The sequence below is a fragment of the Watersipora subatra genome, chromosome 2, assembly GCF_963576615.1.
Source record: "Watersipora subatra chromosome 2, tzWatSuba1.1, whole genome shotgun sequence".
In the NCBI taxonomy this organism is placed as follows: domain Eukaryota; kingdom Metazoa; phylum Bryozoa; class Gymnolaemata; order Cheilostomatida; family Watersiporidae; genus Watersipora; species Watersipora subatra.
Genome location: NC_088709.1, coordinates 9446783 through 9590961, shown reverse-complemented (window position 1 = coordinate 9590961; position 144179 = coordinate 9446783). Strand labels below are relative to the sequence as shown.

General features: G+C 35.3%; 7 protein-coding genes across 15 annotated transcripts in view; 3 read left to right on the top strand and 4 right to left on the bottom strand.

Annotated features, from left to right (window-relative positions):
* The window catches only part of LOC137388897 (zinc finger CCCH domain-containing protein 13-like), a 34347-nt gene extending 11254 nt beyond the window's left edge, over nt 1–23093 (bottom strand). For 2 of the 4 annotated variants that reach the window (XM_068075380.1, XM_068075381.1), the window contains exons 1-16: nt 23082–23093; nt 20934–21067; nt 20493–20845; nt 19211–19332; nt 17297–17456; nt 15118–15217; nt 13801–13871; nt 13092–13129; nt 12045–12146; nt 10943–11077; nt 10670–10729; nt 9988–10062; nt 8531–8628; nt 6437–6538; nt 4471–4546; nt 1196–1972 (exon numbers count right to left, since the gene is read on the bottom strand). In XM_068075380.1, the coding sequence (XP_067931481.1) occupies nt 1196–1972; nt 4471–4546; nt 6437–6538; nt 8531–8628; nt 9988–10062; nt 10670–10729; nt 10943–11077; nt 12045–12146; nt 13092–13129; nt 13801–13871; nt 15118–15217; nt 17297–17456; nt 19211–19332; nt 20493–20845; nt 20934–21054 (2390 nt within the window). In that variant the 5' untranslated portion in view covers nt 21055–21067; nt 23082–23093. The remainder of the gene's footprint in view (nt 1–1195; nt 1973–4470; nt 4547–6436; nt 6539–8530; nt 8629–9987; nt 10063–10669; nt 10730–10942; nt 11078–12044; nt 12147–13091; nt 13130–13800; nt 13872–15117; nt 15218–17296; nt 17457–19210; nt 19333–20492; nt 20846–20933; nt 21068–23081) is intronic. The other 2 variants (XM_068075383.1, XM_068075382.1) reach the window with 2 other exon arrangements.
* Nucleotides 23094–25318: 2225 nt separating this feature from the next.
* LOC137387546 (MORN repeat-containing protein 5-like) lies at nt 25319–30263 on the bottom strand. The gene is made up of 5 exons (XM_068074000.1): nt 30209–30263; nt 27646–27793; nt 27112–27223; nt 26809–26940; nt 25319–25789 (listed from the first exon to the last, which is right to left on the bottom strand). Exons 1-5 carry the CDS (start codon nt 30256–30258, stop codon nt 25665–25667), a joined length of 567 nt encoding a protein of 188 aa, XP_067930101.1. The 5' UTR covers nt 30259–30263; the 3' UTR covers nt 25319–25664.
* An 896-nt stretch (nt 30264–31159) lies between these two features.
* On the bottom strand, nt 31160–49128 carry LOC137387573 (serum response factor-binding protein 1-like). Its single transcript, XM_068074036.1, has 15 exons — nt 49062–49128; nt 48618–48682; nt 47981–48069; nt 47650–47716; nt 47434–47505; nt 46963–47193; nt 44855–44963; nt 43301–43431; nt 41358–41472; nt 37122–37414; nt 36759–36872; nt 35273–35425; nt 34604–34713; nt 32694–32765; nt 31160–31797 (listed from the first exon to the last, which is right to left on the bottom strand). The coding sequence occupies exons 1-15, from the start codon at nt 49087–49089 to the stop codon at nt 31629–31631; spliced, it is 1818 nt and encodes a 605-aa protein (XP_067930137.1). The 5' UTR covers nt 49090–49128; the 3' UTR covers nt 31160–31628.
* Nucleotides 49129–57579: 8451 nt separating this feature from the next.
* Nucleotides 57580–82380, top strand: LOC137387772 (origin recognition complex subunit 6-like). Its single transcript, XM_068074284.1, has 8 exons — nt 57580–57619; nt 60172–60279; nt 65376–65511; nt 71547–71710; nt 74341–74421; nt 75241–75347; nt 77533–77622; nt 81538–82380. The coding sequence occupies exons 2-8, from the start codon at nt 60215–60217 to the stop codon at nt 81678–81680; spliced, it is 786 nt and encodes a 261-aa protein (XP_067930385.1). The 5' UTR covers nt 57580–57619; nt 60172–60214; the 3' UTR covers nt 81681–82380.
* Nucleotides 82381–83565: 1185 nt separating this feature from the next.
* LOC137388946 (sodium/calcium exchanger 3-like) lies at nt 83566–120973 on the top strand. 5 transcript variants are annotated; one of them, XM_068075452.1, is made up of 18 exons: nt 83566–84112; nt 84733–85521; nt 87071–87180; nt 88670–88708; nt 91452–91487; nt 92207–92313; nt 94526–94650; nt 95711–95878; nt 96250–96270; nt 96956–97118; nt 104506–104623; nt 107858–107984; nt 111113–111206; nt 113678–113756; nt 115979–116171; nt 117821–117974; nt 118740–118918; nt 119748–120973. In XM_068075452.1, exons 2-18 carry the CDS (start codon nt 84733–84735, stop codon nt 119880–119882), a joined length of 2637 nt encoding a protein of 878 aa, XP_067931553.1. In that variant the 5' UTR covers nt 83566–84112; the 3' UTR covers nt 119883–120973. The 5 variants fall into 5 exon arrangements, with proteins under 5 accessions (XP_067931553.1, XP_067931552.1, XP_067931550.1 ...); XM_068075451.1 differs by having other exon boundaries at nt 84710–85521; XM_068075449.1 differs by lacking the exon at nt 83566–84112 and adding an exon at nt 84555–84654.
* A 5373-nt stretch (nt 120974–126346) lies between these two features.
* LOC137387924 (ras-like protein family member 10B) lies at nt 126347–128883 on the top strand. Its single transcript, XM_068074440.1, has 2 exons — nt 126347–126784; nt 128539–128883. Exons 1-2 carry the CDS (start codon nt 126347–126349, stop codon nt 128881–128883), a joined length of 783 nt encoding a protein of 260 aa, XP_067930541.1.
* A 7130-nt stretch (nt 128884–136013) lies between these two features.
* Nucleotides 136014–144179, bottom strand: part of LOC137387437 (valacyclovir hydrolase-like) — a 9640-nt gene continuing 1474 nt past the window's right edge. Inside the window, exons 3-6 of one of the 2 annotated variants that reach the window (XR_010977908.1) lie at nt 144103–144179; nt 140079–140272; nt 137023–137451; nt 136014–136120 (exon numbers count right to left, since the gene is read on the bottom strand). The exon at nt 144103–144179 is cut by the window's right edge and continues 70 nt beyond it. Coding sequence is in view for 1 of the 2 variants with exons in the window: in XM_068073862.1 (XP_067929963.1) it covers nt 137293–137451; nt 140079–140272; nt 144103–144179 (430 nt within the window). In the remaining variant the exon portion in view is untranslated. Of the gene's footprint in view, nt 136121–136933; nt 137452–140078; nt 140273–144102 lie in introns of those variants that run through there. The other variant, XM_068073862.1, reaches the window with a different exon arrangement.

Genomic DNA, 144179 nt, shown 5'->3' with positions numbered 1-144179 from the left:
GCGGATAAAACGCAGCGGATAACACGCAGCGGATAATACGCAGCGGATAATACGCAGCGGATAATACGCAGCGGATAATACGCAGCGAATAATACGCAGCGGATAATACGCAGCGGATAATACGCAGCGGATAATACGCAGCGAATAATACGCAGCGGATAATACGCAGCGGATAATACGCAGCGGATAATACGCAACAAATAATACGCTGCTGTTCTCAGCGTCACTATGAAAAACTGCTGCTAACAAATATGAACATTCTATTAACAAGTTGAATGGTCGGAAGAAAAATCTGACACATATTTTGCTAGCTTTTGCCAATCTCAGCTTATGTAAAATAAAATGTGTGTAACAAATTACAGGTTATAACGAAGCTTACAGAGTGAACATAAAAAGACAAAAAGGTGCTCAAGGCAGGGCACGCGATTACACCATATTCACTTAATTACACATAAAATACCCTGAGTATCCTCATTTCATCACATACCATAAAGTGCGACAGGCTCGGTGAAATAGTCAAGATTTGAATCTAATGATCAGCAACCGAGTTCATGAAAATAATAATACCACAGCAAACAGCTACAAAAATGGTGAAACCTTTCTCTCATAAGCAAAATCTATCTTAGTTTTCCTCCAACGCTTACAGAATAAAATTAACATTAAACGTGTTTATGGTAGGCAATTGGGCAATACTATAAACCATTATTAACAATTATGTCAATACGGTTACGATCATACGTAGGCATGGCGTTTACATTGAAAAACTTGAAGATGTGATGCTTATAACAAAATCTACTGAAAAAACTGCAATAGAAGTCGACATGCAATTTATTTCAATGTGTTTTTTGAGCTGCTTTGCGAAACTCTCAAAAGAAACATATAATAAATTAATGACAAACATTTCTGTTTACATTTAAAATTTAATTATCAATAAACTAAGGAGTGGTAAAAAACTAAGAAGGAGTGGTAATTCAGGAAACTGATAAATAAGAATGATTAAACACCATTCACTTTAGTGATTAAATCAACCAATCATCGAATAAATATATATTTATCTTATTAGTGAGAACTGTAGACTGAAAAAGGTTGGCGTGGCTTCGGTAGTAGTTCAAATCACGCTGTTAAATGTTGTGTTATGGAGAGACTCTCCTGAACTATTATGCTTAGCCATTTAAAAAAAAAAACCTGTCCATACCTGGCATCTTTATACTCTTTTGTTCTATCATCTCTTCCATCATCCCGATACTTAACATCGTCTCGATATCTTGCTTCTTCTCGATATTTGGAATCATCTCGATATTTGGAGTCGTCTCGATATTTGGGATCGTCTCTGTACTTGGGATCGTCTCTGTACTTGAGATCGTCTCTGTACTTGGGATCGTCTCTGTACTTGGGATCGTCTCTGTATTTGGGATCGTCTCTGTATTTGGGATCGTCTCTGTATTTGGAATCGTCTCTGTACTTGGGATCGTCTCTGTATTTGGGATCGTCTCTGTATTTAGGATCGTCTCTGTACTTGGGATCGTCTTTGTATTTGGGATCATCTCTATATTTGGGATCGTTTCTGTACTTGGGATCGTCTCTGTATTTGGGATCGTCTCTGTATTTGGAATCGTCTCTGTATTTGGAATCATCTCTGTATTTGGGATCGTCCCTGTATCTTGATTCATCTCTATACTTGGTGTCTTCTCGGTATTTTGCATCATCTCTATATTTGTTGTCCTCTTTATACTTTTCATATTTCCCATCATCCCTGTGTTTCGAATCTTCCCGATACTTGGCATCATCAGCACCGTCAGACTTATATCTGTGTTCATCGCGTTTTTTTTCAGCGTATTTTGATTCTAACTTTTCATCGGACGCATACTTTGAGTCGTCATTGCTGCTATGCCGATACCTTGAGTCTCTTTTTGGAATATTGTCATCGCTCTCACTTCTGTACTTAGATGGCTCCGTATTTGGCTCCCTGTAGCTGTAAAATGACAATGAGTAAACACAGTGCAATACAAAGCATGAAAGGAATCGCTATTCATAGAATAAGCATAGTAAATAATAGCAGGAGTCGTTGAGATACACGACATGAGGAAACAGGTACCCCTGCAATGGGTTGCTGTTATTAGCCAGTGATTATTTCTGCAAAGGTTTTACCATGATTTAGATAACAATTATAATAATATGTGAGTACAGTCAAACCTCAAGTTATGATCACCTGAGCATACAGATTTTTACAAAATATGAAGTATAATTTTGGCAAATACTTCAGTTTGCGGCCATAGTAATTTCCATAGCGGTTTTGTGAATCATTTCATATGTAAGCAGTTTCCATCTTAATTTGGCGATACACTATTTGAAAAGTATGGAACAATATCTTCATACCTTCCATGTTTAGTTTGAAAAAGCATGAACACCCAGGCGACTAATGCAAGTAGGACTTGTGATTAAAAACAGAAGAAGGCGACTCTTCACTTAAAACGAGGGAAAAATAATAAAACTCAAGAGCAAACAGACTCTAGATAAATTATTTAAAGAATAATATACATACAAAGTCATCCAGTAGGTATGGTGAGAAGGAACACACAGAGGAGAGAGAGAGAGAGAGAGAGAGAGAGAGAGAGAGAAGAGAGAGAGAAGAGAGAGGAGAGAGAGGAGAGAGAGAGAGGAGAGAGAGGAGAGAGAGAGAGGCAGTTGCAAATAGAGAGCTTAGACATGATAAATGAAAATAAAATTTTGGAAACATCAGATAAAAAGTGTAAAATAAAAGTGTGTTAATATATTGTTACCGTAGTCTAATATAAACTAGTGCCACATCTTTAGCACCCTTCTACCTAGATACTCAACTGTCCATCTCCTGTATTATCAATATCTTTCGCACCCTTCTACTTACATACTCACTGTCCATCTCCTGTATTACCAAAACTACACTTTTATTTATCTATTTTTAACGTAAAAAGAAGTGGCAATAAATAACTTTTTTTATTGATCAATTTAATATATTCCATATAATTTAGTTTTTACATAGTTTCACATAATACATTTGATTTAATGTTATGCATAATTACCTGATGGTTTTCGAGCTGTAAAACAACTTAAATGAAATACAGTGGATTTAATGAGACTATATACTCCAACATAACAACAGATTTGATAAAGATTTTAAGATAGGTTTTTATAAAGAAGATCTCTGGATGAATTAATTCTGCATGCCTTATGCATTAACTTTGTAGCATTTTATTAATAGAAAACTAAATGTGAATTTAAATATTAAACAGTCCATGAATAAAAGTTATAAATTTTAAGAAATTAAAAATTGAACCTACACATTACAATTCACTTTAAACATCTATAACATATGACTAAACCTACACATTACAACTCACTTTAAACATCTATAACATATGACTAAACCTACACATTACAATTTACTTTAAACATCTATAACATATGACTAAACCTACACATTACAATTCACTTTAAACATCTATAACATATGACTAAACCTACACATTACAATTCACTTTAAACATCTATAACATACGACTAAACCTACACATTACAATTCACTTTAAACATCTATAACATATGACTAAACCTACACATTACAATTCACTTTAAACATCTATAACATATGACTAAACCTACACATTACAATTCACTTTAAACATCTATAACATATGACTAAACCTACACATTACAATACACTTTAAACATGTATAACATATGACTAAACCTACACATTACAATTCACTTTAAACATCTATAACATACGACTAAACCTACACATTACAATTCACTTTAAACATCTATAACATACGACTAAACCTACACATTACAATTCACTTTAAACATCTATAACATATGACTAACCCTACACATTACAATTCACTTTAAACATCTATAACATACGACTAAACCTACACATTACAATTTACTTTAAACATCTATAACATATGACTAAACCTACACATTACAATTCACTTTAAACATCTATAACATATGACTAAACCTACACATTACAATTCACTTTAAACATCTATAACATACGACTAAACCTACACATTACAATTCACTTTAAACATCTATAACATACGACTAAACCTACACATTACAATTCACTTTAAACATCTATAACATATGACTAAAACAACCTAAAAGAACATGTTAAAAAACTAAATTATTTAAAGATTGCACACAAAAATTACAGAATAAATACAATTCCACAAACTGGCATGAAATCGGTACAAATGTGTCACAAAAAGATTTAATAATCGTCCCACCAACAACGACTATTCACCACTCAGCTATAGACTAATTGAAGGTCAAGAACTCTAGCCTCATGACCCAGCTTGGTCGTATAAAATAAGTTTATATCACTAATGAAATAGATAATGCTAAGGAGTGATGCTGGTCACAACTCTACCCCTTACACCTACAACCATGTGCACCATTTACAACTTATCCTTATAGACTCACTTTTCATTTCGCTTGCTCGCTCGACTTCTGATCTCTTCTTCAGATTGCGACCTGCTTCTCGACTCTCGACGAGACTCTGTATCATAGAAGAATAGTTTAATAATACATTATTTATAATAATATTAATATTATAATAATAGTTTAACATTTCTTTAAATACATAAACCACACGATGCATAAATGTGGTTATACTGCAATTTCTGAAGATTGGACCAAAACAGCATACAGTGGAACCTCGGTTCTCGAAAGCTTCGGTTCTCGAACGCTTCGGTTCTCGAACGCTTCGGTTCTCGAACGCTTCGGTTCTCGAACGCTTCGATTCTCGAACGCTTCAGTTCTCGAACGCTTCGATTCTCGAACGCTTCGGTTCTCGAACGCTTAGGTTCTCGAACGCTTCGGTTCTCGAAAGCTTCGGTTCTCGAACGCTTCGAGTCTCGAACGCTTCGATTCTCGAACGCTTCGGTTCTCGAACGCTTCGGTTCTCGAACGCTTCGGTTCTCGAACGCTTCGGTTCTCGAACGCTTCGGTTCTCGAACGCTTCGGTTCTCGAACGCTTCGGTTCTCGAACGCTTCGGTTCTCGAACGCTTCGAGTCTCGAACGCTTCGATTCTCGAACGCTTCAGTTCTCGAACGCTTCAGTTCTCGAACGCTTCGGTTCTCGAACGCTTCGGTTCTCGAACGCTTAGGTTCTCGAACGCTTCGGTTTTCGAAAGCTTCGGTTCTCGAACGCTTCGAGTCTCGAACGCTTCGATTCTCGAACGCTTCGGTTCTCGAACGCTTCGGTTCTCGAACGCTTCGGTTCTCGAACGCTTCGGTTCTCAAACACTTCGGTTCTCGAACGCTTCGATTCTCGACCAACTAGTTTTTCGACAAAAGATTTGGAGATTTCTTCGTCTCGGATCTCGAACATAAATTCGGTTCTCGACGAAACCGGAGCATGCACATTGGAATTATAACAGCTCCAGAAACAGTATGGAAACGTTTGCTAACAAACGGAGAAGCAATTTACCTTCATAAATTCTTTACAAAAAGGGAGGAACCATCTGGGGCGACGTCTCCTCTACCGAAGAGATTTGCTACGGAGATAACCCCTTCAGTCGAGTTACCCTAAAGTGTTTTGGAGGAGGATTCTCCTTCAAACTTCACATGTTTGAAGGAGGAGGATTCTCCTTCAAACATGTGAAGTAAACGTACCTTAGCTGTTTATTTTTTCTTTTTCCTACAATTTTTGATGTAACTGATCTGTTGCATTTTTTGCTGTTTCATTATCAATTTCTGCACTTTTTGTTGTTGTATCTTAACCTTTTTTGTTTTTGATGTTTCAAGAGCAAAACATACGAAATGTTTACTTTTGTTTTCTTTTTCCATCAACATAAATAGAAAACCTTTTATTAAAATTAATCGCGATCTATATGTACCAGTTTTTATTTATAGTATGCAGTATACAGTACAGTTTATGATGTAAAATGTAAAATACTTCACCGAAGTTGTTTTCTCGCCTTAGAATGAATTAAAATTTACATACATTTATTCTAATGGAAAAAATTGTTTCGTATCTCGAACAACTCGGCTTTCGAACAATCGTTTGAAACAGATTATGTTCGAGAATCGAGGTTCCATTGTAATTAAATTTCCTATAACATTTGTGGAGTTTTCTAGCAAGACGCTTTTGCCATTTCTTTATTATTTTCTCTAAAAGCAAGACTATAAGATCGACATCAGTAACTAAATCAGCTTCGTTTTATTGTTTCAAATTAATCGAGACTAATTAGAGATTAATCTCGATTAATCGAAAGATCCAGTTTTTATGTCCAAGTACAGTTTTGATAAAGATTTTAAGATAAGTTTTTATAACGAATATTTCTGGATGAATTAACTCTGCATGCCTTATGCATTTATTTTATAGCAGCTTATGCGTAAATTAAAAGAAAATTAAAATATTAAACAGCATATGACTATAACTTACCACTTCGGCCTTTTGTTCTTGCTCTCTGTTCAGAAGTCCATTCCTGTTTGGATGATCTTGGCTGACTATATGACCTACTGCGGCTCCGGCTTCTGCTGGAATCTGTATTACACAAAAGAATTGGCATACTGAAAATTCTCTTAATATCAAAAGAAGATGCGCTCTTCAGCGTCTCAGTGGGCACCTCAACACGAGCCTATAAATAAAAAGTAATGGAATGAACAAGAAACATATAAACATAGATTTTAGAATGTGTGGCACAGAAAATCAATCACATTATGCGTTTACCGACTGCTAACTTCACGAACTGTCTTTGTAGAGTATAAGATGTCCATAAGTCAAAGACTGGAGTAAGTAACAAAGAGACCGTCACTATAAATATTTGAACACTCAACTACATCGTCATCATTTAATACAATAATAAAAATTTAGGTAGAACATAGGTAAAAGATCAAAATAATTAAAAAAAAATAAAATCATCCATAACATGTCCGCTCCAGCTTACTAAAGTGTTTTTGACTTTTGCAAACTTAGCTGAAAAGCGATTACATATGATTACCAAAATGAAAGTTCTTTGCGAGATAAAAATAAATTGTTTTTCTGTGTATTTATGTAACTTTTTAGAGACCCTAAAACACAAACTTTTCATAACCGCTCAAATTGTTAGAAATGTAAAGTTCTTTGTAAAAATTACTATGTAGCATTTAATTGCAAAACTCACAAAAGCAGAAATATTGCCTTTTTGGGTGTCTGACTCAGTGGTACACTTTCATTATGGTTTATGTCAAAATGCAAAGAATGCATTTTTGCACTCTTTGCATTTGAGGGCATTTGTACACAGGCCTGTATTCCCTGGTTTCCAGTTGGGGCAGCAAATGTTAGGCGACTAGTTATGAACACCTGGGGTTTGGAGGGGCGGTGTAAGCCCCTCAACAGGTTTCTCTCATGTAGGGCCTCAACCAGGCCTCTCATGTAAAGTTTTAAAAAATTGTATCGGAAAGTATAAATATTTTTCTATTATTTGAGAGATTTGTTTGTTTTAGGTGATGTGACTGCCAGGACATTTTCAGATTAAAATAGGCAAAACTTGGCCGCACTTGAAACGCTCAGAAAAAAGACATCTTTTTCTTTTGAGCATTTTAACAAAGATCAATTTTGCCGATTTTATTTCGAGTTCATCCGAAGGTTTCCACGCTTTCGATGAGTCATTGCCAAGCGGATGTTTGGTAGAACTTGACCTTCTGCAAACATTTATAAAAGTCATTAACAATAATATTTTGCCAATGATGATAATAGTGACGCCTAAGAACTACTAAAAGTTGATGTTTGTCTCTATGGCTTAGAATAAAGTGATCTTCTACAGTGATAAAAACCGTCTCCGTAGCCGTTGGGCAAATAACTGTTTGAGTAAATGATGTAGAGGTCGAGTTATCACAAGCAATTTATCATTGGGTGGGAATGGACCAAACAAATCCGTTCGAGTTAACCATGTGTTCAAGATAAAAATTTTACATTTCATCCGAGGGCGAGTTATCCGAGTTTGACTGTACTTAGCCGCTGAAAATTCCTGAAAAGTTGGGACGGTTCAGCCGGCCAGCCACCCCAGGGAATACGGGCCTGTTTGTGCACTTTGTGCGTAGACTTACTTTCTGCAGTGAGTTTATGTTCTCATATCAGCACCAATGAATAACATTGAGAAATACAACGTTCGAAAATTTGAAATGCTAGAAAATTTAACGCGGAGGGAAAACTCTAATGAACAATAATAAGGGGAGTGATCGTTTGCGCTTCAAGGAGGAAGGCCGGAATGTCTTTGTGATATGAGTCTATGCGTTGTAACCACGATCAAGTTTTGTCAATTTCAATTTTGAAAGATCCTGACTATTAGATCACTTCAAACATCAAAAACAATTGCCAATGATAGAAATATACCTTCTACTACGGATATGTGCAAGTTCATCTTTAAGGTTAACTGACAGTATTTTAAAATTATATCTATTTATAGTTCAGATTATACTTAGTCAAGGCTTTGCCTTGCCCCTTGCGTATGAACTACGAGACGGGACGGGGTGTTTAAAGTATGTATAAAGAAACCTGAAGAAGAAGAGCTGCTGCTGCTACTGCTTGATGACCTTGACCTTCGTGTAGACGAATTTCTTCCAATGCTCTGAGACTTTGCACTACGCACCTTCCTGCGATGGCAGGAGATAAAACAGAACACACTCATTAATATGAAGTAGTCTGATCTCAGATCTCATAAAAACGTATATTGGAATACCTAGGAATTATTTTATTGAGCGGAAATTGAAAAAGATTATATAATATTCTTATATTATAATACTTTTGCTGCCAAAAGATATTGGCTAGATTTTTAAATTGGTAAAATTGTATTACCAACTGATGCTATAAATTTAAAAGCAACAAGTTATTTAAATTGCATCAGCATACAACAAAATTGACTGAGAAACAATCCTAACCATTTATCAAAAAGCATAAAATATAATATGCCCATTATGTTGGTCCAAAGTCTAATGGAGTAATGTACACATGTATAATGTACATTTTGTACATATCAAAATGTTTTTCTACTGTACTCATTATAACTGTACTTTATAATGTACTAATTTCTTACTGTACTTAATAATTTTAGTAACATTTATTATATTAGGGTAACAGCTTTAAGAGTTGACCGCTCTTTAACCTTTATTCTGTGAGAGTCCCCGTGTCAAATGCTATAAAAGGTTCCGATAAACAATCATAAAAATTATTTGATTATAGGAATAGACTGAATAAAAAAGAATCTTTTGGAATGAAGTACTGCCCCCCAATCACCTCAAACACCCAGAGAAGTTGGGGAGAGAGTTGGGGAAGTTTGACCCAACGGAATGAACAATGAATGGCCACTAGACTCGCCACCAAAAGGCAACTGTTATCACTGCGTTTACAAACTTTAAGATATGCATACGGTGATCAACTCTTGTTAGTTGCTAGTCGCTGATGCAAATGCTGTCTAAAATTAGATCACCAGCTTGTTAGCTAAACAGTTAATATAATAGCAATCATATCTTCAAAACTTCATGATTAATAAAATAAACACAAATTCCAACTGGTATCTCAACAGAATAAACAATGAATTTCAACAATTGACATGGAGATATGTTTTGGAGTTGTCATAAATCATGTAACACAAGAGAAGATAACTCTTAAAAGCCTTTATAAGATGCTAAGGTAAAATTATTGCTAAAGAAAAACATTTTACACTAATCTAAGGATTATACCTTCTGTTCCAGAGGCCTCGCGCAGAATAAAAAACATCAATGTCTACCAACAGACCCGCAATTCATGATATGTATGTCTTCCGTAAAGTCAAGGAGCAAATGAAATTGCTATAAAAGTGTGATGACAAATGTTTTGAATGTATTATTCTAAAATAATATCTATCTAAATAATTAATCAAGCAGATCTACAAGCAGATACAAGATCTCCAAGCAGATTCCCCACAAAATACCACAAAAACATTGTACGGTTTGGAAAAGGCATTATCAGCTCACCTGTCCTTTTCATCATCTGTATCTGGCCTCTCCTCACGTTCCTTGATAACGGGGGCTGCCTCCACTTTAGGTTTGCTGTAAGTTTGTAAATACATAATCGTATAGAAATGGAGTGCATTTAAGACTATGTAGCTATTGCGCAATAGAGAATTTAGATAACTCTCAAGTGTTTCGGATGCAATGTACTTATAACCAGGTGTATATGCAGTTTGAGTCATTCCAAATAAACATGTGCAAGTGCAAAACGCAAAACCATTAAACTTTATAGCCAAAGCACTTTCGACTCCGTTGGACTGGAAAACCGCTAACAGACAGCATTTACATGTATACACACATTTGCAGAGTTAAATAGACTGTGTTCAAGACTTGAACAGTCTGGCAATAATAATGCAACTGAAGAGTTCGGTAACAGGGAAAGTGTAGACAATAAAATCAAAATAAGCTATAAACAGTTTTTAAAAATTTAGACGTAACTTGTAATAACTTTATTCTTTATATAAAAATGTACCTCAAGACTGTATTTCTTGAGATCACTATAATTATTTCAAAGAGATGTAAACAAAAGCAAGTTTGATGTTGTGAAATTTAGAACATAAGCTATGTTATAAATGGAAGTTAATTTAATTTATTTCAATAAGCATTTTAAGTTTTCGACATTCAGCACTTATCGAAAATAACTTACTCCACTTTGCTTTTTATTTTCTTCTTAAGCACCTTGCCACCGGACTTGGCGCTCTTCTCTCTGTATGAAAAGATTAAAACAGATTAGATCCATTTATCTAAATCAGCATTGAGTTAAAATTTATATTTCAAAACCTCATAAATACAGAATTAGCTTAGTTCAATTGGATGCCCTCATAATTGTGTCAACATGCTAGAGGTAATGGGCTCACGAGATGAATAATACTACCAGTAATAATAATAATAATAATAGTAACACTTGTTTAAATCATACCCTCCACTTTTAACTTTTTTTTTCTTTTTTTCGCCCTCTCCCGCAGTTTTATTATGCTGACTTCCCTCGGCATCAACATGAGAAGATGACTCAACAGATGAGGGTCGTTTCACTTTTTTCTTTGTACCATCAGCTCTATGAATAAAATTTAAGCATACAAGCGACGCGAGTACAAGGTACTAATTAGGACAGAATGTGATATTTATAGGATGAGCAGAAGAGAACCATAGAATCAACATGATACATGTGCAAGGAGCATTTAAACAACAATTACAATGTAAAGGTGATAAACATAAAAATAACCACAGAATAATTTGGACAATCATCTGAGACGGATAAGAGCATGAATTGCAATTAAAGACGTACACATAAGGGCACAGATACAAACAGTTTATAATTCAGATACGAGTATTTTGTGTACACATAGTGTAACCGCAGTGTCCCGGTCTAGCTCAAATGTACTTTACGGTAAACTAACAACACTATTTACATACTTTTCAAAACTAAATATACTTCTGTATACACGTCTATGTTATTACGCAATTTGTAAAAGAATTGTAATGCTATGCAGGAAGCTCACTCAACTTAGTATAGGATGATAGACAAGCAAAATTGCTGATAATGTATAAGAACTGACAAAATGCTAGTAGCCATGATGGTGACTAATAATAGAGGTCTGACTACTGCTGCATTCACTAACATGACACATGACTCTGATATGTATTACTAGGAGTCGCCAGTTCAACACAAGACTCAGATATGTATTACTAGGAGTCGTCAGTTCAACACAAGACTCAGATATGTATTACTAGGAGTCGTCAGCTCAACACATGACTCAGATATGTATTACTAGGAGTCGTCATTTCAACACATGACTCAGATATGTATTACTAGGAGTTGTCAGTTCAACACATGACTCAGATATGTATTACTATAAGTCGTCAGCACAACACATGACTCAGATATGTATTACCAGGAGTCATCAGGGCAACACAAGACTCAGATATGTATTACTAGGAGTTGTCAGCTCAACATTTGACTCAGACATCTATTACTAGGAGTCGTCAGCTCAACACATGACGGAACTAAAGTTATGCCTTACTTTTTCTTCTTCTTAGTTTCCTCCGTAATGTGTGAACCACTCTTCTTCTTCACCTTCTTCTTGGTTGGTTTTTCCTTGGGTTCTTGAGGTGGAGTCAAACTGCTATAACACCATTTGAACAAGTGCAAAATCACTTTTAAGCATATATTTTGCGAGCTTGAAATAAAGAAGGGCATAAAAAACAACTACATCTGTGTGTATACGGTTCAAGCTTTTTCCCTGGCCCTCAAGAAACAGTTTTGAACTTTGACATTGCTGCTACTACTTTCTCTGAATCAAGCATTATAGTCCTAAAGGAAGTGCAGCGCACACAAGTTTTAAATACCATAAGGAATGATAGGTTTGTTAGACAATTATTTACATTGAAAACTAAATTTAGAGTTGTGTTCTTTGGCATATTTTGTCAAATAATTGTTTAAATCTGGCCAACTATACATTTTATTAAAGCCTATTCCGGATATGAGCCTGTATTCTTGTTTCAAGCGCAGATAAAACTACAAAAATATGGTCTTTTGTTTTTATTGTATACGGTATTCGTATATCTGATATAAATAGATGAAAGGTTTGAGTAGTTCCACATTTTTCTTGCTTTCAAATTATTACAAAAGTGATGCAATGTCTGTCGTAAAGACAAATAGAAGTCCTTAGCGATGCACATCTAAAGAGCTTTCATCAAGGCAGCGACATATACATTAGTAATAGAAGTTATCCTCTCGACCACTATGCAGGTATCTTAAACAACAGTCCACAAACACCATAACATAAAAAGCAAAATAGTAATAATTGTTATATGCTTCTATTTGTGTAAACTTTATCAGCTATCAGATAATTCAAAATCATTTCATAAAAAATTATTTTGTATTAAATTAAATTAGTGGCCCACATAGTTGTTCCCTCAAAACACAGACTTTGTTTGTGTAACACCTCATTTAAGGTTCGGACTCAAATGTGCAAGTTTTATTGTAGAAATTATTATGATTGGATAGTGGAAGGGAACTACATGACTACACTAACAAGTACAGACGCTGAAGAACTCATTTAACTTACCCCTCTGGAGGGGGCGTCCTTGGTCCAGACTTCTTCACCTGAAATAGACAAAATGAAAGAAATAAAATAAACTCATACCATTATTACTTAAACCTTTAATAACAAAGAATTGGACTTAATGCGAAGCAAACATCTGTAAGCGACGGAGCACGCAAGCAAACCTACTTATAGCAGCGAGCCAGTAAGTAGCACCTTAGCCAGAATAGGAAAAAAGGCCTGATGTAAACCATCTCTCTGGCTTCACCAGCCTATGTAGCCTACCTAGACCCACCCTATAATTTTTACACATATTGGGGGCCATGCACACCCAACCTATACTAACTCCACACACCGAGACTCATTCGCACCCACCCTATACAGTCCAAGCATATTGAGGCCCTATAATATCCTATAGGGATATTATAGGGCCTCAATATGTAATATTATAGGGCCTAATAATACACAGTCGTCCTATAATATCAACATATAGTTGGGGCCCATACGCACCCACCCTTTAATATCCACACATACTAGGGGCCCTATATATATTGGAGCACTTACACACTCAGCCTACACTATTCATACATATAGGGACCTATACACACCCCCCTCCTACCATGTCTACATATATTGAGGCCCAATCAATCACCTTTGATTCATACTCACACATAGAAGCTCACCGACCAGCAAGATAAGAGAACAATAAACATATTCATCACATGAGACTCACAGTGTCCTTGCTCTGCATGCTCGCCAGCTCCTTATACTTCTGTAGCTTCTCTTCCAGAGTCTTAAGGTCCCCTGCAACAGCCTCGCCAGCTCAACACATGCAATATATATTATCGAGCAAATCATTGGGTAATCAAGAATCTATCCAGGGAATCATTGACTTATCGAGAGTCCAACTAGCGAATCAAAATTAATGAACAATCTTGTTGCCTAGTAATCTTTCTAGATCACAGGTCAAAAGTATTTATAGACAATGATGAACCTCCATGTCGAGGAATCAATGTGGAGTTGTTGTCTACTGTCAGCATATCCTATATAGAAATTCTAATGTGACAAGAGCTAACATACTTCGACACATCAACATTTTATAGCAAACCCTGCCTTGTCACTATGTGAAAAAGACTCAGTTAAGGTACAGCTATAGGTGCCGATTTTTTCGTTAGTTTCGACCAAAATCACGAAATGAACAAAAAACTGAATTATTCGGCCGAAATTCACAGAATTGTCCAGGCTGTGCATGCACACAGATATCGTTGACAAAACGCTTTTAATTGGCTAAACAAATTATTAGCAAGCACCATTCTAGCAGCTTTTGAAATTTATGTAATCCGAGGCACATAAAGAGACACACAAAAAAATACTAACGCAATTCAACATAGTACATACGATGCAACTGATTAGATTGTGCTATTTTTAGTTTTTTATCGTTCGGACACCATGGCGAAAAAAATTTTCTCTTTTAATAATAACGATTTTTATTTAGCAGCAAAAGTTCCGTCGTAGAAAGAGTTGCCATCTTTGGCACAACCAAGTCAGTTGCATCTTATTTACTATGGCAAATTGCGTTAGTATTTTTCTTGCGAGTCGATTTATGTGCCTCGGATTATATAAATTGTGAAAGCTGCTAGAATCGTGCTCGCTAATAATTTGTTTAGCCAATTAAAATCGTTTCATCGAGGATTTCGGTGGGCATGCACAGCTCTGACAACTCTGTGAATTTTGGCCGAATAACTCTGTTTTTTTTTGTCATTTCGTGATTTCGGTCAGAACCAACGAAAAAATCGGCACATGTGGCCGTACCTTTATATTGATAGTGCCAAGCACATGTATTATCTACTCCTAGTTCCAGATTAAATAGCTTATGAATGCAATAGATTAACAGCCTTAATGCACTTTCATATTGCGAAATATACAAGTCATTTCGTTTCTACATGTAAATGCAAATATACACTATGATCTGTATCACAAGTAGATAGTGTCATAACAGCTGCATGAAATATCAAGCCCATCGGAACATTATAATGATGAGAGCACATACCTGTGTCAAGGTCACTTGCAGACTCTTCACTGCTGTAGGTTTCAGGCCTAGGTGCTGACGAGATGGTAGACTTTACATGCCGATCATTGCTGACCTCTCTCTTCAATTATACAACAGATAAATATGTTCTCTTGATTATATTTCTGTAGTGAAAGCCTAGGAATACTGGCAAACTGATTGGTTTGAAAACTAACCAAAAATACAATTTATACCTGCGCAATTATAGCTTTTGTTTTGGCTAAAATGTGTTACTTTCTTATGTACTGGTACTGTTACATCTCACAATAAGAAGCAATAAGCAAATGTAACATTGCAATTATACAGTTTTATTAGCAACTGAACCAGAGTTGGTACTAGCCAACTCACACTGAACAAGGTCAGCTGACCACCTGGTAAGTAAAACAAAAGATAGGGGGATGTCTCGGGCTATCCTATTTATAGAGCAAATTAGAGCTCATCTAACCAAAAATACAATTTATACCTGCGCAATTATAGCTTTTGTTTTGGCTAAAATGTGTTACTTTCGCTTAGAGCTCATCTAGAAACTTTGATGATGTTGGTCATATGTCAGTGCTCATTTTTTTGTTTGAATCTGGCTGATTGATCTCAATTGCTCAATCAGAAAGGCTACAGGCTGATTGGTCTGATTGCTCTATGGGAAAAGCTACTGAATGATCTCGATTGCTCTATGGAAAAGGCTACTGGCTGACTGATCTCAATTACTCTATGGAAAAGGCCACTGATTGATCTCAATGGCTCCATGGAAAAACCTACTGGCTGATTGATCTCAATTGCTCTATGGAAAAGACTATTGGCTGATTGATCTCGATTGCTTAATGAAAAAGGCTGCTGGCTGATTGATCTCAATGGTTCTATGAAAAAGGCAACTGGCTGATTGATCTAAATTACTTTATGGAAAAGGGTACTGGCTGATTGATTTCAATGGCTCTATGGAAAAGGCTACTAGCTGATTGATCTTAATGACTCTATGGAAAAGGTTATTGGCTGATCGATCTCAATGGCTCTATGGAAAGGGTTACTGGCTGATTGATCTCAATGGCTCTATAAAAAGGCAACTGGCTGATTGATCTAAATTACTCTATGGAAAAGGCTACTGGCTGATTGATCTCAATGGCTCTATGGAAAAAGGCTACTGGCTGATTGATCGCAATGGTTCAATGAAAAAGGCAACTGGCTGATTGATCTAAATTACTCTATGGAAAAGGCTACTGGCTGATTGATCTCAATGGCTCTATGGAAAAAGCTACTAGTTGATTGATCTCAATGGCTCTATGAAAAAGGTTATTGGCTGATCGATCTCAATGGCTCTATGGAAAAGGTTACTGGCTGATTGATCTCAATGGCTCTATGGAAAAGGCTACTGGCTGATTGATATCAATTACTCTATGGAAAAGGCTACTGATTGATCTCAATGGCTCTATGGAAAAGGTTACTGGCTGATCGATCTCAATGGCTCTATGGAAAAGGTTACTGGCTGATTGATCTCAATGGCTCTATGGAAAGGGTTACTGGCTGATTGATCTCAATTACTCTATGGAAAAGGCCACTGATTGATCTCAATGGCTCTATGGAAAAAGCTACTAGCTGATTGATCTCAATGGCTCTATGGAAAAGGTTACTGGCTGATTGATCTCAATGGCTCTATGGAAAAGGCCACTGGCTGATTGATCTCAATTACTCTATGGAAAAGGGTACTGGCTGATTGATATCAATTACTCTATGGAAAGGCCACTGATTGATCTCGATGGTTCTATGGAAAAAGCTACTAGCTGATTGATCTCAATGGCTCTATGGAAAAGGTTACTGGCTGATTGATCTCGATGGCTCTACGGAAAGGGTTACTGGCTGATTGGATCTCAATTACTCTATGGAAGGGTTACTGCACTCACAGATGTGCTGATTGAAGACTAGCAATATTTTTCATATCATATTGTAAATTTAACTTATTGTTTGTCTTTGAAAAATTATACATTTGGTTATTTTCTACCCTATCAGTCGATACATCAACCCCTTTCAGTGTTGTATGACAAAAGTGAACAGACAATTACAACACTCCCTCAATATCACACGGCATACACAAATACCGAGTACTATAGACATACCGACAGCTGGGACAGCGTAATGACGATAAGCCGTCAATCGTAGTACAAGTATTTACCTCAGGAGAGGAAGAACAATCTCTCCGACCATCTGATCGACTGCCTTTATACCAGTCATCGTCGGGGTCTCGTTCCTTCTCTTTGTCGGCGTCTGTGTGATATTTTGTGTATCCACCCCTGCTTGCCTGCCTGCTTTCTCTATGTTTTTTGTCATCATGACTAGTAATATTAAAATTATACTCTCAGATCAACAAGCATTGTCAATTCATACTGTTCACTTATTGATATATGACAACATACAGCAAAAGTCTTATCCTGCCTCTGCACCTCTATTCTGCCTCTACACCTTTAACATGCCTAGTCTTTGTTCAGATGTATCAAGCGTCTTTGTTTAAACGAAGACACCTGATGAGTGACACCATGAAACAATCTTGTAGCAAAAGAAATTTAACTTTCCAGATAAGTTCTAGTCTAAGCAATTACTCCACTTATTACTATTAGTGTCGAGTTCTTTTGTAGCTGAGGATTTTACTCCATCTTATTTATGTTTAGTCATGGAGTTAGTTTTGAACATAAACATAGAATAACTGACTACTTACATAAAATCATATATATATATAAATTATAAAATTAAATAGTTCACTTATCCTTTTTTCAGCTACCTACAGTTTCTTGCTAGTGCAATCCTCAGGCTGTAGACGTCAGCAGTTGAAGTCTACAGCCTGAGGATTGCACTGGCAAGAAACTGTCAGTAGCTGAAAAAAAGATAAGTGAACTATTTCATTTTCTAATTTATACTGCTCCATCCTATGCTGGGCACTCTGATTTTAGTTCTAAGTATGATACATTTCAATATATATATATATATGCATATATATACATATATATACATATATATATATACATATATATACATATTCATATATATACATATATATACATATATGTATACGTATATGTATACATATACATATACGTATATATATACATATATATATATATATACGTATGTATGTACGTATATATATATACGTATGTATGTACGTATATATACGTATGTATGTACGTACGTATATATATACGTATGTACGTATGTATATATATACGTATGTACGTACGTATATATATATACGTATGTACATACGTATATATATGTATGTATGTACGTACGTGCGTACGTATGTATCTGTAAAGACATGTTATGTATTGAGTAAATAGAAGGTATGTATTTACGAAAGACATAGGGATGCTACTATAGCATGAGGTCTACTGCCATATGTGGCCTACCCGGGTGAAGGGCGAGGTCTACCGCATGACCAGCGTTCACTCATTACCATATTTATCTGGAAACAGATTTAGTGGGTTATAGTGGTCAAATGTATGAATGGACCAAAAGCATGGTGACAGCCAAGTCAACAAACGAGTTACCTAATTAAAAGAGGCTGAAAAATTTTATAGCTAATATAACTAATATTTATATGTATATATTTATACATATTTATGTATTATACATACATATTTATATAAAAATATATAAAGGAATACTATTTATATATATACAGTTTATAAATATATTTATAACAAATATATGATAACATGTTTAGTTCTACCTTTATTCTTTTTCAATGTAATTAGAAATCCAATTAGAAATCCAATGATTTTTACAAGTCATTTCTAAGATATGTACAAATTGAGCGTCTATTGCTTAAACAAATGTAGGGAATGTGTTTCATCTATGCGGGACGAATAATTCAGCAGTAGACCTTACGCTATAGTAGCACCAACATAGACCTGCTATATGGTAATCAGATGTGCTGCTTGTAGAATTATACAACAATATATATACCTAGTGTATACAGAGCAAAGATGCAGCATATAACAAACGAGGTCATGGTATTCAATAATTTGAGATATTGTAAATTGGAGTGAGCAAAGACAGTATACGTGAGAGTCGGATAGGTGATAAAACTGACCTTGCCTGGGGAAACTCTCTTTCATAGCGCTCTTGGTCATGGTAAAATATACAATTCTCCTTGTAATTGCAAAATCCATGTCGGAACAAAAACTTACAAGGCTCCCGTCTCTCCGGTTCTCGCTAAAGCATTGCACCAGACACATCAAGTTACAGAATATTATCAAAAATAAGTACTTTTGAACTAATATTACTAGATATACCACATTATCAAGAAAAATTCAGCACTTAGTGTATACCATCTTTACCCCATCCGCAATCAAACATCAAATTACAGAAAATTCTCTATATCACATCACCAAATTGCAGTGTATTCTCTACACCAAATCTCCAATCAGCACATCAGATCATAAAATTGCATCCATTCCCCATCCAAACCATAGCAGCAAGCAAACATCAGATCACTGAGCATCCTCTATACCATACAAACAATCAACATATCAGATCACAGAATATCATCTATATCTACCAACAATCAACACATCAGATTACAGAACAACCTCTATACTATACAAACAATCAACACATCAGGTCACAGAACATACTCTATACCATACCAACAATCAACATATCAGATCACAGAACATACATACTTTACATGTATACCATACAAACAATCAACACATTAAATTACAGAACAACCTCTATACCATACAATCAACACATCATATCAGAGAAGATCACCTATACTACATGAACAATTAAAATATCAGGTCATTGAATATCATCCATACCATACAAACAATCAACACAGTAAATCACAGAACAACCTATATACCATACAATCAATACATCATATCAGAGAAGATCACCTATACCTCATGAACAATTAACATATCAGGTCATTGAATATCATCCATACCATACAAACAGTCAACACATCAGATCACAGAACATACTCTATACCATACCAACAATCAACATATCAGATCACAGAACATACATACTCTACATGTATACCATACAAACAATCAACACAGTAAATCACAGAACAACCTATATACCATACAATCAACACATCATATCAGAGAAGATCACCTATACCTCATGAACAATTAACATATCAGGTCATTGAATATCATCCATACCATACAAACAATCAAAACATAGGATATCATCTATAACATATTACTAAAACTGCGTGTAGTTATTAGCAAACATCCTAGAAGTCAGTCAAGAACTAAATGTTTAAAAGAGCACATGTTCAGAACAGTGGCAAGATTGATGAGAATTACTAGAACTTTGTCACTCAGTAAACTAGCATAATAAAAACACTGAAGAACCTTTTGTGGATACTTTGGATATCTTCCATGCTGAGAGTTCCTATCATAATGTCGAGATCTGTCTCTATCATAGTACTTATCCTTGTCATAGTCCCTCTCCTTATAATAATATTTATCATCATAGCTCTTGTCATAGGTCTTATCATAGCCTTTGTCCCTTCTCTTTTCCCGTTCTATGGAGTCCTTTTCATAGCCCCTATCTCGGTCATACTCTCTACTTTTTTCATAGTCTCTGTCTTTTAGTTTAGTATCTCTAGAATCCTTTTCATAATCCCGACGATCATAGCTTTTCTTGTAGTCCCTGTCATCAGCTCGAGAACTTGATAATTCTGATCTGCTGCTAGACTTGTAATCTGCAATCGATTGATAAGTAGATTATATCAAAAAATTATTTACTCATAACTTGAAAAAGAAAAACAACATATATATGTAATTAATTACCTGATGAGCTCTTGCTGCTGCCTAACCTCTCAAATACAGATGACTTTGATGTTTTTCGCTCATCTGCATCTTCCTCGCTATCTGAATACAATGTCACTTTTTTACTCTTGTTCAATGACATTGTTTATGTTTATCTGTAAGAAGAAAACTGATAAAGAAGGCCGGAGACAAATTCTTTCTATATACTTCAATAAACCAAGTCTTATTGAACTTTACGTATGCATAAAAAATGAGTTTAAATTCAAGAATTAGCATGTTGAAGAAGTGTTTTCATTCAACCTAATGCGTCGTCTTGTTTTGATGAATTGTTTAAGCTTCCACCAAATTTAAATGAATGACTTTGGCCAGCATGCAGCAAAAAACCATAAAATATGAAAAACTACCTAAACCCAAATCATCGATTTGAAATACAAATTGGTTTTCTGAAGTGAAACCTTACGGGTGCAATGTATTAATCTATGCCTTCAAGATTTAGTGTAGTCTAGTAAGCATTTTAACAATTTACTTGTCGCTATCGATGGGCGCAAAAATAAATCAATCCCAAATTCTAACAAAAATGCTCTTGAGATACTAGAATAACTTGTCAAGCTTTACTGTTTCTTCAAATCTCTCCGCTCTTGACTATTCCTCAAATAACCAGCAATGTTGTATGCAGTCCATTGTATTTTTGAGCCAATATTTCAGTTTATGTAAACAGGCCACAACTAATGTTTAGTTGCATACTAAAAAGAGAACCTACTTTCATTTAATCATTAAGAGGAAAGGCTTTGTAGTGAAAAAGAAAACAAAGCAAGATTATAGCTTACATTAACTAGTTTTTATAAGAAATTGAGCAGGTTTTATATAGAAGGTTATTTTTTAAAACAAAAAAAGGTTTGTAATAAATTTGCTAAACTAGGCCCATAGTAAAACCATTGATAGACAGCGCATGCCATTCATTACATCTGGTTCCACAGACAATATCAGCCAACACCCCGTAGTGACTTCCCGCAGCAAAAGCTTCTTATTTACCAGTCTTGCTGTGCATTGGTGACTAAGAAATGAATGAGTCCATAAAGTGGCAGGTAAATTAGAATCTAGGAAGGCAAGGAGGACATCTGACCTTTTAGAATCAAAGTCGAACTTAAGTTGCCAAAGCTTGTTACTTTTGTAAGTAGTAATCTTTCTCTAATTTGATACACAACTAGAAACTGATAGGCAAGTTGAGCCAGGTATGTTGTTCCTAACAGAGTACAAGAATCCTTTAGGCCTACACCCGAAGACCTCCGCTGTCCTCTCCAAAGATGAAAAAATAGGCAGGTAAAGATTTAGCCGATCGAGGCAACCATCTGTTACAAAAATTCTTTCATACTATAATAGACTACATATTGGGCATTCTGTGGCGGCTAAAAATACAGCATGCTTCCTACTGTTTCATAATTTTAGTTTTTAAATAAATGCATGCACTTTGAAGAAACAATCTAAAAAATAGGCACATTACTGAGCAGAAGTATCAAAATAACTTTTTATCCAATGATTTTATGCACATCAAAAGCTTAGCTTCCTTCTTCCAATAATTCAGGACGTCCTATCGAATATTTTGGTTATGCCACAAGTACTTAATTAAATTCACCACTGCTTTATCACTTAGAGGGCTGCTGGCTTTCAATGTCAAGCATAATTGCGCTAGACTAATACTACTTGCTTCGTAAACATCTGTACAATTGATAAGCCTGAACATATAATGAAGCATGTATAAGGTTAAAAAATTTAGGAACGGCGTCGTTTCCTATTTCTAGAAGCGGGTTATTTCCAGAAGCGACATGGCTTGATGATAATTTGTATTATTACTTTATCTCCCAACGTGGATGGCAATGTTTGATAAGCAAATTTTTTATCTAAGCATCGGTTCCATATCATTCTACAACTTGCAAAAACTAATGGTTCCTTTTCCTGTCTGCTGGAGACCTTTTGTAAAGGCTCGAATACAGCAGCTACGACCGCTAATTAGCTTTATGCATTTGTAAGTATGGAAATGACCTGGTCTTTTTCTAAATAAATAATATGGCTTAAATTTTTCGCAAATGCAAAATAACATTCGTAATCAAAAACTTTTTTGCATTATCTGCGTGCATTACTTAAAACTTCGAAAGAATAAAAGCAACTTACTCTTCACCGGACATTAACTACAAATGTGTTTAAACTGGATACCTTTTGCTAGCGTGAGATTTTTGATATCTTGCAAATATGTAAGCTCATAGACTTGTTTTATAATTACCGGTACCTACAATGTTTATAATGAGAAGCCAACTCCACTTTGGGTTACCATGAATTTAACTATAGAAGATTTGGTTTTTTAGTTCTTCAATGTTTTTTCATAAATATATTCAGTCTTGCAATAAAAATTTGTTTTTTAGATGCAAAAACAAACATAGTTGCAAATAATTTTATTTACTGCAAACAAGATGGCAAAAATAGCAACAATAACTACAAACCTTTGAAGCAAAAACATAAGAATGTTTAGTTGAAATTTTTGGATTAGATGCTATGGTTGACTTGAATATTATTTACACAAGTACAATTCATATCTGCCTAATTGTAGTTTTTTGAATTGGCTAAAGTCTGTTGCTTTTACTTAGTGCTTATATAGAAAGTTTGATGATGTAGGAATTATGAAATTGGGTCAAAGTGATCATCTTTTTCGTGCGAAACTGGCTGATTGATCTCAATTGCTCTAGGAGAAAGGTTACTGCACTCACAGATGTGCTGATTGAAAACTACTGAATTTTTTATCCATATTGCACCGCAAATTTAATTGCGTTGTTTGTGTTTAGGAAACTGTAAATATGGTTATTCTTCTACTTGATCACTCAGCACATTAACCCCCTTCAATGTTGTATGGCAAAGGTGTGAAGACAACTGCAATACTTACCACTTGGAAGGTGACTGTTTTCAAATTGTTAGCTCAATTATAGATTATTTTTCATTTGCTCGTCTAATACATCTAGCACCTAGTTCAACCAATGATATACAGCATTCAAGGTGTGGGGGGAAGGCTGTGGGGGCTGTATATCATTGGTTCAACTTGGATGTTTGGCAAATAATGTTTTTTTATGTCTCTTTACAATTATTTCAATTTTTAAAAAAGACTATTATTGTGCCTAACTTTTCAGGAATAGAACTTTTTCTTTTTTGCAAGTTGCTCTATCAACAAGTTGTTCCATAAAAATACGCTCTACTAGAAGAGCAGCATAAGAGCCATAAGCTCATGGCTCGCCACAAATTAAATACAGCTACTCAAGTTGTACAGCTAAACTCAAGCTGATTTGCTCGTGTGCCGCACGCAAGTTTAGCTCTTATATTCTAAATGGATCTACTTATTTGATTTAGAATGAGAGGTCAAGATGAAGGCTGTTTGAGACGGCACTTTTCATTAATTTTTTCACTTAGCGCTAAATAACTTTATGTCATCTGGTGGTAAAATTAGGCCAAATAATTCATGGCTCTTTAACTAAACTTTGTTGGTAAACCTTTAAAGAGAAAAATGAGTAATAACCAGCCTGCTTGCATTACAAACCACCATCGAATTGTACAGGTTCAAGACTTTGCATACTCGGAATGAACTGCAGTGGAATATCAAAAAACTAAGATTTTAGGGAAGTAGCTTTATGTAGTGAAGCAGTTGATGCTAAGCTCTGCTAACAATGAGATACTACTGTGCAGTTCTGAATGAGGTATCCACCCTGATTACTTCCCTGCCTAGTTTATGGGTTTACTAATCTTGATACTAATATGCTAGTGTCTTGTTTCCTTGTTATACAGAAAGAGAAGCATGTAGTGTAATTAGCATACCCTTTCAGGTCCCTCATAGTAAAAATTGTTCCAGCTACATCTGGAACAAGCAACATTATTTCAGTTTTGGGATTATCATTACTGACAGAATGTAGCTAATGGGGCAGATAACTCCTTATTTAACATGAATTAATTTGAGACTTCAATAGTTTGCTTCTAAAAGACTAGACAGTTTTAAGGAATGAAACAGTTCCTAATAGAAATTTTTTTGTAGGAAATTAAGGCAAAAAACTAACGCCACACCAACAACTGCTAAAATTAAATGATATAACTTCTGTTGTACCCCATTTAGCTTGAAGCACTGATTTTTGTTGAAGCAATGATATAAAACCCATTTTATAAAAATAGAATGATATAAAAATATGTGGGGGTGGGATTTATATCATTGGTTGAAGGACAAATTTTCATACATAAGCCATAACATTGTACTTTATGTAACTCTTGCAAAAGTTTGTCTTACTGAATCTAAGAATGCTTGTGTACCTCGTTCCAAAAATAAATGTGTCATTGATTTATCACATAGCAAGTTTGTCAAAAAGAATTCTGTAAGGGTAATGGAAGATCTAGCAATGTTCCTGCATTCTCAATCAAATTCACGACAGCGCAAACAAGCACATTTTAATACTCATACTCAAAATTTAGTGTTATGGCAGACATTGGCTTGTGGACAGACTATGTTAGTTATTGTTCATGTTTCTTAAGAGTTCCTTCCTTGTTAAAGTTGTCATTATTAGAACAAATGTTTAACTATATATTTGCATTACAGACTTTAATAGTTATATTTACAGGTTTTCTCTAGCAGCAAGCCAATTACGTTGGCAAGTCCAACTATGATTAAAATGAAAAATAGTTTCTTGTTAACAAATACTGAACAGATACCAAGTATGCATGTAAGCTAAGTTATGATGACGATGTTGGGGTGGTTCCCAATTCGGAGACGCTCTCTGTTGTATTTCCTCTGTAGCCAGCTATTTCATCCCAACCTTTTCTACATGTTCGAACAATCCAAGCATGTTCATCATCATCTGAAAATGGAATTGAAACAATTCTCTATTTTTTTTCAGGTTTTAATATTTTAAAATACCCTTAAATGCATTTTATTTGTCATAATATGCATCTAAGGCTACACTGTTGCAAAAAATGTCAAGGAAAAGTCTCATTTTTTGATTTTTAATATAAAAAACTGGTTATTTCAACATATCTGTATATATAAACCTCAATGTTTCTGTTTGGATATCTGTCTGTTCCGCTACAGCTAGTAAAAACTCCAAATTAAAATCTCGCATCTTGCTGGATTTAAACTCCTGATTATTGCAACCACAGGTTTGCATTATAATTTTGAATAGATGGAAAAAAGGGGGCATGTCATGTTAATTCCGTAAAGGTCCTAATACAAGTATAATTTTCTGCGTAATTTCAATAATTTATATAGTTAAGGTTTTACTAGCAGTTGTAGCAAAATATTTTTGTTAGTATTTTAGAAATGATAGTACATTAATTACCATTAATCTAAATTTTGAACCACAATTTCTATGCTAGTAAATTTTCCACATGTATTCTTAAACAAATTCCTAAAGAAATTTGCATGATCATTTTATACATTACTTTGAGCTACTATCCAAATAATTGGTCAATAAAAAATCAATCAGAAATCTAACTGCAAAATAAATACTGGTATATTATTTTGAAAAGAGTTAATGATTTAGAGATTTCATCAGCTCACACTACCTATCTCTCTCTCTCTCTCTCTCTCTCTCCCTCCCTCTCTCTCTCTCTCTCTCCCTCTCTCTCTCTCTCTCCCTCCCTCTCTCTCTCTCTCTCTCCCTCTCTCTCTCTCCCTCCCTCTCTCTCTCTCTCTCCCTCTCCCTCCCTCTCTCTCTCTCTCTCTCTCTCTCTCCCTCTCCCTCTCTCTCTCTCTCTCTCTCTCTCTCTCTCTCTCTCTCTCTCTCTCTCAAAGACAAACTATAAGATTAAGCTCAGATGCTTCAGCAGGAACCATGTTTTCTAACGAATATATCTGCAATATATAAGCTATGTTGCATACCAGCATTCCGTAAAAACTTCATGTTGTAATCTATGATGACTCTTGTATCTGGATTATAGAAGCCGTCTCCAGTGTCATAACAGCCGGCAGGGATCTCTCGAGGTGGTATTCGATTTGTTAGCTGTGATCTGCCTGTTAGAACAAAGAAGAACTAGGTCACATAGTTCCCACGAGTAACTTCTGTCATTCATTACAGTTGAATCTTCTACCATCTGGTTATGGTGCAGCTATGATGAGAATTCTACAAAACGTAACATGTTAGCCAGCATTCTGCATAGTCTACTCACGATGTCTATACATTACCTGCAGGCTTTAGCCCATTGCAGATCTCAGTGTAAAACCTTCTGTCATATCCATCACAATATTCCCATTCTCCTTCATCATATTCAAGTCCATCAGCGAATGTGTACTTGCCCTAAAAAATTGCTATAAATCACAGCATGGATAGATTGAAACAATGTTAGAGAAAATAAACAAATTTAATGTCATGCTGACTATATGCATATCCTGTTTATATCATGCATTAACGCTAGCTCCTAAGATAGCTCTATTGGTAAGTTATAGTTACTTGAACGTAATTGAAGTTGTGTTGCATTCTCAATAAATCTACTAATTTATAAAAAAAACTATTACTTTTGCAGTATATGCTGAACAAATTAAAATTGTTGTTGTTACCAATTTTGATATTTCCAGCGTACACTGTAACTTTTGGCCTTTAATACATTTTTCTGTCAAAATATTATAAAGTTTTAATTTATAAAAATTTTCATTTGTAGCTGTCTGTACAAAATTTCCTTTGAGTATATGATACAAACAGCATGAGAAAAAGTGTTGTACCTCAATAGCTCGTCCTTCCTTCCATGTTGCTACATAGCGACTTCCGTTTGGAAAAAATAATGTTCCTTGACCATGGAACATGCCATCAAGCATTTCGCCTTCATACCTCGTTTTAGTTGGAAAGGAGTATTTGCCTGAACCTTCCATCCTACCAAAATGGTTCAAACAAACTGATAAACTACACATCTGTAAGCTGTGACCTACAAATTTTGCAATAAAACAAAGTGATAAACTACACATCCGTAAGCTGTGACCTACAAATGTTGCATTAAAGCAAAGTGATAAATTACACATCCGTAAGCTGTGACTTACAAATTTTGCAATAAAACAAAGCGATAAACTACACAACCATAAGCTACTAGTATTGCAATAGGTTGTTGTAATTATGAAACTGAGCTTTTGTAGACCTCATCACTTTTGTGCCTTTTGCACACAAAAAAATCATTTTTTTTTCTGCTAGATAAGTTAAGCATTAAGAATGGCTAGTGAAACAGTATATGTGTGTATATGAGCAATCCTTTGACGATTGAGTACGATGTCTGCCTGCTTAGCTTACTGTAAGCAGAGGCTTTGCATGTTTTTAAGAGTATTATTGTACAAACAATGGCTCTGTGATCTTACCAGCGGCAAGTGAGCCTCAACGACTAGAGACATGCTCAGTTACAGAAAGCAATTTGAAGTTGAATGCCATTTCTGTCCTCACCAATCACCTTTTTGATAATTGAACCTCGACCTGTTGTTTGCAGGTCAAGAATTCTAGACCACTAAACCATGGCTACCAAACTGGGGAAACAGTAAAAACATCAATAAATAATAAAAATGTACAGATCATGATGCAACGAGCAACAACTTTTTCTGTCACAACTTATGGCAAAGTTTTCAACTCAGCATTGCCAGCCAGTTACATAGCCTACAAGCTAAGATGATGTTCTGCTTCCTATAGCCAAACCTTTAGTTTTGACAGTCTAGCGGCTCACAAGTAGTTTAGATATGAAATCGTCCAATAGTTTCTTTGAAGTTGGCTACATTATTAGCTAGCGCTAGTTTTACACTACTGTTACACATGCGTGATTAGACCAAAAGCAACTAGTACTATTAGATTTATCTATAATGTTAAGATTATTCTTAATTTTATCTCACACATACTAACTTATCAATATACTTTGTTAGCATTCAATACTTAACATTTTTTTATCCAATTACATGTATATTACTTTGATAGAAAATCTCACTTTATTGCTTTATGTTCATTACTTGTACATATTACAATAACAATGCATATCCCCATAATGTTGCAAGTGTTGAATCCATGACTGCCTGATAAATGCCGCATACATTTTGTACAACAACTGTGAAGCTTCTAAAAGTCTATAAGATGAGCAGACTCAACAACTTAGATATATGAAGCATCAACTCTTTACAGTCACTTCCTTTCATCACAACACTCAGACATTCGGCTATTGTAATTACATGTATAACCGTGCGCAGTTCGGTTTACATTTACCTGAGAAACCTCACGGATCACTGTGACAAATGCCTATACTAGTGCTGCATCTGCCCAATTATAGTCACTAAACTCTAGATTGCAAAGCACAGTAACAACATTTTCTGAACACTTTTAGCCCATTCCATTCAGGACAGGTCGAATGACACCTGCGGGTGTTGTTTCCTGGTCTGATCTAAACTCCACAAGCAAAAGAGGGACACTCACTTACGCTCAGCCCTGTTGGTCATTTTTGCTTTTTGTCATTTTGCAAGCTTTTTTTATCCTTAATATCAGCCTTTACAATAATCTCTTCATCTTGATCCTCTGTGTCTAAAGCATCGATTTCTCTCTTTCACTCCAAAGAGGAAAATAGTTTGATGATTCTCTTTTCACTTCTACTCAATCTTTAAGAGTTAGTTTTAGCTAATTCATTATATCTCCAAATTACTTACTGCAAGTTCACTTGTGTTGTTTTATTTTATTATTGTCTTGTTTATGAACTATTTGCTTCAATTGTTTTTGGCTTGAATTAAGAGAGGCATTTGCCATTTATGCAACCTGCTTTATATTTTAGCATTAGCATTCAACAATAACATTGATTTTATAGCGATGACCATAATTTTAGACAATATCAATAAGCACTTGACATCTGATGTGATAAGACCATAGTGGTTAGCTATCTAGTTTGGGCAACTATCACTTGTAGGCTATTATTTAATAGATAAAAATTGAGCAGTACGTATACTAGTAAATACTCAAAAAACTGTAATAATTGTATTATCAGAACACGCCAAAATAGCCTATCTTTTGAAAAATAAATGCATTTGACCAATAATATACAGCCCCTAGTAGAGGCTGTATATTATTGGTTTGACTGGATTTTAATAACGGTCTCAATGCTGTAACTAGGTGTCTATAGAAATTCTCTTAAAAACACGCCATCGTGCGTAAACGTTTTGTTTCCGTAGTTTAAATGACTAATTACTTCATAGACCTAAATTTTTATTATTAGCTGTTTTAAACATGTTTAGTTACAGAATGTTGATTCGTAGAACGATATGTACAGTTCTCAATTACCTGCCATTTTTAATATCGCCATCGTACTTCGATCCAGTATACTCCTCCATCTTGCATGAATTGCCATAGTAACACGGATCTTTTAGTACCGCAACAGCGATTCCATTTGGAAAGTTAATCTCACAAACGATTCGCTTTATGGGTAAAAATAGAGCCGTATAGCTTCAGATCTATGCGGCTCTGTATAAAACTAAGGCATCTCGGTTTGCAACGCTGCAATGTTTGAACACCGATCTTCATAAGGACTGAGCCGTTAATCTACATACGTATGCGCGTGAACGGCTCCCTGCTTAGAAGATAACTCCTAATTGTAAGTTTCACCTATCGATAAGCTAATACATGTATAATGTAACAAACTTGTGTCAGGTCGGTAACAACCGTATCTAATAAATATGGGAGTAAAGCATTAAAACTGATATTGTCCTGTAAACTCCGCTATTGATAAAAATTTAGTAATGTACATAACCTGTTTTTACAGTTCAATGTGGCCCTGCCAGCAAGGCCTTTACTTGTTCATTCTTCACAACATTCAGTTGCAGAAACAAAGCTAACCTAGCTCATAAGGCAATTAATCATGTCATTTTACAGATGCTCGACGATGATTTAATTTTTGCATTTTGTTACGCACAAAATATTTATATGACTATTCACTATAGCTTTACCATTGCTATAATCCTGCATGTTTTGTTCAAAATATTGAACCATTGGAAAGCCATTAACAGATTAATTCTAATATATTCCATAATGAATTAAAATGCTATTCAAATATGAGTCAGTGGAGAACCCATTTTCTAGTATACATAAATCTTTGCCACTTATTGTAGACATCTCGATTTATTGATCGACAGAGGTCAAGTGATAAGAATTCATTTTACTAAAACTAACTTGACAACCATTACAAAAGTAGTTGAGTTTGAATCTAGTCGAAAAAACTCCTCCATCAAACTGTGTTAGGCAGGGAAGAGCATAACACGTCTTTCCATGTTTCCAGTAATAGAAAAATATATGGCAAGGAAATGAAACAACACACCTCTTATTTACTTCTAACAGTCATATATTAGGAAGATACACAATGGGAAAATGTACAGTATCTTTGGGCATCATAAAATGTTTAATACACTCCTTTGAAAAGTGTATACAAAATAATTTAGGAGTTGTAAAGGCTTCACTCATTAATCTATGATTTGAATGTAAAGCAGTTGTGCTGGCCCAAATAGTGTAATCACTCTGTAACAAAACTTAATAAACCAATTACACATATCTTGTATGCGCTAAACAAGCTTGTCAATATATCATGACACACAACCAATTAGAAGTGTTGATCTCGTCACAAGGAGATACAAAGTCACTACTAAATACACTGACACCTGATCTCACTTGTTAAACCCCAAACTAACAAGTGCTGTATTCAATCGTCTGTTCAATCGTCATCAAATGTAATCTTCTTCCCTTGTGGTCCCTTCTTGATGAGCTCCAACTGTTCCTTTCGTCTCTTGCTTGCTTGCCACGATGGATGCAATGATTCGACAGGTTCTGGCTTACTCTTTTGACTAGGAGGGTTGAAAGTCTTCGCTCCGGACTTTACGTTACTACAATATCTAACACATTGTGACAAGTCATTTTAGCGCTACTACATATTATAGTTATCCAATCATATATTCTCCTTATTTAATAAGATTCCATGACGAACCAGCAATGTACCGCAGCTATTCAGTAATATACCAAAGTCATCCAGAAATATACCTTAGTCATTCAGTAATATACCTAAGTCATCCAGTAATATGCCTTAGTCATCCAGTAATATACCTTAACATCCAGTAATATACCAAAGTCATCCCGTAATATACCTTAGTCATTCAGTAATATACCTATGCCATCCAGTAATATGCGTTAGTCATCCAGTAATATACCTTAACATCCAGTAATATACCTAAGTCATCCAGTAATATACCTTAGTCATCCAGTAATATACCAAAGTCATCCCGTAATATACCTTAGTCATTCAGTAATATACCTTAGTCATCCAGTAATATACCTTAGTCATTCAGTAATATACCTTAACATCCAGTAATATGCCTTAGTCATCCAGTAATATACCTTAGTCATTCAGTAATATACCTTAACATCCAGTAATATGCCTTAGTCATCCAGTAATATACCTTAACATCCAGTAATATACCTTAGTCATTCAGTAATATACCTTAACATCCAGTAATATACCTTAGTCATCCAGTAATATACCTTAACATCCAGTAATATACCTTAGTCATCCAGTAATGTAATTTAAGTGTCAGCTGACATACCTTAGCCATCAAGGTAGTATTACGCTTTGAAGGGGCTCAAAGTTATTTGGGTGTTTAACACGCTATATTAATCTTAAAAATCTTAAAACAGCGAACTGCAGTCCAGTATTCTAATGTCTATCAAGACGCATTACAATGAGCTGACTGAGTTATACAATATAGTATTGAAATATAGTGTGTACCCTGCAAAACTGTCCTTGCTAGAAACTCCTGTTTTCTGCTTGCTGGTAAACTTCTGTGACTGGTGAGATGACCTACAGCGATCAACGAATTGTTGATAGTAGAATAGTTTCCATGATAACCTCAACAAACAGGTCAAAGACACTCAATAGTATTCACTTAGAGTACTGGTAATAAGACTAGAATAAACGGCTTGGAAAAATAATGTCTAATAAATCATATAGTAGACCAAGAATGGCCAAATGATTTTGACCATGATCCGCTACAGCCAAACCTGACGCATCAAAAATCCACAACGAGCTGAAGATGTGAATTTTTATTTTTCACTATACATAAACATGCAGTTACTAATGCACATCTTAAAACAAGGCTTCAAATATGATTTGAAAAATGTTTGCTTATATAAATAATTTGACTAAAAATCAGTGAATGAATGTGCTGCTATAAATATGCCTGATATCAGTGAGAAAAATGATGAGTGGGCTTTGGCTTCACAGTACTATCATAACGCAGTTTTTGCTGCTTCTAGCAACTCTTAAACTTTATGAAGATGAGTATTTGTGAGTCCTTCGATATAAATAAATCTATAATAAATAGTCTATAATTATATTATATTTATTATTTAATATTATTATTATTTATTATCTATTATTTATTATAGATTGCATTATTTATTATAGAGACTTTGTGATTGCATTTTACAAAATTCCTTGCTGAAAACAATGAGTTTACAAAAGTTCTAAGAAAAGTTTACAAAAACTTTTTTAAACCCAATTTTAAAAAAGTACTTGAAAAAGAGTTTTTGACAGGCAACTTGAAAGATCCACACAAAAAACTACAAAGATCCGGATCTAGATCTGCCATTTGGCCATAGCTGCAGTAGACACTCCCATAACGAAAACCTCCTTCAAGTAAATTCGTCTGAACGTAAACAATTTATGTAAAGTTTTTGCTTTGTACTATGCAAAATCAAATGCAACGTAAACTGTCAAGTCTGTGCAAGTTCTCAAGTTCGATTTGAATAACGATAGCCCCATAGTTGGTCTTAGAAATACCGTTTCTCTCTCGCCGCAGTGGAAAGAGAAAACAATCTATAGAAGTTTGTACTTCTATTATATATACTAGTAACCTCGCAGTGTAGTGCGCTGTGAGTGATCGTCAGGTGTGTTGATAAAGCGCAGAGAATAAGTAGACGCTTAATTATTCAAAAATACCTAAAGGCTGTCGATTAGTGCAGGTGTTAGTGTCAATCTACCAAAGTGAATGTCATGAGTTGGAGTCTCGAGGAAACAATCTTCTGTCCTAACCTCTAGCCATCGCTTCAGGAAAACGGATGGACAGACATACACCGCTCTAACTACGGTAAATATATATACTTTTGCTTTTCTTTTATTATAGACATATACAACATTCTTTATTTTTTTCTTTGCAGCATAAACCTTACTGTCTAAAAAAAATTGATTTAAATTGACATTGATGGCTGCGCACTCCCTTAGAGTACAATTACCGTAATCATAAACCTTAAAACAAGTAAAACTGGTAGGAAAAGGGTTTTCGACACAAACCAACAAGACCACAGTAACTGAACAATCATTAAATTAAATAGTTAAGGTTAGTTTTTCCATTTTGAAAGGTCAAACGGGTGAGTTTGGGATGGTGAGACGGATTAAGCAATTTACATGTATTTCACTGTTCGCATAACGTAAAATATCTATGAAGTAAACGTTCTCGGAACGAATTGTTCACGTTGTAGCAGCCTTTACCGTATTGAACAAAAACAGTCATCGCTTCATAAGGCTGCCCACATTGTTTCTATGAAAGCTAGTTGTATAGGCTGCCTTATCAATTCTCAAAAACAACATCTCACCCCGAATACAATGAAAAATTATAAGACGTTGGTTATAGCAAGCACCTTTGAGTACGCTCCACATTGCCTGTAGCCTTTTCTCCTAGCTTTAATTTTTTCCATGGAGGCTTGCTATTCGTCTTCAGAGACTCGGTAAAGGTGGAGGACAACCATTTCTAAATAATTAAAATGACAAGATAAAACAAAAGAAAAAAGAGAAGATATTACAAGCATTAGTAAAAGAGATCAGAATAGGTTTGTACCAAAAAGATAGACAGCTCACGTACTTGAGATTCATCGAGCAAAGTATACGACCCTTACAAATCTATGAACCTAACCACTCAAGTGACATGTAATGATTATACATTCGAAAATTTTTGTATCGCTAAAAATGGATTTCTGGGTCTCCGCTCAAAAATTGACAAGATAAGCTTTAGTTCACTCCTATCAATCAACTCCACTTGATTATCAACTCCTCTTGAAGATAGTTTGCAAATTTACCATGGAAATAAATACTGCACTACCCCGCCAACCGCTACAGAATAGTAATTCAAACTGAAGATGCAAGCATTTGAAAGGAAGAGCACAATTCTATTTGCTAGATAGGTTCCATAGCCTAGGTTCCATAGCCAAGTCACAATTATGCAAAGAGACGTAGAAAGGAGCACTAACAGATAGATCTGAGAAAGACAAAGTGAACTCTGGAGAGGAAGTATCTGAATGTAGTCAGTTTACCTTCTCTGTGTTTCTCAATCCCTTGTACCCAGCGACCTTTTGGTTCTTCCTTGCCCTCTCCTGCTCCTCGACGCTTGTGCCAAGACTCTCATCTATCTCATCCTGGCCACCGAGGAAAAATGCACTCTTTTTACGCCGAGGTCCACGGGATGCCTAGAAACCAATTAGCACTTGCAGACAGAGCTAACAGTACTAGACAGATAAAGCATAACGATAGCAGTTAGGGGTTTAAAAAAATGCAAATCAATGAATGTCTGCTGCTGAACAAACTGACACAGCAAAAGACTCGCATAACACATTTGAACAAGGGAATATATAACACCTTCGCAGGCTCTTGGTTTATTCGCACGAGTAATATTACAGCAGAGCTAAAGTTGCCTTTATCCGTAATAAACCACTAACAAGCTCTTTGGGTATAAATGACCACATCTACATCTTGTACATCTATAAGATATAATTAAAATACAGTAATGCAGGATAAGAATAATAATAATAAATTGATACTAGCTGTATTACCCGGTGGCATTGCCCGGGTAATAAACAAGTCTTTGGACAGAAAATTTATTTGTATTTAACATATAACAAAATTTGCCATTCTAACTTTCAAACTCCATACCATGAGAAAAGTGTTTTGTGTAATTGAAATAAAAACAATGAGAAAATAAAAACAATTGTAAAGGTTAGCAAACTTTGTCAAACAATTGTAACTTTTAAACTTCATATCACGAAGAAAATTTTTTGTGCGGTCAAATCAATTACAAAAATAAAACGACTATAAAAAGGTTTAGATGTAAATGTGAAATAATTAGCAAGTAATAGATAAATTAAGTCGGTTTTGCTACAATTACTATAAGAGATGATTCGGTAATGATACAATTAATACGAACTGAGAAAGCAAAATAAAAATCGTGATTATGTTGAATTAATAATGACAATGCTTGCATCGAAGTGGGTGTGTATGAAAAGGTTACTGTTGCACCAGAAGCTATCCATCGAAACTTTGAATACGACAATACTGGTACCTCTCGATACCGGTACAAATGTAAAAATAAAATATCGTACTGTCTTTGTCTGACCGAACAGAGAGATAATGTCGAGGGTCTTCCCATGGAGACGATATAAATGTCTGTGTGAGAAGAATTGGCCTTGACCCCAGATATAGTAATTGAACCTTACGAAAAATATTCCTTAGCGGGGGAATCGTAACGCGTGTTCGCATTAGTAAAGTAATCGGCGTGTGCTATAGCTATATCAATAGCTGGACGCTATATCTATATATATATATATAGATAAGATAGAGGTAACGCAACTAAAGTGACATAAGATCAAGATGATACAAATAATGAAAGCTTACAACACAAAAGAGTACACGAAATATAAAATACAATACGGGTATACAATAAACGTAATATAAAATAAAATGTTGAAAGGACACGAAATTTCAACTGAGAGTTTTGCCGTTAGAGTAATCAAGCAGAAAACATACCTTATTGTCTGAACTGCAAGCATCTGTAGAAGTTATAGCGTCAATATTTTTGCTGGCCAACTCCTCAATATCAATCACTGCCTTCACCATCTCTGTAGGAGTGTCTTCAGTTGTCTTAGCAATAAATATCATTTGCAGTCATTATAAATTTTATATTCTGTACAAAAGTATACTATGGATTATACGTATTTAGAGTGCAATTGAGTAAGTCTTATTCAGCTCGATCTAATTTCCTTCTTATACTAAAACCAGACTGAGTATGCAACTTAAATCTAAATGTGTTTTATCAAGTATGATGTGTCTCTCAACTTTGACAGTTATCAACAAAGATAAGATTTTCCACAGCCAAGAACACTTCCTCACCTCCCTCTCTACCTTTGTCAACTTTTTCGTCTGCAATTTTAATGGTCTAACGGGTTTAGGTCTGGCAGCACTGACTGATGTTGAGTCAACGTTTGATTTCTTTGACTTGGGCTTGCGATTGTTAATTGCACGTCTAGTGGTAGGTTCAGTTTTTAAAGAAGTGGTTTGACAGGTAACCGCTTGGCCTTTGAGCGTAATACTCGGACAAACTGTAGTTGTCTCTTCGGTACTGGGTGACGGCTTACCCACATTATTCACAGGTGTGATGTCATCACTCACATCGGAATCGGTTTCTACAAAATGTTGAGCAAAAAGATTAATGTACTTACTCATGTATAAGTCGAGTTTCTGGGAGACGATTTCAAGGTAAAATATTTGGGATCGACTTATACAAAAATAATTTTTATGGACGTGTTGCTGCTGAGTCGAATAGAATGTGAATATAAAAACCTCCATTATTATCCATGCAATATACACAGGTATGAAGTCTTAACAAACACTCATAATAATGGTGTATCATCATATAAATGTAAAAGCAACTTGACAGAAATATCAAACATCAGTGAAAAACAGTATATATTACCAGTAAATATGCTTGCGACAGCGCGCTCAATCATAACGAGGCAGCTGCCATTGTTGTGTGCTGTCCTGCCACCGGTCAGTTTTGAATGTAACAAGTAATGCATTTGGGAAAATGTTAAGTGAAATTATACAAATATAAAAAATTTGAATAAAGTCTCGTGCAGGCACATTGACATAGATCTTGCTTCATAGGTACCGCTTGTCACATGCTTGTCACAGCCGATTAATTTTTGTTTGTTTACCAGCCTTGGACATAACAAGAACATGATTGAGAGCAGACAATTCTAAAACTAGCATTCTAGTGTGCAGTCATTGCACAAATAATACTGTAAACTCAAAATAATACAAATAGTACCAGACCTCGTATAGAACATGTCAAAAAACTCTATTTATTGTATTCAATATAAATTTAAAATTGTTTGAAAGTTAGATCTTTATTCCGGAATAACAAAAATCAATTCAGATTCGATATAAGTATTCCAAAACATTCTGGAATAATGGAGTTGACTTATACATGAGTAATCTGATAATGCAACTTTTTTTGAAATAGTTATCAGCTTATAGGTGAGATCAACCGTATATACATGAGTATTTACATGAGTATTTACATGAGTATATACTCATGTATATAGTCATGTATATACTCATGTATATACATGAGTATTTACATGAGTATATATGGTAAACACATTGTTAGCAGATACACGTATATAGGAAATCACGCTTACACAGAAGAGATGAACAAATAATAGAGGATAAAGTATAATTGGATTCTTCCACATACCCTAGGACACTTATGTATTCGCGGCATCTAACTTTCGCGTTTTCGCGGTGAAATCCTCTCGCGAAAAATTAATGAGCGAAACTAAACTGTCATAACGAACGAGCGAAAATGCAAAGTTAAATAGCTTTGTTCATTGATATCCACAATAAAATCGTAATATTAGAAATGCAGGCAACTTTCGTCTGTGGTTAGGATAAATGGGAAATTTCTGGTAAACTCATTATAGCTAATACACCAACTGAGCAGCATGGCAAAGCAAATTAAGATGATGATATCAGTTTAGTCACCGAATTTGTAACTGATGAGGATGAAAGTCTGGTAGGTGAAGTCGTAAAATTGAAGAATAATTATTGCAGTGATGAATTCTATTACCATCCAAAAACAATATCAACCCTCATCAGGTCCAACCACATTATCTCTTTCACTGCCAATCATGTACAAATTCGTTACCGGCCTAGTGCCAGCCATTTTACCGAAATTGCCGATATTGCTTCATGATATGTATACAGTACTTTTCAAGTTCTACTTTAATTATCTGTATAATCACGAAAATCTAAATTGGCTGTTATGTCATCAACAACTAATTACCTGTTTTATGACTCGCGCGGGGTAGTTAATGAACTCACAGAAAAATGTTCGTTTTTAGATTAGAAATTCTCAAACAAAAGTTTAAAATTGCTTCGTTGTTTTAGGCTGATTTTATAGAGAAATCTTCGGACAACACAGTCAATTTCATAAAACACTTAAAGACCGTGGGTTATGTGGTCAACAAATAATAAAATCAGGTTACCAGACAATTGCTGAGAAAGTCAGAAAATGCGTTTATGTCAGTGGCCCCTAGAAAACGCATAAATGCGTTTATGGCAGCGTAAGGGTTATACAGTTTTGGTTGTGAAGTTGGTTGTTACCTATCTATTTTCTTCTTCTTGGGATTCGAGTGTGAAAGTCACGGCGGGAGGGACCTAGACGTCATTGATAGTCTAAGAAACAAATGGCAGCAAGTGATCAAATTGAATTGTCGATCTCACCCACACATTTCAACCTGTGGTTTACAAATACGAATTATTCCCAAATTGAATTTTTTTCTAATTAGTGAACTGGACCTGAGGAATGTAATGTTTTTTCCACTGCATTTATTTTCACACCACTATATTTTCGCACTCATCAGAGCCACGAAATTAAGTTGCAGCGAAATTTTACTCTGTGTGCTACTCACGAAACTAAATACTAGCGAATTATAAGTGTCCTAGGGTACTTCAACAGAGTACTGAGTAGAAAATATACAGTGAAACACGGATAACTCAAACTTCAAGGGACCGAGCAAAAGTGTTCGAGTTATTAGACCGTTTTAGTTATCAGGACAGTCATAAGTGCACGTATTTATCAGTAGATACATGTACATATACAAACTATATATAAATCAAAAGCATAGATTGCTTGTTGCAAGTTAAAGGGTCTCTCGTGTGAAGTTTTAAATATTTTTAATCAGAAAGTATAGATATTTTTCTATCACTTGAGATTTGTTTGTTGCTTTAGGTGATGTGACTGCCAGGACGTTCTCAGCTTAAAATTGGCAAAACTTGATCGCGGTTAAAATGCTCAGAAAAAATACATATGTATTTTTCTACCGAGCGTTTTAACCAAGATCAATTTTGCAGTAAGTCAGTTATTACAAAACTGCTTTACTATTAAAAACCCATTATCAATTTTGCCGATATTACTTTAAAGTTATCCAAATTTCACCTCGCTTTTCTTGCTTTCGGAGGGCTTATCGCTAAGCGGATGTTTGGTAAAATTTGATTTTTGCAAACCTTTAGAAAAGTCGTTAATGAAAATATTTGCCGATGTTGGTAATAATGAGGCCTAAGAACTACTAAAAGTCGATGTTTATCTCTATGGCTTGGAATAAAGTGATATTCTAAAGCGATAGTAACAACCGTCTCGGTAGCCGTTTGGCAAAAATTGTTCGAGTTAACGGAGTTTCGGTCGAGTTATCTAAAGCCATTTATCATTGCGTGGGAACGGACCAAGCAAATCCATTCGAGTTAACCATGTGTTCGATATATCTGAGGGCGATTTATCCGAGTTTCACTGTATTTGTTTTTCAGACCAAATGATAACATGAAGTGAATACAACTCTCCGAATACAACTCATTTGCTTTGTAACAAGGTTTTTATGTTCTGAAAAAAGAGAATGATAAGCATATGACTTTCGCCACAGAGAGCTGTTTGCACGAATTAAATGAGAAACAACAATATCACGGTATAATGAGAATAAATGTCACTTAAACTTAAAACGATATTTCTCACAAAGTTAGAACCACCTGTATCTCTATCTAAATTAATCAAGTACTAATAAGAAAGGTTTTTTACCTCAAATAATAATGTAAAGGTTTAGTTATGAAGCTTCAATTCTTTTTTGTTAGTTAAGAAACGTAAGGCATACCATTATATATAAAAACAAGTGTTGTTATATTGCTATCTTAACAACTTGAAATTCAGCACAATACGTATATAAATTGATAAAATTTTTGTTTTGTTTTAGTCGAACTTTAAATATTTCAAAAGTCAGTACATGCAAAGCGACTTATTTTTAGCTACAATAAATCGATACAAACCTAAATTTTGCCAATTTTTCGCAATATATCTGCTAATATTTTAGGTATTAGAGACTTAGCAATCGGAAGTCTCTCAGATAGAGGGCAAACAAACATAGCAAAATCTATAATGGGTTTTGAAATAAGACCAAACATGATAAAGTCATTACTGTATAGTCGTTAAAATTCTTATGTAATATCTGATGCTTTAGAATATGGCCACTCTCATCCACAATGCTTTAAAAAAGATAAACTCTATCAACAACTAACTACCTGAAGGGGAGTTAGCCTCCGGCCCGGCAGAGAATAGTTTATGGGCTATCAACTTCGTCTCAGCGGCCACTGGTATAGATTTTTCTCCCTGTGAAACGGACACTTCTTGTCCTTCCTGTGATAATTAGATTAAAAATATTTAAAGAAAGCAAACACTTGTCTCAACTGATACAGAGTCTTGGCCATTTGCCATTACAGATTGACCGACTTCGACAGCAATTACTTTTACATATGATATAAAAGTTGAGCAAGTATTAGTAAAGGACAAATTAATGACGTTCAACATTTCTTAAAATATTGCAATCCTCTAAGCAAAATCTAAAAAGCTAGTACAAAGTAAAAATAAAACATGAGGACAATATAAAATTCTATAAGAATATAAACTATTATATGAGTATAAACTAATACATGAATATAAACTGCTAAATGAATATAAACTACCGTACTATATGAATTTAAACTACTATATGAATTTAAACTACTATATGAATTTAAACTACTATATGAATTTAAACTACTATATGAATATAAACTACTATATGAATATAAACTACTATATGAATATGAACTTCTATATGAATATAAACTATAATACATGTACCGTATGTATATAAACTAAACTATATGTAATGTGAGTTAGAGTTAGCCACACGCGTATTTCTATCACTCTACCAACAAACCTACACATTTTTGTGCAAATGTCTCTGAAGTAACAATAGCAACTGCTTTTTGCTGATTGTTACTATAATACAGCGCAGTGGTTAGGATTACCATGTTATAAGGATTTTACACCTTACAAAGTGGAACATGATGCTTCCTCACCAATTCAAATTTGGCAGTCAGTGTGCTGAATACGGTGGAAAAACGAAGATGCCGATATGCTATCTGCCGAAATAACTCCCACAACACCTGAAAGAGATACGATGCACGCGCTCCCTCTCCCGCCCTCCCTCTCTCTTTCCCTCACTCCCGGTTTAACGTTATTTGTTATAAACTATAGTGAAAACGAAACCGGAAACAGAAAGATGATAAATTTTAGACGATGAAAAAGTTAAAGTTCAGTAAAATAGTTGAAAATACAATATAATCTCCTCTCTCTCGGTTTAACGACATTTGTTATAAACTATAGTGAAAACGAAACTGAAAACAGATAGGTGATAAATTTTAGACACTGGAACAGATTAATGTCGTCTGGGAAGGGCTCAGAGTTCTGGTTGTAATTCAGTTTTGCATGATTTAGGTTTCTTATTTTTTATAGTACTTTTGTTTTAATGCCAATTAGAATTTGTAGTATGTAATTACTTTATGTCGTTATCAAAATCTTTTGGACTTTGTATCAAAATACTACGTATTCTTATATGAATACTAGCGGCATGCCCAGCGTTGCACGGGTATTAAAAATCAGCTCATATACAGCGATAACAATGCCACACTTTTAAACTCGGCTTATAAACAATGCCACTTGCCATTAGCCTGGCACATTGCCAATGGCTAATTTAAGTAAGGTAGCTATCTATGGCTCTGACTAATACATAGAATGACATTGCGCGTAACGGAGAGCGGTAGCATATTTTCACCCACATATCGGCATATATTGCGCAATGAACCCATCAATCTCGCATAGCTAAATTGGTAAGGCATTCGTCTGGTGAATAAAGGCTCCAAGATTGAATCTTCTGAAATACGGATTCTTCATTCTAATATTTTAATAGCTAAGCTGGACAAACTGTACTACAGACTTTGAGATATATATATATATATATACGTATATATATATAGATTTGCTCAAACATCTGATGGTTTCAACAAATAAAACAACCATCAGAATGGATTATCTTTGCATATTGAGATTTGACTGTACTTCACAATATGTTGCGAGAAAAGCAGAGAAAGAAAATTCACATTGAGTCAACAGAGCCTTGCACAAAGGTACAAAACCACACCTGTTCGATACGGTCAAGGTCATCTTCCACTATATTGAATGTATATAGGTCATCATCTGGATTGTTTCCCCGACCCTCTTCATCTATAGCATCTGACTCTTCATCAGGCATGAGTCTATCGCTTGTCAACTCTGTGAACATAATAATAATAATAATAGACATTCCATATGTTAGCATTTTCCTTACTAATACAGTACCTGGTAGTTGATAGAACTAGCTATTTCAATAAAAACAGTACATTGAAAGTCGCCATTACTCTAAAATTTTGGATATATTTTCAATCAAATCCATCTTACTGTAACTAACAAAAAGGCTTGGAATCATGAATTCTTGAATATGTTCATATCTATTTTACCCGACGCTACCCTGAAAGGAGCACTTTCATAAGGCCAAATTAATATCAAATAAAATATATTTAATGTGAAATATGTAAATAATGTAAACTATAAACATCCTACTTGTAAATAAATTACAAAAAGACTTTGTTAGCTGTCTAAAAATAAGTATTTTATAACAGGGTAATTGAAGGTGAGAATACAATGGAATTTCTCATAAAAAGATATATTAACATGAAGGTACAGAGTAGATTGTTGACTTCCATGTTTTGTATTGTTGGTTTGCTAAGGGTCATGTCTTCCAATAACCTTACTTAGGGTATGTTGAAAAGTAAGGTTTGAGATTGGCTAAATGGTATTATTGGCATATTATTATTATTATATACATGTACGTATATAATATATAATCATATAGACATATAGTATTATTTATTATTAAAGACTGGAATTCCTTATACCACGACAACTTAGAAAAGTAAAAGGCTAAATGCTAATGTTATCTCAACAATTACTGACAGGAAGTTGATAGTAAGGCTTGTCACTATCTATATTAATAAATTTGATTCTACTTTGTCATTGGTGTGTGCCTGTTAGTCTTTGTAAACACGATGTATTTCCATATTCTTTGGCTGATTTTATCGAAACTTCACACATGCTCTGTGTCTTCCATCAGGTCATGAAAAATGTTTGGTTTCAAAACGCTGTTTGTTTTCTAAAAATTAGCCTGCTGACTATCTGATGGAGAATTAAATAAATTCCAAGCAACACCTATTAATACTAGTCAGTGATAGACACTTTTTCAATGCACAAAACTAGGGCATATTTGTTTAAATAAGTCTACAACCAATATATTATTTTCATCTTTTAACTTGACACAAAATTAACTTGTATCTTTTCAAGCTACCAAAAGTTATTTAATTTACCTAAGACATCATCGCTATGAAACAGCACATATAAATGATTTCTCCATTTATATGAATTCGAGAAAAGGACTATAAAAGAATTACTGGGCACATAACAGTCAAGATGCGCGGTAACGAGGCATGATAAAAAGTCATCAGCAAACAGTGAACCAAACCAATCAAGTCCAGAGTAGAGTAAATAGCGGTCATTACAACTTACAAACTGAAATATTCTCCCATCACACTTACAAATGTAACCTACTTTTACATATGAGCATAAACTAGCTTAAAACTAGCTACACAACTGAGAACTCTACCTGGAGTTTGCTGCTCTTTAAACTCCCTTCCTTTCTTCTTGAACTTTTTACCTTTACTTGTCCTTTCCACTAGCGGCTCATTAACATCCCTAGCAGAGACCTCTCCAACCTAGAAACAGTTATTATACAACTTTACAGGTCTAGGGTAAGTAGAGTCAATGTTGAAGGGTATTATTTATGATTTGGTTATATATGATAATCATTGTCATTCAATGGTTGGCTAGTAAAAACAGTGCTAACCATTCGTTACGCAAAAAATATTGGACACCATGTCTGAGCATACTCAAGAAGACCAACCCTCGTCAATATCCTAGAATTATCTCCCCTCACTTACACGACTACTCTTTTCATTAGAATGTAAACTTATATATAACACTGTCACCCCTGGTGTATAGGTACCATCTTACAAATATGATTCAACAAAGTCTGGTTATAACAGACACCAGCAGGATGTTTTACATGTAGATATACTTATGGTTAACTATAGCCAAGCCCATCATATGAAGGTCACTTATCTTTGGCACTTACATACGCAGTGCAGATTTGTGTACTTCCAAGTGACGTACTTTCGGGTAGATTATAAAATGAGCAAATTAGGTCGATAGATTTATTGAGTGACTACAAGCGATAGTTTAGTCTAAGCATAATTGATGCTAAATTCTTCAGACTTATGTTGGAAATACCAGAAGTTATTGTTGTGATTATTGATATTGTTATTATGACAGCAATACAAACCACTGTTATGTTGACTATAAATGTGCTATGAAATATTGAGCCATGATTAGAAAGCTTGTTTCGTGATGGCGGCGATTAACTGTTTGTTTTTAAGCTTTTAAGAGCTTGTAATCACATTTCCACATACTTTGCACCTACAACACAGCGGAGTAAGACATGGTGAATCTTTTGATACCAAATAACTGTCATGTGAATTTTGTTGCAAGTCAACCTTTAAAGCGCAAGATAATACAGTAGATGCTCCTACAACGGTTACGAACACAAAAATACGTTTAGGAATAGCTCCTACAACGCTCCTCCAGAAACGTTTACGTTATAAAAGAACAGTAAAATACATGTAAATTGGCTAATCCGTTCTACGATCGTTCCAAACTCACTTCTTTGGCCATACAATTAAAAAAACATAGTTAACTTTTTAATTTGTTGGCTGTATCGTAATTGTAATATTATCAGTTTGCATCGATAACTCATCTTCTTTTTTTGATCAATTTCACTGGTTTTATAGAATCTGATTGCAGTAATTTTACAATAAGTTGATGGGGAGCGTACATATTCGACGTCCATTCACAATGATCTGTTCATTTTTTGAGACAGCAAAGTCTATTGTGCAACTATACACCGGTATAGTTGCAACTATACAGCGGTAGACACCGCTCTTTTTATCATAAAAAGAGCGGTGTCTACCTGTTAGTCATCTATCTCTATCCGGGGGTCAAGGTTAGAATAAAAAATAGCTTTCGGCGATACTCTCAACTCGTGACATTCAGATTGGTAGACCGACGCTGTAACACCTGCACAAGTTGATCGCCTTAAGTACGTACACTATTTATTAACAACTATGCAGCTACCTATTCTCTGTTTTTTCGACACATCTGAAGATGTATCCCGACGAACTAAAATGTCATAGAAGTTGTATATATATTAGGATATATATACAACATGTATATATATATACAACATATATATATATATACATAGCATTCAATATTGTATATATTGAACGCTATATGTATATACATACATCTTTTTTTCTCACAAGTGCGGTGAGATATGTTATCATTCAAATCTAATTTGAGAAGTTCTCCTTTTTGACACTTTATGTTACATGGAGTTTTTTATGTAGTACAAAGTGAAAACTTTGCATTAATTTTTAACGTTATCAGGAATTTACGTTATAGAAGGTATACTTTATAGTAGCGTCTACTGTACACAATAGCAACTTGGAGTCAAGCAGGGCAATAATGCTGAAACAGATATTATGGCACTGAGATGAATTAAAGAATAAGTGATAAAACTCAATCATCTGCACACTGCCCACCTACTAAGCAAATCTAAACATTAGGATTGCTTAACAGAAAATAAAAACTTTTTACCTGGGTTCCCAGGCGCTTGTGGATCAGCTCCTTCTCTACCAGTAAACTGTCCCTAGTTATCTTTTGCTTCTGAACACTGCGCTTGAAATGTCGGCTTGAGTTCTTCGATAGGATGAAGTTGGCCAATATTCTCCAATCAGAATGCTCCAATCTCCACTTTTGCACAAAATCTTTGAGCAATTTATCTTCAGACAGCCTTGTCAGACATAGCAAATGTGGAGTTATTTTTCCCTGTGCCAATGGAAATACTTTTGATTATTTTATATCAATAAAGACATGTCATCAACACTTTCTGCATCAACACTCACCTGGAATGTGAGGAAAACCACGGCTACTCCGAATTGTTTTACTAATTAGAGCAAGTTTGGAGTTGCCCTACCTTCATCAAATTATGTTTTCCTCCCACATTTGCTACTCAATCAATTACAAAATAGTCCCACGCTGCCACTTTTCAAATAATTTAGTGGTTACCTTTTTTGATAGACTGTCTAGCGAGTCTTCATTGGCTAGTGAAAATTTTGCAATTCTTGTCATATCCATAGCCTGCAATCCATAAACATAACCTTATAGAGCAGCATACTAACACATGCAAAGTTGTTGAAACATTAATAACTTTCAATCAACTGTAGTACTTCACCAGAGAGATGGTGACATACACAGAGACAGGAAAACATGAATGAATGTTACCTTAACAAGCCCAATTTCTTCAACTAGCCTTTCAGCTTTATTGCTGACATTATCATCGGCAGCATCTCTACATCCAATAACAATTAAAAGTCAATAAAATGCTATCTTATTAAACTACACAAAAGGAACATGAAGCAGTAAAACTCTTTATTATAAATGTTTGCTAACTTGAGAGAACAAATTTGAGCAAAAGTAGAATTCCAAATCTTTCAAAAATACAATATTTATTCTATTTATTTATTTTAGCTCAGTCCTCTAACCATCATCCAACTTCATATCAAACACTCAGCTTTCTGATTACCAAAAATACTCAAGGGTTACATTTACTTACTTTCTACTTTTGAGCATTTTTATTCGTCTGGATAGCTTGTTGATAACATTCCTTTTGGCAACTGTCACAGGCTTCTTCATGCTGCTGACCTATGACAACAGAGAGCTTGTAAGAACATCATAAACTAAGTAAAAGTCATTAAGTGTTATTTTTATTGCTACCATTTCTTCCTATCCGGTGTGTTCTAAAAATTAGATCAAAGAATACAGTAGTATGTACGATAAATAACAATAGTATGCTATTAACTAGACTTAACAAAAACCATAGTAAGCAACTTGCAGTACAAGATTTTTAAAAGATCTTGGCTATTGTTGATCAATACACCGGTACTAGTCATGAACAATATCGCAGATATTGTCGTTAGTTTAAGATCAAGTAATAAATATTAAAAAAAGATGTCAATAAAGTTTTACTTTTATTCAGCAAGATAATATACCATAGTTCTTTACTTGGATACATAGAGGCTGTAATACTAATGAATGGTTTGCAGGAAACCGTATTCTATATTTCCACACAGAGGATAAACTTTAACATATCAACTTATCCAACGCTTTAAAACTATATATTGAAGAGAGAGTTAGAGAGGAGTCACTAAAGCAGACTTCCCAGCAGTTACTAGTGCCCATCTTCAACTAACCAAGGCAGCCAGCTGTCTGTAGTCCATCGATGCTGCCTTTAAACTGTCCAGCTTTCTCAAGCCATCTAGAAGCAATCGGAATAAGACTGCTAACAACTAAAAACACGGCATATTTTTAATAAAAACATCTAATGGGCTTACTGAAAGGTGTATACATAATGTAAAGAATTGCACAAGGATTTCTTCTGATCAAAGCACAGAAAAATATGAGTTGTTTATTTATAAATCCCATTTATTTTTCAACTTTTTCAATTTATACAAGCAAATAATTGTTTAACAGTACTTTATGACCTTCCTTCAACCTAGCCGTCACAAGATCAAGGGTTTAAATTACAAATGTGCAAAGGATGTAATAACGGTAGTAAAATAATAAATGCAGCTTTTATAAGCAAATATTTAATATCTTTCACTGTCTGTTTTTCACTCCAGAATAGAAATACTAACCTTCAAATCTGTTCGACGATTCAGACATTTTCAAAATCCTTTACAATAGGTGACAAGTAAATACAGCTGTAACACAAACCATAGTAAGGTTTGATATATACATCACTATTTACACTGGAAGTATAAGAATTGATATGGTAGTACTTTTCTAAAAAAGGCATTCGAAGATAACTAATATGGTATTTGAATTAAATGATAGCTGATCCAGAACCATGTATCATTACATTGGCATTTTCTCTCCCAAAATTTACTTTTTTGGAACTACTGATGTTGAGATTCAAAGGCACTTGAAAGTGAGGTATGGGTGATGATAAATATCTCCAACGAATTTTTAAAAGTTTTGTAGGTCTGTGTTAGTATTACCACTCAATATTAGACTCAGTGAGTTCATACTGAAAAGTGTTTAGAACCGCCCCTTCTGTACTGAAATGTTATAATACCAATAGATCGTTGGCAGGAATTTGTATTCTACATCTCCACATATGCCCCTTTATAGATGCACCAAGTAGCAGTAAGGAGGACAAGTGACTAATATATTTTATAATTTACTTGACTTTTTCACTACCGCCAGCCGATGTATCGGCTCGGGTTACTTTCTCTTTGTGGCCGGAAGCCGATACATCGGCTTTTAGACGTGGGTATTGTTTTAGTAAAGATTTTAGTAAAGATCTAGCTTCCCAAGTAAGCTGCTCAAATTCTTGAGGTAATTATTCTATTACCCGTGCAATGCCGGACATTAAGCTAATACATATATATATAAATTTCAAGTTTAAACCTCCAATCTCCATTGTTAGAGCAATAGTACTAGTTTTCAAACTGTAAAATATTAAATATTCTAAGTATTAAATATTTTATAAATATATTTTGAATATTAAAACTTCACCCTCAACCCTGATGATTCTTAGGACTATGTGTGTAGTAAAGTGAACCGAATGGTGCACACTTTGTTGTATGGGAATATCATGAAAACAAAATACCGACAGGGAATGAAGCCAGAGCACAAGATAAGCATACAATACGTACAAGCAGCAAAATGCTCAAGATATCAAAAGATCCAATAATTAGAAAACGTCAAAAAGCATATTAAAAACTTCGAAACACGGGAGGAATAAATCATAGTAAATGAGCCAATCGCCTTGCCAGAAAACTATTAAAGACACATTAGAAACAAATCAGATGATTACACGTATAAAGATTTGTCATCCGCTGTCAGACTACCTAAATGATGATACAGAAAAACCTTTAACTGAACCCCACCTCTAATTGAACGCCACCTCTAATTGAATGCCACCTCTATTTGAATGCCACCTTCATTTGACCGCGACTTTGACATTGTGATATTTATGAGCCCCTAATATCAATTAACCAGTAGAAAAGTGTCCACAAAATCGTAATAATAATGAATCGCTTACATCAATAACAATTCTCTCGTTGTCCAATTTCAAATCTTTTCGTTTTTGTGTTGTAAAAATTTTGAAAGCAAGACCATAGAAAAAATGAATAACTGCCTCAGGCTAATAGTAGTTCCTTGTTTAATGCAGACTTGATACTTCGAAGTACTAGTACTGTATATAAAAAACCGGTTCACGTTTACGATGGTAGATGAATGGCTAGGTTTAGAGTAAAGGTTGCATTTAGCAAGCAAAAATTTTATGCATTGCATTTGTGCTAAATGCAGCGCATAAAGTATTGCTTTGCCAAAAATTGTTTGGACGCTAATATCGACTAGTTCAGCAGTGCAGAAGAAGAGTCGAGGTCAGAAGACATTATGTAAGGTGTGGGACATTGGCCACAAGATATTGTAGAATGTATCGGGCAACTAGAAGATGTTCGTTCCATCGAAAGCAACAATCAGAACGCAGCTATCCGAGCAAACTATGTAAATATTTTTAATTTAAAAATGGTAATTTTTGTTTCTGCATGTAATATAAGTATGGTTCGTTTATGCCACTTGTTCATGACTATACATGTATATATATATATATATATTTGTAGCATTTGATCGACTATCAAATGCTACAAATATATAACTTATAAATTTGCAGATTTATAGAATAGTATTTAATAGCATCTTTGCAATTATCTTAACATGGCTTACAATGAATCGACGCTTGTAACTCATTTTCTATTGCACATAAATAGCTAGTTTTGGCTGCAGACTGTAGCAAACATATCAATGAGTGCAATGAGCTTTTATTCAACATTGTTAAATGTAAATATAAAATACAAAGATACCTTCAAATTTAGAATGAAATAAAAGATTGAAATCTTTAACAAATTGCGCAGCAAGGCACAGGCTATAATAACAATGACAAATTAATTGCGCGCAGTAGATAACAACTGGTAGAGATATCTCTCGGCTTCGCAATGCATATTTTATTTAAAGATTTTTGACAAGTTAGTGATACGTTAGCAGATTTATTGCATCCAAAAGGTTTAACATCCTTCCACTGGAGAAAGACGGCAAAATATAGGTGAAAATCGCTTCGCCCGAAACAGGGCTAAACATATCTTTCCAAAATTCTGATGAGCCATTTGAAAAATACAAATGCCAGCCTTTATTTAAACACCACCTCTAACTGATCGCCACTAGAGAGGATGGGTTGAAACATTGAGCGTCATGGCGTTCAATTACAGGTTTTACGGGAAGTCACATCAGTCATGTCTACATCACATACACCAGCTGGTGACCTACATAAACAAAATATCTTTGCACACCTGAAATTAAGCATTGAACCTTAACATTCAACCTACTCCCCACAGGCTAGCCTTTCCAGATGCTAGACAAATATAAAAGAGAACAGCTTTTTCTCTCTTTTCCCAAGGGTCTGCAGAGCTCCCTCTCTCCCTCCCTTCTTCTCTCCCTCCCTCTCTCCAGAGGGCCTGCTTAGGAGCTCTCCCCTCTGCCTGCTGATGAGCCTCTCCTCTTCTGCCTGATGATAAGCCTCTCCTATTCTGCCTGTGGAGTTTCTTTCTCCTACAACCTGCTGAAATTCTCTACTTATGGACTGTCACGACTTTCGTTTGACTGTCGACTGGGCTAACTCGGGACTAAGCAAACTAACATGGACGACCGTTTGAGTGAAGATGTAACTTTTATTGGCTGTTTTAAATTTTTGTCGTATCGTTTAGAATATTGTTAGTTGTGTATTTTAATTGTTTGACTTATAGAATAAAGAAATAACTTTTACTAGTAAATATCAGTATTTCTCACAATAGCTTAACACCTTCAATAGTACCTGAACCAGTAATAATCAATTCAATTCCTGTAAAGAGTTGTATATTTATTGTATTTAAATAATAAATAAATTATATATTATAATATTTATATAAATTATATAAAATATAAATATAATTATATATTACAATATTATATTTTAAATAATAAATTATATTTATTTTATGTAGCAGTTTCAAATAAAATATACATACCTTTTGCTTTCTTTCTAGCGCTTTGTCACAAACACTTGATAAATACAATAGTGTATAAAAATCTTAAATGAAGTTTGTAAGAACATATCAGTTTCTTTAATGGCTAGCAAAACCAGACTGATTAGGGTGAGTGCAGGTAAAATATATATATATATATATAGGGCAAAACAAAGATATTTATTAAGTTGTTACTCTTCTATTGGTCCCACCAGACTTGGAACCATACTCTGGTACAATGACAGCATGGCCTACCCAGAAGAAACGCGACAATAACTAGGTCAGCAACAATAAAACGCGAGGTCAGCAAAGCAGCTTTAGTTTGAACAACAGGAAACTGTTTGACCACCAGATATGTGTGTTTTATTGCTGAAATGACCATAAAAGCGGATAAAATCATTTCTTTGTCAAGTAAATGTTTTATGAGTGAGATAGTCTATGTGCAGCATACATCTACAATTGTCTTAAAAGTATACAAATCTTTACAATTCCTCTAAGCTAAACAAAAGTGCGCAAACTGAACATAGTCAAAACAGAACAATATAACAAAAGCAAATTCAACCCTCGCACCTCGTGTTGTACCTCGTAACCCTCTAACCCTGATGTTATGTTTGGATTCAGATGAGCTATGCATAACATAAATTCTCCATAACCACCTATAACAGAAAAAGGGGTTTCCGGTTCCGGCGAGAATGGCGGCTTAATTTTGTGCCTCAAATTTCCTGAACGAAATTTAGTATAAAAATAGAGCAGTTGTTACCCAAACTTACCGAAATTTACTATCCAAAACACTTAGCTACCATAATAGGCCTACTATTCAGGTATGCCTCCAACAAAAGATGATGAATGTTGTAAGTCTTGCAATAAAAAAGAAAGCAATGTCAGGCAATTCATCTGGATAAGCTCTGACTGCTGCAAGATGTGGTACCACAGCCAGTGTCAAAACCTAAATAAATCTGAAGCCAATCTTATCACCAAAAGTGATACTGTGAACAAAGGTGTGAAATGGTTTAGTGTCGGTTGCCTACCATCACTGGTGATACAAAATTCCAACCAACAAGGATCTAAATTATCAACCGAAGCTAAACTGGACCAAATCACCTTATCAATCCAATCCCTTAATGAGAAGATAGAACATCAGGCAACCAAGTTAGAAGAGCATGAAAAATCATATGCTGAAGTTTTTAAAGTCAACTCTGATAACATTAAAAAAACGCTGAATGTCAACACTAATACCCAGACCATTCTGCAAAAAAACACTGGACATATCAGATGCTGAATCTCGTAAACTGAATGCCATTCTATATGGTTTGCCAGAAGATAACAACAAATCTGCTTTAAATCAAGTTACAGAGTTCTTAAAAAAGGACTGCTTCACTCAATCCACAAATCCAACACAAGCACTCAGACTTGGGGCTAAAATTGAAAACAAATCACGTCCAATAAAAGTCAAATTTAATGATGAAAATTCAAAGTGGGAGTTTATTAAGAGGGTTAATGATCGACTCAAAGGTCAAGGATTCTTTTGCAAAGCGGACAACACCAAGGAATACCGAGACCAAGAATACAAACTAAGACAAGTCAAATGACTTAGAGAGGATAACAAAGAAGGTAGTTACCGCATTCGTACTATGAATATCCAACAAAAGGATAAAACAACGGGAGAATGGGTAGTACTGAAACCTGTGGACAACAATCACACTGTAGTGTAAAACTTTTCTCAGCTAAATGCAGATCTGCCAAACGTAAAACGCATGATATTGCATCACTAACTTTAGGCAATAATATAATTTGCTTAACGGAAACACATATTGACAGCACAGTTAACAATAGAACACTTATCGATAGAGGAGATCTCATTTTCTATAGGAAAGATCGAAATATTAATGGTGGCGGTGTTCTCATCGCTATAAATGAACAACTACAACCCAAGCTGATTAAACTTCCTGAAACTGAAGATGAAATTATCTTTGTAAGAATAAAAGACTGTATATCTATTGGGTGCTATTATAGACCTCATCAAGGCAGACCAATTAACTCATTCATAGATTCAATTAATTATGTATTTAACAAATATCCACAGAACCATATTTTGATTGTTGGTGACATGAACTTTCCAGGGTTTGACTGGAAACAAGGTATTATTAAACCAAATACTCAATATAAGCTACTACATCAGCAGTTTCAGTCTTTCCTAGATGAAAATAACTTGTTACAAATTATCAATGACTCTACTCATGTCCTAGGAAACACTCTAGACCTTATCTGCACTACAAATCCATCAGAAATAAATGCGGAAATAATTACTCCAGGTATTAGTGATCACTACATTATCACTGCTGACATACAACTTAGCCAATCGAACAAGCGTGTGCATATGCAACCGAAAAAACTATCAAAAAGTAGACATTGACCTTTTTCAGGAACTTCTGTTTCCTACACAAGCTAAACTAAGTGTAATGCACAATGTCGAAGAAATGTGGGAGCTGTTTACTGAACAACTAATAAATGCGGTCAATAAAACAGTCCCAGTCAAAATAATACACAAGGCAAATGAGGAAGAGCCTTTATGGTTCAATAAAGAAGCTAGAAAACTAGTCAACAAACATAGAAAAACTTACAAGCTGTTTAAGAAAACATCAAACCCATTCTATCTCAAGCATTACAAAGAAGAACAGAGGCTTGGTAAACATAAACTTCGAGAGATTAAACGAAGTTACTTGTACAATAAAATATGTAAACCTCTGGAATCGGGAAATAGTAAGCCTTTTTATCGTCACTTGAAATGGATGCAAAGCTCCACCAAACCAGCTATGAAGCTTGACACTATTATTGAAGAGCCAGTTACATGTGCAAACCTGCCCAATAGTTTCTTTCATAAACAATTTTGTACTGAAGATCAACTTACCCCGATTAATCAACGTACACAATGTGATAACGATAACATCTCCATTACTTATGAGGGCGTATTGAAATTATTATATAGCTTAAAAAATGGAAAATCATCAGGTCTAGATGGACTGAGAAAGGAAGACCTTACAATTGATCCAATAATGACTGCCAAATGTCTCACATATATATATATATATATATATATATATATAACAAATCATATAAAACATCCAAGTTACCAACCAAATGGAAATTAGCTCATGTAGTACCACTCCACAAGCGTGGGGCATACAACCAAATAAACAACTACCGGCCAATTTCACTGACAAGCATCCCTTGTAAGCTCATGGAGCACATTATTCTACATCACCTCAATGATAAACTTGATAAAGTACTGCACAGTAGACAACATGGTTTTAGGCAAGGCCTTTCTTGTGAAACTCAGCTGTGTAGTACTTATCATGATATTGCACGCAGTACCGACCAGGGGGACACCACTCATGCCGTAGTATTAGACTTTGCAAAAGCCTTCGACAAAGTACCTCACCAACTCTTGATGAACAAGTATCCAGTATATCTGACATAGATGATAAAATTCTTATGTGGATACATGACTTCCTAATGGCCAGAAAACAAAGGGTGGTGGTTGATGGACATAAATCCGATGAACTAGCTGTGACATCTGGTGTTCCACAAGGATCAGTGCTAGGTCCCACACTGTTTTTAGTTTATATTAATGACTTGCCCCAGCAAGTTGACTGTAATATTAGTTTATTTGCAGATGACACCTTGATATACCAACCCGCAAACTGCCATGCTGATAAACAACGATTTCAGGTAAACATTAATGCCCAGGAATCATGGGCTAACAAATGTAAAATGCTATTTAATGTATCTAAGTGCTCTGTCATGGTTTTTAATGACAAAAATAACTCTCCCTCAGCTGAATACTTCCTAGACACTGAACAATTAGAAATAGTTGAAGAAACCAAATACCTAGGTGTTATCCTACAATCTAACCTGAAGTTTGACAAACATATAGACTCCAAAGCCAGAAGGGCGAGACAGCAGTTAGGCATGATTAAGCGTGTGCTATATGAAGCTCCTGAAAAGGCCAAACTCTTAGCATATACTAGTCTTTGCAGGCCACATATTGAGTATGCCTCCACTGTGTGGGACCCTTCTACTAAGCTACTACTACATGAACTTGAAATGGTGCAAAACAACGCACTACGTTTTATATGTAAACTGAAAGGAAGAGATAGCATCACCAAAGCTTTAGATACTTTAAATATGCAAACACTATGTGAAAGACGGAAGGTCAGTAGACAAAATATGCTAACGCGACTCTTCTCCTCTGGCCAGAATCACAACTCATTAATTACCACCTATGATGAATTAATGCAGGACCGAGTTAGTACAACTGTCACACGAGCTGCTGGAAGAGGCGATCCTCCTACTATATATGCAAGAACGTCTGTTTTTCACAACAGCTTTTTACCAAAGACCGTTCGTGAATTTAAAAGCTGTACATCACATCAACAAACATTGCTATTAATTGCTAATATGGCAATAAATTACAATATTATCTAGTGTTAACAACTGCTCAACATATGAGGCGTGCCGCTTGCCGCAACCGGCTCTAGTACGTTCTATGAAGAAGATGTAAGATGTAACAACTTTAACAAGAACACTAAAAACTGTTTCAACAAAAAACAACTGCAGACAAGTTATGTTCCAGTTATACTCATGTGTTTTAGTCTGGATAATGATCTAAGTGTGTCATATAGATATGAAGATAGACTAGAGAGTTATCACCAATTCCTATCATATGCAATACTAACGATCCTGATAGAAATACACACTGGAGAATCGTCGTGGTTGTGAAACCACGGTCGAAGCAGAGTAATAAAGCAAACGTGCTTCTCATAGCCCTAAATCGTAAGTTTCCTATGACGAAAATATCATTTTAAGCTATTCCATTTTGCACTATATTAACCAATTTTGCGCTATTGGTGGAGTTCTTTTTATATAGGTCAAATAATTACATTGATGTACATTACTGACCTATTTTGATAAAGCATCTTTTTGGTGAAGTTCAACGAAAGGTCACCCGCGAAAGATAAAAACTTCTGCAAAACCCGTCGCATGTGTCCGTTATTTTTATTAGTAGTTTTTCATGGTCATTAGATTATTTCGTTGCGACTATTCATATCTTAGTTTGAAGCTTCTTCAAGGTAAACCTGTCTCCTCAACATTGTCCGATTTTCTTATGGCTAGACAAATTACAGTAAACAATACCATATCTTACTATTGGTCGGCTTCATAAAGCATGATGCAGTGAGGCAAACCCAATGCAAAATTTAGTGCGTATATATATTAGGTGCTGTATTGTTGTATCCTTTTTACTGGTGTTCACTTGTGGATCTAACTCAGCAGGGATGCCTTTCCTTTGTCTTAATTTGTTGTGGTATATCACAAAGTTTCGACTTATCTTCCTGGTCTTAATTCTTAGTTTGCTGTTATTTCTATTGTTTTACACAAATAGACCGGTTACATAAAACTTGTTCGGCCTCATTAACATTTTCTGTTTCCATGAAACGGCAATAATAAATACATACCTTCTACTCATCAGTAGTCCTTCACCAGAAAAACAGTGATATACACAGAAACAATATGCTTCATTGGGAGAACTCTTTTTAAATATATGTCCAACCATCTTGCGTTAACTAAAAACCACCTTTCTGTATGGGTTTCATCTAAATAAATCATATATTCAAAAAGTTCATAGTGCAGCCCCTTAAATATCGTCTTAGTTAGAATTAGCCTACAATTTACATCATTTGATAAATATTAAAACTGTTGGTATGTCTTTTATTAAATACATGTACTTCTTTTCTACATAACCATGCAGACCTTTGCTCTACTAGCTTTGAACCGTGCTTTGAACTTTAAAACAACATGCAATACTATGATAGCTTTTTATCTTGTCTGTGCCAATTTATCATCAAAGGGTTTTATGAAATATTTATTTAGTAGTTCGCAGTGACATTATATTATGTAAAAGAATCCTAGTCAGGACATTGCAACCACGATAAGCTCAGAGATGACGAGACATATCATTAGTGAAACCTTTTCTGAAATTTGGAATATCGCCGTTCAATTTCGAGAGGGAGGCCTGATGTATGTGTTCAAGGCTTGATGTAGGGCCTATATACTACAAAAAAGATTTTTTTGTGACTGATAGATGTCTATCTCGCTATATTGCGTGCTAACATACCTGAAAAGCAGAAGTCTAAATATAGATAGACAAAATGAATGTCAGAATTTGTACAAACTATCTTTTACATTGTTAGTTAAAATCAGAACTGACCAGTGATTACTTCATTGATCATCTCAGCTTTGTATCGATAAACTATACAGACATAGTTCTTTATTAGTTCATCATTAAAAATAAGTCTAAATGATGTTTGTTAAAATATAAGAAAATTAAAGTTACAATTACTTGAATACAGCTAGGCCTACTTGTAAAATGTAAAAATATAAATATCCAAACTGTAGATAGTTCAGCAGAATAGATTTTTAGTGGGGATAAACTTGGTCTAGCTAGAACATGAGTGCAGCTTAGTTTTTTGTTGTTTCGACATTGTGTGTATATACTGGTATGAAAATTTCATTTTAGTAAGCACAGCTTTTACTGGCAGGTTTACTGTTATCAATATTTGATGATGCCGTGATACTCTATACGTGATATTTTATTGTTTTTTTAATTATTATGTTTGCTTTTCGAGCTAGACATTTAGTCAATCAACCCAGTATTTATGTCTATCCTCTTTATATGGACTTGGATCAAATGTAAATTAATCTAAGATGAATGCCAAATTTGTCAGTAAGTATTATAGCCATGTTAATGTGGACCCTTTAGGAATGTTGACATTTTTTGTGTCATAATTCATTCTAGGTTCACTCTAGCATTTTTGAAAGTTATAATCAATGTCTCCTTTGAAGTAAATTTGTATTAGTTTTATTTAAAATTATTTGATATGACAGAGTCTATATTTGGTAATGTTACCTTTGGTAGACCGTTTTGCTTTTTTATTCATACAAACTGGTCATTTTCATCTTTGATATTCGTAAGACATCCCCAAAGGTTTTCTCCTCAACCCAGATATGCTATAAACTAATATTTAATGGCAATAACTGTTCTTGACACATACATATTATCACCTGGTGTAGTCACCAGCCTCTTCACTTCTAATTGACTGAATAATTAAGGCGTGCAGGTGTACAGCCCTATTTACTCACAATTTGTGTTATGTCTTTTACATCTTGTATGTTGAGGTGGTCATGGTTAGAATTTTGACTGTTTGGTCTTAATGCTTCTACCTGTTTAGAGATGTCAAAGTTTTTAGTTCGCACTATTGACACGCTTGAATGTTCATTCGGATTCTCTGCACTTAGTGGTTACACCATTTGGGTACATGTGAGGTACCTGCGATTCCAATCGCGAACTCCTCACAATTTGAGTATAACTGTGGTAGTTATTGCCTTGATTGTGGTACACAATCAAGGCAATAACTACCACAGTTATACTCAAATTGTGAGGAGTTCGCGATTGGAATCGCAGGTACTAATTGCTGCGTTGGCAGACATTGATGAAAGATAACTCCAAGTTTATGGGTACGCGTGGTACAAAATGAATGCTTATCACGCAAGTCTTCTTTTTTGTAGAATTGTTTAGCTTTAACGTAATGTCATGTGTGTCAACAGCTCCGTTGTAACATTACAGTGCGTTGTGCTATAAACAAAGCAGGCAGAGGGGCTAAATCAATATGACTGCACAGAGATTGAAATCACATGCCGTTACTCTTGGAATTGCCTCCTCTACAGTTGTTAGGTGAGCAATGCACGGTATCGCTGCATTACAATAGCCGGAGTATTACATAATAACTGAAATTTTAATATTCTTGAAAAACATAAGTGCTAGTTCTACACTGATACACATATTTACTGTTAGTTCTATACTGATACACATGCTTACTGTTAGTTCTATACTGATATAAATGTTTACTGTTAGTTCTATACTGATATACATGTTTACTGTTAGTTCTATACTGATATACATGTTTACTGTTAGTTCTATACTGATACACATGTTTACTGTTAGTTCAATACTGATATACATGTTTACTGTTAGTTCTATACTGATATACATGTTTACTGTTAGTTCTATACTGATATACATGTTTACTGTTAGTTCTATACTGATACACATGTTTACTGTTAGTTCAATACTGATATACATGTTTACTGTTAGTTCTATACTGATATACATGTTTACTGTTAGTTCTATACTGATACACATGTTTACTGTTAGTTCTACACTGATATAAATGTTTACTGTTAGTTCTATACTGATATACATGTTTACTGTTAGTTCTATACTGATATACATGTTTACTGTTAGTTCTATACTGATACACATGTTTACTGTTAGTTCAATACTGATATACATGTTTACTGTTAGTTCTATACTGATATACATGTTTACTGTTAGTTCTATACTGATACACATGTTTACTGTTAGTTCAATACTGATATACATGTTTACTGTTAGTTCTATACTGATATAAATGTTTACTGTTAGTTCTATACTGATATACATGTTTACTGTTAGTTCTATTCTGATATACATGTTTACTGTTAGTTCTATACTGATATACATGTGTACTGTTAGTTCTATACTGATATACATGTTTACTGTTAGTTCTATACTGATATACTTGTTTACTGTTAGTTGTATACTGATACACATGTTTACTGTTAGTTCTATACTGATATACATGTTTACTGTTAGTTGTATACTGATATACATGTTTACTGTTAGTTCTATACTGATATACATGTTTACTGTTAGTTCTATACTGATATACATGTTTACTGTTAGTTCTATACTGATACAGATGTTTACTGTTAAATCTGTACTGACCCGCTTGTCTATCTAACATTCATAGCAGTATCCATAGCATTGCATTCTGTGAAGCAACACTTTTTTAAAACAGTCAATCAAAGATTGTTTAGTACATCTGCAGTTTAACACTGTGACACTAAAGTGGCAGTCATATTGAAGCTTGCTATTTATACATGTCCTAATCATTGGTAAAGATCACAGAAGTATGTTGACAATAAATGTGGTTTCAGGGGCGGATCTAGGAAAAAAAGTGTGTGGTGCAAAATTTGTGTACTATATTTAGAGTGGGAAGGGGTGCGCGGGGCGACCCCCTTACCTGGCCCCGCGCTAGCGGAACTCTTTGAAATTTAGGCATCTTAGAATGAAGGAGAGGTGTGTTTGAGCCCAATAAAGTGTAATCGTTTATTTGCAGCAAACAACAAGTTTAGAGGTAAAAATTGACATTAGACATGATTAATTAAATTGGTGTTTTATAATGTTCCTTATACTATGTATATCAAGATTACATGTAAACAGAAAGTTAACAAACAATTGTGCAATAAAATAAAATCAAGACAAATCAATCACAAAACCTTAACAGCCATTTGGTTTGGCTGTGCAGAAATTAGCCATCATTTCTGCAAACTACCAATAAAAATGTTTCGTAGTATTAGCTACATAACGATGCTATTATAAAACAGACATATTAGGGCATACTTTTTTGAATTGTTGTTTTGTCGTCGAAAAAAATGATCCAAAGTTTGTTCTTGACCTTTCTTTTGAGACATTTTGCTTTTAAATATGCTTGTAGTACTTCTTTCGAAAAAGTTGTGGCTCAATTGGGGATGTTTATTGGGACCACTCTCATTTGTTTTTAAGCTAAACAAATTCAGTTCAGTGTTATTAAAACTGGTTCGTTAAAACAAGCTCTACTAAGCCGTTTTTGTTCATTTCCTCCCAAAGCAAGTTCTCAGTGAAATGAATTGTAATTTACTCAATTCTTAATGGATTTTAAATCTTTTTTTTTTAATTTTTGCCATATTTATGGTGGTGCATTTGCACCATATGCACCACAGTAGATCCGCCCCTGGGTTTCACATTGATCTCATGACACTTACGCTCATTTTCAAAGGACAACCAATTTGGTATAATTGGTTCACCAGCGTCATTTGTGTGAGGGTATTTTCAATGATAGTTAAAGCTATTGTCAAGCAAACTAGTTTATACTCTATGAGTAGAGGTGGAAGGAATGTTATACTGTACACTCAACTTACGTATTTGCATTACATTAAATTTCAACAGTTTCGTTAAGTGTAACAGCTAAACTCAGTGGGAGAAAGTTATCTTACTGAACTCAGTTAATATCGGTGTGCAACGATTTGGCCTTGAACTGTGCACATCCTGGTGTGTCTTACCTACCTCACTCGTGTAACATAGCATGACTCATGTGAATACATAAAAAATGTATAAAAACACATTACTCTGTGGAGAGACAATATACTCTTATTAAATGCATAACTTGTTCAAAAACCATCCTATACCCACAATAAACACATCTTTAATTTCATTAGTTTCAACAGATGTACTGCAGCACTTCATCATGAAAAGTTCTTTAAAGTAAAATTAGCACAACTCTTTGAGGCACTCTGTACTTTAAAATGTTTTATGTACACCACTGCTTGATTTTAAATATTCTTTCTTCAAATGTTTTGCTTGCACAGCTCAAATGGTAGATGCTTATCTTCTAGTAATAAGATCTTTTTAATAGAAGGTACCAAACTGTGAATCCTTGACATAGATTAATCATTGTGTAAGCTTATTACATAAGCTCAATTGCCTTCATACTTGTGTTGGGGCACTGATCATACTAGTTTGTTTGATGTTTTATATTGATTTTAGAGCTAACTACTATTTTGGTTCCTTTGGCTGTTTTTAATTGTCATTAGAAAGCAGTAAGTATTTTTGGTATGAGCATACAAGTTGTATTGGAATATATGAGCATACAAGTTGTATTGGAATATATGAGCATACAAGTTGTATTGGAATATATGAGCATACTAGAAACTCCCCTGTCACACAGCCCCCGACCAAAGTGATATTGGAAAAAAGAAAGGGTACTGATGGTTGAGAAATGCAATATTAGCAGTCTAATAGCATAACTGCAATGGTAGCTGTAATGTACTGGGTGTGGGTGTTATTATATACAACAAATGGCAATAATGAAAGGAAAAGATTATATGTTTATATCTCTCCTCCTGCAAAAAGAGAAATGCAATATTGGCCAATATTAGAAGTAAAATGCACTGATATTATTAGAATAACCAATATTATTAATATAGTAATAATATAAACCCAATGCACAATTTTTTTTTACATTTCAAAGCGGCATAGCTAACAATATCACGAAGTTGTGATATTTATATACATTTTTAGAAAATCTGTACTACGTAGTCATTGTTCTGTAGTCATCCAAACTTATAATTAATTATTGTAATAATCTCATAAGAAAAGTTAAAAAAATATCATCGTCATTTGCTTTACTTACACTGCGTTGGACATCAGTTAGAATGCGAAAGTATTCAAATGTGTCGGCAAATGAAAATGAAAAAATTGAAAGCGGCAAAAATGAAATGATTTCTGTACTTCTATGTTAATTGCCGAAACCTTCGGCAATTCGACAATGCTATAGACTGGTGAAAAGTGCACGTTATTTTTTCGTGAAATGCGCAAGACTTTATCGTTCTATTATCTGTCGCTCGGCATTTCAATTTCCGGTCTGAACTTTTATTAAACCAAGCTTTTTAAGCGTTTTAATCTGTCTATTTGTGTATAATCTGATCAGATGGGTTAGTTTTAGAAATTTGTGGTAACCCTTCAAAGGCTTGGTAACATATTTAAATAGGTTTAAATGTGTTTTGTATCGTTATTATACTTTAACGACTTTACAAAACGATGCTTAAATTTGTTGATGAAATTTCTTGACGAGGGTTCGTCTCATTGTTGATGAATAATTTTCGTAAGTTGTGTGCACATGCATTTATCATAAAAACTCCCACACTTCGCTCCGCTCGTTTGGTCGTGGGACAAGTTGTATTGGAATATATGAGCATACAAGTTGTATTGGAATATATGAGCATGCAAATTGTATTGGAATATATGAGCATACAAGTTGTATTGGAATATATGAGCATACGAGTTGTATTGGAATATATGAGCATACAAGTTGTATTGGTATATATGAGCATACAAGTTGTATTGGAATATATGAGCATACAAGTTGTATTGGAATACATGAGCATACAAGTTGTATTGGAAAATATGAGCATACAAGTTGTATTGGAATATATGAGCATACAAGTTGTATTGGAATACATGAGCATACAAGTTGTATTGGAATATATGAGCATACAAGTTGTATTGGAATACATGAGCATACAAGTTGTATTGGAAAATATGAGCATACAAGTTGTATTGGTATATATGAGCATACAAGTTGTATTGGAATATATGAGCATACAAGTTGTATTGGAATATATGAGCATACAAGTTGTATTGGAATACATGAGCATACAAGTTGTATTGGTATATATGAGCATACAAGTTGTATTGGAATATATGAGCATACAAGTTGTATTGGAATTAACTGGTTTTATAAGTTTGATTTCTTGTCAATTGTATCTTGAAAGCATAAACTTGAATGTAATGATTGTTTTAGATAAAAAAATGTATGAGTTGATTTCGTAAATTAGCAAAAATACATGTGATCTATAATTTTATTTTTTTAATTCATTAATTAATTTCATTTTATGTGAATTGAGTTTGTATCAAATCGATATACGAATCAGTTTTCTGTTTGAAAGCTGCAGGAATTGAATGTGAACCACGCCGCTATTTTTGTCTTGAAATCTTCTATCATTAAAATCTTCAATGAACAGAAACATTTTCCGTGTTCCCACTATTTTACGCCATACATTGGAATTCTCAAGGCCATACACATGGTGTGTGTTTGTCCATGTTTGCGCATTGCTCCTGTTTTACCGTAGGAAAGCTGGAGAGTTCTGTCGTATGCTTGATGCCAAGGGTCACTCCTACCACAAGCAATTGAACCTCGTTGGAGATGCAAAGCTTTTTATATGTCTCGATATTGCTGCAGCTGATCATGGACAGTCCTTTGATAAAGTGTGTATTTTTATACTAATCCATCTCTTTTTCATCTTTTCTCTCTTTGCTTGCCAAAACTAAAAATGAAACACTTATTCACTATTGTTGTGGAGACAAATTGTATGACTCAGTTTGAAATCCCACCCATTTCTGTACCATTCACTGTAGCCAGCAGCTACAGCGGTGTAACTGTAAAGCACCTGCCACACTCAGTGTTTGTCATCTGCGGCAGGTGCTTTACAGTGGTACTGTTGCATCTTCTGGGTATTTTGAATAGTGTAAAAGTGGGTGACATGTACTTTTGAATGAAAAATGATAGAAATTTGTTTTGATAATTTGAAGAATGCTTCAAACTGTCAGTGTCTCTCTGTTCTTATTTAAAAGTGTTGCAGGCTTTTTTGAGGCTCTCAATGTTTTTGTATATATATACTAATTTGGTAAATCGCTGCGCACTTGGGTAATGATAAATAATCAAGTTGTAAAGTTATTCGCTTGTCAGTCTTACAACAATCTGAAATGTTGGTTGCATCAGAGGTATAAAAGTATTCAATGTAAGTTAGAGTTTGTGGCTGGCTGAGCTCATTTTGGTAATTTGTTTCATACTAGCCGTTCATACCCGTACTTATAAACAATGAGAGGTAATGAGAGTTGCCTGCCACTTGCTATTAACCTGGCACATTGCCAATGGGTAATTCGAGTAAGCTTACTAATAAGAGCTACCCATATGCCGTTAAGCTATCGCTTTGCACCGTGACCGAAAGCAGTAGCCTATTTGCGCCAATATAGTGACATGTATTGCCTAGCTAGGTTATGAAGCTCGCGTGGCCTAGTTAGTAAGTTGTACGACTGGCGAAAGGGAGCTGCTGAGATTAAATCTGCTGCTTTACGGATTTTTTATTCCAAGATGTTAATAGCTATAGTTGGAGAGACACACATACACACCAACATTGGGAAACATAAATAGACTAGCTGTACAACCTGGTGTTGCCTGGGTAAGAAAAAGTCCTTTGGACAGAAAATTTATTTGTGTTTATTTGCCATTCTAACTTTCAAACTGCATATAATGTGAAACGTGTTTTGTGTAATTGAAATAAATTAAGAGAGAAATTAAAAACAACTGTAAAGGTTTTCAAACTTTGTCAAACAACTTTTAAACTTCATATTATGAATAAAGTGTTTCGTGCAGGTCAAATAAATTTAAAGAAAATAAAACAATTATAAGAAAGGTTTTGATGTAAATGTGAAATAATTAGCAAGTAATAGCTAAATTAAGTCAGTTTTGCTATGATTACAATAAAAGATGATTCAGTAATGATACAATTAATACAAACTGAGAAAACGAAAGGAAAATCCTAAATATGTAGAATTAATAATAGCAATAGAATGCTATTATTAATTCTACATATTAATAATAGCATTCTATTGCTTTCTACATATTCTACATTCTAACACTTCTATGCTATTTTTAATAGAATTAAAAATAGCATAGAAGTATGTATGTATAAAAAAGGTTATTGTTCCACCAGAAGCTGTCCATAAAAACTTTAAATACGACGATACTGGTCTGTCGATGGCACATACTGTCTTTGTCTGACCGAATGGAGAGATAATGTCGAGGCTCTTCCCACGGAGGCAATATAGTTGTCCGTGTGAGAAGGATTGGCCTTGACCTCAGATATAGTAATTGAACCTTACGAAAAGTATTTCTTAACAGGAGTGTCGTAACGCGTGGGTGCATTGGTAAAATAATCGGCGTGTGCTATAGCTATATTTATAGCTGGACGCGCCTACACACCAACACTGGAATGCACCTATACACCAACACTAACACAGCAGTGCTACCCAGCCTTGCCTGGGTATGAAAAATCAGCTTATAAACAATGAGAAGTAATGAGAGTTGCCTGCCACTTGCTGTTAGCCTGGCACATTGCCAATGAATAATTTGAGTAAGCTTGGTAATACGAGCTACCAGCCTCTCATGACGTTACACCATAACTTTGCGTTGTGACCGAAAGCGGTAGGACATTTGTTGGACTGGCGAATGGGAGGTACCAAGATCAAATCATCTGCTTTACGGATTCTTTATTTTAAGATTTTAATAGCTATAGAGTATAGATGGACATATACAATGACGGACGACCAAAATTGAGCAATATATTTATATATGTATAGATAATAGGTGTAAGATATATACATGTATTTATACTAGCTGTGCTACCCGGCTTTGCCCGGGTAATAGGAAAGTCTTTGGACAGAAAATTGATTTGTATTTAACATACAATAACATTTGCCATTCTAACTTTCAAACTACATGTCATGAGAAAAGTGTTTTGTCTTATAAACATTAAGAAGTGAGATTTGCTCGCTATTAGCCTGCGCGCTATCAGCCAGTACATTTAATAATGTGAGCGAACAGTTTCTCGTGACGTTATACTATGACCCGCGTCGTACGCAAATCCGTTGGGCATTTGCTCTCTTATATAATGACTTATATTGGCAAGCTAGCTATTCAATCTCTGTAGTCTCGTGGGTAGGGCATTGGACTGGTAAACGGCAGGGATAGTCTGAGATCGAATCCTCTTCGGTCTGGAATCTTTATTCCAAGATTTTTAGATCTATAGCCGGACAATCAAACCTACAAATACACGTACTACCAACGTTAAGATATATATAGGTATACGAGCTGTGCCTACCGAAGTTGTCTGAGTATTAAAAATCAGCTTATAAGCAATGAGCAGTGATGAGAGTTGCCAGCCACTTGCTATTAGCCTGGCACATTGCCAATGGAAAATGGTATTAACAATCAGCTTCTGAACAATGAGAAGGGATGAGAGTTGCCTACCACTTGCCCACATAATACTATTAGCCTGGCACATTGCCAATGGAAAATTTCTGTAATCTAGTTAATAACCGCTAGGCTTCTAATGACAGTAAGCCATGACATATGCGTAAGCATTGTCCAGCTAAGCTATTTCTAATAGTAGCTATAGCTGGAGGGACACACATACACACATGCTTTGAGAAATATATAGATATATATACTAGCTGTGCTATCCGGCGTTGCCCGAGTATTAAAAATCAGCTTATAAACGACGAGAAGTAATGAGAGTTGCTTACCACTTGCTATTAGCCTGGCAGATTGCCAATGGAAAATTTTAGTAAGCTAACTAATGACAATCACTTCCTTACGCAATCGCCCTGCAAAGTATGCAGAGCCGTAGGGTATGTGCTCCCATATAGCAACTTACCGTATATCGACAGGCTAACAACTCATTTTCTGTGGCCTATTGGGTAGGGCCTTAGGCTGGTGAACGGCAGGGTCCAAGATCAAATATTCTTCGGTACAGAGTCTTCATTCCAAGATTTTTATAGCTATAGCCGGAATGCAGACAGACGACATAGAAACATAAAACATACTTTGAGAAATATATACAGTGAAATATGGATAACTCGCCCTCGGATATATCGAACACATGGTTAACTCGAATGGATTTGCTTGGTCCATTCCCACGCAATGATAAATGGCTCTATATAACTTGACCTCGACACCGTTAACTCGAACAGTTTTTTGCCAAATCCACAAACGTGGTTTCTGTTCAATTTGTTTCGAAGGAGTTTCCACTAGTCGCGGAGCTGAGACTACTCTGCTTTCTTAACGAAAGTGCTTTTAGTACGCGTATAGTGTACGTATAATTTCCCCCGTACCGTATAATGGAACCGAAAAAGAAATCGTATAAAAATGATTAATAGGGTCGCTAAGACGTTCGCTTAGTTACGGCCAAGCTATAAACGTTAGAAGGTATTAGCGATAAAAATTTAATAAAGAGAGACACAGCATGCAAAATACATATTGTAACAGTGATTATATGCGGATACATAAAGATGAAATGTCACAAATAGGCTCGTGGCTTGGCGTCCGCTACAACAGACATCCACTTTACGATGGCATCACGCAAGCAAAGAAAAGCGTGGAAACCTTTTGACAAACTTAAAGTACTCGAGGAAATCGAAGCAGAACAAAAGCTATCAGCATTATCAAAAAGAGAAAATCTTCCAAAAAGTACATTGTCAACATGGATTAAACAAAAAGAAAAGAATAAGATCGTTATGTGACCAAAATTCATCAAGGCTAAGAGATCGTTCAATGTCGCACGATGATTTGGATGGTGTATTATTGACTTGGTTTAGACAAGTGCGTAGTGAAGGCGTACCTATCGATGGGCCAATTTTGTTAGAAAAGACTAACAAGTTTTTAAGGACTATAATAACTGTTTAAAATCTATTTCTACAATAAGTCACACTGTTGATCTTTTTCAAAAAAATACCTTGTCACAGACTACACTCGATAAGTTTTTTAAATGAAACAACTGATCAGATGTAAAGCATGCTTTTTTACATTGGTCATAAATGTTTACTTATGTCCAGTTTTAAAAATTATCAGAAAGAATAGATATTTTTCTATTGGGCTGAAATTTGTTTGCAGTTTTAGGTGATGTGACCGACAAGACGTTTTAAGATTAAAATTGGCAAAATTGATCTCAAGTAAAACACTCAGAAGAAAAAATGTCTTCTGAGCGTTTTAACCGCGATTAGGTTTTGCCAATTTTAATCTGAAAAAGTTCTGGCAGTCACATCACCTAAAACAACACACAAATCTCAAGTGTAAAAAAATATCTATACTTTCTGATAAATACTTTAAAACTCTACATCAGATGCCCTTTAACTTACAACAAACAACCTATACTTTAGTTTTATATATACATGTAGTTTGTATATGTATCTACTGATAAATACATTCACTTGTGACTGTGCTCTGATAACTTGAACCCTCTGATAACTCAAACACTTTCGCTCGGTCCTGTGAAGTTTGAGTTATCCATGTTTCACTGTATATAGATGTAAGCCATGAAATTTTACATAACTATTATCCTAAGTCCTCATGCTCAAGCTGCGCGGCTTGTCGTTGGGCGCGGCTTCTGGTTCAAGGTTATAGACCACGGCTAAGGCCATTCTTTTAAAACTTACGTGGGGCTCAGGGCGGCTTTTCGATAAATGTGGTCTCGGCTCAGCTCTCGTGCTATAATCATAGTATCGCATTCATTATACACTTTTATGTACGGGGTTTTGGCGACCTACTCGTTTATTTTCAAGGTCATGTTTATGGAATACATTAGACTAAAGAAGAATTTATCGCTCTAAGTCGAGATGAATTCGTGACACAGGAGTGAGAGTCAAGTGGTTGGGAGCGTGTTAATACCTGCTGACATCGAAGCAAAAACTATGGACCAAACTGAGTGCAAAACTTACCACATCAAACAAATTTATTTAATTTATATTTCATCATATTATCACCGGTATGTTTTTTCTTCTAATTTTCATTAAAATATGGGATTTTTCTTTCAGCTGAATGACAGACAGAGGCAAACCGGATAAGCTAACCTTACTATCTTATTCAAATTATCAGTGAAGATTTAATTTAGTTTGAATTCATCACATTAAATTTCTTGGGTGTTTTTTTTGTATTTTTTTAAAATAAATTTAAATTCCAAATGAAACTTTTATCTATGAAGATGATGAGGTATGTTTAACTCACCACAGTCATAGGTTATTAACACCTTTTCATTCTTGACGGCATCTTTCAATAAACATGAAGCCCTCTAACAGCGCAATAATAATCTAGCTGAGACATGGCAAGTGCATGTAAGTTCTTGATGCAAGGGTTTAAGAATTTTAATTCGAACTTAGGAAGTAAAAGAAAATTCTTTTCATATGTACTGATGTAGCCTGTTTTCTTATTCAAGAGAATGGGGGTATATCGAAACCCGTCTTAACACTCTCGCTCCCGAAGGGGTCAAGGATGACAAAACCTCAGTCGTTAGCCTCAGTCTGTGGGCATATGCGGCCTGTTGGTAAGGGCAGCTAGATACCACAGATGGCTTGTTGGAGGGTTATTTTTTCCTTCATGAGTCATCTGTTTGTGAGCACAAGCCGCAGGGCTTGAGCATGCGGACTTCGGTATATATGCATGTCGGTGTACCTTCTGTTTACTGCAGGCTCTGGCCATCAAGAAGTCTAGCATGACTAAGAGGAATTACCAGAACGCACTGAGAGCATTTCAAACCCTCCTGTCAGTCAATGCTCACAGCTCCCTTAGAGAATGTGCTGTCACTCTCGGCCATCCTCAGCTTGTCAGTTCTGCTTCAGCACTTGTCAAACAGTAAGTGAAGCGGCGTGCAGTAACTCGCATCTCTATGGCTCTTCTAAATGTTATACTGTCACTCGTGTTTTATAAATAACACCTGTTTCTTGTAGTATTGTTAATCCTGAATAGTCATTATCACAAATAATCAAGTTTTGTAAAAACTTGGGTTATCCTATGCTCTCCTTTTCATAGATTTTAAAAAAGTGACCAGACACCATATTATTTTTTCTTTGGCAATTTACGCTGAAACAAACTAGTTATGTCTGTAAATGATAAAAGAAGTAAAATAGTTGAAAATACAAACTAAAACTTAGCTTTAAGTATGTGTTTAGTAAGTGAAATTTGTTTGAGTTGAATTTAAATGAAATTAGAAGTATCTTGAAAAGACACATAAAAGCAAAAGTTGACAGTTTTTGATCAGAGTGTCAAATTTAGGCTGACCTTTGGAAGAGTTTAATATATAGTTAGTTGACCTCTCTTAATATTAAAATAAGTCTTTGTTAAATATTTTGATTTTAAGATATCCATGTTAAGTATCAATGATAATAAGATTAAACTAGTAATTCCCCTGTCATACAGCCACGACCAAAGTGATATCGGAAAAAAGAAAGGGTACTGCTGGTTGAGAAATGCAATATTAGCAATCAAATGGCACTGCCGTGCAATAGAAGAACTGCAATGGTAGCTGCAATGTACTGGGTGTTATTATGTACAACAAACAGCAATAATGAAAGGAGAAGATAATATGTTTTTATCTCTCCTCTGCAATAGGAGAAATGCAATATTAGAAGTAAAATGGCAAGCTGCTGTGTAATATACACAGTTTGAAAGTTGGTTGTGTTGAATGCAGAATGGTTTTGACAGCGATCTGTAACCAAAGTGAAGAAATGGGTCATGATCACAGAAATCATGGTTAAGTCGGGTGTGTGAGATTTAGAGTTATCTACACTAGCAGAAGAAGAAAATTCTCAGTTGTGCCCAAAACATTTGATTCCAGTTTAATTACAGCAGATTTTATGGTCAATAAATTGAATGCATGTTTACCAGGTTTACTGGTGTTAAAGTTTGAGAGACGAAAACCAATGCACAATTTTGTTTACATTTCAAAATGTCATAGCAACCAATATCAAGAAGTTGTGATATTTATCTAAATTTTTGTATTTATATGCAAAAGATTATGCTGAATTTAAAAAATCTAAACAGATTTTAGTTGGTTGTCATAGAAATAGCTGTATATCTATAAGAAAATTTAGGCCTATTACTTAATTTTGCAGATATTAAAAACGGCTTGGCAGTACTGCGATATTGGGCACAGCCATAGTATCATCAACAAAATCTTTAGAAAAATAATAACAGTAGTATATTGCACACCATCGGTCACTACATACTTCGTTCTTATAAATTCAATCTTATAAAATCTTATAAAATTTGAAAACATCAAGTTTTCATTTTAAGTTATTATTCTATAGTATTTTATTTAACCCTTATTTAACATTATTTCTAACCAGCCCTGGTTCAAGTCACTAGCCTGTAATTCTTGTTCTGTTTTGGATGTACAAATAATAGTACAAGCCGGTATGTATTAATATAATTTTACAGACGAGAAAAATATTCCATGAGTTATCCAAAAGTGACATTTTTCTAAATACATGTACATTTTCCCTAAATAAAAATGCAACCCTGTGGAAAAGTATCTACAACCATCTTTGATTCCTTTAGCCATTGTTTTGCTACTTGTTCACAAAACCGCTGTTTGGTATAGGCCTACTTTTACCCGTTGTTTGGTATAGGCCTACTTTTACCCGTTGTTTGGTATAGGCCTACTTTTACCACGATGGATATATGATCAAAGAGGAAAAATAGAAAATAATAATAAACACCAACAACTAGCTGTAAAGTGTAAACAATAGCGCCTATTCCCTTGCCATTCTGGGTCCTCTTACCCTTAAAACCTTTCTGAGTTAAACTTTATTTGATGTTACTGGCAGTTTTGTTGAGTTGCTTTGTTGCCAAAAATTGTGTATTCGTATATTTTGTGTTTGTGCATTGTGTGTTTGTGTATTGCATATTTGTATACTGTGTGTTTGTGTATAGCATATTTTTGTATTGTGTGTTTGTGTATTGCATATTTGTGTATTGCGTGTTTGTGTATTGCGTATTTGTGTATTGTGTGTTTGTGTATTGTGTGTTTGTGTATTGTGTGTTTGTGTATTGCATATTTGTGTGTTGTGCGTTTGTGTATTGCATATTTGTATATTGTGTATTTGTATTGCATATTTGTGTATTGTGTGTTTGTGTATTGCGTATTTGTGTATTGTGTGTTTGTGTATTGCATATTTGTATATTGTGTGTTTGTATTACATATTTGTGTATTGTGTGTTTGTGTATTGCATATTTGTATATTGTGTGTTTGTATTGCGTATTTGTGTATTGTGTGTTTGTGTATTGTGTGTTTGTGTATTGCATATTTGTGTATTGCATATTTGTGTATTGCATATTTGTGTATTGTGTGTTTGTGTATTGTGTACTCATATGCGATTGATTTGCTCATTTTACACTGGTGGAGTTTTCTGTTATGAATTTGTGGTATATTTCATAGTTTTGATTTGTATGTCTCGGGTGTTCGTGCATATTATTTGTTGCAGGTATTTGGACAAACATCTTGCAGGGGATGCATCACTTGTGACAAATGCAGTAAATATGGCTGCTTTGATGATCGCTGCCAGGTATTACGTATTCATAATAAAATGTAGAATATAGCAATCAGGAGTTGTCATTCCTCATTTTTAATTTCAATGATATGTTATTTCCTATAACGTTTGCAAGCTTTGTTTTCTGAAATCAGGGTTTATGCGAGGTCTGCAGTGTGTCATGGCATATTAAATATACAAAGACAACAAGCATCATCATTTATAGATGCCGCGAGCTCATTATTGTTAAATCCAATGTTTTCAAGCGCATTGTGTTCAACAAGCTGCAAATGCGTATACTATTCTCCTTACAATAAATCAGTGCAACATGTATACTGGTGAAGTCAATCAAGGCTCTCAACCAAAATTGTCAGTCAGAGCTGCAAAAAGCAATGTCATCTGTCACGGTGGTTTAACGACATGAACAGAGGGTTGTAAACAAGCAATCTAGAATCAGGCTGAGGAGTGCTTCATTGATTTAACGATTGTAAAACTCGATGCGATCTACTAGTTTATATCCAGCAGAGATATCAAATCGTCTCAATCTTATGCATGTACAGTTGACTTGGAAAACATACTAGCTACAGTCTTCCATTAAATGTTGTTCTCATCTATGTTAGTGTTTGCACTTTGTTTTATCTGCTTCGGAATGTTGCAGTTTCCACTCATTCTTAAACTAAGGCAAAACTCTGCTTATACCATTTTAGTAGTAGTCTTTTTCTGGTTTTTCAAAAGTAGTGGGATTCTTATGATTGAGTCTCTGCGAATATGATTGTCAATTTCTTCGCCACTCGTAAACTCATCTTTTTTGGTGATTGTCTCAAGTCTGTTCATAGTTGTGTTGTCATTGTATAGGAAAGATGGAGTAACTCCAAAAGTTAGCAAAGTGCTAGAGATGGCAGGGTGTAGTAAAGCTTCGTTTGAGAGGCTCAAGCTTCAGATGGAGCAGTTGAGTCAGCCAGGTAGCTTTCTTATTCAGAATACCCATCAAGTGCTCTTGTCATATTTTTATAATATCTTTGGATATATAGCATCGTCATTTTTTCATAAGTATCTGTGGCTTTACCCTGCTTTTGTCATAAGCTTACCTAAGTATAGCCGCTGTCATATCTTGAGATTGTTTTTGAATATATATATAGGCCTATATATGTATATATATATATATATATATATTACTCTTGCCTTGTTTGTATAGTTTATATGTGTAGTGTTTAGTTTGGACTCGATAAAAACATTTCACTGTCTTATCGGTGACTGTTGGTTCAAACACTCATGACTCTTAGTCAAGGTTGCTGGTTCAAACACCTGCGACTCCTAGTCATGGTTGTCTGTTCAAACACCTGTGACTCCTAGTCAAAGTTGTTGATTCAAGTACCTGTGACTTCCAGCCAAGGTGAAAAGCAGTTTCTCTGAAACTCATCAATCGGGTGTATCTCTGTGTATGAAGATTTATTTGCTATGGTCCTCATTGACTCCTGATTTGAGTTCATATAACTTCTCAGTGCATTGGAGCCATCATCCGCTTGGGTTTTGTTGATAATATGCAAATAGAGCTATAGGCTGGTTCACACTATATCGTTATATCTCGGCGTTGCTGTCACAATACTTCAGAGATTGTCAATGATAACAATATTCACACTCTCACATACCCATCCGCGTTTGCATCAGTGATATAGTGTTCTCATTTTTCTTTTTAAATATTTGCGAAGAAACCGCTTTGTTTTTGCGTGCTTGAATCAAATACTAGTCTCGCAGCAACTATCAGAAACAAAAATCAATAAATCACGCTATCTGCGACCGCAAATTACTATCGCTGAAATGGTTAACATTAAGAAGGCGGTCGTCGATGCTCGGCGAAATATTGGGAAAGTTTGACAGCTGCAAACTTTCCCGCCGTGTCCGCGATGCTCCGTCGATGCAATCGATAGCACGGTTCACATAATCGACGATGAACGCCGAAAGGAAAACGCCGTCATACAGCGATATATTGTGAACCAGCCTTATTAGTCAGAAAGCTCAATTCCCATACTTGCTGACCGAGTTGTTTTGTGTACACAGAGAGCTTTTTAGAACTCTTCTTGTGTTGCCATAGTAATTGGCACTGTAAGCCTATATCTGTTAGAGCAGTTGCTTGACATACAATATGTGGTTCACAGGCTATCATACCGCTGAACACTCATTTTAGTAGTTTATCTGTCGGTACTGTTGGGGAGGTAACTTCTAATATAGTGTATTTATGTCTTGCAGTTTTTAGTTTAACCTTGCTGGCAGTCAGCATGTCTGATGCCCTTACAAGCTATCTTTAAATCTCCATGAGATTCTCATTCCAGGATAAAAATGGCGTCACCACCTGCTATCATTGCTATCAGCTATTGTGTTCAAGTTGCAGCATAACACTTCTCTATGCTGTCGGTCTCTTTGTAACTGTAGATGTCATAATCGCACTTTCACTTTATCTGATCATTTTAATTGCGATTAAGTTTGTCCATTTTAATTTTAAAGCATCCTGGCAGCCACATCAACTCAAACATGGAAAACAATTACAAACGATAGAAAAATACCTGTATTTTTTGATAAAATCAACTAAAGTTTTTATGCACGTTCATTTTTAATGTATGGAAAACAGCTGCACTATTTTTTAAGTTTTTCAAGTGTTGATTACTAATTTTAGAGTTGTTGATTCATTTGTTGTTTTGTTACGGACTACTAAGAAGCCTTAGCTCTTAATATATTCAGATATGTTGGCAGTTATAGACTCAGAACCAGTGTAAATAAAATATACATGTTGCTTACAAGAAACCATTCATGCAGTCACCTTACTTTCTTACAATGCAAGTGCTTATATCATTCTTAACTGTCAATTTACAATGTTTGTATCTTTACGATTGTATTTAACAAGACCACGAGTCAGCCATGCTAATGACATGCATTCCTATCTGCATCCTCTTTCTGTCCATCCTTCCTGCAGTGAGACTGTACTAGGTGTTTAGTATGGTTAATTGAATTTGTGTATGAGGAGTAACCGTTGGCTCAAGATGACCAGAAGAGGTAAATTCTCCTTGCTGGTAGTTATGGTTGCGCAGTAAAAGTTATACACAAAAATGCATGAGTCATTTTGTTTTTTCAAATCACGTTTGTGCTCTGTAGTTACAGGGCTGTTAAAGAATGATCAGGTGGCAGCCATAGCGCGGCTGCCTGTCAGGTCATCCCCACGAAAGCACAAGTCCACTGACAAAGGTAGGATTTGTATGCTGTCAGATTGTGTGAAATGTGTGTTGGTGTTTCTGTAGTCGGTTATACTTATGGTGATAGTTTTAATATAGTTCAGTCTTAAAGAATCGCTCAAAGATAAACTTGAAATAGATGATCATATGATAAGATAAATCTTATTACAAACGCACTAACGATGACTCACCATTTGGCAGTGGTAGAAACATTCTATTTTGGGTATTTTTGAAGTCAAAACAATTTTTTAAACTATTTTAACAACAATATGTGACAGCAGTTGACTTCTGTTTGCCAACTTGTTTGTACAACATTGTTGTTTCTAAAAGTTGCTAAAATGTATAGTCACGGTTGATGACCTATCCGTAGCCTCAACTCTAACGGTTGTAAGTTGAACTCGTGATTCAGATCCTATTTGTGATATCAATCCAGTCAATCAGTCGTGTTCTAGTTGATCACAAGTGAGCTATTTTTAGTTAGTTTAGTTCAGTTAGTCTCAAATTTGAGAATTTCCTAATCGTGTGATAGTTCTGCTTAGGCACCGGAGTATGTTCTTGGCTCTGAAAGATGAGAGGTGTGTAAGTGGTACATATAATGCATGCGGGTCGTCACAATCACTCACATCAAACAGAATTTCAAATGAGGTTTAAGAACTGCAAGTATTCCAACTTATCAAAGAGCTGAATAGTGACGAAGATTTGTCGGCAATCTTGAAAAAAAAACAAAAGCTGCTGTTGCTGAACTTTGCTCTTTACCACAATAGCGACCGTGTCTGTCTGTAAGGTTACTAGAAAAAAAATTGCACTCCACAGGAGTCAAACCCAGATATTCTGCTTTCTAGCCAAGCATGCTACCATCTGCACCACTCGATTACTTTTCCACATTAATGAATTATTGTGTACGGTCATTACTCATGACAATTGCTCATGGCACACAGGAATGCCTTGGTACTAGTTGGAATAAAATGCGGCATCATTTTGAATGTATTCAAATATAGTTCGAGAGATGAATCCAAAGTCTTAGTTGTGTCAACATGTCAAACTAATCTTTACCTTTGTTACTGTTAATACAAAGTACATCCAAAAACATGCTACACTGAAAATTGTAGATTCTAGACATAAATGCAAAGTTTTTAGTCTGGAAGGATTTATCAATGATCATTTGGCTAGCAACCCAAATCGGTTGACCCGTCGATATGCAGCTTCACCAAACCCAAGGTCTCAGTCTACCCATCTGTTGCTTATTCATATTTCACCGCAGTATTGTGTTCAAACTGATTTGCTTTAAAGGCAGTCCATTAAAAGGTGTTGAGAAAACTTTGCTCGCTTGCGTTACGACTCAGTTATCACAAAGAGTAAAAACTTATATAAATCTTAATCACACGCAAGGATATATTGTTTCATTTGCAGCTTCAGAGCTTGTGTCAAATGTTCTGAAAAGTTCAATAGTTAAATATAGCACTCGCCTATTCAGGGCAATGTGAGACAAAGTCAGCGCTGTTGTGACAGCAATGAAAAGGCGGTTTAAGCTCAACCTTGAGTGAAACACAATCTCATTCGAGTTAACCCCTAATCTCCAAATGCGAGGCTGGATAAACAGCAGCTCTTAATCGAACTATTGATGCATAATATTTGCTCTCAGTTGTGTTTGCTCAGGGGCCATTATTGGCGTTTTGTTTCCATAAAATTGAGAAATTAAGCAGGCATTATACACGCTCTAGAGCAAATTGTGGTATTACACGACATAAACCTTCGTTGCTAGCGCTCATGAGTGTTAGTTGCTGCCGTAGAAGTTGCATGACCTAACACTATGACATGTCGATTGCGCTCTACCTTGAGTGTGAAATGCTTGCATGTCTAATACCAGATAAGTCCCCGCGGTAATCGTCCCTTGCCCTCATCAATCTCTTTACTTCGTAATACATAGCCTTTGGTCTCTAGTCAGCGGCTGATGATAAAGGTCTGATGATAAAGGGCTGATGATTACTCTGTGTCAGAATTGGCCTTGATTGGTTGAAGGTTATCGCTGCTCATTATCTATATCGCAATTTTTGGTCGACCCTGAAATCTGCTATATGCAGTATTCTTTGATGTCGGACAAAGTTACTGATTTAGATATACGAAAAAGTTGTAATTAGTGGTTTAAATTTGCATATGATCTCGCTTATTCATTAAACAAAAAATAATCAGTAAGAGATACTGTTTAATCTAGAGATTAACAGGGACGCTGGCGGCAGCCATGCTTGTAATCCGCCCTTAGTTCGGGATGCCTGGTTGTGTGGGCTGAAACCTGACCAGGCTATATCTCGGCTCGCATTCCCACTGTTCAGTCGTGTGGTAAATATAACCAAAATACGGTCTTTGTGGCTCTAAAGCAATGCATGTTTATTTTGACAAGGCCTGGCCAAAAGACTTCTATTACTATCAAAGAAGCTCAATCAATGACCTTCGTGTAATATAACAATCGGCTCTTATCGAACGTCTATTATTAGATAGCCTAATTTTTTATCAAGCGTGACCTGATCGACAGCTCCTTATCGACTATAATGTCAAAACTTAAACAAGCAAACGTTAAAGAAGTCGGATGCGCTGGATTGATCAGTCGTAGAGTGGATGTACACGTAAGATCTCCGGGCCACCATGTTGATATATTATTTATAACTGCTCGGGTACTGTGTATGCGCTTCACGCATCTACTGACATTCCTTTCGAAATATAGTTAAAACGTTCTATCCGGGTTTTATCTGGTGATTTATACCGTTGTTCATATTATGCTACAAATCTCCCCAGCACTCAGTTTACAAATCTCCTTTCACACAAACATGTAGGTTCTAGCTGTATGAAGCAGTCATAGGTAGACTCAGAGACTTTTCATGGATGTCTACAGAATGTTTTACAAAATGATCTTGCTTGTTCATTGGCTTAGCATACCTCATAGCTGCTGTGATTCACTGTGTTGTTCTCAATCATCCAGCAAGGAACTCTTTTTTAACTGTGGCAGGCCTGTAGAAATCAAGGAAACTTGGAGACTTTATTGGAAATGGTTTGCTTATATGCTGTTGCTACGGAAACTGTTACAATTAGGTTCTCAAATATTTTTGCTAAGAAAAATAGCTAAGAGTTAGACACTAGCTTCAAAATAAACTTACACAAAGGTTTAGTAAGTGTGATCAGGAAGTATCAGTAGTTTTTTATCTTTTGCGATTGATTGTTTTTTAATATTTTAGGTGATCTGACTGCCAGGATGTTTTAAGATTGAAATTGGCAAAACTTTATCATGGTTAACACCCTCAGAAAAACAATATGTGCGAAAGGATTGCTGCATGCATCACTGCGATATTGATATCGGCAATTGTGCTATGCGTGCAGCGTTACGCGTCTCGATTCTGTCGGTCTCTTTGCTGAAGTGTGACTGTAGACATCATTATTGCACTTTCGCTTGAATCTGAGTGCTTTAACCGCGATCGAGTTTTCTTGATTTTAATATTGAAACATGCTGGCAGTCCGATCACCTAAAACATAAAAAACGATCTCAAATGATAAAAAAATACCGATGGTTTCTAATAAAATCTATGAAAATTTTGTGTACGTTGATCTTTAATACGCACTCTTATCAGTTGTTCATATGCGCTACTTTTGACTACATATATATATATAATAAATAAATAATAATAAATATATATATATAATAGATTAAAGTGCAATGAGAATTTTTTCTAAAAATAGCTCTGAATGACTAGAAGCCAATAAAAAGTCAAATTGCTTTGGTTAAAGATTCCAACTTACATATTTATCATTTTTAAAGACTAGAAGCCAATAAAAAGTCAAATTGCTTTGGTTAAAGATTCCAACTTACATATTTATCATTTTTAAAGTTGACTAGTAAGTCATTGATAGTTTATTCTGGCTAGTAAACCTACTTATACAGGCATTGACAGTTCGGATGTTGCGCCTAAACGCAAGTTACTCTCATTCGCTGCCGATGAAAAGGTTTCAGCAGAGGATTCCTTTGAAGTTTGGAAAGCAAAGATATTAACATTAGCTTATGAGAAGCTTGCTAATTGTCAGTAAAGATCCTTTGGTCTGTGACGTGATAGAGAGCTGGTACTGGCAGGCACTTTCTGCTTGGCATAAAATTCCAGCATAGCTTTTAGCAGGTTTGTAGGAATGAGTAGTGATACATTTTGTATAAATCTGAATACAGACATTATTCAAGAAATCAAACAACTCTCTAAAAAGAGTTGGTGTTTTATTTTTTAACATTTTGTTACTGTTTATAAATATGTCTCAATTCTGGTAGCTTCCTTGTAAGATTTGGAGTCGAGTCATGGTTTTACACCAGTCTACTCTAGTTCTGGGTACCTGCAAGCTTTGCTGTAGCGTCTGAACCTTAAGGATTGGCGAGTGATTCTCGTGCTTCCATATGGTAATTAACTGAGCAACCAACTTGCATCTTGTTTCGTTACGTTCCTTGAAGGTGTGGAACAAAAGAATTTTAATGTAATGTCGTAATAAAAGTTACCGAAAAAATTTGGAAATTGGACAAGAAAGATTGCACCAACTCAGAGCATGACTAGGCTTTTTATCACATATATCATATTATCCTATTATATTGTCTGGATATATCGATGCAAGTTTTTTGCTGCTGTTAAACTGTTGCTTTGGACTTCTAGGCAGAAAGCTGTTTTACCAATCTTACAGTTTAAAATCTATAGTTTTATTATTATAATACATTGAATATTTATAGCTTAATGATAAGACCATTCTTGTTTATGTCTCTGTTGATGCGTTTCCATGGACAGCGGTGTAGTAGTTGTCTTCACTTATCTATCATTATATCGTAATATATCATCTTCAGTGTAGTTGGCTACCATGGAAGCTCATGACTTTGTTTACATAACCCAGTATCTGCAGTGGCTTAATTTGGATTAAAGCTTTTGCGTATTATGTCAACAGGTCAACAGTTGAATTGACTTGCAGTTAGTGTTTTTATCTATTAGCAGGAGGGGACGTGCAATATGCTAAATCATTTGAATGTGTAATATTGAATAATATACACAAGTAAGATGCATTTTATACCAAGCGTTTCCATATGAATTCAGAAAAAGTTGTGTTCTCTACGACTTAATCATTTATGATAGTAGTAATGGACTTTTTTTGCTCTGAAATGGGGTCATTAGTTAATTATCCAACCATTTAACACTGCCATTTACTGGAAAACAGTTGCTCACTCAGCAAGTCAGGCTGGATATACTTGCGTCTTGCAGTCTCTCAGCTCCTTTGCTTAAATGATTGCGCAACAGAAATTATATTAGATGCTCAAAATGGAAATGCTTGTGTGAAAATTTCTAAGTTTACTGAGTTAAACTAAATCAGAACTGATTTCAAATCTGAATTGGAGAATTGCTAAAAATTAAATACTAAATCTGTAATTTACTGTCTAAATACGAAGTGTTATATAAGTTTATCCTTGAAAGTTTGAGTTGGTAAACAAAACTACAGACTAATATTGTCAGTTCATCGTATTAGATATATCTCTTTGGTTTCACTCTTTCGATTTGATTTTCAAACATATTTCACTCTTTAATCACGGTGAATATTAATACAATACAGCCTATCATCAAAGATGGACTCGCTTTACTAGCTGATACGCCATTAGTTTTTGACATCATATTTTAAGAATGTTCACCTATCGCTGTATATGAATTTTTATTAGCACCATCCGTAATGGGTAATACATGAATATTCAAAGTTGTGGCAGTAAATGATTCATTATACCTGTTCCTTTCTGAAAAGTCAAGGGGGTTCCTATGACATTATTAGTACATTTGTTAAGGGGTTTCTATGGCAACCACCAATACCCGCAGGTATATAAAGAGTTTTCAGCGAAGTTTGTTACAGAACATCACATTTTCATTAGCTGAAGAACGTTTTAGGTGTACAGGTACCGAATCTCTAGCAATTCGTTTTGACATCAACTTTCTTTCAGTAGGTAAGTTGAATAGTCTTGATTCTGTGACGTAGCGTTGCTAGAGTTGAATAGGTTTTTAGCAAGCTGCCTAGCCGTGCTCTCAGCTGATAGGGCAATACACCATTCCTCGTAGCAGTCACATTTCATTGTATATTATATTATTATATATACAGTGGAATGATTGCTGATCAATAGCAGATATTATATTGTTTGTCTTCATGTATAGGTTGCCATGTAGCTCGTGCACACTCCTTTGTAATAACAGTTGTGCTGCTGCGGCTAGGCGATCATGAAAGGCAAATAAGTGAAATCAACGGCTAGCCTACAGTCAGCCAAATCAATTACTGCTTCAGTTAGTCATCAATGTTCCTGGGCTCCACTGCTGTCTCCTCAGAAGTACAGGTGTTTCACCACTGACGTAGCTCGACGATAGATATGACAAAGTGAGAGAGGTCCACAGACTATCGGTTTAATACTGCTGTTTATCACTTTCATGGATAGATCTTTCTGAATATCCTTCACAGATAAAAAGGTGAGCAGTTTTTGTTCAAATATCATGGTTTTAGCCTATCCTTTGTTAGAAATGTAGACAATTGTATCAGTAGCTTTGGCTATAGCATACCGACATAGCATTTACGCAGTAATATATAGCATTGGCTGGCAATACGTACTGTTTGTATTCTGTCAGTTTTACGGCTGGTTAAAAATTATCCTATGCAGCGTGAAAATAACTGTGACCTAGCCTTCTATAGCCCAGTGGTTATTAACCTGAGTTCGATTGAACCTTATCTGTATGATGAGTCAGTCTTAGTATTCTGTGGACATTGCTCAAAGGCAACAGCAGAAGGTCATATAGAGTAGAGCGATAGGTGTTGACCGCCAATTAGACCAAAATCATGAAGGCCTCAGTCCGTGCCAAGCCTCCCAAGCAGGAAACGTGCTTTATATAAAGTTATACCGCTGAATGCTTCAAATGAGACAGTTGATTTATTGGCTATAGATAGTTACTTGAAAGTACTTCATTCACTAGTTAGCCATTTCAGTCGATGGCTCATGCTTGTCTATCTACTGCAGGTAAGAATGCGCACTGTCTTACTAGTTTTAATGCTTTTAATACATGGCATTGCAGGTAAAACATTAGGACTATTATAGATGGATAACTGTATCGAAGTCCGTACTAACTACTCAAATACGCAAGGAGAACCTCTAGGATACACTGTAGAAATACTTTGTGGAAATCACACCGAACAATGTGAAAGCTGGCTGCTGTTGCCCGGAGAGAATCTATGGAACGATGGTGTGAGGGGCTTCCTTTACCTCATAGCTATGCTATGGACGTTCATCGGCATTGCAAAAGCTAGTGATATATTTATGATGAGCATAGAGACAATCACTGCGAAAAAGAGAAAGATCTCGCAATGGGATGCCGAAAGGGAAGAAGTAATCGAACGAGAGGTTCTAATCTGGAACGAAACCGTTGCAAACTTGACACTTATGGCTTTAGGTAGCTCGGCTCCTGAAATTTTGATAGCTTTTATCGAGGCTCTCACGCGGCTTCCTACCACAATGGAGCAAGTGGAACATTTAAGAGACGAGGGCAATCTTGGCGTATTTACAATCATGGGCTCTGCCTCATATAACCTGCTCATTATTTCAGCCATTTGCATTGTTGCTCCAGATCTTCCAGAAACCAAAAAGGTTAGCCAGTTTAGTGTCTTTCTCTTAACTTCTGGGTGGTCATTATGGGCATACGTCTGGATGCTTCTCGTGGTCAAGGTCATATCTCCTGGAGAGATACAAATCTGGGAAGCGCTGGTTACCCTCGCGTTTTTCCCTTTGATGGCCATAACTGCATACTGCCAAGACAATCACTGGTGGATTCACAAGTGCAAGGGCAGAGTCGAGGCTGAAGAGATGTCACCAGATGGCGAAAGTCACCCGGTATGTACTTTTTCTACCATTGCTCCCACTCTCCAAACCCTGTGGAAGCTAACAAAAACACTAGCAAGCTGAAAGCTGTACTTAAACTGTAGTAATAGTGTAGTAATAGTAGCTCCTAGGTCCCTAGTAAACCTTGAACAAACGATACGAAATAATTTGACCTTTGTCGTTCTTTTCATCTATGCTTCGACATTGTCTTTGCTTGAGCTTACCACAATCTATTGCCAATGCGGTGTCAACATATAAATATCTATCAGCTAGCGATTAGCACTTGGTTGAGACTAACCGTTTCCTATTCATGTAATGATGAGTAAAAACACAAAAATGTCGTTTGGAACAACAAAGCCTGCATATATAGCCTTCTGACGTCTGAAAGCTAGCAGTTAAATGATAACCGTGTACCAAATCAGCAACAGTCACTGGTTATTTCTTTGCCAAATTTCCATGTGACATCACTGCCTAGTGTAACCATACAATGAGTTCCTTTTAGCAAAGATTGTCTTATCTAAACTTGTCTTCTGCGGTCCTGCATTTTTATTCTAAGACAAATCTCTCAATTTTCATTTCTTTACCAAAATCTCGCTGTTAAACGGGTGCATTTGCATGTTTATCAATGCAAATTGACCTCTATAGCCATCTCTGGGCTAGGACGATTTGTAAAGAGTGAAAACAATCAAGGATGAAACGGTAGGCATTCGTCCAGCGATTATCTGTACGCTAGAGCGCGGTAAGGGAACATGTATGATTATACAGAGAGTTAAGGCATTTACCAAACTAATTGCGTTGTGAATCAATATCACTATTTGTTGAGTCTTATATTGCCACTCTAGTGCATATGACGTTAATCAATGAGCTCTAAGGCTATATCAAGGGTGCCAAATATTTGTAAGCATTGTTTGTTTGGTATCCATAGAACAGGTAAAATTTTACAGCAATCATTTCTAATTGGTTGTTTTTCTTTGTACTCGGATGGTAGTCATTTACCAATCAAAGTTGGCTTGTTTCTGGTAATGCATCGGCAAACCGATCCGGTTAAGATGGTGGCCAGTCTGGTTTTAGTAGTGTTAGCTATAGTTGGAGTTCCAATGCAACGAGTATGAGATTGGGATGGAAATCTATAACCTTGTTACATACATATAGGATTACAGTTTACTCTTGCCTAGCCAATTGTAGGTCAACATTCTTTGGTCCAATATTGATGTTTCTTGTCTTGACAGGCCACTACTCGAGTAAGTCTTTGTTTGTCTAAAACATATCAGCCTAAACATATCAGCCTAACATATGTATGCTTTCCGCAGTTCAAATACACACCAAATTGTTTTGTCTATTTTCCAAAATCGGCAGCAGTATTTATGATAGTCGTCGAACCATTGCTGTGGCTTGTGCTGGTTTTGCTCACACGTGCACTCGATAAAATAGTAATTAACAAATTTGTGCCGTGTGTTCAACTGTGTTTGTGAATCGTCGCACTAAGGAGTTGTCTCCTCTAACTCCTTTCACGCATTACCTAAGGCAGATCTGTCAGTAATTTGTGTGTATAACTTTGCAGAACATTCGTGTATTGAATCATAACGACCATCATGGCGGCCTGATACATGGACGATCCAAGGAACTCGCTCTCATCGAAACCGAACATCAACAGAAACACGTTAGGAAAAGGTAAGAGAAATTGCTCTCCGTTATGCATTGATGTTAGCCATTTTATTTTAAAAAGTTGAAGTTTGAAAAGTTACAACGAACGTTAAGGTTAATAAATTCATAGATAGACTAGTTCATAGAATAGTTCATTAATAGACTAACGTGAAGTGCTCAATCATAATTGCAGTCGTATTAGCTAGAGTTATCTCTCATGCCAGGCTGTCGTTGATGCAATGCAAAATATAGCAACTGTAACTTTCTAGTGCTTGATATTATAAACAGGTGTTGCTCTTAGCTGATATAGGCATTAGCTGAGCTTTGCTCTAACTGCTCTACCCGGTTACGTTACATTATGAAAATAGCTTGTACATTACACCCTTCTTAAATAGACTCACATAAACCTATAATTAGTATTTGTATAAATATTAAGTTACTTTTAAATGGCTGATTCAACTTAATCCATTTTAACTGATGTTAATTAATTGGTAAGAATAACCTCTCAACAAGGTTTTACACAGCTTTCTGTCTGAATTATTAATGTAGTTCCAACAGGATCTCTACTCCTTTATCAACCAGTCGTTGTGCCTATAATTACAGCTTAACAAGTTTAATTATTGATAGCTTTTCTGGTAGTGAATAGGTGGCACACTTTGTCAAAGGTTCAGCTAAACGCTTTAGGAGCCAATGTCTTGAGCAGTCTTAAGGCTGCTGCCGAGGCATCACTTGCAAAGCTAAGCAAACAAAATGCAACGAGTAGCACGTTTTATACAAACTAATATCGTGCTCGTTAGTACGTTCTGCTGAATGACAAACATCGCTAGTTAATAACCATCACTACTTGTATTCCACTCTATTATCTCTCCGCTTGATCATTACAGTCGTTTTTTTTTTATAAAAATGGTAATACTTTGTACCAAAGCAAAAAATTGCAGCAATTTTTTTGCAAATTTTGAATCTCTTTATGCTGTACATAACTAATTCAATGTGCCATACCCGTACCAGCTGGTCGTCACAGGAACATTTTTGCTAGATAAAACTCGATTGGTTAATGGAGAAGTGAACATTTTGCTAGATAGAACTCGATTGGTTAATGGAGAAGTGAACATTTTGCTAGATAAAACTCGATTGGTTAATGGAGAAGTGAACATTTTGCTAGATAGATCTCGATTGTTTAATGGAGAAGTTTGTCCTCATAGCTCTTGGCATCCTCTCATTTTTTCTGTCTGTATACTACAATAGGCAATCAATAAGAGAGAGCTACATTTAGGAGATTTGTTAGAACTTTTCATTTTAAGCAATTTTAAGCGTCCTTGACCTACGCCTACATGTCGAATACTCTCTTAGCGTCGCCCAATCCCATAAGGTCTTTTGGTTTTTTAGTCTCTACATTAGTGTGTCATTCGCGCCCGGACAGCTTAGGTTTAGTTCTAAATATGGCATTGCAGGTTGTTGTTCTATTGCCTAGCAACCGTGTATGCGCTATTGTGTATTATTGGTTATATTTTTGTAGTGAACAGAATCTGCATGACTTGGAGGAAGGAAACGGAGAGTAAGTCAATATTAGGCTGTCGTATGTAATCGGTAAGCTTAGTGAACGGAAATAGACAGAGTAAAAATCGTGCTACCGCTCAACCCTGGCAATTACGATGTCGCCAAATAACTTGATCAGTACTGAACTGACTAGCCCCCATGGGAGCGGAGTGCTGTAGTACCGCTGTACTGCTGGTATAATGTATAAGTACATTTGATTCCAGCCTCTCGTGTTTGTAAAGTTTGATAGCTGAAAATCATAAACAGTTTTGCGGACAATGATGCAGACTATGCGTAATCCGGGGATGATCTGTAAGAACTATTTTGAACTTTTGATGGATCAAGTACCAATGGAAATGACTGACTATTCTGTCAGCTAGAATGACGTTAACATTTTCTATTGGTGAAACTCTTAATTGATAAAAAATTTTAAAATGAAATGCACTTATACGGTCAGACAAACACAGCAAATAATACAGCGATTCGTTTAATGAACTTTTCACATTTATAGTGGTAGATGATTTTGATGACTGTGGTCATCACCTGCTAGGGCATGTCACAATTGGTGGTAATCATGCAAGCATGGCATGCATCATTTCTCAGTTTGTAGTTTAATAGTCATAATTATATGAGTGGTGTGACCTTGTAAAGGCTGCTTTGTCTAATTGGATAAGATTTCTTGTTTGAAGATTTCACCACAATTGACAATATTTAGGTTTAAACAATTGTCTATGGAGGAGAGAGGCTGTCCGGCGGTGCTAGAATAAGATATCCACATTTTTCTGAAAAACTAGTCTTTGAGCATAAAAGATTTCAGACGCATAGGGGTATGTTGGTTATGCGGTTATTGCCTTGGAATTCCAAACGTTCGCCTCTACCAGTTGTAGAAAAATTATGGTCTTTTTCGCGGTTAATGAGAATAGAGACGCAATATGACAGTAATTATGTGATTCTCGATGCATCTTAAAACCTTAAACCTTGGTTTGAGGCTACGATAACTGACCACTTGCTGCTCAACAAACATGCACGATAAAATTATTTCATCAGATTTGTGCATACGTTATCCAGAGCCAGTATCACCTCACATTACGGTAGATATTGTAGAAAGTTGCATAAAAAGTATAACTTCAAGTTTAGGGGGCGCGTAAGCATCAATGATCATTATTTACACCCATTCAACTTTCCTACAGATACTCCAAAAAAATAGTATTTGTAAGAAAATGAAGTATCTGTCATTGAATGGGTGTGAACGATATTACAGATATTACAGATATTACAAAATATTATTTGTAAAGAATTTGATATACCGTTAGCATCTTTTTGTACCCTTACTCACAAATGACTGTTTCGAACAAACGTGACATTTTGTGTTAGCTGTAAAGACTAGTGATTTAGAAGAAAATGATCCTCAGTTTGTTTTGAGAGTGACTCATTCTAGAAATGACTATTATTTCGTTAAATCATTAAATTTCAATTTGAAGTATTTCGCATAGCAATTTATGAGTCTTCACAAATTGATCTTAGTCAATATCAGGTGACGGGTGGGTCTTCAGCGGCGATGCTAGATAAATGCAAAGATGCTGGTTAATGACCCGGTCGCATTTCATCATATAGGTCTTCCTTCTTATCGAAATCTCAGTGGCCATTTATTCAACGTGATGTCTCTTTGACAGTCACCTTGTGTTCTGTTTACTTATTACTAACATCTTCCGTTCAAAGGTGTGCAGAGTTGCTGTCGCTGTCAATAGGTCTGTTCGAGCTTTTCAGAAAGCGAGTTGGCACTCGTTTGTGCTCAAAGAGGTGCCCCATTGTTCTCTCAGACTTGGTAACTATTCAGCCCTGTGAATATGAACTATTGACATAAGTCATTATTCTCTCCTCTCAAACGTGAACAAAAATACATGGCACTGACGTGGTAAAGGGTTGACAGGGTATCCTTTGTATGCTAATCTCCATTTCTTAAGCTGTCTCAGAGATTTTTTTTAGGTACGATAATCAATTACAATGGCAATTAGCGCTTTACAATCTCCAGCAACCATCGCACGATCAGTAGGCTTATGTAACTGGCATTTTACTGGCCCGAGCATCAACAAAGAAACTGTCTTGAATGCTGCCTCGTTTTTTGGCCTCATTTTAGCAGCGTGATGTGATGAAAAAGGGAACGATTCAGTATAGCTATTTTATAAATAAAAAATGTTTGCATACTCTAAAGTATATATGTTTAAATAAATATCTTTTTCAAAAAAAACTATAATAGCATTTTTTTATATCAACGCTCTTTTTTAATAAAGGTTTAATTTTATCTGTTGATAACAAAAACTGCTGGCTCAACACAAACATGTTAATAGTTGTTCTCATTAGAAAGCGGGCTAAAATGGCTATTGTAGGTGGCCATAGAGCTATTGTAAGTGGCCATAGAGCTATTGTAGGTGGTCATAGAGCTAATTTAGGTGGTCATAGAGCTATTGTAGGTGATCATAGAGCTATTGTAGTTGGTCATAGAACTATTGTAGTTGGTCATAGAACTATTGTAGGTGGTCATAGAACTATTGTAGGTGGCCATAGAGCTATTGTAGGTGGTCATAGAGCTATTGTAGGTGGTCATAGAGCTATTGTAGGTGGCCATAGAGCTGATGTAGGTGGCCATAGAGCTATTGTAGGTGGTCATAAAGCTATCGTAGGTGGTCATAGAGCAAACTAAAAAAATAAAATATAGCGAAATCGTTAAGTGTTCTCATTAATCAAATATGGGTTTGTTTCAGTGATTATGAGGGTGATAGTCAAGTCGACATTATCGAGTAGGTATTGCTTACACTCACGCTGGTAAGAAGGGCATCTTCGACTCCTCCCCCTCTTAATTGTTAATAATTGACTAATAGTAATTTGACAGGAAGCCTAATCTGTTTAGAAATTCACCATGTAATACGTAATGACTTTCTAAAGCATAGGCCTGATGGTCATTATTTTCAGGTTTGGCTGTAACTTATCGCAATAATTATTTGTAATTCTTCCCTTCAATCTCAAATCTACATGTATAAAAAATTTGCATAAGTCAAATTTGTGACTACCAAACAATTGTGGCATAGTATTAAATACTTTTTTATAATTTGTAATTTAAATTCAGTGATGAAGATGCCCAAAGTTCAATGGTAGTTAGTTAAAATTCCTTTTCTACTTTCATGGTGAAGGGCTTATTCTAACTTGCATAGCTACCTCTTCCTATCGTTGCTCCAAGATGGCCGCTGCCTTTAGCCTGCTCTGCTCTCGCTTCTAGGGGTAGGGACAAGTAGCAGGCTTGCATCTGCCAAAATTTCTTTTCTAAATGTATCTCGCTGCCTGCCTGAGTATCTATAGCATGCTGCTAGCTATATTTCTGTGCATGTTTGCTCCCTCTAGTTCCAGTAGCGGACAGTTAAAACAAAATATATTCTTTTCTAAAATTTTAATTGCGCAAATTTCAAAAAAATCTTGAGTGTAGTCAATTTGAAATTGTTTACAGCGAGTTGCATGTTTGTAGATTTCGTAATGCTCCTGGTAAGAACAGTCGACCAAAAACACCTAAACTTTCACCCCTTGCTGCCGATCCGACTCATCTCAATGCTGTTGGAAAAACACTCAGCGAAGGTAACTTGCTCACAAATATGCCTATCAAGGTCACACAATTATTTTGTCCTCACTAGATTTGATCATGCCTTTGATGTCCTGATGTCGATATCCTGTAGTAAGCCTTTGTTTATATAACCTCTGCCTTTCAGATCCGAATAGTAATATTCTGATGATCACCAATATGGAAGGTAACATTTTTTACTCACAATTTTATAGACAGTGGTGGATTATCTAACCTTTGTGTAGCATTGACAGATTTCCGTCTTTGCTTTTATGGTGTCAGCATAGTTATTTTTCGATTTCGATACCTTAAAGATGAACATAAACGAAATTCCGGTAGATTTTATCAGAAAATATCGGCATTTTTCTATCACTTGCGATTGTTGTTGATGTTTGAGGTAATCTGACTGCCAGGATGTTTCAAAATTAAATTTGATCGCAGTTAGATTGCTCAGATCAAGCGAAAATTTATTTATGATGTCTATAGTTGCAAGTAGATCTACAGAATAGAGACACGTGATGCTCTAACTTGAACCCAATTGGCGATATAAACTATAGCAAAGATAGCAACTAGTGATGTCATTAGCCGGGCATGAGCGTTTTAGCCGCCACAAAGTTTTGTCGATTTTAATCTTGATATATCCTGACAGTCAAAACACCTCAAACTTCAAAAACAATTGCAAATGATAGAAAAATATCGACACTTTTTGATAAAATCTACTAACATTTTGTAAAGCTCATCTTTAATATTGGCTGTCAAAGTAACGAGTGGCACAGGGATGACTGCATCATTGTGTGTTTATGTTGGTGATAATTCATTGTGTGACTGCAGAAAGTTTGGCCGGCATACCGATGTGAAGGCCTATTGCATGCCAACTCTATTACAACAAGACTTGTTGTAATATTATGTAGTTTAGCATCATGTTTAAATACATATTTGTCTGGCAGCCGATTTATTCCTTAACCTTTAGCCGCTAATCATAGACACTGGATTCTAGATACATCAATGAAATTAGAACAATATTGATCAATGCTGCTTTTATTATATTCCGTAACAGAAATGCTTAAAAACAATTGTATCAGTAGCTATGGCTATAGCATGCCGACATACCGTTTATGCAGTGATATATTAAGTGATATGTAGCATTGACTGGCAATATGCAGTGTTTGTACCCTATCAGTTTTACGGCGGGATAAAACTTATTCTATGCAGCGTGAAAATAACTGACCTAGCCTTCTATAGCCCAGTGGTTATTAACCTGGGTTTGAATGAACCCTAACTGTTTGATGAGTCAGTCTCTGTGTTCTGTAGACGTTTATCAAAGGCGACTGTAGAAGTCACACTGATTTTCAAGGTCATGTCTTTATAAAAAAATATGTAATTTGTTGTGTGTTCAAGCATTCTATTGACTTATTTTGCTTTGAACGCATTGATTTTAATGGACAGGTAACTTTGTGCACCAGTAAAAGATATACCTGTCTTGAATGTGACAAAAGTCATATTTTATTTTTTTAATTTTTAATAAAGAAAGGTTCGGTGAAAGCGCATTTGAAACTGGTGAGGTTCATTACGTTCAACAAGGTTAAGAGCTTAACCTAGATCTTTAGCCTAACATCTGGTGCAGGTTTAAACGTTGTTAGAGCATAAATTGTTTTTTGTAAAAACACGTGTTTGGTGGATACTTGTTCTACAGCCCATAAACTAAACCAGATGACTAGTCAGTATTCAATATATAATATGCAATTATCACCAGTGTTTATTAGGTATATTTTAGCTCATATTCTAGGGTGGTTAATGCGAGAAGAATGCAATAGGTTATAAAGATAAGAATGCATGAGCTGTTCAGAATTGCTCCACCATTCTACATGTATAAACAAGATTACATCATGTCTTTACGACTGTTGCAGACTGTATATCACACACATCTTCCTTCTTTGGTAAATGTACTCTCTGGTACTCGCTAAATTATTTGTTCCACACTCTACGTTGTTACTTTGCACCCAACACAATTCTTCAACAATCGCGTTGGTGCTTTTGACATTTTCTTCTCACTCATTTTCTACTTATTAGTTTCGTGATTTCGAGTCAGAAGCTAACTTCCTGTTTATTTAACGCCGTGTTGCGAAATCGTTTGTCATGTCTTGTGGTTTCTGACTAATAGTTTCAGGATATTGAGTTCTTGTAAGACACTACATATTCTTTCAATCGGACTGATGCATTATTTTGTAGAAGACCTCATTGGAAAGTTTACATTTTCTGCACCAAGCTACTCGGTGCTAGAAAGTGCCGGATGTCTTGAAGTTGACATTATTTTTCATCGGAAGAAGCCTTCTCAGGCCAAGGTCAAACTTGCGGTATGCCGAGTTTTACTCTCTTTGTACATATCTGTGTTTTTATATGCGTGTTGCTGGGATACTGGATATACTGGCTTTATTTCAGTTGTCAATTTGCTCTCCATTCTTCAGGTAAATAATTGCTTGTAAATATCTATGTACGGTATATATAATATATACGGCATATATAATATATACGGTATACATTATGTATACGGTATATATTATGTATATATAATATATACCGTATGCAAATTATGTTTTATATATAATACATAGCATATGTATAATATAAATCGTATGTATCATATACCGTATGTATGATATATATAGTTTATATTATACATACCGTATACATATATATTATATCTATTGTATATACAGTATAGGTAAGAGGAAACATACTTAGCTAGTAGTTACTATTTTTCTTTCCTACCCATATTATTATTTTACTCCACAAAAGTGTTTATTTCAGGACAGAGTTTTGTTTAGTTAGCGTTTCAGTAATATTAACTGTGTACATATATATTTCTCTAGATGATTTTAAAATAAGATAACATGAATATCAATAGATATTTTAAGATAACATACTTTGAGAAATATATATATATTTCTCTAGATAATTTTAATGATACGCAGCATATCATTACTATATAATTATCTGCTCACGGTCACTTATTGTAATAGTACTAATAATATTGAAAATATTTAAGGAAGTTTCAGCTCAAATATCTCAAGAAAGAAGTGAAGAAAAAGATTAAGTGTTTTCATAACAAATACTGTGTATGCAGTGCATTTCGACAACAACTTACAAATTTGTGTCTGACTTTTGATTCGTAATGAAGGAATGCATTATAAAAGCAACTATATCATGCATATTGACTGTTTTTTCAGTTTATCTTCACTAGCAAATAGGAGTTTGCACTCTATCGATTATCTTACATTTTAATATAATTGTATCAATGAACCGTGTGATAAGGTAGGTTTCTTATATCGCTAACTGTTGTCGTCGCGTCACGGTTGATGCGGTTGTCATGTATATCACTCATCTCCCTGTTTTTATGACATTCATGATTTACAGAATGGGACAGCAAATAACAATACACCCAACACACCTACCTCAAATGGAACAGTTGAGACTGCTCTTGTCGAAGACACAGCCGTTACAGGCGTAGTCGGCGTCCAATGGGAAACCAGAGAAGGGTCGGCCAAACTCAACAGAGATTTTAAGTTTTCTTCTGGCAAACTGGTAAGTAGAGTAGGTCAGGATGTAGAGTAGGTCGGGATGTAGTCAAGATATTGACCCCCCCCCCCCAGAGGCCATCCTAGGCCTTTTGCTAACTAACTACTTAGTACACACAAGGCGATTTTAGTTGTGAACAGTTTTCCTTAGTTATTGGGTTAGTATTTGGACCAAGATCTCAAAGCTATTGTTGTTTTGTAATAATAATATAATAATCAACACCCCGCTTATAATCAACACCCCGCATATTAATACTTTTAACGGGACCCTTGTGGCTAATATCACGCACCCACTTGAAACATTTATTGTACTGTTTCATTGTTGCCACCTAGTGTGTGCATGGCATGGCTCACCGCAATTTATCTGCTGTCTTGAAGGCACCTCTCACAGGGAAGCTAGTGAGTAATGATCAAGTCGCTTGGGTTTTCGCACCGCTAGTGTACTAATCCTGTTTGTTACACTTCCAATTTACACGTCTAGGTGTTTTTTGTAAATATTATTATTCATCCGTATCAAATTCATAGCTTCCAAGAATCTATTGTTGATTATCTCCCCGTGTTGTGACCTAGTTACTCAAGTAGATGTGTGTAACATATCCCCTGCATAAGAAATACCTTTTTCTGAATCTTATACCTTTGGTCTGACCTGACCCTGCCGTGTGGACCCTGGTTCATGTTCAAACGATCTGCTTGGAAATATCTTCTAACAATCTTCTCTCGTTCCCCATGAATGTATTGATTTATGCTGTTGCAAAGCAATCAACGTGACCAATATAACGGCTCCAGCACTGCTTTGAGGAGCACTGCTCTATTCAAGGAGCAGATTTCTTACAGTAGGAGTTTCTGTAGCATTCTTTAGGGATTTACTTTGTCTTTCTTATCTGCTGAGCAGTACTTGGCCATATCGGCTCCATCATTCCTATCCAATGTCAATAGACTATGGTTAGATGTGGAGGTCAATTCATGGGAAAAGATTAGTGATTGATCTTTCCTCCTTGTTCCACACGGTACCCCTTACCCATAGGTTTTTGTATAGCCACATCTCTATATCATATTATCTATCACTCTATGTTATGTGTTGAAGGTTTTCAATAGCGATGAGTATAAGAAGACGATATCTATACCGATTGTAAATGACCATGAATTTGAGCCAGATACGGACTTCTACATTATACTGAAGAACCCCGAGGGGGATGCTGGTCTGGGTGATCCGAGTGTGACGAGAGTGACGATCATTGACGACGATGGTAAGTCGCTATTACTTGTAGAACTCTCTAGAACTTCGGAATGCTTTGTAGAGGATTTCTTAGTGAGCTGTTTGATATTTGGAATTTGTCACTGTCTGTTTTAAGAAAGATGGAAAGGGCTCAAGATATCATCTATTTACAGTTGTTGTCAGTATTTAAGGTCTGATTATGATTATCGCTGTGATAAGGTATCTCACGTCATCAGATAAAATGATAAAATTCATATCCATTGATATGAGAGTCTTTTATATAAGAATGACTGCCACTTTTTTAGAATTTCACTTCCATGTTTTGATTTTTAGTTTGATTTATGTTCTAAAGCTGATTTGCCATAAAATTTGGCAAATCAAATCAGGTTGGCACAAAAGTTTAAAGCCAAATAACATCATTTCTATGAAATACAGCATTGGGGTATAATTATACCTCCTTCATGATAGCGTGAGAGGGGTGCGCCATCGCCCCCTAATGATAGCGTGAGAAGGGTGCGTCATCGTCACCAATAGTAGCCTGAGGGGAGTGCGCCAAAACTGCTAGTTGCAGAGATTAGCTAATCATGACCTTGACCTTATCTGGTAAATAGTTTGAAAAAGTTGCTTTAAATTTTTTGCAAGAAAGTCTATACAAGAAATTGAAGGTGCAAGATATGTGGGGTCGGATAAATTCATATCCTCTACAAACCGTCAATATATGTCGGTAGATTACAGCTTTTATCATCTAGTAATGACCAGTGTACACACAGTTTGTTATGCCGTTTCTCAAGTTCTGGTGTCCAGCTTGTCATTTCTCAAGGTTTTGTTCTGGTTTCCAGGCTTTTCATGGTTAAGTTCAGCTATTAGCTGATGTGTTGGAACACCTATTAAAAGTGCTGCCTTTAGCAAATAACTTCATCTTCAGGCAAAACTAATTCCTTCCTCGCTCTCATGATCAAATAGCTTTTTTATATATATAAATCATGTGTTTTACCGGCCGTATATTTATAGCATTATAAAATAAACACCTTAATTTAGTAGCTGTCTATCAGGGAGGATATATAAGCTCTTCTCTCTAAAAGCTATCTATATTTGATTGCTAGGAAACCTGGCATATAAGCATAATAGTGTTTCTAGAAAATTGTCATTTATTAAGGTAATGCAATTTTTATTCATTGGCCAACATTTAAAAAATAGAAAAAAAATTATTTTCATTTATTTATTAATTGAGCGCAAATGTGTATTCAATCAACTTTCTTTGCAGTTGGTTATTATTTTCAAACATTCATTTTTTTACAAAATGTTTTCATGTTTACGATTAATTAGTAATCACTCAGGCTTCGGTTGCCTAGTTACCAAAATGCTGAAATGGTCCAAGTACTGATAGCAATCAATTTACACTGTCTGCTGCAAGCACTAGGTTAATATCATTTGCATGCGTTCCAATTCATCCGCCCATACGAGACCGTCATGAAATTCTGTTTCACGACTCTTGCTTGTTATCGATCTAGTCTTTATAGCCAGCAATGCCTGTATGCTGTTTGCTAGGGGCTGAAACTCTAGAAGTACATTAAAAGTATGTTTATGTACTTTCTTGATGATTGGAGTAATCTTGTTTATTAGCAGCAATTGGGATATGGGCCTGCTTAATATTATCATTAGCTGTATTTGATAGCCATATATATAAATAGAATTACTCTAGCTATAGGCCCAATTCACGGGCTGAATCATCATTCTGATAGCTTTGATGTAGCTGGTTGTTTTATGGGCATGCAAGTCTGCGCTCTTACTGTATTTCATACCAACAATTTTTCACGCTGTTTATTGGTTATAAAGAAACCAATAGTTTTAATGAAACGGCAAAGGCAGCGTCTTTTTTCATCGCTGACTTGTTTTGAAGATGAAATGTTTTGTAAAGCCAGCGACCTGAGAATAGGCGGTGAAGTATTAATTTGTCATGAAATGGTGCTTTATTACATCTAGTTGGTGACTAGCCTAGATGAACAAGGCAGCGTCCACTCTAGTACCACTCTACGGGCCACTGCTGTCACTGCCTTTATAGGTATTCGCATCAATTATCCATGGCAGCATTCTTCACTACTATTGAGAATCAAGCGATGTCTTGGTTCTTTCACGAGCTAATTGTGAGCCAAAATTGTCCCGATAAATCGTTAGCCAATTCGGGAGGCAAGTTGTATTTTGATCCATTTGAACTGTTGCAAGGAGATCTTTGAATTTAAAACCAATTTAGGCTGAGCAGTTGCACAGCATTTATCCTTGATTGTGGAGGGTTACAGAACATTAAAAACTAGAAACAGATAAGCTAGTCATTGTCTCAAACCTACCAACAGTATAAACGTGATTGTCTTTTGAAATAGTTGCTATTTGGTTTATGACCTTTCTTCAGCCAGCTAACCTTTGTGGTTCTTTCGAAAACCGAAAACTGTATAATTCGGAAACAGCAAATATGTTCTTGCAAAGATTAGCAAAACTAACGTTGAAGTGTTATGAAAAAAGGTATTTGCTGTCAACCATAATTCAGTAGGCGTTCCTACAATGTAAATAATCCGTTCCAGGAACGTTTACGTTATAAGGATTTTAAATTATACGAACAGTAAAGTAGGCCCTACATGTAAACGGCCTATTTCGTTCGAAGATCTTTCCAAACTCACCCCTTTGGCCTTACAAAAAGGAAAAACTAGGCTTAACTTTTTAATTTGTTGGCTGTATTGTAACTGCAGTATTATTAGTTTGCATCGACAACATTTCGCCTTTTTCTGATCAATTTCACTGGTTTTATAGACTATGATTGCGGTAATTTTACAATAACATTTAACATAACATTTTAAATAACATTTAACATCTTCGACATCCATTTACAACAATTTGTTTATTTTTTATAGACAGCAAAGTCTATTCTGCAAGGCAAAACTAATAACAGATATTTTATACCTCTTCAATATAGCAAAACAAAAATGTGTTTTACTATAAAAATAGTGATGTTTACCTGTTTGTCATCTATTTATATCCAGAGGTCAAGGTTAGGATAAAAAAACAGCTTTTGATGATACTCCAACTCGTGACATTCAGATTGGTAGACCGATGCTGTAGCACCTACACCAATCGATCGCCTGTCAGTACTAATACTAGTACTAATACTGGTACTAATGAACAATTGCCCAGCTACCTATTTTCTGTTTTGTTGACACATCTGACAATCTATCACCATGAACTAAAATGTCATGGAAGTTGTATGTATAATAGATACAACGCTATACATACGTCATTTTTTCTCTCTCAAGTACGACTAGATATGTTACCATTCAAGTGAAATTTGAAAACTTGCCCCGATTTAAAACTTTACGTTATATAGAATTTTTTACGCAGTATTTAGCAAAAACTTAGGATAATGTTTTACGTTTTCTGGAATTTACTTTACAGGAGGTATACACTATAGCAGCGGCTACTGTGTATTGGCAGCTTTTCACAAGTTTTACTAATTCGACTAGCAAGAAAATATAATGGAAATCTTATCTTTCCTCATAAAATAATAATATTTCTATAATAATATATTATATAATAATGTAAAAGCATTTATCTGAAATGTCAGTGTAATGAATATTACAATTATAATATCAAAGTATATGCTGTAATTATATTGTGTAAAAGTCGGCAAGACAGCATTAAGCTTTCGTGAAAAGATTGTACATGCTCTAAATAAAATCTAACTCATTTTATCACAGTCATATGGCTGTAGAATAGTTTTATTGAAAATGTCTCGCACAAGTTCTATGTGTGTATATGAACTAGCATTGTATCAAACATCCTCTACACCAAAATTAAAAAGCTAGAATTGACGCACTAAATATCGGTCATTCGATCAGTAGCTAATCTAGGAGGATTACACGGTGTATCCCGGATACCAACAATCCTATGTCTATTCTCTTACAATAAGTCTCTCGTAAAATTCTCTCAATCAATACTGCATTGGTGGCCATTGCTTTTCTCTGTTGCTTAGCGACGTTGCGCAACGCAAGGTCTTTCTTAGGGTATAATGTAGGACTACATCATTTAAAAACTACACTAATTGTGTTGATGAATACACATATTATGTAGATCTGTTGGCATTCACTCTTGGAATTGTTTAAGAATTCTTTGAGCTTCAAATTCCTAGCTCCGTGTGTTCGGCATGGCCATTTTTATGTATCTGAAACTACACACTTATGTTTATATTGTAACGTGTATAAAGGCATGCCATGCGTCTATTAAAACATCATGCATAAACATTAATGGTCGCGAGTTTCTCCCACCGTCCTTAAGATACTCAGCGGCGGGGCCCATTTCACTGATTTGTTGAACTTAGATTCCGACGGTTGAAATGTTTATTTTTTTGCTATTATACTTTTCTCATTCATCATTGTTATTACACCTCTATTTTCATTTGTCCGTAATTAATTTTTAAAAGGAAACCATTAAATAGAGGGTTATTAATTATTGCCAATGACTGTTCTATAATTGATTCTATTGGTCAACTCCAAAGGTAAATAAGTAGCTGTAGACTTTGAATTTCTCAGGGGATTTGACTGCGAAAGTCATCTCTTAATTGGATCCCGTGAATTCGGCTATTGGCATGAATTGACTTTATATTGTTTTATAGAATTTCAAACAATTAACACGTTATTTAAAAATCAAAACTTTATGAGTCAGTTCTTGTAGAATTATAAATTAATGTAAAAAATATTTAGAAGTATATAGAAGTATAAGGCTCTTTAAGGGTCAGTTTAAAGTTTTACAGATTTTGACACGCGCACAGCTAAGGTTTCCTCACCCATCTGGAATGCTTATAGAAGAAGTTCGTATTGTTTAGAATTTCCCTCAAATATTTATTCATATCTCTTTGACTACTCCGTAAAACACGATTGAAAGAACTTTTTTGTTTCTTTCACACAGAAATAGAGTTTTTATGTTGAAAAAACCACATAAAGCTGTCATTTTTGTAAGAAATACATATATTTTTGGAATGAAAATTCCCTTCGTTATATCATCACACTATGCCAGAGCGCTATACAATCCTAAAGTGAGTACTTAACAAGGAAGGCCTCTAGGTATGCATCAGCGCATCTGCATGCCATTGTACACTATCAGCCGATGGACTGAAGATTAACCTTACGACCTGTTTAGAAAGTTCGCCACTAGCCCTTATAGCCGCAGGCACATAGGAGCTGAGACCCGGAATAAACAAGTCAAATATAGATGGCCTTTCTTGTACTAAAATGATTCTCTGCTCACTTGCTGCTCATCACTGTTTATCGCTGCTTATAAAGAATTGACGTAGGTAGCGATAGGCACTCCGAAGTAACTAGTATGCGCATACCTATGTTCTAACTCATCTCTCCGTTACAGAATGCGCTTGCCTTTCATCTCTCGATATAAAATATCAGTATAATATTTAGAACATGTTCTGACGGAATCATTCAGCCCGTGTTCTTGTCTATTATAGCGGCAGCTGTTTGCCTTGTGCTGGTAAAAATGAATGCGATGTAACGCGTTGTTCCTGACTAGCTCTATATTCTAGTGCCTTTTATTTCAGATACTAGATGCAATGCTGCCTCAGAAACTATGTACAAATGAGGCATGAGAGCAAATACTAAACATTCTTTTAAAACTATTGGCTGATGTGAACTCCATTAGTCACCATATGTGAACGTTGAGCCTAATATTTGGCAGCAGTCATGGTACAATTTGGCAGCGCTATAATCTTATTTTATTTTTATTTATTCCAACTCTCTTCAAGGTTATGGGTTTACTCCCTAGCATGTATTTTATTTTACTAATTAAAACTTTCATGTGTGATTTTCTTTTAGTCCTAAAATGTATTCAGGTCAGTATTTAGGGTCAGCTCCTGGGCATGTATTGGGCAATGTGGAAAAACCTTTTTGCCATACTGATAGTTTATCACTATAAATATTTAACGTTGTTGGTGACCAAAGAGTCTTTATCTTTTGTATTTCGGAACTTTGATGTATGCAAAACTCATTACCTTCTCCTTATGTCCTTGGTCACATGATTTTTTGCTGCAACCGTGTAAAAACTTTACTATGGTTACAAGGAACACTCAGGCGCGCTAATGAGCAGATCCCATTAATTAGAAAAATTATGCATGACACAGGAACTATTAAGTTTGGAATGGCATAGAGGTATCTCTTATCTATTTTCTACTACAATATTGTAGCTTTTCCACTTCTTTTGGCTTCTGAAAATCTGATATTCTGATGATGAGTATTAACAAAACTGCCTTATTCCACATTTATTTGTTCACGGAGTAGCATATCCGAGATACGCTCAGTCAGGAGAGTGCCAAACAGCCGGATGCAAAAGCGTAAACAAATTTTTTTTTCAAATGTCGCACTCGGGTAGCACCAGGAATACCGCTTGGGATATACAGCTCGAGGAAAGGCCGAAGCCATTTTGTAATCTAGTAATTTTTTCATCTCATCTACATGTAATTTTCTTCCTCCTGCTCACGTATACACTTTTTGGCTTTAGATATATATCTTATGCGACCAGGTATGGATGATAGTAACATACATAAGATAGTACTAGTGAACAGCCATACAAATGTGTATAATATATTCCATGTGATTTGTGTAGCTGTAAATGTGTTTATCGCATCGTATGGTGATACCTAGTGGTTCATGAACTATTATGTGTGTCTTACATCGAGTGATAAATGTTACCTCTTGAGCCACTTGCATGTTCTATCTAGTGATACATGTTACTCATGAAGGTATGCATGTTTCCTGTTTCTCATACTGTGAGTCGCATTTCTCTTGCTCATATAGAAATACACACTGCTCATATAGAAATACATGTCACTTCAATAATGAGACATGTTGCTCATATAGAAATACATGTCACTTCTATAATAAGACATGTTGCTCATATAGAGACACATGTCACTTCTATAATGAGACATGTTGTTCATATAGAGATACATGTCACTTCAATAATGAGACATGTTGCTCATATAGAGATACATGTCACTTTGATAATAAGACATGTTGCTCGTATAGAGACGCATGTCACTTCGATAATTAAACATGTTGCTCATGTAGAGATACATGTCACTTCTATAATGAAACATGTTGCTCATAGGCCTATAGAGATACATGTCACTTCTATAATGAAACATGTTGCTCATAGGCCTATAGAGATACATGTCACTTCTATAATGAAACATGTTGCTCATGTAGAGATACATGTCACTTCTATTGAGAGATGTGTTACTAATAGAGATCAATGTTACTTACATAGATATACATGTTGTTCATATGTAGATGCGTATTCTTACATAAATGTCCATGTTGCTTGCATAAAAGTGTATGTCTCTATCATGAAATATATTATTGTCTCTATAGAACCTGGCGAGTTCTCCTTTAGCAAGCACCAGTACTATGCTGAGGGAGGTAAATGCATCCTCACTGTTCAAAGGTCAAAAGGTTGCGATGGCACGGTCACACTACAATATAAGAGCATGTAAGTTTACTACTTGGTTACATGTAAATGACTGCCTACGGTGTTTTAGCATTTTGCTTGCTGCTATTTTGCATAGCTTTACATTTTCATCAAACATTTTAAATTTTCGTAAGGTTTGGGATTTCACTAAATGTTTCCAAGAGGAATAATATTTGGAAGCATCTCAAATCGACTACAATGTACCAACATTTCATTTGTTTACAGTAACAGTCTGCTCACTCCAATCGCTTGTGTGGCACTCATCTACAGTTCAGTGGTTGGTTGAGGCGCTTTCACCGAAAGCAGACAATAACATTATTTATTTATTTGCATTATATTACTGTACTGTTATTCTATTTTTTAACACACAAATACTTTAGTTCAGTTTTGATAAATTTCAAAGCAAAGATGAATATGCTTACCACATTGATTTAAATCTTGTTATGCGTTCAAGGTTTAATCCTGTGAGTTATGCCAACATTAACAAGTTGCATGGGATGGGCCAATCACAAGCCAACCTTAGTTGTTCTTATTACTATACAAAATTAAGTTTTCCAAGTTGTCTCTTATGACTTTCTATTAGCCTGAGGTCCCAGAAAGTTATACATTTTCTGCGAGATTCATGTAAGTCTGAGAACTTAGCAGCCATTGCTAGTGATTGAGCATGTCTCTTTTACCAAATCTTCTTCATGTACATGTAGTTATTTCCATTAATAGGATTAGATTCTAGGTTAGAGTTTTTCAAAATCATTACTGATGAATGATTTATGCCCAGAGAGTTTAGATAAACCATTTTTATTAATAGCTCTTCCCTTTTTATCCATAACAGGAAAAAGTCTAATTCAAGCCGTAACAACCCCATAATACAAAACCTGAGTGCGCATTCCTGTGGAATCACTTTGATTATCATATAGATGTGATGTATTTGATATATTTAATTTAGTCTGTTAGATATAATTATGTGTTAACATTTAGCTACATATATATAGTATTTATGCATTAATATAAGCGTCATATCGATGAAATGAATACTGTTTGACACCTTATATATATTCCATCAACTTGTTCCGACCCCCTGTGGGAATATTACTTCTTAAACTGATATTTACATCCAGCAACTCACCAATTTTGCCAGCAGATTAACCGCTCTATATATAAATGATACCATTCCACAAGGAAGATATCAACTTTATGCGACGATTATCTAGTGCTTTCCATCATTTCTTCGCAACAAAATGCCATTAACTAGCATTTATCCTGACAACCTAACGTGACATTTTAAAATTATTCACAGACTTAAAAATGCCTTCGTATCATAATGGCTATTCCGTAAGAAATCAGCCGTGTAGCTGAATATTTACTGCGTCATTTATTACGTTGGTTCGACTAGCTGTATGATTCTACATCAGCTAACTCTACAGCCGCTGGTATATCTCGATGTAACGTTGTGTCATGACATGAACTCGAGTCGGAGCTTACTGAAAATACATTTGTATATCCGTATTACGCTTCTGAAAAGCTAGCTGATTAGAGGTCGCTGACTTCTCAAGCAGCGCGAGTGTTAATTCTGAAATTTACCTTGCTCAGTATGCGCAAGTGGCTGGGGTAATGCAGCAGCTGACTGCGTTAGTAATACTGACCCGTCAGATTTTGTTGCGTTTGCTGTGTGGGATGTCTCGAGGGATCGAAAATTTAATAATACGATCATGTATAGGCAGCCCTTTTGGTAAAGAGAGGTTTTGAGGCATTTCTTCACAAATCTTGTTGGAAAAAATTGCGATAAGATGAAGTAGTTTTTCGCAAAGAAGTCAGTTGTCAGGCTCACAAATGGCAATACTTTTGACTCACTCAGGGCCAAACCAAACTGGGCGCTAGGTGTGCCTTGTGAGGCGATTTCTTAGGAGCGCTTTTGGAGCAAGCCAACACTTTGCTCAGTCTCATGCGCTTGCACTAGTCCGAGCACCTCCTTTGAAACAAGAAAATTTAAGTACAAAAATTTTCTTTAGGTTAAAAGGTAGTTTAACTAACCATTGTGAACCGTTTTACGGTTGCTTGTCAGTAGCTAAAGGAAGCAGTAAAAATATGGACGCTACTTGACAATGGTAGGAGTATCGATCCGCGCTGCCTAAATTTTATTATTAGAATAGTTCTATATCCTTAACATGGCTTGTTGAAACTATATTAGTGGCCCACACCTTGTAGAGTTTCTTAATTTAGTGAGTCGATAGGTGTGATATTTAGCTCTGCCTGCGGTGCGGTTTGTAAAGCAGTAAAATTCTGGATTTTGTACCATGAATCACAATACAATTAATGCACAATCATTTTAAAATGTATTCTCAGTTGATAAAATTAGAATTACACATATTTTCAGGTTTTTGTATATTTTTGTTAATGGATAGATATGAACTTTATTTACACTGATCAGTGCCGTTCAGAGCAAATTAGACCATGAGACAAGAAAATAGCAAAATAGATAATTTAAGAATTTTAAGACAGTAGCTTCATGAATACATCTATGGACTAATGTCTTATGGATTCTCTGTATATAGCAGCAGTGATGTATCCTTAAGGATCAGCGTTAATAGCGAACTACTGACAAGCTTTTGACACTCCGACCTCTTTGTTCACCTTGTATTCCAGTCAATTCCCTTTCAGGTGTCAAGTATTCATCTGTGTGTTCTGTGCAATCGTAACTACCGGATATGGCATTATGCATGTCATGCAATTTGTTTTTAATGTTTCACAGCCCAAACAACTTGAAAATGTCAACACTGCTTAATACTATTATGTTATATTTTATGTTATATTTTATTTTATGTAATTTATGTTATTATCTATCAAAATAGTTAAAACAAAAGTTATGTTTATAGTTAGTAGGAATTCTTATAACCTGTTTGACATTTTAGTCACCCCATAGAGTGATTCCCCATAGAGTGATTCCCCATAGAGTGATTCCACTTAAACACCTTATTAAGGCTTTTTTAATAGTTTAACGTTTTAGTCATTCTGTATAGTGATTCTACATACATTTTTAACTAAATATACATGCAACATAACATTCCCTTTGATATTAATTTTTAATCAATTTCGCTGAATGCATTTTTAACATTTAGATATTAAAAGATGGATTATTTTTTATAATGCAAAGGCAGAAGCAAATATAAAACATAATAATAAATAAAATATTAAGCATATTAAAATATATTTCTTTCTGTGTAGTAACTTAGTTACATGTTTGTACTTGTACTTTCACAGTGATGGCAGCGCAAAGGGAGGTGATTCTTTGGAGACAGCAGATTTTATCGCAGTCACCGACGGTCTGCTCGAGTTTAAACACTCCGAGTCGAGCAAGACGATTGGGATCGAATGCGGCGATCCAAACGTAAGTTAAGAGCGGTTGCTAGAATACGCTAAAGTAGCAGACGACTTTCAGTAGCAGACGACTTTAGGCAAACTTGCTATAGGATATTATAATTATACATCTACAGATAATCATAGCTTACTGCATATCATTACATTTTTCAGGTCATGCACTACAAAAACATGTCATTACTTTCAAATTTTTAAAACAGAGTTTTGATTTAATTTGGTTTATACATTGATTTTTCAATAAATTAATAATAGTATACAAATGGTCAAATGACAACATCAAAATGCATAGCATTAAAATTTAAAGATTATGTTCTCTCTGACCAACATGAAGCAGCCATTTGAACCAGCAGGAAACAGACACCTAATATGCTCTCAGTATGAAAGTGTTGAGTTAGCGCAAGTTCTTGAATAAGTTAGGAGGGGGTTATAAATAAGATGAGTCGAAATAGAATTGCATCAAACAGCTTATAGAAACTCCATAAACCCTATCTAATCTCCTAGTTGGATAGTTAGTTCTCTTCTGTTTATTACAATTACAGTCCGCTGTCGTATCGTTATAGAGATTGTTGTCAGAATGGATAGTTTCCTTTGCTTGATTGAGCATGGATTAACTCGCTAGTGTTAACAGAGCTTGAAATGTCTTCCATTACTTCGGAGCACACTAGGTCTCTCAGTGTTATTAGAAAGTTGATGGTATACAGCAAACTTTTATGGTTGCTGTTAAATGTACTGTGTAGTAAGTAAATGATTGAAATAGGCTATACATAAATATCACGTTCGTTTCGTTTAGTCTAAAGGGCTAAAATCAGCGTTAGTTTCCTTTGGTTTTAGGGCTAAAATCAGCGTTAGTTTCCTTTGGTTTTAGGGCTAAAATCAGCATTATTTTCTTTTGGTTTTAGGGCTAAAATCAGTGTTAGTTCCCTTTGGTTTTAGGGCTAAAATTAGCGTTAGCTGCTTTTGGTTTTAAGGCTAAAATCATTGTTAGTTTCCTTTGGTCTTAGGGCCGAAATCAGCGCTAATTTCTGCTGGTTCAGAAGGCCAGAATCAGTGCAAGAATATTTTTATCGGTTTTTTACAGAATTTGACTATAGTATAACCTGAGGCTAATAGCAATTCGGCGTTTCATCATAGTTTCTTCCCAATTTTAATCATTATCATGAATTTTTTCACTAATTGCTATGGTAATTACCATTCTATAAATATTTTACCATGGTTATACACAGGCAAGTTTATTCATTGAATGAAATGCTAATTGCCATTGAGGCCGGCAGACCGCTTATAGTCCCAACAAAGAAAGTCCATAAGATTGCAGAAGGAATGAGCATAACTACCTTTACTCTCGATTAAAAATTCAATGAGGATATAGCTCTCTGCGTCACAGCCAGTTTGCTATGAATAAGTAAATACATTTCAAGATGGGTGCAGCACAGACATTACCGAAAAATTAAGGAAGGGCAGACATGCGGACATGTCAACGTCTTAAACTGTTTTAAGTTATCAAAAAAGGGCTTAACCGACAGGGTAACCCTTGACTGCGATATTATATGCCACGAGTATCAATCATCGCCCGCGGATGCCTGAATAAGCATATAGAGAGGGCAACAGCATCTATCGCGAAATGGTGGTAGCCACCTTTTGTTTATGACTGCTACATACATTTGACTCAGTAGTTGTTAGGATAGAAAATATCTAGATAAAATAGAACTCAAAGAAAACTTCCTGGGTGTATTCTGGAACAGTCGGAACATTTATGTATCATCAACGGCCTTCAGTCCTTGTTAGGTGTCATCCAGCCTGAAGCAAGCAATTCAAGAGTTAAAAAGGTTATTAATACTGCTCGTAGGTAAAATGAGGCGAAACTGAAAGTTTTATGTTCAAGAAGTTCATGGTCCGATTTCTGTGTTACCAAAATATAGATGACATTGTAGCGTAAAAAAATGTCCCGAATTGATTCAATCAGTTTTAGAAAATATAATTATTTTTACTGATAGCCTCGGCATTATACCGATAGCCTCAGCATAGTCTGTAAAAAGAGAGAACTCGAGGAGTGAAATGGAGAACTCTAGGAGGAATTGGGGTTGACGACTCCGATAGAAATAAGCCACATGAGACCCATAAGCTCATCAACTTTATCGCATTTCTTCCATCTGGTGATTAGTAATGGCCTCCTGCTACCGCTATCGCTGCCTCTTGTAGCTCCGAGACCGTCTCTCACCAGTCAAGCCTTTCAGTTTTCAGTGTCTAATTAGCGATGATTGGATGTTGGTAATTCCATCTATTTAGAGCCTCTATAAGATAATTCTATTGCAGGGTCTCAATGAGGATTACATTCTCATCTTAGTGTTAGAGGCAGCTAGATGCCTGTCAGCGGGTTCAATACTCTAATAAAGCTAGGTTCTTTCTCTCGAGGTTTTTACAAGCGTAAAAAGTAATAACAATATTCGTAAGTCGGTCATGAGCAACAACCTTTATCTACGTTTACTAGCACCCTGGAAGTCTAGTGTACCATAGAGAGATCGTCCCCAGTGTAATAATTATACATACAATTAATCTTCAATTTAGTGATGTGGTCGAAGTGGCGCAGTCGGCAGGGAGGGTGTTTGCAAAATAGAGCATCTGAGTTTGATTTTTGTGAGAGGCAATCTTTTTTCCAACATTCATGGCATGGCTTCAGACAGACAGAAACGGCTCTTATTATAGTAAAGATTCCTACTTCCTTACATATGAGATGGTTGGGCTAGATTCCTACCTTTCTGCATATGAGATGCTTGGGCTAACATCAGCAGATGGGTTACTAGAACCCTTGTCTGGCACTGCACCATTTTTCTGGCAATGATTGTCAACTATTTCTCATGATGAGATGATGATGAGTTGAATATAGCACTGATGCTTGTTTGTCAAAGGAAAGTGCAAGGTTATCAACATTTTTACCGGTCTTCTCATTTGGCTGAGAAAAAGAGTTAGCTTTCAGTTACCATAGTTGTTTTAGAGAGATCATTGGGATATGAATCTACTCTGGTCCAGCTTTAGCCTTGTCTGTTCTGGCATGGTTCGCTGTAAAATGAAGTTCATATGCTGTCAGATTTTATGAAATGCTGTGGTGTGTACTGTTCTCTATGATTTTTGATATTTTTACAGAAACAGAAGAACTTCATAATGACTCTGTCCAACCCATCAGCTGGAGCAAAGATAGGCCCAGTGCCGGCTGCATTCATAAATCTGCATACTACAGGTACAACCCGTAAATCATCTGTGACATGTCTATGAATTTTGATTTTAACTTAATCTTAATTTTAACTATCATTTTAATGGTGTTGGCAGTATTACTAATTGCTAGATAGATATAAGCTATTATCACCGGTCAACTCCGGTCAAAGCAAAGGTGATAACTTTGACTTAAATAACATATTTAGATGATAACTTTAGACTGATAACTTTAGACTTTTCGTTACGTTTCGCAGTAAGTCATATGGTATCAATTTTATAAACACAGGCTGACATGACCATCATGTGTCGGAGGAAGTGTGGTAGGAGTTGGCACATACTTCATACTACAATAACTTGTTCATGATTAGGTGTATGTTAAAACCAATTTTGGATTTGGCTCCCTCTGTCTGCCTTATCTGTTCAGGCATTGCTATCTACGTATTTTACTACATCTTTCCATGCTTTCTTTAAGCATATTTAGCAACTTTGCTTAAAACTGGGTCATTTTTATATTTCTAGTGCAACTAAAAATGAAATACGTGTCGTTTTGGCGACAAGTTTGATAAAAAAAAAATTTAAGTAATATTATACTCTGCCCACTTTCGGACTATTGCAGCGGCGATATAATATTACTTGTGTCGGTAGACAGCGACTCAATTAGACTTAAGTTCCTTACTGATACCCATAATATTAGAAGCCACAAGGGTACGCCTTGAGCAATATCAGTAGTAAAAAGAACTTCTGTGACAAGGATTATGATGTTTTAGCGGACTGTTCTGTAAATTCCTCGTACAACATGGATTGATGCAGTAATTACGCTTCTCTTCCAGCATTAATTTTTTAATGCTGGATAATCGGCTACATAACTATAATTGCAGTAATTCGCGTTTGTCATTGACCCGCGCTGCTGCTTGCCCCCAAGCTTGCTAAACAATTATAAATCCTTTCACGAGAAAACTACTCCTGATTCGATTAACGCTGTCTGCTCCGTCATGAAATGAGCTTTGCAGAATGTGTAAATGCTACTGCTGTCACACCTTCAAGTTTCACACCACCATCCACCATCGTATAGTTCAGTTTATGAACTGTTACTTCAACCTTCAATTCACTCTCCCAACTCCTTCACTATTAGATGACAAGCTTTTACAGCACGTCTGTTCAGCTCACTCAATAATGCTTGCTGTTTTTATTCTTATTGTTTTCTTTCTTTTGGCATGTAATAAAAAACATCATTTTATTAATTTTATTACCAGCACCAATAAAAGTTATGGGTAGCATGCAGATGGTTAAGGATTTTATCCTAGCAAATGAATTATAGCGGTCATTGGCTAGTCAGTATGTGTTATCAATAGTGGTAGTATGCTTACGGGCATGTCTTCTCTTCTGAATTCAACCTCGCAGAATATTTTGATAGGAAGATTTTAGCTTTCAAGCCTTCTATTCCTTAGCTGCCTTAATAACATATCTGTTTAAATCTACAACGCTTATTCATTGTCAATGTAATTATCTGCTCAACACCTGCAAAGCAAACCTCCGAATAGCTTGCACAATATGTTTTTCCTTGCTCTTCTGCTAATACTGTATCTGTGTATAATACACATATGTATACATTTTTTTGATATATATATATATATATATTAGCGCTGTTAGAGCGAGGAAGTATTTTTAAACATTCATCTGTTGACATTTTATGGACAGCAGCTATTACAGCAACATTTAGCGCTGTTAAATTGATGTCTGGCATTTCCAATGATTGGTATACGGAGGTAGGCTGTTAGTTGTTTTCATGTGTTTTGAGAACCTTTACAACACTGTTGTTCTAAATTGTATGAAGGTGCATAAGGAGAAGTTAGTCTCACCCAATAGCCATATAAATATCATTTGCGAGAGATTAGCACTTTCTATTGCTGTCTAGGCTTATCTCTCAACTACTTGTCAGCGTCAGGCTCTGAGGTGACTCATCACGAGGAAGGTAACACGCAATGAATAGTGTAACGTTAGATGAACCCGTTGTAGTTCACACGTAACCATAAATCACATTGTTGTACCGGTGCATCACTCACTACGCAACTATATTTTGTTAGTTTTATAGTGTCGTTACCCGGGTGACTAAGTTATTGATTCTAGGCTACGGTGTGGCACGTGTTGAATGTGTGTAAAATGAACAGTCAGCGATCAGTGACAGAGAGTATTATTACCGGCAGCAGTTGAACCAGATTTAGCTGCAATGAGTGTTGGGCTGCCCCATTAGTATCCTATCGTTAACCTTGTCTATCACTCTAGGAGTAGCCATACCTATCTGTGCTGCTACGGGAAGTTGTGTTAATTCGCGAGTTTTTAATAATATGGTAGTGCAAAACAAAAATCACTCGCTGTAGGTCACCTGCTCAGCTGTATGCATGGCATTCGGCATCACCTCATATCGCTATGGAAACTGTTAAACTGACTATACCTTCCACAGTATTGTTAGGAAAATGTTATGTTGGCCTTTTGCAGATGACGGCCTAGATGACAGACTAGGCGATATTATGGATGAGGATGACACTCCTGTCTCGTGGGCCAGCCAGTTTGTAGAGTAAGTCCTTTATTTATAATGTATACGCGCCTCTTTTACTGGAAGTCTAACAAGAAAGTTTTGCATATTTAAGCTAATATATCTAGTGTTGCAAGAACCGGCGCATATGGGCCTTGGTGACTGCTTCCAGAATGAATAATTTTTTTTTAAATATGCGTCATTGAATCTTTTTTTAAATTTGTGGCGATTTTAGAATAAAAATGAGTAGGTAAATCCGTCGAATTATCGCTTCACTGTATTCTCATGCTCTAATCGTTTTGGTTCTGTCTTATTAAAGTTTTAAAAGCCTTTATCCTGCAATAAGTTTTTTCTATTTTTTGCTGAACAAAAAAGTTGGTGTACAACACAAACGTTGTTCATTCAACGTATTCTTAGTAAAAACTGTATAATATTTTTTCACATCCTGACATACACCTGGAAACACTTACAATGACCCATATTAGCTCTGCCTGAGCGTGCTCTCAAATCTCATGGGCGTCAGGCGCACTTATCTTTTGTCACTCGTTATAAAATGCATACTTCACACTACTTCTCACCAGTCATTCAATAACAAAGTGTTTACTAATCTATTTGATTTCATGAAGTTGAAGCATACACTGCATTTTAATATTTGCTGCCATTCGCTGCCATAGCTATTATCTCGAGCAGTGCCATTCATTTCTATTGAAGCCCTAGTTGAGAAAATGCGCGCTAGTAAGGTTACGAAATGATCTTGAGCGCGTCATCAGATACAGCATGGATCCAGTTTGCTACTTTATGTTCATATTCTGAGGCTATCTCTTTGTTCATATTCTCAGGCTATCTCTCTGTTCATATTCTCAGGCTATCTTTCTGTTCATATTCTCAGGCTATCTCTCTGTTCATATTCTCAGGCTATCTTTCTGTTCATATTCTCAGGCTATCTTTGAATTGATGTAGGCCCCTACTTACCATCATGGCTTTTAAAGTGCGATTAGATTTCATGCGATAAGTTGGTCTTGCAATGTAGCTTATAGCATTTCAATTCTCATAAAATTTCACTTGTACTTTTTTGAAAAATTACTAATTTTGTTGAAAAATTTTTAGAATTTTACATCTTTGGTTCCCGTGTTATTTTTTTACAGACATCTTTTTAGATTAATTTGTCAGGACGACAACTTAGCTTGTGTTCACATGTCTGCATTAATAGCCTACTTTTGTGAGATGTTCATAAGTTCAGGAGCTGAAATGCTGACAATTTCCAATTTTTGGTACCAAACAGCTGTATTGTGTATTCCATTTGGGCGATTCGAAATCTTTCTAGCAGTGTCTAGAATATGCCAGATAACATCCCAGATAACATGCCAGATAACATGCCAGATAACACATTGGTTTATATTTTATGTATCTATAAGCTTGTATTTGAACTGTTCAATAATTTTTCAGGCTGTCAGTACAAATACACAATGTAGTTGTACAATGTAGTTGTACATGTTGCTAAAATGGTTTTTTAATGTTGCTTTTAAACTAGCTGAGAGAATGTTCCTTTGACAGATTCCTAGTAATATGTTAGTTTGATTGCAAAAGATATACTAGGAGTTGTATTCTCACTTCACTTTGTAGTCATCCAATCAGACATTGCTGATTTGTTTATATTACTTACCTTTTGACAAAGCAACTGCATTGTTTTGACAAAACTAAATGTTGTATCTTTGCTGCAAATAAGTGTCGTGTTGTTCATGTATATTTTTTAATGGAGTTGGGTCATCTTATAGAGGGATGAGATAGAAATTTTCAATTTTCACATCTAGCAAAAATTTTAAACTCATATCCTAAGCACTCTAAACATAAAATAGGAACTTATAAAGCTTATGGGCAAATAGAATTTAGGATAACTTTTACATTGTCAGTACTATTGAGCAATGCGCTTAATTTTTTATCAAATTATCACTTCCTGTTGAAGTTTTTCAGTGTCTGACATAATGCTTATGAAATTACTTGGCTCTTCTGACAACAGCTGGTTTCAGAAATTCGCTATTTTAGGTTATCTTTAGACACATTACTAGACTAAAATTCCGAACATCAACATCTGTGTAGTGACTCAGTATGTTTCTGTTCATACAGCGCTCTTACTATTATATATATTATATTATATATTTGTGTAGTGACTCGGTATGTTGCTGTTCATGCAATGCTCTTACTATTATATATATTTTATATTATATGTATCTGTGTAGTGACTCAGTATATTGCTGTTCATACAGCGCTCTTACTCCGTCACCAGATGAAGACTCGGAGGATGGAAAAATCAGTTGGTTTGACTACATAATGCATTTCATCTCATTACCATGGAAACTTTTCTGCGCTATCATACCTCCAGTACGATATGCAGGCGGCAGCATCTCTTTCATCTGCTCCATAATCTGGCTCGGCATCATGTCCCTAATAGTTGAGCAGGTAAATGAGTTCATTTATATGATTTACCTGCTTCTTCGTTTGCATAATTTGAGTCTAGCAGCTTGATATTTTACCTATTTTAAACATGCAATAGAACTATGCATCATAGACGATAGCTCAGCTTTCTTAGTTTTTTATTCAATATTTAACTTTATGAGGAAACTGTCCTTTCTATAGTTTCACGATTTCGAAATATGAAGGCGAAAGTTTTTTTTAAATGATCATTAATTCAAGAATCATATCTTATTATATTTATAAGTTTTTTGTGTAGTTTTGTAAATTACATCGTGGATATATATATATATATATTATGTACAATCATTAATACTCGTATCCCGTTATATGAGAAAAACCTACTTGCTGCAAGTTTTTGAGTACATTCAGGACCTAAAAACGGCAAAACACTTATTTTGGGATACTAAAATATTCTCTCTATTCATAGATGTTCAGCTCTACATACGTATTATAATTAATCTAATTGCCTCGATCACTGCTCGCTAGTTTTTGTACGCTGGTCATTTTCACCGCTCAACTCTCATTGTACATGCAAATTGGTCACTGTCCTGTAGGCATACAATCCTTTGGTATGCTATCCTAGCGTATTCTTAGCTTGGACAACAGTGCTGGTAGGCAATGGCATACAATAGCTCGTTAAAGCTATGTGAATTAGAAGGTTGTCTCGCTATTCTCATATTTGATTTGGATCTTAATTTATTTCACCGGGCAAATGCTGATAAGAGCAAATAAGGCCATGTAGAAAAACAATAACATGGAAAATCATTAGAATTAATACAATAATAGCATAATAAAAATAAGAAAAATAGTAACTTGGAGTAATAAGAAGAATAAATGGAAAAATAAATTTTGACGGTATAAGAATGTTCTAGTTATAAGACTGGCAAAATGTTTTTGTTGGTTGGGTGTGGCTATCAAGTAGGTGGTTGGGTATACAGTATAGTCTGTTAGAGGACATTAAATAGCAGAGATTCAGCAATACCGAAGGTTTATCAAGCCCAATTACCTCCGATCCGTTGGTTATAATTCTCCATATACGCATGTAAGGCATCATTACTCCAACACCAAGTATTTGTAATCTTGTTAGCTTCTCTATATCTCTAACTGATAAATATGGAATAAAGTATAAATATCGAATTTAATAAATTATGAAGTTATAAAATTTATGAAATAAATTATAAATTCACTCAAAAATTAGAATTTTTAGTGGATATAAAGTTAAAAGCAAGAGATGTCATCACAAGCATCTTGTGTCGGTGCAAGAGAGCTTGTTATTCATCGTGACTTTTTAAGATTACACGACGGCCAAACGGCGACTATTATCGTAGCATTCCTTTCACTTTCACCCAGTTTTACCTATACACCAACTTAAGTACTCCCAGAAATCGATGAAATGTGGAAAACTTCTGTTAACTTGTGAAAAATACTTCACGTGTAAAAATTATCAGTTTCACGCGAGAATCTTATGAAGGCCCTATTAAACCACCACAAAATGGTGATATAATAGTTTCATACTTTTCAACTTTAAAGTAGGTTTCTTCTTAAGTTGCATTCACATAAACTATTCCCTCTTTGTAGCTTAGCCTTGGAGTTGTATTCTCATTTGTTACCTTTATTCCGTTATGCGCTTGTAGCTGGCTTCTCTTCTGGGCTGTGTGATCGGTTTACGGACTGCCGCTAGTGGTGTGTCTATCGTCGCTCTCGGTACAAGTGTACCCGATACATTTGCGAGTCGTACGGCAGCTTTACAGGACGAATATGCTGACGCTGCTATTGGCAACATAACAGGTAAATGATTGATTATTTTGGGCTCCATATGATGTCAACATCCTGCTTTTGCTGACTCCTTTTGGTTAAATATTTATTCTTCACTATTGAGTCAACTTGAAAAGTTATTGTTTCTTTTAGCTCTTAAATTGTTTTTTATTTTTATAGTATTCTTGAATTTATCTTTTTGAACAATTCAAAGGATAATGATAAACAAAAAGTATCAAATTTTTTAACATGAATCAGTGCAATTCAGTTAAATTCAATCACCTCGGTGTTTAAAATCATTGTCATTTTGTTGAAGTTGTTTTGTATTTGTACTTTTGGTTGATTTAAAGAATGTTGAAAAACTAAATTTGACTTACAAGTATTAATCATTTATTTTAAATTAACTGATATTACTGTATGTATAATATAAATATAATATATTAAATATGTATTGAGTAGTGTTACATTCTCATTTGTAATCAATTTAAGAACTGGTAATAGTTAATGACATAAAAACTGAAAAACATTAATTAGTCATTTGTTTAAAATTTCTTTCATATTTTTCGAGTTGTGTAACTAAAACACTTAATTCAGTTTAATGTTAGTCTAGGACTGAAGATACCTATATTGAACTTATAGTTGTTATAGCATCTATTAATAATTATTCTCAACGATATTCATTGGTACACGATGATTTCATCACTATTAGTATGACTTTTATGATACTAGTTGAACTATCTTGATAATAATTTAACTATCCTGATTTCAGTATAACTATCCTGATATTTTTTTCTACAGGAAGCAACAGCGTGAATGTATTCCTTGGCCTGGGCCTGCCCTGGGTTCTACTCACTATCTACTATCAAGCCAGATTTGGCATACACTATCCCATCATGTCAGATAACCTCACCCAGGCTGTTATTCTCTTCGTCTCAGTTGGCTCTCTCTGTCTGCTCATTTTGCTTATCAGAAGATTTGTAAGTATTTTCAAGACGGTACTCGTTATAAGTTCATAAGCAGGCTATAGAGACTTTCAAGGGTTTATCAAAATTGTCCTTTACCAAGAAATGTTGGTTTATTAAAACCAAGAAATTAGCTTACTCATTAGCGTTTATCTATTATTTTAGGGTACTCAATTTTATAAACGAAGTCAAGGCCGCTAAAAGGCTTCTCAGAATGATTTGTACATCAGTTACTAGTTAACCTGTTATTTTTCATGGTATAGTCGCTAGTCAAGATAAAACCTTGTATAAAATATTATTTCAAGTTAAAAGTCATAGATAGCGAGGGCTAACATTGAATTGAATGTTCTATCATTACAGTTCATAAGCTGCCATTTGCAAAACTTACATATTTGTGAAAAGCAAATAACTGTACTTGGGATTTGAACTCACACCTTTTTTTACCTTATTCAAAGAGCTTGCAATAGAGTTATCCGTAAGCAGCTTACATACGAGTTGGTATCTTTCTCCTTGGAGCCGGGAGACTAGGGTTTGGCTAGTATTTGGCTCAACTATTTTCAGAAGCTTTCAACCTTGCTAACCAGCAAAATTACAGTCTCATGTCTTTGTTTTCCTTCGTAGATTATATTAGCACCTACGGTTAGTCATTTTTCTTTTGGTCTTACCAATAACATAGTTATTACTGGAATTGTTTTCTCATGCTATTGTGATGAAAAGACAGATCTATTATCTAGAGAACACAGTATTCAGGAGAATAGGAATGACAACGAGAGGTGCCAACTATCTTCATATATTGTGGTTTTGATGAAAAAGTAAATTAATAGTTTTATTTATATTTTTATAGACGGTTGGCGGTGAGCTGGGAGGAAAGAAAGTGACTGCTTATGTTACGGCTGGTTTCCTTTCATTAGTCTGGGCTTGCTTTATCGCCATCGTTATCCTCATCGTATATAAGATTATTCCATGGGATATGGCCTGAGCATGCCGGACGACTCCCTTGTGCTAACATATACAACTACATGGTGCAAGAGGGACATGGCAGTCTCTTCCCTATCTAGGAAACCAAAGCGTTCTCAATGACTTTCAGACTCACGGTTTTATAATCAATAGAAGGTCATATTAAACACATACTATAATCCATATTCAAAGGTAGTCGCGTGTTTGGTTCGTTCAACGCTGACATTCACTATGCACTTATAAATGTTTTATTTATTGTGTTTAATCCCATTGCTCTAAAGCCATAAACGATTTGCAAGTCATAATAGGGGTGCCCTCCGGTTTAAATTCTCGATTCTCAGTAATTGGATAAATGTCATGCGTAGTTATCAAGACAAATGTATTACTCCTTGTAATTGAATACGACAAGAGCGAGACGACCTTTCGACATGGTAGTAGTCTCTGTCCTTGATTTTTAAAAATTTTTTGAGCGATTCGCTTGAACCACATGCGGTCCACGTCGTATGGAACGTGGTGAATCTCTGACAGGTGCCAATGAATTGCTTCACTTTTAGTACAAGATATCACGGTTTTAACTCTCTTTTATTCTAACGTACTGTCATTCAGTTTCCACTGAAACCTGTGAAAAGGAACACTGTGGCTGGGTGTACTCGCTTGTTTTAGATTGGCTAATTGTTTTTTCTATTTTGCTGTGTTTTTTCTGTACATTGCAAAAGACGCGGTGAATGCAAAAGTACGATAGCAAGTTGGCTGCATGACTTGCCTCAGATAGGATCTAGTTTGTGCCAGATATGCTCATCATCGATTCTTTATTCTTGCTGTACAAACTTTTAACACATTGCAGAGTTTATTTTCATAACTACAACCAACATTCATCTATATTACTCGTGGTGAATTTGATATGATTGGTAAAGGTTGACAACTTCTTTTGTAGGAGTTGTCTTTTCTTAGGTGTATTTTCATGACAGTATGTATGAATACCATTGATTCCGGTTGCTAATGACCATCTATGAGCCATGATTTCACTACAAAATGTTTTACAGTTTTTAAGTATTTGTGGTTCATTTATTCCGTGTTCTAGTAGTTTCGAATAAACATTTGCAAAAGTACCCATTGTTACACTTTTCATTTTATTTGTGTATCTTCGGTTTTGTCACTATTTGCTAAACACCTGAGTTGCAGTAGCCTGAGTTTGTTGATAGGGTCAAAAACTGCAGCCCTCATGAGGATATTCCAAGCTGCGCAGGCATTACTTGCTAATTCTATTGATTAGTTCTTGTAAGGCGGATGAGAGCAACTCGACACCACTTATCAGGTTTAAATATTGCCATCAGACCTTTTCATGTTCGTTCTTGCTGACTGCTATGTTAAATTAGTGATGACTTAATAGAATTATTTAGTTTAATTAGACAGCTGAATTGCATTTGCTAAATTCGCTTCATGAACCATAGTAAAAATTATTGCAAGAGCCATAAACAAAAAACGAACTATTAGATCTATTAAAACATTCTCGGAGAGATGACTGACTGTTGCCAAAGACAATCTCCAATTCAATAGGTGGTCTGTGTTTGGGTAGCGCTGCTGCGTCGTACCACCTAATGTGATTAGTCACTTGTTACTTTTGCTGCTATGGGAGCTCGTCAGACTAAAATACATTATCATAAACTGTTCCAAGTTGAAAAGTCATGAATAGGAAGGGCTAAAATTGAATTGAATGTTCTAAAATTATGGCTCATAAGCTACCAGTTGTTATGGCTCATAAGCTACCAGTTGTTATGGCTCATAAGCTACCAGTTGTTATGGCTCATAAGCTACCAGTTGCAAAGATTATTTGTAAAAGCCAAATAACCGTACCTGAGATGTGAACTCATATCTCCCTACGTTATTTGAAGAACTTGCAATAGAATATACATACAATACATCAGTGTTATTAGTAACCACCCTACATACAAGCTGGTATCTCTGTCCCTTGAGCGGAAGGCTGCACTTTGTACTCATCCATTTTGAAAGCTTTTATCTTGCTGTCGGTTTAAGTAAGACAACAGTTAAACATTTTCAAATATTAAGTTATAGAATGTCCAACATGATTCTAATGTACCCGCTATACAGGCATTCTCTTAATCTGGTCTTATGCGCTAACTGCAGTGTCTAACACAGAACAATCCATGTAGGGGACAGAGAAGTCATCCAGTTCAATGTCATCAAGGTAGCTATTCTGCACACATTTAAGCGAAAAGTTTGCAAGATGGATTTAGATTATACAGTCAAACATGGATAACTCGAACTTCAAGGGACCGAGCAAAAGTGTTCGAATTATCAGAGCATTCAAGTTATCAGAGCACTGTCACAAGTCCATGTATTTACTTATTTATTAGTAGATACATGTACATATGCAAACTATAATATAAATCAAAAGCACAAATGGCTTGTTTCAAATTAAATGCTTCTAATGTAAAGTTTAAAACGTTTTTATCAAAAAGTATAGATATTTTTCTATCACTCGAGATTGGTTTGTTGTTTGAGGTGATGTTATTGCCAGGACGTTTTTTTAGATTGACATTGGCAAAAATTGATCGTTGTTGAAATGCTCAAAAGAAAAGACATCTTTTTCTTTTGAGCGTTTTACCCACGATCAATTTTGCCGAGTTTTCTTGAAGTTTATGCAACTTCAAGAAAAAGTTACCAAAGAAAAATCCCTTACTTTACCTGGGATTCGTTAAGAGCAACACTCCGAGGCAGTTCAATTAAAAGTTTTACGAGGTTTAACGGTACATTGTATATCACTCACGCTTTTTGAATGGATACTTATTGAATGTACACACGTATTCTGTGTTTAGGTCAAACGATGAATAGTTTTTTAGCTATGACAACGTATACGTTTAATAAAAACAATTTTAAGACGTTTTAAACATTCAACATTCCGACGTTGATTCAACACGGAATCAACGTCGGAAAACTTTTCGTCACGGGCTAGCCGGGTCACGCACTCAATAATTTTCGCCACGCACATACAAAACAACATGCCGTTTTTGTTTTGTATGTGCGTGGCGAAAATCCTTGCGCGCGTGACCCGGCAAGCCCGTGCTATTAATCGTATAGCAGTATAAATCCAAATTTGACCAAACCTTTAGAAAAGTCGTTGACAAGATTATTTTGCCGATGGTGGTAATAACAACGCTTATGAATTACGAAAAGATGAGGTTTACCTCTATGGCTTTGAATAAAGTGATTTTCTAAAGCGATAACAACCGTTTCGGAAGCCGTTATGGAAAAAACAGTTCGAATTAACAGTGTTGAGTTCGAGTTATCTATAGCAATTTATCATTACATGGGAACGGACCAAAGAAACCGTTCGAACTAACCATGTTTTCGAGCTATCCGTGGCCGAGTTATCCATGTTTGACTGTACTTTTTAAGCGCTTTGAATGAAAAGAAGAGCTCTCAGGTTTTGCTTTTGATCTTTTACCACGCTAACAGATAGTTAGCTGGTGTTCCTAACGCTTGGCACTCTGTACTTATCATGCCCGTAATATCAGTTAGCAAAGAATCAGAGATTGAGTTAGGAAAATACAAAGATGGTTTGACTACCTAATTATTAATAGAAAAAACTACCCGGTACATCATCGAGAAAAAAGTTTTTGAGCAGAAAATATTGCGAAAGATATTTCATAAAAACTAAAATAACGCGATGTCTCTCTGTGTGGTTAATCTTTACTCTAGTTACCTATTTACAATTCGCTCACATTGATTCACATCAAAAGTTGAATCATCTAACTGGTTTGTAGATTTACCTAGCTGTACTTTTTGCTAGCATCTATTTTGAGCTATTTTCTCAGCGAGATCTAATTTTGATCTTTTTGAGTGGCTGGCAACCTAAATTGCATACACCGTGATATATTTCCTAGAATTATGGAGAGAAAAAGCAACAATATTGATTTAAAGTTGTACAGGCTGGATCGATTAACCTGCAAATAGAATTGGCTTAATTATACATTATCTCCTTACAATACATTATTACCCTTCAACATGGCGGAAACAATTCCAGACATAATTGACATATCAAATAGACCAACCTATTATATAGAGGTAATATCATGATGCAGTTTAGGGAATTATAACTTTTCTAGAATTTGAACTACCGCTATACAGGCACTACCCGCAATCCTCCTTCAGAGTTCAGGAAGGAAACAGCCCTATGCATAACCTGTTAAAACACTGATATTATTTATGAAAACTATCAGTTTTTTCTCCTTTGTCTTATTACAGAATAAAAATAAATATTTGATAGAAATAAGGTGGGTTTGTTTATTCTAACTGTTGCTACTGAATGTACAAAGAGCTTCTTTATAACATGCTATATCCATAACCTCATTCAAGATGTAGTCATAATATGAGAAATTTCCGGCTGTACCCAAATAGGCTACCACGGTTTCCACGGTTTGAACTGAAATAACTAAATGCAAAAGATGAACACTAGTACTAGTGTTAACTTTTGTCCTATATGTTAACTTTGGTCTTATATGTTAACTTTTGTCTTATATGTTAACTTTTGTCTTATATGTTAACCTTTGTCTTATATGATAACCTTTGTCTTATATGTTAAACTTTTGTCTTATATGTTAACTTTTGTCTTATATGTTAGCCTTTGTCTTATATGATAACCTTTGTCTTATATGTTAAACTTTTTCTTATATGTTATATTTTGTCTTATATGCTAATAGTAACTGCTTCAAATCGTTAGCAGAAAACAATGCTCTCACTCAGAGACATGCATGTAGATTTGAAAGTCCAACAAGCCTATTTTTGTCGGAAGGTTTTCAGCCATCAGTATCAAGCCTACCATGGTATGCCACAAAAAGTTGCACAAACAATTTCATCTCAAAAATTTTCTTTGTTTTTACCACAAAACAGTGAAATTTAGAATGAAGTAACTCGTTTTACGAGCTGTATTAGCTTCATATGAAGTTAATACGGTTAATAGTTTTGGTGTGAGTAGCAGCACCCAGCATATCTTATGACACTCCTGCCTGCACAATTTTATTACATGCAACCATAAGCTTCAGTGCCTCACTACCTGCTACTAGATATTATTTTAAAAGACCTTTGCGGCAGTTTGTAGCCACACCTTAAGATGCGAGCAACCAGCTTAGTGAGACTGACATGCTTTTGGTTGTTGAGCAAGGTTTCCCTTTCTGAATTACACATAGTCAGAACATGCTTAAAAGTTTAGGAGCTTATATCAGAAATTTTTGGTTATTTTACAACTTCAGTAAAACTTGATTGAAATCAAACTGTACATATCTAAATTATAACCAAACATAGATCATAGCAGAAGACTTACTGAATTGAGCACTAATCTAAACCATCACAGATAATATTAGAAACTGCAGCTAGTAGTATTCAAGCTCTAAAAATATAATATATAATATTCATGAACTGAGCAAAATCAATTTTCTTGCTCTTTTCGAGCTGTTATTGGGATATAAACTATATCTAATCAATCAATATTTTTATCTACCAACGTTTGTTTTAAATTCAAACTTTTCATATAGTATTTACTATCTAATTGTTAAATACTCCAGAGTTTCTCTTTCATAAATAAAAACACCTATATCATTATTTACTGTCACTAAATGATTTTTTTGTTCTAGTTCCTTAACATTAGATAAAGCTAAACGAAAAGCAAATGACAGCAACTTCTGTAAAAATTATTTTCAATATGCATGTTTTTACTCAGTAAAATTTTTTTGAGTTTTTCATTTTTAGCGTCAAGACTTCCACGTGGTATTACTAAAGACTTTTATGCTTTTTGTCAGGAAACAAATCAGTGATTATTTTTATTTGTTGACAATTTCTTCATGATTGATTCTCAGAAGAAATGCAACTCCAATTCATCATTGCAGTCATGTTCTTTGTCTTGTCAAATTAATTAGTTAAAAGAGTTTGGCAGCCTGATCGATAGTAATACTATTATAATAGAACCGCCATTACAAGCAAGCATTACGCACAAGCTAGCTTTAATGAAATCATATCCTTAGCCACAGATTATTAGCCATTCAGTTAGAGCAAAGCTAATATAGAAGCAGTTATAACATAGTACGTGGTATGGGACTGGCAGTCATTATACCGTCACATTGGCTGACACTGTTCAGAGAAGGAATTGAGTAACAGCTGACACTAGGGAGCTGGTGATGTTCAATGACATTAGCGAATGGGTTGCCAGGCTATTCATGATTTCAACTAGAAGGTGAGTGTTCATTTATAATAATGTTGGCAAATATTTGTATTTTTGTGGCACTAGGAAATTATTAAGTTTACAATTGGAAAAGGCTGGCGCTTGTTACAAGTCCCCAGGCTCGTTAGTCCTCTGTTTGTATTCACCTCGTCTTCTATTTATAGTCATTGTTAGCTCGCTGATGGACAATTACAAAGTTGAATTCATCTATCTCTATGTAATACGCTAGAGGAAATAGTAATTAGCGTACGATGCAAATGGATCGAAATTCAAAACGCCATGTAGCTTACGAGCTTATCAAGCCAGAGCTAGTATTGCCAGGCTTGCCTGGAGACAGCGGCAGCGCCGAATCATCAGCTCAAGCTGCCGAGTATTGTGTGGCACCAGAGGTGTCCGTCGATATGACTGGCTATGATGAGAGGTCGGAAGATATCCTCAGATACAATATAGCGTTTCTTGGCAGTGGTAAAGTAGGAAAGACTTCAATCTTGCAGCAGTTTCTTTATCAGAATTTTGATGAGGAGTATACGCCAACTCCACACTGTGAAAAATATAGAAAAGCGGTCTACATGAATGGACGAATATTTGATATAACATTCCGAGACTGTCCAGGAGTTGCCCACTTTCCTGATAATACCATCTCAGAATGGACGGAGTGCAATGGATTTTATGGATTGCATCTATCACAGGTCAGTCAGTGCTCGTTGTTAGTCAGATTTAGTAGCTCAGATTTAGTAGGTCACATTTAGTAGTTCAGATTTAGTAGGACTTGATGGAAATTTGTATTCAGGTAAAAAGAGAAGTTGTAGGTTTTAAACAGCATATTCTTAAGATTTTTGTTTTACAGTCTATCATTTCAAAACTGCTGACATGACAGTCTTGACAGCGTTAACATGACATAATATAACATGATAGTTGCTAAAAATCGTAGCTTCCAATTTATCACTTTGAGTGACTTGAAGCTGTAATAAATATCAACAGATGTTTGTTATAGCTGCCATATGTGTGCAGCATGTCCATGTCAAAATAGGCACGAACCACCTCTGAATGTTGATTACACCACTTTTCTGTTACCAATGTTACCCAAATACAGAAAGCCATCAGTATATTTTTTGTAGTGTTTTTTATAACTTTTATTACAATGATTTTTAACTATCAAATCAAATAACCAGAAAATCCATCCAGAGCAAAAATAAATTTTTTATTGAAAGCATTTTGCGGTGTGTAATTTCAACAACTTTAATTTGCAGCAATGACAACCTAGATGTGGGCATTACCAATACTTTTAGATTTAGTATAAATTTGCCACAGTTTTAATACCAATTATCTATTAATTTTTATAACTTGAAAATATACACAATTTTTGGTGTTAATCAGTGTTATCATATAGTCCAATATGCATACTACGAAAGAATTACACTGTATTAGTGATGGACTGTTAACAGTATTTTAAACAACTGATCAGTATCCGGTTATAAGACTAATATACATGTACAAAGGCTATTGGGAATACCAGACATTATGGCTTTCTAATAAGCACAAATTCAACCAAATCGCTCGCCATAAGTTACTGATTTGTTAGTCACAAGAGCAAGTTGGTATTTTGGAAAGAAAAATCTGTGCATATTTTCCTTCGTGTAATCCTGCCTAACACACTTGCAATCATAGTAGTAGAGGCCTTCTTACATCTACAGAAAGTACACAGATAAATAATAATAGCCAACTGCTATCTTGCATAAACTGTTTTATGCAAAAATGTTTTCATAAACTATTTTATGTGTATGCATGAAACCCTGCATAAACTACTCCCAGAATATTTGTATTTATGTCTCCACACATACAATGTATGACAAGCATCGTTTTATATTTGATGACGCAACAACTTACTACATCCACTATCCTACTGTATGTTTCAGTTTATCAACTTTCTGTTACTGCAACCTTCAATTCACTATCCTAGCTTCACAGCAATACTATTAGATTACCAACTTTTAAAGCACGTCTGTTGAACTCACTTAATAATTCATGATTTCATTTTAATGAACATTTTATTTTGTTCTTTCTTTATTTTGACATGTAGCGAAAAACATTTCATTGATGATTATTGATAAGCTATACGTATACGCATATGCATCTTCTGATATACTTATTGTTATCGTTGTTAAAAATATCTCAACTGGTACATACTTTAGCTAGTCAGTCACAGCCATAACCCAGCGCTATGACTAACTACTACTATGCTACTGCACATTCGGGTTCTCATTGCACCTTCTTTTTCTTGTTATTTACTGTTATGTATTTTTTTGAATGAAATGAAACAAACAAGCAAACAAACTATAAATAGAGTAGTTTTAATTTCTAGCTTCTGCTGGAGTGTTGAGGAGGAAATGAATAACCATAGAACTGCTCTAAATTTAAATTTATTCATTTCTAATATTTGCAGGTTTTCGTTCTCATTTATGATACGAGCAACGAGAGCACATTCAGTTATGTCCAGTCCATGAGAGAGCAAATCCTAAAGAAGAAAGGCAATGAAACACTAATAGTGGTTGTGGGTAACAAACAAGATTTAACAGATCCAAGAAACATTTATCTTAAGTCCCACATGCAACATATTATTAAGAAGTGGAAGTGTCCTTTTGTATTTTGCTCAGCCAAGTACAACTGGCATATCGTTAAAGTATTCAACGAGACGCTAAAGACGATTGGAACGCAAATTGATTCTAAGAAAGAAACGAGTCAAAGAAATAACAGTCGATGGAAGATGCCTCGGTGTAAAATCTCATGAGTATTTCCAGCAAAGCTGTTTGATTTATGTATTCTATGTATCTAGCAGCGCTGACTATTGATTATGGCAGCTGGCAGCGCTGTCTCGTCTTACAGTCAAGTCGTTAGGCTGCTCAGCTACGTGCAAGGGCCTTATTCGTCACTCCTCAAACCTGTACGCTGCTTGTTCACATCCCTGACCGTCTCTACTCGGACGGCTTAGCTAGGCGCACTCGGTGACCAATTCTGAGTGTAGCCAAACCTTTTAGCAGCACATTTGAGATACCCAAGATGCAGCAAGAGGGTCCAATGTTCTTTTTACTGACTCGATATCCTTGTTACTGTTGTATTGTTTATCGTTGTACGTTTATGTGTCACACTTTTTATCATGAGTTTGTATGTCGTCATTTTAGCATCTGTTGGTGCACGACTCGCTCTTTATCTACAGTTATTTCCTGTCAATCTTTCATGGCTCCGGTCGACTTCAAATTGTTTAACATTATTTTATGAATTGTAAAGTTATATTGTATGTATCAATACATTGCGCATGTAGCACGAGGAATGGCAAAACATGGCAAAACATGAAGAATGCCTTCGTCATAACATCAAGCGTAGAGCAAGAAGATTTCTCTATGCTTGATGTAAATACATAATATGTTTGTATTTGTCATTAACATAGGCATATAATGTGGATAACCTTCTATTCATCTCACATAGAGAAATTACAACTAGATGTGTGGCTAGAGAGAAATACATTGTCCAAGGTGTTTATTAATCGTAACTTTATGTCTCTAAGATGTGAACCCTTCAATTCTAAGCTGGACAGTTAGTACAGAAGAAATGGTTGCCACTAGCCATAACATCTTCCACTCCCCGAATCTCTTGTTCATAGAATGTGAAAGAACAGTAGTTGAACTAGTTGATGGCTGAAAAATTGACTAACTACCATATCAAACAGTATCTTAATATAGAACCTATGAGTCAACATTGTTATAAGCTTTTGTTGGAAATTCGTAAACTCATATTGAGCTAGGTTGCTAAAAGTTAAATAGATTTCCTGGCAGTTACAGTGAATAAAATAAATCTATTGTGGTCATTTATTGTGGTCTGTAACAAAGTATTGTCTGCCTCTGGAAACTTTCTGTCAAAGCTAGAGACATCGAGCTTCAATTACGAAAAATGTTTGAATTTGCCCTTTTTTGCAATTTGAAATTGCAAATTTCATTTGTTGCAATTTAAAATTACAAATATTATGCTCCAAATACAAATACAAAATGCTCCAGTCGCATTCTTTACCAGTTGTGTTACGAAATAGAACTACCACTATATGTTAAAAGAGTTATATTGGTTTTAGATACATCAAAAAATTATGTAAAAATCTGACTAGGTTGTCTCTAAAATAAGGTTTAAGATTTGAAATTAAAACTATTGCTGTTCATGATAATAATAATAATAATAATGATAATAATAGAAAGAGAATAGAAACTTCTAGCTAACCTTCAGAAGAGATTGTCTGTCGTTCAGATTACAGTTGAAAGTCTACCGCCTCTTGACTTCTCAGCGTTATGTTGTTGTAAACCAAATATTTATTTAAAAAGTGGAGAGTTTCAAACTAACTTTGAAATTTTGCTGTACTCAACACTCCTGTTGATTTTGTTAGAAGTTTAGCTACACCTTAAAGTTATCCATACATGGGTACGATTTGGTTGAACTTGCGTGCTCACTTTTTGTGGGAGCCGTAATGTGGCGCCATACCATTTCACAGATATGACCTTGACTCAACCTTGGTAATATGTGATAATGATCTACAGATCACAGAATATCCGGCTGATGTAGCAATTAGTAAAGATTGCCCCTTGCATGCTATGAAGTTATGGCACGAGGTGAAAGGCAATTTTACTGCCCTTTGTAATAATGTACATATTATAGCGCCTTACGATAATGATGTAATATATTTACATTTAAAGGCCTGAAGAACTGGAAGAATTTGCTCATTTGTATTGCTTCACAGGTATTGCCTTGAATCAGTGCTGCTGACCAGCAGTTTGCTTTCACATTCCAAATTTTGAAAACTTAATAAAACTTTTAATTACTTGTTACACCTGTATATCTTATCAGATAGGCAGTCAAGTACACATACAATGTAGAACAGCAGATCAAATATTTGTAGAGCTGACTTGTTACTTTCACAGTAACTACCTTCTTTGTCAGATTTATTTTTACCTAAATGGCCATTACCCTGTATCAGGGAAACAGGCAAACTATTCTAAGCTGTCACGCTGATTCGGAAATTAGAGATCGTATGTTCTTTCTGCCACCACCAGTGTCCAGCTTGAAAATGGCGCCACAAGAGTTGTTCACAAGTACTAGACAACAGCTGCACTCCTAGTTTGTCTGATAGTAGGACAATGAAATAAATATGGACATTTTAAAAAAGAGCATCACAAAGTTATGTTGAACTGCTAGACATTCTACGTAGAGGACCCGAATTCATTCGTTATTGTATACTGTAGCATATCAACATATCGTGTAGCTGTTCCGACTCGCAAGTCTCTGCGGCAGCTGAAGGTCGCGGCCCTTTTTGTTGGATGCAACATCATAGAATTGACTAGGGAATAATATTGACTATTGCAGCCAGCAGCAACACAATGGCGTTAAACTTAACAGCTTCATTGTGAACTCTGAAAGGAGCCTAATCAAGCAAGAGTTGAGATAAATCTTTACCATAATATGCGTTTTGTCAGACAGACTGTCTGTTTATCTGTCTGTCTGTCTGTCTGTCTGCGTATTCAAAGCCATAGATACATGTTTCAAAACAAGTTTGCACCAGCTTTCATCCAGCTTGGTAGGACGACCCGCAAACATCTGTACCAATTGACCGGCCATATTATATTTCAGAATACTTATGCAATTAGTTATTACACTGGACCACCAGGGTACCAGTTTTATATAATGAGACTCGTGTGAGCTTTTATTTATATAACCACAAGACCACAATCAGCAGTGGAACACTGAAATTTTAATATAAAAAGTTTATAATATCATGTAAATGTAGTATGTGTACGAAGTTTTGAGTTCACCATAAATAAAATAAGCAAGTGTGACAAGTTTAACTCCCAACCCTAAGCAAAACCTTGTGTTAAATTTGGTACTACACATGGTACTTTACTTCTATAGTTCATTAACAACAGCCTCTTCTCTGTAAGTCTTATTCCAGTTTACTTTTATTTTCAATTACAAATCGCGCAATCCATGAACGCATTCATTGCGGCTATTGCCCTTTATGCGAAGGCTGCATTCTTTAGCTTCCAATTATGTGACCATTTGAGAAGCTGGTTCTCTGGAACCAGACGGAATTTCGAAACTAAATATTTTAGCAGCCTGGTGAAAGGCACTGAGCATATGTGTGTGAAATTTGAGCTAAAGCGCACAAAAAATGTAAAAATTCAAAACCTTTACGCAGACTAACAGACAGACACACAATAACAAAGTGGGACTTACAAATTCGTATTTCACTTAAATCTTATGAGCTTGTTTGGCAGATAATTTGTAGAAATCGGTGATGAAGTCATTAGTTGGATTACTAGCATGTTCATGAACATCTTACTTTCCAAACCCAATTTAGTTCGTTAGTAACTCAGCCTGAGCTGAGCCAATGGAACTCTTGTGGAGCAGTTGTTTTAGGCATGCAAATTCTTAAAAGCATACGGTTGTGAATACTTTGAAAGGTAAGGAAGGTGAATACTTTGAAAGTAATTTATTGTTCATTACATTCAACCCTACTTTTAGTACTACACACATGTTGGTTTTATGGAAAAAGAAACCAAATTTCCGAAATTTGAATTATTTGACATAGACATTGTTTTCAAGTTGTGACTTTTTGATGATTAACAAAATATTTGATGTTCTACAAGCATTTTAAGAATTGTTTGCAAAGAAGGCTCAGTTTTCCATGCAATTGAGTTATCTCTGTTACCTCAGTTCCAACAAAGTAGCGGCTATAGGTAGGTCCACCCTTGCTGTATTTGCCTAAGCTTCACCTGCACCCAACCTATGAGTTAGCCACTATATGGGAGTTTTAGTAGCCTGAGTGCATGAGAAAAGTAAATAAAAGATACATATATAGACAGAGTTGTCTAGAGGCAGATAAATTTTATTGCCATTGCATTAAGATCAGCTGAATTCTCAGCTAAATACAAAAGTTTACTCAACCAAAATCAACCATCAATAAAGTGGGAATTCATCTCTCAGGTAATTAATGCACAAAAAATATTCACGCATGTAAACGTTACGCATTAACCACATAAATAAAAGTGTATTTATACAGTGTTAGCAATATCTAATCATTGGGCGAGCTTTGCTTTTTGGTTTGAGCCAAAATCTGAGACAACAGGAACTGCAAGGGCTCATCCTATTGTTTTTTTGCGCTAGAGTACCTGGCTGGTTAACCGGTATGTACTGTATCTCACCAAAAGGCACTAAAGCTCTATAGTACTGTATGACATCATAGCTAATATAGTGAACACGTTTGATATGAATTAGCAGAATTCATGTTTCTCTACATTTTATTATAGTACAAACTTTAGGGTTCAGTATTAAATTTTATTGTAGTGAAACCTCATTTCAACAATTTACTCAATTGTGAACTCTGGTGTTAGCGGCAAGTTTCAACAATTTACTCAATTGTGAACTCTGGTGTTAGCGGCAAGTTTCAATAATTTGGTATAAGCTACAGCAGGTTTGCGCTACGTTAAGAAACAGCTAGGGTCAATTGTATGGTATCATCACTCAAGCGTATATATGGTGTACTCAGTGTGAAAGTTTTGTACTTCATTTTTATTTCGAACTTTCTCATGTTATTTTGGTCTAAAAAAACTTGCATCATTTAAATTCAAATTAAACTAAGAACAGAAAGTAGTACAGTTAAAGCTTTTACAACAAAAATGAATACTTTTTTTTACACAACTCTCACAATATATAAAATTTTTTACATAAGCTAATGTGAGAACAGTAAGTATAAGAGGAGTACAAAGTGCCAACACGAACCCTCACCACTTTTAGTTCCCACTTGAAGGCAAAGCAAACAAAAATATAAGGAAAAAGGTGAAAGATGGCAGAGCTCCCCTTAACACGCTTGTATATAAGGGCGCTCGATCAGACGGAAATCAGAGCTAGCGCAGCCTCTTTGCATGGTTGTCACTGTTGTGTACACGTTGCATTCATTTTTTCAGCTGTTTTGGACAAAGTCTCGAAGAAATTCAAAAGTTTCTTTTTCCATTAATACGTATAATGCTTAAACTAAATCAAATTTCTTGTCATGAGGCTCCTTCAGCTAAGTATAATATCAAAAGCATCTGACTTCAGCAGAAGTACTAATTATTTAGCAGCATTAAGAGCTATTATCAGCTGTTAGTAAGATTTATTATAAATATCTTCTACCCAGTAATGTTCTGGATAACCCAAGTGACACAGATCCTTTCCTTGGCTGACTTAAATCTACCTCTAATCCCCAAGTTGCATGCCAAATTAAATCTAGTCAAAGACACTAGTAATTTATCTTATTTTCAATTACATGTATATCAAATTCTGTCAGACAACCTACAAATCAGATTACAATTAAATGACATAAGTTGAAATGCTTTCAAGCAACTTTTACATAATCAATGACACAAATAATTTGAGTAAAAATGTTATTTATCTTATTAATATTTATAATAGAATGTAATTATTAAATGTTGATTACCCTGAGGTTTTAATTTTGATTAGACCTAAAGGCTTTGTTGAATAGAGTTTATAAAGAGTACTTTCAAGGTATTTCAGCATAACTGAAATTTTTTATTTTAATAAACTTTACAGAAGGAGGTACTTAATCAATTTAAAAGTATGTAACTGATAAGTTTGAGATTGACTGGCCACACTGTACAGCTGCCACTGTGTTTATTCTTTAAACTTGTGTAAAGCGGCTGCAACAGGCTTTGTTTGTTCAGTTGGCTGTCGCTGGTAACTTCTGTGTTAGGTATTCATTTTTATGATTATCGAGAATAGAATTTATCGGTTTAAACTAATTTTAAAATCAAAAAATAAAACTGAGGCTCTTGCTTGAATACAGCAAATATATGCTAATTTCTAGCCTGTTGCAGATATCTTAATTCCATCAACAACTCTTGCTATGACAGCTCAAGTGCAATGTACGAGTATTAAGGTTTGTCTCCTCTATTAAACATTCTTAGAAATTTGATTTTGTATAGTAGGTTTTTCAATACAAGCTATGAAATTTTTTATAATATACGAAATTAATAAAAACAACGCAGTTAATGCTTTGATATTTTTTACTTTTCATTTTATCTCTGATAACACAGTAGTTAGCACAAAAATGAGTTTATGTTTCTACTTTAACCCTTGCAGGAAACAAAAAAATAGCCTTTTTATGTCCACTATTCACTTACTATTTAAAAAATAAAGCAATTAAATCAAATGAAAGAGCTGCCATCCAGATTTTTAAGGTAAGAATTTTAGCTATACCGGTATATATCTATATTAATAAATATCAGTTGGTCATTGTGTGTGTTAGGCCAAGTAAACGCTATGCTTTTTCACATATTTTGGCAAATTTCATCTAAACCCCCACTCATAGCATGCTGCATGCTATCTGCCAGGTGGCTAAAAACATTAAGTTTTAAAACTATTTGGTTTCTGACAACTAATTTTTTTAAACCCTCACCTGCTTGCTATTTGATTGAAAATGCAAAAAGTCCCAAGCATCGGCAGGCTTACAGCTAGTACATAACAATAATAACAATAAGGATGATATGGATGTAAATGAATGAGATGAATGCTATTTCTGGATGTAACCCTACTCTCTCCTACCGACGCTGCAGGCTGTGATCTGAACATAGCACTCAACACTATAATCAGCACTCAACTCTAAAGCTTCAGTGTACTGACCATTTAGTGGATGATTACAATGCTGACAGAGTTCAATATCTCCGCATGAACAGGTACAATACAATTGAGATTATTAGCTACAAGGTTGTTAATACCTGAAATATATTTTACATTTTGAGAATATTGAAACACACATTGAATATAAGTGTCAGTGAAGTATTAAAGTTGAGTCTTTCATCTCCTCTATCCTTTACCTTGTCAAACTACTAGCGTCTATATCTGGCAGTATCTCAATAGCGTTAACGCTATACGAACTAATCTTTACACTGTCTGTTAAATGGTTATGACATTTCATCTGTTTTCAGCTGATGATTCTATAAAAAACCAGACTTGCATGCACTAGAGCTAAAAGCTCTGCCCATTCACAGCATATTTAAATGTAGGCTGATTTCTGTATTTTAGAAGCAGCCTACTGCATACGATTGCATAAAAGCTATAAAGAACATCAGCACAGTTCTTAAACTAAACCATAGTTTTCAAATATTGGTAAATGATAAGCAGCACAGGACTTGGCCAGCAATTCTACGATTAACTCATTGTGTGTACCTAATGTGAAACTACATAAAATTACATACACGACTGCATTTAGCAATAATTATGTAACCATGTGACATAACCAAATGACATGCTTTGTATCTTTGCCTGTAAAAAGGCACTCTTTTCAAATGTTTCGGACAAAAACGGAGTATTCCTATTAGCAATGCCATAGCAACTAGAGGGTAAACAAGCAAAGCTTAATGATTTGTTTTTTTTCAGAAAAGGCTTGATGGCTTGGAGCAATGAAAATTTTTAAGTATTAACCACAGTTGTTATTGTTGCACTAAGAGAAGATAACTTAGATGATACATAAAAACTGAGCTTATATAATATACTGCCTATTAACTGTTTAGTGCCAAGTATTCTATTAGAAAGAACGCTTCATCTAGGAAAGACAACTCCAATTAAAGCTCTTTCGTTACTGTAGCCTACTGTAATCTATGCTATGCTCTTGCTAACGATAGTTATTCCTGTTTGTTAGCAGAAAACTTTTTTTTTCATAAATTATGTTATTCGGAGCCATTCCTAATAAACCTCTGATTGTATCAGTTTCTCTGTGATCCAGGAGGCTGATTTTACATTGGGTACCTCACAAGGTTCTATCAAAGACCTGCTGATACATGACACCAAGTGTGGCTCACATTCATAACACTAATCAACAACAAGAACCTGTCCTCACCTGCTATCCGCTAGCATTGTGTTGTGAGTGTTCTCTTTCCTTCTTGAGGCTATAGTATACCTTCACAGAAGAATAAGGTGCCAACTACATTACCATATTGTAGAAGTAGACACGCTCGATAATATTGCGGAGCCTTTTATGGTATACTGGTTATTACTAAGCCTAATCCTGTACAAATAGAGTGAAAAAGTCTAAATCAGATATAGAAATGACCAACAGAAGTGGATAAGCATAAAAGACATTAAAGAGGAAAAAGAGGGATGAATCGCTCTATACATCATTGACTAGGAAATCTGTGACGAGCTTGTTGAAATCATCAGCGTATCGTAGATGGAGATTATGTTTAGCCTCAGGCCAATTGATGAGCTTTGAGCCTGCAATCTGCGAATGTAGATAGTCAGGGTGCTCTTGTGGCACAAGAGGGTCGAGCTACAAATACAGGAGATACATTATTTTATGGTGAACTATGTATAACCGAATTTATGTTATAATTAGCTCTTCGAAGTCTGGGTGATAACAACCTAAAACAATTCCTTACATTTAACAGAATGCTTCTTTAGAACAACCGAATGTGCAGGAAGTTTGTAATTTAATTTGATTATATAAATGAGCCTAATATTTAGTAAAGTGAATAAGATAAGAATAAACATTGTTGGTGGGGTTTGATACTTGTCTAGCCAAGTGAACATGCATAAATTTTAGTGAGTTGTCTTCTCCAGTAGGCAATTTTGGTCAAATATGCCAAATTTAGAGAAGACAACTCTCTAAATGAATATGAACTACATAACAAGCTGCTTGCGAGGTATTAAGAATGGGACATCGACAAAGTTTATAATGATCTAAAAGCAAATAATGCATGTTCGTTTACCGAGTTAAGCTGGTATGTTCAACCTGGAGATCCTGCTCCCGATATCGTACTAGTTATCTAGTCAGACATGCGTTTGTGTTAGTTGCCAATGGAAATACTGTTACAGGTGCAGTATAACTCAGATATATAAAGCTCAGTTATATTTACAGTGGGCCAGCATTACAACATTAATTTGTCCCGGTGTTGTTATCGTAAAGCGAAAATGTTGTATAGGGAGGTATAAAAATTATCTAATGCAAACATCCCATGGTAAAAACATCAACATTTTATATATACATGTAAGTACTGTACATATTAAAAATTAGTAACAAAATAGTACATTAACCTTAGTAACTATAGTTACCTACAGTGACTTGAGGGTATTTAGTGGTTACGATCTGCAATAAAATGTAGCATTACAATGTACAGTATGTACTGTATGGAGCTCTTACCATCGAGACAGACGTATAACATAAACTTTGTGAATTTAATTTAAATAAATTTCGTTTAATAAGCTCACATAATAAAAGCTAAATTTTAGTACGTATTTTACTAAATTAAACTTTAATTTTGCCATTGTCTTAATCTTTAGTACTTGTTTCCGTTTTCACTATAACTTATAATGGATAATGTTGAACTGAGAGAGAGCATTTTACGTATCTCTGACAGGCGTTCTGACTTCGGAATAGTATATCAACATCTTTATTATTCCAACATATTTAGCACACTGACTGCCAAATTTGAATTTAGAGAGACATTTTTGTTGACGTCATATGGTACAAAAATTCTGTATGAAGGGGACGAAAAAACATCGCGTTCCACACCGTAAGGCGAAAAAACCGTAAAACAGGGACGTTGAAGCCCGATGTTGCACTGTAACTATGAAAACATACACGTAATACCTTTTAGTGTATTCATGTGTTCACTCGTTATAAATTCTAATGTAACAGCAATCAATGCTCATTTCACACGCTTCTGGTAATTTGAGCAAAACCAATAATGAAGGTTTTTACTTCCATTTGTAACAAAAAATTTCAAAATGGAATAGATGCGATAGGAGGAGATGTCTGATTGGTCAGGCTAACTGGATGTAGAGAACTGGATAAAACTCAAACTAATTGGGCATTTGTCAGCTAAGAGGGCTAGTAGAATGAGATCGACTACCAAGTAAAAGGTATCTTTTGCATATTCCTGTAATATTATATTATTACTATTGTTGCATCGCTTTATAAACTGAACACTGATGTCTGTGTTAGAGGCTTTAGTCACTGAACCATGTAATTTTTTAGCCTAAGATCCTCAGCTGATCAAGATCTATCACCATGCCAGCCAGCCAGAAATACCAATAAAACACTTACATTTAGGAGAGTCTTAGCTGGGCTTGACAGAAGGAATACAAATTGTCAATGTTATCAGCTACATAGACTAAATACGAATATATAAAAATATGTTACTGAATATTTAGTTACCAAACAAGTTGTGAATTCTTCATTGTGTATATAAATCATAAACACTTATTACAGCTATGACAAATGAATTTTATTCATGTTACAAGTAGTTAAATCATTAATCTGGATATACTGTATACAGTCAATAAAGTTTTAAAAATACTAGTCCGCTGTCATTCCTGAGCGTGTAGAGAGATTGTCATATGTAATAACTATGTGTACAACTATTCTTAGATGTGGCAAGGTGGTGGAGTGGTGTAGGTGGTGGCACGCTAGGCTGGGAATCTGTATATCTGGGTTTGATTACCGTGTGAAGCGAATCTTTTGTCATAACACTCTTTGCATGACTTCGGACGATGGACGAACGGATACGGCTCTTATTATAATAACGATTTGCATAAAACTTTCAATGAAGCTGTGCATGTGCCGGCATACCAATCACTCTTTGCTGATAAACCCAAACTAAAAACTCAAAAATTCAATGTTTGGACGAAACAAACTTTTCTCTTCATCTGTCTACATCCAAGCTATATTGCATATCCTAAATGATTTCTTTTTGTAAGATCTCACTCATGAATATACATGAAGCAAAACTAACTTCCAAAAACTACACTGGCTGAATGTGATACTGTCTATGCTATGCGCATGAAAAGACAACTCCTTTAATTTATCAATGCCCAGTCAAGCACACACTCCAGCAACACGCTTACCTACACTTACCTTACTACATTTAATATTGCAACTGATGTCGAACTACTCACCTGTCCATGAATGATCAAAGTAGGCTTGTTGATCTCACAAACTCGGTCCTTGACGATGTCACCATTATGGTTGTCATAGTAACTTCTGTATGCATTTATCCAATCATTCCACAGCTCTCTAAAGTACTCGGCACCATAAACGTCTTCAAATGGCTTCCGCATCCTTTCACTCCACTTGTCCAGATCACGGATGTCTACAGCGGAGCAAGACTTAAATACAATTTGCCTAAAGATGGCTAACATTTCACATAAAAAATTGTCTGGGAAGTCTAGAAAATCTTTTCCTAATTTTTGTAAACTTATTGGCTACAAAAACCAATCAGGGCAACACAAGCAATAACATGACAATTACCTTTGCAGTGAAACTCACATAGAGGCACTACAATTGAAAATAAACATGGCACAAATATTCAATTTCAGATGTTAATAGTGTCATTGAAGATGAAGTGGAAACACAGACACCATTCCTCAAGAAGCCCAGTCAGACCTCAGTTGGACATGTTTAAGACTAATCCTGGTCTTGAGGAGTGATGCCTTCGGCCTTTCCAACTTTGGAAAATGAGGTAAAATCCTGGCTGCGACTGATAATGAAACCAATTGTCTGTGAGTAAATATTTATTTAGTTTAAAATGTCTTGACTACAAGTGTCTACATTGTAATTCAGCCTTTGCCAAAAATGATGTCATGTTCAAAAGAACCAGAATCCAAAGAGAACTTTTAAACAATAATTATGGAAATGTATCAGCATATCCAACCTTATCAGCATGCTCATTCAACAACAAAAGATCTCACCATTCCAGTGACAGAAGGAGCAGAAGTCAAAAGACACTCGAAAAAATCCAACGAAAACGAGCAATTGTATAAAAAATAATATTATTGAGAGGTTGTCGACATTCAGCAAAAGAATGCGTGAATAGTCTCTTTGCATTTTTTACACCGCAAAATATAAAAAAGATTCTCAATTTAAATAAAATAATTAGGCTAGGAACCATCTGGGTTCCAGCCTGCTACAATGATGAAATGAAGAGATCAATAGCATAAAATAAAGCCAAAATTAAGAAGAGAGATCAGTTCAGTAGTGTCAGTGATTCATCAATATAATCTTTGCTGTCCTTGCAAATGGCCTCGCGAGCAGTATGCTCAACTGGCACTCATAACTATAGCCTACATTTTCTATGCATACAGCGAGTGGAAGCAGCTATTTTCAATTTCTGAGTCAACGAAATCTCTAGGATTGTGTCCAGATACGTTTTGCAAGTTCACGCTCTTACACATAAATGTATTTTTATTTAAGACTCATGGTAAGGAAGTGGTAATATATATGTTAACAAATTCCACTCCACCAACGTCTGTGTGTCTGATAGTCTGTGAAAATGCCTAGCATTTACACAGTCAATCTGACCAAAGACACAATTCTTTGGCCAATTCTGTCCAAATTTCACAGGCATATGCTTCCGGCCTTCAGCAGGTCACGGAAAATATTTGGATTTAAAACTCCATCTGGTTCCTAAGAAACATCCTTTTAAACAGCCAACTGCAGACTATCTGATTGAATATGAAGGAAACCCTGGGCTGCTCTGGGTTTATTGCTAGTGAAAATATAAAAATGAAATTGAAATGCAAATAAGATTTCCTTCAAAGTTACCTCATTCTAATTTCAATCATTCACCTGAATTAAAAACAAGTAAAGACAACTTGTAGTAGAATATTGCAGTCGTAGTAACTAATTTTAAGGCTTTGAAAAGTGATTATTGTTATAGTTTTAATTTATTCGTCACTGAAGAATTCAGATGGCAAGATGTTTTTATCAACATATTAGAACCCTGGCAGCACCGTCGGAGATCATCGTGTATAATAATGCTGCAGCAAGATGGTTAAGGGGTGCAATTGGTGATGTGCCTGTCTGCTAAGTCGAGTTTGATTCCCGTGTGATGCAACTTTTTCGTAACCTCTAAGCTTGGCTTCAAATAGACGGACAGACAAGGCTCTTATTAGGTTAAAGATTAAACAGCTCATCAGCAAAAAAATGACTGTAGCTATGGCAACATCAGTACACAGCCCAATGAAATCTTCTGTCAATAGCTCAGAAAATCTGCAAGCTATAGTACAATTTAATCTAGATATCGCGTATATGAAGTGCTTTGGTTGTTTATAATTCTTATCAATTCTGTTAATGTCATCAGCATATGTTGGAGATGTAAACGAACAGAAGTTGAGTTGATTAGCCATTTACTGGGAACTGGCAATAATTGAATCAGGTAGTTAGGATCTACATCGTTGAACTAGAATTCAGGAGTCAGCAACCTGTGGCTCCGAAGCCGCATGCGGCTCTTTCATCTCCTCACTGCGGCTCCCTCTGACTTTGGATTTTTTTCCTCTTTTACCATATGCCAAGTAATTCATAAAAATATAGAAGTTTTATCACTAGATTTTGTAATACAATTTAAAATATTGTAATTATGGTGATAAATCAAACATTGTCGCTTGTTATGTGTCATTATTTATGTTATATTATTAGTACCTTATCACACGATCGTCACGTAGTTTCTACTTTAAACCATAACTGTCACGTACAACGTTTATCATATTTTCTAGCTAAATCAGCCATGCTGATTCCAATTTTGTACTCAAAATAAATATTAGTCCACTAGCTTTCAGAGTAATGTAGGCTTTTTTACAGCGTTTTAATACCGGTCTTGAAAACAACACGATCAGCACAACAAGCTCCGCCCATAAATACGTGACGTAACCTAGCTTTTTAGGAACAGAAGTTACGTTGGGATGTTTAGACCGATTTAGAATAATAGAGATGGGTGCTTTAAAATCCATTAATATCTAAATTCAGCTTTAAAAATAATCTCAGTCGTTTCTGAAAGGTAGATAAGCTATTTAACATTGCTTATTTAAAAAAGCGCGATAACAACACTAGCTTGTGATAAAATCGCGCTTTTTGAACTCATTTTTCTCTAGAGGACCAGATCGCTACGAGATACCTTATAATATTATATCAACGAACTGACTTAAACAATTAGAAATCTAGTAAGGCTGGCCAGTCACCTAGGTCCGCAATATCGCCAAAAACACTACTGATAAGCAACAACACTAATACAGGTAGTACACCTTATAACAATTTATGTGCCAATTAAACTGTCAAAATTATTTTATTGTTTTTTGCAAAAGTGTAATTTTGTTTTCTCAGCAGTTAAATCATTATACATGACAAACCTTTTCGTTTTACGGTGTAAACATGGTATAAAAGCATTAAAAGCTAAACAAAAACGTTACATGTAATTTTTTTTAATTAAAAATATCAAAGGGGGTTTGTGGCTCCCACTGCGTTCTTTCCTGCGGCAAACAAGTCCAAATGGCTCTTTGAATAGAAAAGGTTGCTGACCCCTGAACTAGGTCAACCTGAAGCAATGGAGAATGAGCCAAAAACTTTTAACAAAAAGACTACAGACACGAATTTTGGTTGAGTAATAACTAACACTAACAGATCAAAATTTGTGGTTATTGTATTGTTTACTCATTCATGTAAAAGCTATCACAATACGAATGACTACATTTGATTTTGTAGTCATCTACATGTATGTTCCATTAAGTAATTGATTCGGCTTTCCTTTTGTGAAAAAGCTCAGGAGAATTTCAAGATCTGGAGTACCAGCTGCAAAGACTTAAAGCCCATTTTTACAAGCAAGTAGGCTCTAAAAACACAGCCCCTCCAGCTAGCTAAGCTTTTTATCAAAAAGGTATTTGATTTATAGCATAGAATACTAAAATTGTCAATCTCCAAATGAACAAAAAGGTGGGCGGAGAGGATTGACGAAGCAAGGAAGAAAGAAATAAAGTACATGATCTTAAGTGACAAGAATGATTAGAGGTAGCTCTAGTCCAACATCTTAAGACCACAGTGTTATATAGAGGGTTATGTGAAAGGCGAGTGTTAACTGGAGCCAGATGAACATAGCTGATTAAACCAACATATACCAGTCATGGTATTTGGCGAAACATTGGTACAACATACTTTCCAAAGCATCAACGTCAGACTTGGTCATGTAACAGTTGGCTCCAAAGATGACGAGTTTGTCGACAATCTCAGGG

Coding starts and splice junctions, on each gene's coding strand:
- LOC137387546 (XM_068074000.1), bottom strand. CDS start 30,258: ATGGAGGAGTATACTGGATCGAAGTACGATGGCGATATTAAAAATGGC. Junction 27,794..30,208: donor GGCGATATTAAAAATGGCAG/GTAATTGAGAAC, acceptor CCATTTTGGTAG/GATGGAAGGTTCAGGCAAAT. Junction 26,941..27,111: donor CAATGGGCTAAAGCCTGCAG/GTAATGTATAGA, acceptor TTGTTCTAACAG/GCAGATCACAGCTAACAAAT.
- LOC137387573 (XM_068074036.1), bottom strand. CDS start 49,089: ATGTCTGAATCGTCGAACAGATTTGAAG. Junction 44,964..46,962: donor ACAAGCGCCTGGGAACCCAG/GTAAAAAGTTTT, acceptor AACTGTTTCTAG/GTTGGAGAGGTCTCTGCTAG. Junction 37,415..41,357: donor GGAGGCTAACTCCCCTTCAG/GTAGTTAGTTGT, acceptor AACATTTTGTAG/AAACCGATTCCGATGTGAGT.
- LOC137387772 (XM_068074284.1), top strand. CDS start 60,215: ATGACTGCACAGAGATTGAAATCACATGCCGTTACTCTTGGAATTGCC. Junction 65,512..71,546: donor ATGGACAGTCCTTTGATAAA/GTGTGTATTTTT, acceptor TGTTTACTGCAG/GCTCTGGCCATCAAGAAGTC. Junction 71,711..74,340: donor GCTTCAGCACTTGTCAAACA/GTAAGTGAAGCG, acceptor TATTTGTTGCAG/GTATTTGGACAAACATCTTG.
- LOC137388946 (XM_068075449.1), top strand. CDS start 84,634: ATGCTTGTCTATCTACTGCAG. Junction 94,651..95,710: donor AGGCCAAGGTCAAACTTGCG/GTATGCCGAGTT, acceptor CATGATTTACAG/AATGGGACAGCAAATAACAA. Junction 113,757..115,978: donor TGGGCCAGCCAGTTTGTAGA/GTAAGTCCTTTA, acceptor CTGTTCATACAG/CGCTCTTACTCCGTCACCAG.
- LOC137387924 (XM_068074440.1), top strand. CDS start 126,347: ATGCAAATGGATCGAAATTCAAAACGCCATGTAGCTTACGAGCTTATC. Junction 126,785..128,538: donor ATGGATTGCATCTATCACAG/GTCAGTCAGTGC, acceptor TAATATTTGCAG/GTTTTCGTTCTCATTTATGA.